At 40.8% G+C, this 122,272-nt stretch overlaps 7 protein-coding genes across 8 annotated transcripts; 5 read left to right on the plus strand and 2 right to left on the minus strand.

Moving 5' to 3' along the window:
• Positions 1–4,717: 4,717 nt before the first annotated feature.
• Positions 4,718–12,014, plus strand: bmerb1 (bMERB domain containing 1; the record flags this gene model as incomplete). Its single annotated transcript, XM_080722542.1, has 6 exons — positions 4,718–4,724; positions 5,167–5,287; positions 8,275–8,348; positions 9,808–9,922; positions 11,687–11,769; positions 11,896–12,014. The coding sequence occupies 6 exons, from the start codon at positions 4,718–4,720 to the stop codon at positions 12,012–12,014; spliced, it is 519 nt and encodes a 172-aa protein (XP_080578668.1).
• Positions 12,015–13,583: 1,569 nt separating this feature from the next.
• On the minus strand, positions 13,584–38,114 carry marf1 (meiosis regulator and mRNA stability factor 1). Of its 2 annotated transcripts, none has more exons than XM_080721131.1 (27): positions 38,021–38,114; positions 37,292–37,497; positions 31,861–32,700; positions 31,525–31,693; positions 31,001–31,215; positions 30,561–30,678; positions 29,936–30,108; positions 29,105–29,608; positions 28,246–28,400; positions 27,458–27,604; positions 27,023–27,200; positions 26,024–26,205; positions 24,814–24,894; positions 24,450–24,689; positions 23,919–24,038; positions 23,544–23,722; positions 23,177–23,397; positions 22,799–22,941; positions 22,504–22,637; positions 21,689–21,891; positions 21,167–21,394; positions 19,427–19,666; positions 18,927–19,178; positions 18,569–18,629; positions 18,157–18,264; positions 17,798–17,923; positions 13,584–16,452 (listed from the first exon to the last, which is right to left on the minus strand). In XM_080721131.1, the coding sequence occupies exons 2-27, from the start codon at positions 37,445–37,447 to the stop codon at positions 16,223–16,225; spliced, it is 5,403 nt and encodes a 1,800-aa protein (XP_080577257.1). In that variant the 5' UTR covers positions 37,448–37,497; positions 38,021–38,114; the 3' UTR covers positions 13,584–16,222. The 2 variants fall into 2 exon arrangements, with proteins under 2 accessions (XP_080577257.1, XP_080577256.1); XM_080721130.1 differs by having other exon boundaries at positions 17,798–17,977.
• A 1,128-nt stretch (positions 38,115–39,242) lies between these two features.
• LOC308282198 (pannexin-1-like) lies at positions 39,243–43,254 on the plus strand (the record flags this gene model as incomplete). Its single annotated transcript, XM_080722543.1, has 5 exons — positions 39,243–39,423; positions 40,503–40,624; positions 40,791–40,993; positions 42,040–42,544; positions 43,102–43,254. 5 exons carry the CDS (start codon positions 39,243–39,245, stop codon positions 43,252–43,254), a joined length of 1,164 nt encoding a protein of 387 aa, XP_080578669.1.
• Positions 43,255–45,613: 2,359 nt separating this feature from the next.
• On the plus strand, positions 45,614–53,504 carry LOC308281633 (ribonuclease P protein subunit p29-like). Its single transcript, XM_080721862.1, has 7 exons — positions 45,614–45,685; positions 48,671–48,729; positions 50,123–50,352; positions 51,972–52,046; positions 52,172–52,233; positions 52,650–52,751; positions 53,192–53,504. The coding sequence occupies exons 1-7, from the start codon at positions 45,679–45,681 to the stop codon at positions 53,326–53,328; spliced, it is 672 nt and encodes a 223-aa protein (XP_080577988.1). The 5' UTR covers positions 45,614–45,678; the 3' UTR covers positions 53,329–53,504.
• LOC308281540 (G2/mitotic-specific cyclin-B2-like) lies at positions 46,128–47,498 on the plus strand (the record flags this gene model as incomplete). The annotated part of the gene is made up of 1 exon (XM_080721773.1): positions 46,128–47,498. The coding sequence occupies one exon, from the start codon at positions 46,128–46,130 to the stop codon at positions 47,496–47,498; it is 1,371 nt and encodes a 456-aa protein (XP_080577899.1).
• A 2,731-nt stretch (positions 53,505–56,235) lies between the features above and the next one.
• nde1 (nudE neurodevelopment protein 1) lies at positions 56,236–66,427 on the plus strand. Its single transcript, XM_080721529.1, has 8 exons — positions 56,236–56,599; positions 57,031–57,184; positions 58,251–58,399; positions 59,769–59,905; positions 60,762–60,938; positions 61,856–61,941; positions 62,663–62,817; positions 63,901–66,427. Exons 1-8 carry the CDS (start codon positions 56,514–56,516, stop codon positions 63,992–63,994), a joined length of 1,038 nt encoding a protein of 345 aa, XP_080577655.1. The 5' UTR covers positions 56,236–56,513; the 3' UTR covers positions 63,995–66,427.
• Positions 66,428–67,773: 1,346 nt separating this feature from the next.
• Positions 67,774–112,917, minus strand: myh11a (myosin, heavy chain 11a, smooth muscle). Its single transcript, XM_080722258.1, has 42 exons — positions 112,859–112,917; positions 106,802–107,162; positions 105,548–105,704; positions 100,185–100,212; positions 95,664–95,763; positions 95,344–95,367; positions 92,288–92,380; positions 92,129–92,192; positions 91,491–91,589; positions 91,107–91,250; positions 90,475–90,570; positions 90,145–90,263; positions 89,658–89,810; positions 89,255–89,428; positions 88,480–88,653; positions 87,200–87,314; positions 86,345–86,541; positions 86,142–86,263; positions 84,229–84,298; positions 83,940–84,100; positions 83,726–83,834; positions 83,440–83,571; positions 83,009–83,215; positions 82,392–82,529; positions 81,897–82,020; positions 81,559–81,730; positions 81,231–81,443; positions 80,781–80,925; positions 79,770–79,976; positions 79,409–79,513; positions 78,853–79,005; positions 77,942–78,190; positions 77,442–77,654; positions 77,045–77,257; positions 76,003–76,164; positions 75,408–75,536; positions 74,779–74,867; positions 74,270–74,393; positions 73,019–73,227; positions 72,510–72,618; positions 71,449–71,621; positions 67,774–68,805 (listed from the first exon to the last, which is right to left on the minus strand). The coding sequence occupies exons 2-42, from the start codon at positions 107,141–107,143 to the stop codon at positions 68,670–68,672; spliced, it is 5,943 nt and encodes a 1,980-aa protein (XP_080578384.1). The 5' UTR covers positions 107,144–107,162; positions 112,859–112,917; the 3' UTR covers positions 67,774–68,669.
• Positions 112,918–122,272: the final 9,355 nt, after the last annotated feature.

The following is a 122,272-nucleotide window of genomic DNA, read 5'->3' on the forward strand; positions in this document are numbered from 1 at the left end:
TATTACTCCACATTTCCACTGTAAAACCAATCAAAACTATTATCAGAGGTACAGTGGGACATTGTTAGTTGATTCCAATTGGAATGGTGAACAAACCTATGAAGGAAGTTTTTTGGTTAATGCACAAAGTCCAGAGAAAGTGTCTAAAATATGTGCGTTGTAGGCAACTTTGAAGCTATATTTCTCCACTTTTCTACTGTAAAACCTTACAAAACTATTATCAGAGGTAGAGTGGGACATTGTTAGTTGATACCAATTGGAATGGTGAACAAACCTATGAAGGAGTTTTTTTGGTTAATGCACAAAGTCCAGAGAAAGTGTCTAAAATATGTGCGTTGTAGGCAACTTTGGAGCTATATTACTCCACATTTCCACTGTAAAACCTTACAAAACTATTATCAGAGGTAGAGTGGGACATTGTTAGTTGATTCCAATTGGAATGGTGAACAAACCTATGAAGGAAGTGTTTTGGTTAAAGTTCAAAGTCCATAGAAAGTCTATATTACTGTATTATTACTATAGTAGTTGTAGGCCACTTTGAAGCTATATTACTCCACATTTCTACTGTAAAACCTTACAAAACTATTATCAGTGGTACATTGGGACATTGTTAGTTGAGTCCCATTGGATTGGTGAACAAACCTATGAAGGAGGTTTTTTGGTTAATGCACAAAGTCCAGAGAAAGTGTCTAAAATATGTGCGTTGTAGGCAACTTTGAAGCTATATTTCTCCACTTTTCTACTGTAAAACCTTACAAAACTATTATCAGTGGTACATTGGGACATTGTTAGTTGAGTCCCATTGGATTGGTGAACAAACCCATGAAGGAGGTTTTTTGGTTAATGCACAAAGTCCAGAGAAAGTGTCTAAAATATGTGCGTTGTAGGCAACTTTGGAGCTATATTACTCCACATTTCCACTGTAAAACCATTCAAAACTATTATCAGAGGTACACTGGGACCTTGTTAGTTGATTCCAATTGGAATGGTGAACAAACCTATGAAGGAAGTGTTTTGGTTAAAGCTCAAAGTCCATAGAAAGTCTATATTACTGTATTATTACTATAGTAGTTGTAGGCCACTTTGAAGCTATATTACTCCACATTTCTACTGTAAAACCTTACAAAACTATTATCAGTGGTACATTGGGACATTGTTAGTTGATTCCAATTGGAATGGTGAACAAACCTATGAAGGAGGTTTTTTGGTTAATGCTCAAAGTCTAGAGAAATCGTCTAAAATATGTACTTGTAGGCCACTTTGGAGCTATATTACTCCACATTTCCACTGTAAAACCGTACAAAACTATTATCAGAGGTATATTGGGACATTGTTAGTTGATTCCCATTGGAATGGTGAACAAACCTATGAAGGAAGTTTTCCATAGAAAGTCTATATTACTATATTATTACTATATTACCTGTAGGCACTTTCTACAATAAAACCTTAAAAAATTGTTATCACATGTACAGTTGGATAATGTGAGTTGATTCCAATTGGAATTGTGAACAAACCTAACCTAAAGTAATATATGACAGACAGACAGACAGACAGACAGACAGACAGACAGACAGACAGACAGACAGACAGACAGACAGACAGACAGCCAATGCCTGGTTGGTTGTTTAAGTTGGCCAAAATCTGGCCATATTTTCCTAAATATGGAGATGACTGATGTCTCACATCATAGATGTCTGATGTCATAGACCACATGAGATTGACACAATAAGTCCATATATGGGCATTCCCAGATTTGGGCTTAATATTTATGACACCAGGGTACTTCATATATGTGCATAAAAGGGACAAGGACGGAATTCCCTTGCAAGTGTGAATCATGCTGCGGCAAAGGACAGCATTAATTTGCAAGGGTCTTGGCCGTAATGGTTAGATAGATAGATAGATGTCAAATATCATGAATATTCAAATATCATGACTATTCAATCAAAATGAGGTCACTGATTTCTTTTTTTCTTTTTTTCTTAAGTTGCTGTCAATGATTAGCCAATTAATTATTATTATTATTACCCTTATTAGGCCTACTATTATTGTTGGATTATAGTATGAGGTAAAACCAGTGGTACTCACATTCATTACTTGAGTAAAAGTATAAATACTGCAATATAGAAATACTCTGTTACAAGTAAAAAATCAAAATGTACTTGAGTAAAAGTACAAAAGTATTGGAATAAAAGTAAAAGTAGAAAAGGTAAAAACAGGCCTACTAATGTTTGAAAATAGCAGATCTACAAGCTGAGAAAAAAATTACTCTGGTAAATTAAAAGTACTTGAGTAAATAATTAGTTACTTTCCTCTGGGTAAACCCATATAGTTATAGGGTAAACCGTAGAGCTGCTTTGTGTTGATAAAACACTCAAAAGATACGTTATGTATCTTTCAGGACCATTGCCTGCTTTCGTCACAGCCCCAGCGAGCTCCTACGGTAATTACACTACATGATGCGCAGTGAACTTTGATCGTCGGCTCACTTCACCTCCCGTTTTGCAAAGTCGGATGGCTTCACTCCAGTTATTATACTGCAACAAGGCAAGCAGCATTTTTAAACTTGCCTGCCTGGTCGTCGCTCAGTGGGTTGTTAGATCCAGTGGTGGAAGAAAGTAGCCTACTCGCATTTGTTACTTAATTAAAAGTATCAATACTGCAATAGAAATAGGTAAAGTATCAAAATGTAGGTCTACTTAAAGTAGGCTACCAAAGTAGAATGTAGCCTACATTATGATGTCATTATGCAGAATGTCTCATTTCAATATGCATAAAAATATTTTGAAAATAGCAGATCTACAAGCTCATGCATTGTGAGCTTGTAGATCGGCTATTGGGCTGAAGTGTTAGTGTATGTTTTGTAAATAATAATCAAAATTAAAAAGTAACTATAACTAAAGTTTTAAAATAATTGTAGTGGAGTAAAAGTACAATATTTGCCTCTGAGATGTATAGTGGAGTAGAAGTAAAAGTATTGGAAATTGGAAATACGCTGTTAATTTACACCACAGATCTGTTGTTGCAGAAGTGAGGCAGTGTGTCCCCCTGGACCCCCTGTTGTGCTTTGAATGAATAGCCTTGGGCATGTATAGGCAATAAACACCCAGCAGCTGCATTTCCAAATGACCAAAACAACAGCTTGTGGCAAAAGCAGAAGCGAGTTCTCAAACAGCAATGGTGAAAAGGGTGATAGATTATTGCTTGTATCTAGGCTACAACTTCAGTGGAAACGTGTTTGGGTGATTCAAACTGAGGTTATTTCAGTTGACTGTGGAGCAGGGTGGAGGAGAGAAAGTGAGATTAATTCAACTCTATGAAGAGAAAATATGACTGCAGGCTATTTTTAGACAACCTCTGTTTCTTGCGCGTGCACGCACGCACGCACACACGCACGCACGCACACACACACACACACACACACACACACACACACACACGCACACACACACACACACACACACACACACACACACACAGGCTTGCTCTCATGGAGATCCTGTCCCATTAAAAAAAGTCTACCAACCCTTGCAAACATACACAGCACCCACAGAAATGAGGGAGCTTAGCCCCATTTTTAATACATTAATGGGCTGGACACAGGCTGGAATTATTTCAAATTCGTGTTCACCATTTGTTTCGTGGTTACAGCCCAGAGGCAAATCTCAATGGTCTACAGTAGCTTATATTAATGATTAGGAATTCTTAAGTTTTAGAATGCACCATGTGCCACCCTGTATGTTTATCAGTGATTGTTTAATGTGCAGCTGAAGCATGTCGTTGATGACATGTGCTATAACACAGTTATTATGGTAATTGTACCATTTTAATTAGTGGGGGTGTATAGTCTACATTTGCCAAGGTTTCCAGAGACATTCTACTGAGGGAACAATATTGAGATATTAATGGATGGATGGATTTGAATGCCACAAGCTTCAAACGATTCTGATTTAGCCTTTATGGGAACTGCAACACTAATGACTCTGTTCCTAGTGAATGTGCAACTCTAACTCAGCAGTGCATTAGTTCTGTGAGCTATTGCTTTGGCACCCTGCCTACAGTAATGCTGATGTTGTGCGTGCGTGTATGTGTGCTGTGCGTGTGTGCGAGCGAGAGAGAGAGAGAGACTGGGTTTAAATCATGGTTTATCACATGGCGTTATATTGACCTCAGCTATTTTAGTCTACTGGATCTCACTGCAGTTACGACACCTGGTCCAATGAGAACTTTTATTTTGCCTCACCATCTGTTGTCAGCAGACATGAGTGGGTGATGATTCAGTATTAGTGAGACATAAGTACGGTAACGAGCAGCTGTGTGTGTCATGGCGAGTCAGCTGCATTACACTGTATATAGGCTACTGTACATCGTTGAATCCTGAGTGTTCATTTAGAGTTGGATACATTAACACTGATGATTCTATACTGTGTAAGCATTTTGGCCAGGAAAACAGGAAGACTTATGAACAATAATAATCCTTCGGAAATAGCATGAAGCATTTGCTGTCTTCTGTTTGGTATAGTTTACCTGGTGTGAAGTCCCTTTAATCATAATATCTATAAAAAAAATGATCCATACATAATTCATTAATCTCAGCTATCAGTTACAGCTATAAAACTCAGACCTTTGACATACTGGATATGCAGATGACGCAACACTACCCAAGCCAGATGGGAATTTGTATTTGCTTGTAATGATTTTTTTGCGGTACAACATAATGGATGGTGAAATATTTATGCTTTTGTCCATATAGTTGCAGAAAATACAGTACAATATGCTCTTTATTAACACCTCTCCTGAATATACCAGTCAAGTCTTGATGAAAATACTATGAGGAATTAGACCCTTCTGGATGAAATAATGATACGTGTAATTTATAAATTATATAGCAGAGTGGCTCAGAGCCTCTGCCTGAAGATGAAAATATCTTCCCCTCCAAGGGGGATTCCCTCTCTTAGGCTAGTGCTGACCTACGTGCCCTTTACAAATCAAGCACAAAACATGAGCACCTTATTTTCATGTTCAATCACTATTAAAAGATGGCCTTATGGTATGAGCTCAACAATTGCCAGTCAACAGACTTTTGTTGAATATTCATAATATTCAGTAATGTATTGCCAAAACAGTTGATTTGGGATTTTCTTTCTTTCCCGTTCATCCCTCCAGGCCACTCCGATGTGTCCATGGCAGAGAGCACCATGACTCCTGATGAGATGGAGGTGGAGATGGTTCGTATCCAGCGCCTGAGAGAGGTCCTGGTGCGTCGGGAGTCTGAACTGCGCTTCATGTGAGTACACTCACTCAGTGATTTAACCCTCATTTATTCTCTGTAGTATGACAGTTTGGCTTGAGTTTGAAAATCAGTTCTAGTCTGCATGCAATACCGGCAAGTGGTGGATGGAGTAAATTAACTGAACTGGTTGGTCAGAAACCTCTCTTCAATTATAGAGACACGACAATAACATCTTCACTACTGGGGCAGTTCTCTGGGTTGCACGATGACCCCATTTGTCTATTGATTACTGAAAGGCTCAATGAGTCACCATGATGAACTCATGGTCTCCTTATCAGCATAACGTTAGCTCTGGATCAATGTTTGGGAAGACATGCTTTATAAGCCCTCTCCCGGGCTCATCCCCTATTGGTTATCATTTGCAACGTGAATGTTGCGCATGCATGGGTATTATTCTGTGTGGCTTCACTTCACACTGCTGCTTGGGACCTGCTTTTAATCTGCTGTCTCTGTTTTGGACATGTTATTATGAGCAGAAGTTGAATTTCCTTTTTGTGAGCTTGTCCATCTATCCAGTGCTGTGTTCTACCTGTTATGCACGTGCAGCGTCTGCTGTCGGAAAATAAAAAATATGAATAGCGTCTGCTCTCTTGAACTTTTCAAAGTAGCGTATTTGATAGGCATTATGCACTGGCTTATGCCCTGGCCACACGAATAGCCACGGATCATAGATTATAGTATGCCCTAAAAAAAAGTCTAGAACACACCACTGCATCTATCCATGTCACACGGCTATTTTTGCCAATTAACATCGATAGATATACATTAATTAATAGATTGTTATCTATTATTTTAGATAAAACTACCCAGTCATACATTAATTTATTTTAATCATCCCCACTTATACCAGCCTCTATGGCGATGAATACATTAATGCATTTCTAACAGTCCAATAATATGATTGTGAAATGGGCCATTTTGCATAATGAGTACATTTGGTGATGTACTGTAGTAGTATATCTTTACACTAATATAATTCAGGGCTAAGTGGTTAATCAGACAAATCTATTTAGGTGATTCTGAAAAAATCTATTAGAATGTGTAGAATCGTGTACTGTAGATTCATTCATATACAGTATAAGAAATACATAAATGCTTTCTCGATTATTCGATTAACCTACATACGGTTCTGTTTCTATCCATTTTTGGTTAATTGCTCAGCCCTACAGTAGGTTAGACCTACTGTAGCAGCATCTGTGTTAATTGTAGTGTGATGATAGATGAGGTGAGAGATCAATCCCATAGATAGATATATTAGAGAGAGAGAGAGAGAGAGAGAGAGAGAGAGAGAGAGATAGAGATCAATGCAGAGTGTAGCATCATGTGAGTTGACGGTGCTGTTTCACGCACAGCTTAATGATGTCTTCATTAGCCCTCTGCAGCGCCTTGCCGCCCACGTCTCTGTGCTCCCCCGGCGCCCTGAGGGTCACACAACAGCGCACAAACAACTTGATGCAGTCACACATACATGCACACTCACAATTATGCATTCCATCACACCCACACAGACACGACGTTTGTAATGCATACAGTACACATACTGTATAATTCAGACACACACACACACTCACTCACACACACACACACACACACACACACACACACACAGACACACACGCACGCACGCACGCACGCACGCACGCACGCACGCACACACACACACACACACACACACAGTTAGCAAATGGATATCTCTTCAAACGCGGGGCTGAATAAGATGTTACGGGTAACAGGCGGTGTGAGTGAGCGCCTGAGCCACAGGAACAAGGCTAAAAGAGAAACAGAGTGTATATGAAAGTGCGACAGGGACATACTGTGTTGACTGTGGAAGCAGAGCGATGAAGGGAGCGGCGAGGAGAAAGCACGGACGCTGTGTATGAGTCATCTGATTTATCACATGGAGGATTAAAGTCCTGGAAGCTGTCACTGCTCTGCAGAGAGGAGGAGGCGAGGAATGGTGAGGGGGTGACAAAACAGTACCTGTTGAGGGAGGTTTTAAAGCAGGGGTGCGCACACTTTTTTGACTTGAGAGCTACTTTTAAAATGACCAGCTCAACGTGATCTACCCACCCAAAACAAATGTACCAGGGGGGGCTTTGGAATAGTGTTACATAACACACTGGAAATACTGGGGGAAAAGGTCTTCATCCCATTCTGCATGGAATGGAAGTAGTAGGTTTTGGGGTTCTTTGCAAAATGCAAAGCATTGCATTTGGGACTTTGCCTACTTTAAAAGCCATGAGGGGAGCTGATCAGGCCCTTCTTGATGTCAAGTGGCAGATGCCAAAAATATATATTATTTTAGGGGCATGCATGTCATTTCCTACCTGCACAGCCTTTGTGATCTACTGGTAGATCACAATCTACCTTTTGGGCACCCCTGCCTTATTTTCCGTACAAGCTCACAGTGCGTTGCGCTGATGATGTATTGTGAGCTTGTAGATCTGCTATTTTCTGGGTGTGACTCCGGTGCACAACTATAGGTATAAATCATCTGAAGGGTAGCAGGCCAGGGCCAGGGCCACAGGGTTGGAAAGACTGGGCTGATTTGAGTTGTAGCCTACGCTTTACGTTTGCTATACATCATACAGCAAGTGGTTAAGTGAGCAGGATATCTACTCTGACTGATAATCTGCTTTTTGGTTACATGAGGGAGCTTTTGATTTGAAATCTTGAGGCACACTTACATACCCAAGTGAATCTTCTTACAGTATGTCCATTTGCAAACACAATGACCCTATCTACAAACATGATTGAAATGATTGAAACTATATTCAGTTATCCTTAATAGTGTGGTTTTCTGATGGTTTATTTATGCACAAATGATTACTTCCTATATCTATTTGCATTATTTATTCACTATTATCAGGTTCACTGCAGCCAGATGGCATACTACAAAATAGAATCAAACAACACTGCAGTTTCTATGGTTTTGACCTGGAATGGAATATTATAATCATTTTTGTCCTTCTTTCTTTCAGGATGGATGACATTCAGCTCTGCAAAGACATTATGACTTTAAAGCAGGAGCTGAGACAGATTGTTGCAGTACCAGGTATAGTTTGCGCGCATGTACACACTCTCATGTATGTATACACCGGTCAGAATTAATTCCCCATACAGTTGGCTGGACTGATAGCTGTACATTCAACCAAAAAGCTCAGAGTAGAAACTGCTTATGTATGCAGCCGAGTCCTGTAACCTCTGTGAGCATCATTGTGATGCTCACACGGACCTGTGAGCATCAATCCTGCACATTATGTAGGATTGATGGTAAGTCCCGGGGACATACTGTAGTAGATTTATGAGAGAGACATTATTCTTCTCCTCAGGAAGTGACTTACATGGATGAGAAAATTGTGTAACAAAATATATTGTTCGCTGACATCAGACAAAAGCCATGCATAGATATACCTTATGACACCAATGCTTGTGCATTGTAGTCATCTATGTATAGCTCAGCTCAGTGCTTTAATCTAATTATGGATATTTACATTTTAACATTTCAGGCATTTGGCTGACATTCAGTTGTCTTTGCTCAAGGACATAATGACGTTTAATGTGCCAGGCATGCACCCTGCAGAATGTCCTGCCCTTAGGGAACTGCCGCCTGGATCCAGTTTATTTTCTACTGGAAGAAAGAGATGTTGTACTCCTGCAAGCTTTTCTAACACGCCATGTGGTCTATGGCAGGGGTTTTCAAAGTGGGTGACGGGGCACCCTGGGGTGCCGCGATGCCAGTCCAGGGGGGCAGCGAGATCATTTGATAATATTTGGAATTCATCAATATCACTACATCAATATCACTTCACTATGCTATACTGTATTCTACCACTTTTTGTTCAGATACTGGATTCTGATTGGCTTAAAACAGTGGTAAATCAGTCAACAACCTTGAGTTGGCTCATGGACCCCGCCCACTGTTGTGTAGCAGTTGTATAACAAAATAACCTTGCAAGTTACAACTTTGTTTTCTTTCATTTATATGGTAGAAGTGGTAGAAAAGCAATTTACCATTCGAGGGTCGTGGGTTGTTGGCTTCGCCTCGTGCCACAAACCCTGAAACAGTGTTAAATCAGCCAACAAAATCAGACCTGATTTGCACTGTACTTGAGTTCTTTTTCTATCTACGACAACTCTCTTCACCAAAAATAGCAGAGCTACAAGCTCACAATGCGCCACGTTGTGACGCGTTGTGACGCATTATGAGCTTGTAGATCGGCTATTTTTGGTTAACCTTCCCCCCAGAATAGGCATGCTGGGGTTCAAGTGGTTAAACGTCAAGTATAAGGTTATTTTCAGTCAGTTCTGATGGAAACGGATATTTCTCCAATATGATGTAAGATTCTAAAAATTAGAAGGGGTGCCATGGATGAAAAAGTTATTTACAGGGGTGCCTGAGTCAAAAAAGTTTTAAATGGACCTCTTTATTTCTTTCTTTTTCTTTCTTTTGCCCGTTCTCTTTCTTTCTTTCTTCTTTCTTTTGCCCGTACGCTCTCTCTCTCTCTCTCCAGAAAAACTGAAGACCAAAAAGCACAAGCAGCGAGAAGAGGAGCTTATTCTGAAGATCCACAACTTGGTCCAGAAGAGGGACTTCCTGGTTGACGATGCTGAGGTGGAGAGATTGAGGTACATCTTCACTCGTATCTATCGTGGAGGGCTGAGGCGTGGTGAAATCCCCTTTCAAATTGTTAGGAGATTCTGTCCCTCCCCTGACTCACACATTATTAATGCAATGTTATGAAAGCTTTTATCAAGGTAGGCTGGGATAAAGTCACTCTGCAGGATGCTGATCCGGTCTGAGTCTAGAGAGATATGGAAATGGTGTGTGGTTCGTCTATGTGTGCAAGTTACCGGATATGGAAGCTGGGTGCTAAAACCAGATCACACCAGTTAATTTGTACTGAAAACCAGACTTTCCACTGGTATTATGAAAAGCCTGGTATTGGTGAGGTTAATGTCGAGGTCATGTAGGCAGGGGACCCATAGTGACAGGTTTTTACAGTCTACCGTCTGTCTGTCTGTCTGTCTGTCTATAGACACCATTCAAGAGTAGACAAGGGCCAAATGCCATGATGACCGTGTATTTCCCGGTGAACCTGTGCGCAAAGGTGGGGGCCGATGGGCAAGGAGGGTCGCGAGTTTATGAGAAACAACTAAAAAAAAGACCTTAAAACCTGGCGAAAACAGTTGCGTACATTAGCGGAAGATGACGATAAAGGAAATCATTAAATGGAAAACATTAAATTAACTTCTGAAAAGCCTACACAGCCTTAAAACATGGCAAAAACAGTTGCGTGCATTTATTAGCGCTAGATTAGATGAGGATAAAGGAAATCATTAAATGGAAAACATTAAATTAACTTCTGAAAGGGCTTGAAGCCTACACTATAGTCTACTAAAAACGAGTGGAACCGCGATCTTGCCACACGTGAATAATTGTGGTTGTAAACAATAACACAGACAATATAAATCCTTAGTCTAGTTGTGGGAAGAAAAGTTATCATCATGGACCCAAATAACTTTTAAATATCTTGCAATTGGCGACGAGTCTCTTACTAAATCGGCAAGAGTGCCTCTCATTCTCAATACATAAAGGCTAAGCTAACCTCTCCATCATCAGCAATAGTCAGTGGTGCGTGTTCCCCACACTCTCAAGCCCCCACCGTTGCGCTTAGGTTCACCGGGAAATACGCGGTCGCATGATTGTTACACATGGGTTTGCTACCATAATAATAATCCATTGGTTGACCTGAGAAAGTTTGGTTGTGATCGAGCATTTTTGTATCCCAGGAGGAGGGGTCATATGTAATAGGTAGAGAAATTTGTATTGTTTAAAGGGTGGCGGCTAGCAGAGCACAGAATTCCCTTCAGGCAGTACATGATGAACAAGACTGCCAAATAGTAGGCCTACTTTACATTCAGATTCCCTTGCTCGGGGGGGGGGGGGGGGAGAGAGAAAATAATTCTCTTTACACAATATCTCTAGCCTAGCGGTGCCACTGTGCCAGACCAAGGCATTTTCTTTTTTGCAATGCCAGATTCGTCTGGTTTCCAGGCTAGTACAACTCATGCCTAAAATGACATAGCATGTCAACACATTACTGTAAGTTTTGTTTAGGCAGGTGCAACATTTTCTATTTCTGCTATGGTTTATCACTCTGGCTTGGTGATGCCTATAACAAAAACTGTATTTGATCTATTCTATCAGATGTTATCCATAGACATTGTTGACTGATGTAAGTCATCTAGGCCTTACAGTTGTAGCACATTTACTGATTGATTCTGGTCATGTCATTTTAGGCCTTAACTTATTAGAATGTTAGTAAAATAATTAAAAATAATTAAATAACATGGTGAGATTGCATAGTAATGTGTGACTATTTTCATCAGGGAAAAAGAGGAGGACAAGGAAATGGCCGAGTACCTCAGTCTGAAGCTGATGCCTTTGGAGAAGTTGTCTAAAGTCACACAGAGTGAGTGTGATTTTACATTACATGGATTCTTGCATGCACACAGGCAAAAACATTTGGACCATGGCCTGCCACATTTCCTAGTGTGATCTCTTTTTCTCTGTTTCCCCCTTCATTCTCTACTCCAAGATCCTCCAAAGTCCAAGAAACACCTCCCTGAGCCACCCCCCAACAAGCCGTTCATAACCAAATCGGGAGCAGCCATCATTAAAGACTGCTGTGGGGCAACCCAGTGTGCCGTCATGTAACCTTTTCCACACTCTCCCAGTCCCTAGTTTATACTTCGATGAGATGACTGTCATACCATTTCAGTGCATCGTGTTTTTTTTGTTGAGTATCAGTCATATTGGTAAAGTGACAGTCCTACAACAAAGTATATTAGGCTTCATTCAAGCAACGCTGTTGCTTTCCCCGTCTCAGAAACATCACTAAACCTGTTCCACCCCATCACTTCCTGTGATGCAGAGAACCCTGGTCCCATAAATTGGAAGCTGATCAGGGGCTCAGCTTTTGTAGACATTTTTGTCATTTAAGGAAGACAGGGGGTGTGGAGCGGCTGGAGCCGTATCCCTCAGCACTCAGGGGCAACTTCTTAACTTGATTGCTTGTCAAATGTAAAATGTGCAGCTCTGAATAAAGTAAAGTGAAAAAAAAAAAAAAAACGTCAAGATTTAAGGTTTATAATCTCTTATCGGTTTATTCAGAAGCAGATATATTAGGTCACAGCATCAAGTAACATTTGTTAAGATGGCAGTATGGTGTTGCCCCTGAAAACAGAATTCAAATTTCAGTAAAACTATAAGCACAATGTCCCCTAAGTTCACTACATATCCCAGGGTTCCCTCTTGCAAATGGAAAGAAAAGTGGATAATGGTCATTTATGCTTCTGTTCAACATGACACCATTTTACACCAACATAGGCTTCAGTACACATCAGGTTCAATGGTCCCATGTCTGCTCATAATGGTTACCATCCAAGACAAACATCTGGTTCAGCTAAGGGACTAATGGAGACTGAAGTGCATGATTAGAACAAAGGTACCAGACTGTAGATATTTTGTACAGTGTTGATTTAAGACAATATCTCAGACGTGCTTTGACTACAACAGCACAATTCCAAGACGAAATAAGGAAAAAACGATATTGACTAATTTGTCTACACTTCTTTCAGGTAATATAAAACATGAGATGTGATTGTTCGGTTATGTATTTCTATGTGTATCTATGATGCATTTTCTCATCAGTGCCAATGAGTCGCTGGCCACAGTAACCTCACAGTAGACATCAGCCACTGGGAATAAAAACAAAAACAAAGGACTATGCTAGAGCAACAAGATTCAATGTTACAATGGATAATGCCAACAGAAGTAGCAACTTGCATCCAGTGATTTTAGTCTTGCTTTTTTCCTTTTTAATAAAACCAGGAAATGAATGCAGTTTGTAAATGCCACAATTCTTAGTGTTTGAATGAAGTGTATTTAGGGCGTTAGTGACTATGAAAAGCCAAGTGTCGATCTTTGTCAGACTTTATCCTCTTCCTGCTAACTTGGCATTCTGTAGTAGTAACACATTAAAGTTCCCCAATGTTAAATATTGAATACATATGCAGACAATGAACTGGAGATACCTGTACATATGTTTAAATAAAAAAAGCATCTTTCAGGAATATGATGGGTCATTTTGTTGTGTAAAAAACATTTATGCACAGCCAGACACACACACGCACGCAAAGACAAAACAACAACTACCAACCAGAGTTAATGCTTGTGAATTCCATAATTTATTCATAACAGAAATCAATTTGGTCCCATCAACAATGTTAGACTGTTACAGCAACTTCTATGAGGCAGATGAACCAAGGGGAGGTGAATGTGCGGTGAATACATTGGTGAGAGAAGAGGAAAAAAAACACATCTGACTAGGTCACTGAAAGAAGTTCCATAATACACAATTCTACAACAGTAGAACATATACGATTCTAGAGCAGTTGAGACATGCAACTTAAACATCAAGGGGGCATGACAAAAAGTACAACTGTGAAATGTAATAATGATAAATACAATTAGATTTCACAGAACCAGAATTCAAACATTTATTTCCCCCCCGTTTACAACCTAATTCACAGCATCTCTCTAATGAACCAAAACTATGCAAAAGTGCATATTCTGACCAGTGTGACAGCTTCTCACTGATGTAACCAAACCAAGGAGAAAGCCAAATAGAAAAGAAAGAAAATATGCGTTACCCTTCTTGAGTTAGTAGTCACTGTAGCACTTGTGAGTTACGGTTTTGCGCAAATTACACAAAAACACAATTGTTTATTGCCAAAGTAAATCTCTTATGAGGTTTTCAGACAATTACTAAAAGATTAAGGGGGAAAACCAACATCCCCAATTAAAAGCATATCAAATGGCAATCTGGGCAATAAGGGGAGTGGTTATAGTGATCCGAATAGGGCATGAGACTCAGCATGCAACACGTTTTTTTTTCTTCCCTTCTTTAAACATCAAATCTAAATTTAGCCTTACAATGAGGAAAGTCATGATGAAAATGCCAACATTAGATAGAAAAATAATTTTGACAGAAAAGGATAAAATGGGCACCTGCCCATTCTACAAACACTTTCAACAAACAAACAAACAGTAGCAACCCTCTTAACTGCAGTGGTGAATTGTCTTGCTAAACCCATTCGAGGGAAGCAGGCATTTCGTGAGGAATCAAACAACCAGCACCCTCATCAGCACTTGAGACAAGAAAACATACAATAAGTAAAAACTCTATGAGATTGAAATGAGTGGCAAGGCATCCAAAAAGCTATTCCTTCAGTGCCATGGCAGATACAAGCCATTGTAAAAGCCAGGCAGATTCCAGAGAGCCACAGGGGGGTCCTCTGTGTATCATACTATATATTTCAGGAGATTTCCTGTTCTGTTCCCCATAAAGCCTTCCACCTCCCATCACTAAAAACACAGACCCATTTACCTTGTCATTACAAAGCAAAACTAAGGCGCGCTCAGCTCACCTCTAAGTCATCAACCTAGCATAGACATCACCACAGATGCAATGTTTAGCAGCAACAGGGTTTACTCAAACAACCTTGAGCTTTTAAGTGACAAGTGCAAGGGTGATGTCAAGTCTATAATCCCTAAAATGTTGTGGAAATGATAAGACTGAATGGATCCTAGAAAGGTCTGTTCTCATGTGCTCCCCTTGGTTTACACCATGCATAACAATTATTTATGCACACCATACACATTTCACACCACCTTCTAAAGTGTAAACCACACCACTGACCAAATGCAGCTAAAACATAAATGGTTGGCAGCTGGCTGACACACTGACGTCTCTGCTAATGCCGCCTACACAATACAATCCTCAGCGTTAACTTTTAACTCTGATAATGTAACCAGGTCCATTTGGTTGGATTCCACGGTGTAAGAAAATGCCTGGCCATTCAAACTATATTCTTGAGTAGTGCTGGCTGCAATAACTCACAAAGACCTTCAGATCCGAGCTGGAACCGTTTAAAGGCCATGAATAGAAAACAGTATTTAACAGTTCCCTGAATATTAATCTGTTCAGTCCAGTCATCGACCTTTCCAGCATACTCCATTAACTTAGCCCCTAATTTACAGACCGCAAAGTATTATAAATAGTGTTAATAAAAAAATGTCATGAAAGACAGGACAAGAAAATATCTGAAAGAAATTACCTCAACATCTCTACAGAGGAAACGCTTATGTTAACCACTCCCTAAGAGAAGCCTGAAACAATGAAGTGGGCAGTTCTATAATAGAATTTACTCGTTTCTGTGGCTGTCTGAAAAGGTAAAACTGTGAAATGTGCTTTTGTACAAATTCATAAATGAAAGGTTCAGTCTTTTCAGAGACACAGCCAAGCACTAACTTAAGGTCACGGTTCCTCACTTTAACAATACTTATGAACATAAAATTCTCACTTATTCTCTATAAACAGAGGTTGTTGGTAGCTAAATATCTGGGATTTTAGTGAACTTTGTCTTAGCAGCACTCCTAATTTTAATATTCAGCAAACAGTGCCAACTAACTCATTTTTCCGGTTCTGCGTTCATTGTCCGCTGTGAGCCACAAGGTGATCCATCACCCAGTATGGGTATCTCAACTTCCCTGGCTAGAAACCCCGACAGAAGTTGGAAAGTTCTGACAAATAACACAAAAAGTTGCAGAAAATCTGCAAGAGGAAAATCACAGCTTGGGGAGCAATCTCACAAGGACACATTGTGAAAATAACAAGGCAAGGGAAAATGAATGGTTAATACAGAACTGAGAAGACAGAAGAAGGCAACAGTCTGTTGGCAAGTACAAGAGCAATGTCCTTCAGGACCATTTCTTAAAGTGGAACCAGATAACTCTTCTCTTTTAAGAGTTGCATGTGTCACCTGCTATCTAGATGTGTGCATCTCAGAGAGCTAGAGTGATCAGGGGCCAGCTGCGAATGAGAAGTTAACAGCTAGCTTAATTTTGCTACGTGAGGCCCTTCGGCTGGGACTACTGGGAACGGAGGCTGTGGCCTTGATGGTTGGAGACTGTAGGGGTGGGGCAGCTGCAGGCTCTGCAGTAGCACCAGGCTGTACGTCCACTGTAACAGCGGCGTAGGATCCTGGTGCATCAGATGTGGGACTGACCGACACCACAGGTTTATCGCTTTCTGAAAACAAAAGTACAAGATAAGCCAACAGCAAATAAGAGTACACTGTCAAATAGGGATGGCCAACGGTTAACCGTTAGCGTTTAACCGATAAGAAATTGGTTACCGGTAAGCACTAACGGTTAATGGTGACCGATAAAAAAATAAAAAAAGGAAAGCTACCCATGTGTCACACCAAAAGCCCTGTACGGCAAGATCTATGCAACATCAAGTCATCAACCATGCAACTATACGCGCTGCGGACACACATTTCTAGACACCAATTTCTGTGTAACTTCCATGCATGCAACGATTTGGAACAAGGCACGCTGACTTGTTCATCAGGAAACAAATGCTCTGATTGGATTTTCCAAAACAGACCGTCACATTGAATCCCGTTTAAGAAGAGCTTAAAACACAACTTTCTAATCATGTTACATGACGTGTGGAACACTAAAGTCGTTTTGGTTACAGAGTAGGCTAGGTGTGCACATGCCTGGCGAAAGCCGCATCACGTTAGACTGATTATTTAAATCCCACCGTTTCTTTGCAAAAACTAATTTCTATTAGAAAACATTTGTATTCTTGTTTCTCCTAGTTTTTTGTTTTTAATGTGTAAATATGGCACTTTATTATGGGGAAATTAAATCACTAAAATAGCGCAACAGTTAATTAACCGATAAGGCAATACGGTTAAGAAAAACTCTCCATTTGGCCATCCTTACTGTCAAATGATTAAAATGCAATGGTTGCGGCTTGTAAATTGTGCAGCCTTTCCTGGCAATAACCGACATGTGGTTATTCCCAATCTAGAATGGGCGCACAGGTTCTCTTACCATCATGCTTGTTTGGATCTATAGATCATCTATCAGCAGTGCAGACTGTGTGGAATTATGGATGTATGGGGCGGGTCATTCTGCGCATGCACCAACTGCGTTAACATCTTTAATGCATGAATTCCACAACCAAAATTTAGAAAATTTAATTCTGACAAGCCTATGCCATTTATACCAGTAAGACTCCCTAATCGGGAGATAAGCGGCCGTCAGGTCACATACACAACCTTTAGAAGGCAATCATAGGCAATCAGGAGGGAATATGGGAAATGGGACAGATCCATGTTGATGACATGACTTTAAAATACTGTGTACCGCTTTGCGTGATTTTAGGCCAAAATCTGTAGGAGCAGTGTTCCAAAATGTGTTTTGCTAAAATAGGCCTGATGGTGGCAATTAGGGCAAGTCTGACGTGACGGAGAGACGGACAACCGTTGGAGCTTTTCAGAGTAACTTTTTTAGGACCTCTGCTAGTTGAACCTGGCTTAAACACTAAAAAGCAAGCATTCAGGCAGGGCATAAGCACTAACCTATGGAGGTTACTGGAGGTGGTGGGGTCTTTCCCTCAAAGTGAATGAGGTCAGCTGGCAGAACTGGGTCTGGGTGGAGCTCAGGGGAAGGCAGGCAGGACGGCACAGGGCCACACAGCAGATCTACTGGGGAGATCAGGAACAGAAGTTCTCCATCTCCTTTTCCACCATTTAGAATTCCTACAGCATCGAGTAAGAATGGATAATGTGTAAAAATACCACATTTTGTTTTACTTTTGATATCATAACATTTTTCCCAGTTTCCCCGATTTCCATCTGGGTTTGTGCTTTGTATTGAGACTTTACAAACCTCTTTGTATTTTCTCAAGAACGTCAACTTTTGTTTCTTGTTCTTTTACCTGGACTGTGAGTTCTGGAGTTGGCATCGCTAGAGAAGCTGTCTCTCCGGCGCTCCCTGTTCTCCTCCTCTGGCAGGGGACTGTCAGATGCTGCAGAGTTTGCCTTAGCTGGACACCAAACAATGCACATAAACACACACATCAAGGGCAGAAGAGATCAACAACAACAATCACATCTTACTTGGATGCGAAGCATAAAGCTCTACCTCCCACTAAGTCCCAGGAAGAAAGGTGATAAAGCCCATCATTTAACCTCAAAATAACAGGATATCCATCTGCCAATTACATATTGGTAATGGAGACTTGAAGTACACTGCAAAATCCTGAGCGTAAATGAAACTGTAAAAATGGTACTACTCAGAATTATGATTAATATATTAAATATAATTTGTATAGTGTGTGTCTCGTTTACCTTTCATATCGTTCTTCAAAACGATAATTCTCTTGTGGCTGTGCCCTTTGATCCAGACCACCTGATTGATGATAACACACTCGTCAACCATCAGAAAAATATTTCAGCCAAATAAAAATGCATGAATTACATCCACCTGAATAGAGGGGGTTCCTGGATTTAAGTGTGAAAACAGAAGGTGCTAAAAACAAACTTTGAAGTACAAGGATTTGCAATGGCATGGAGCACCGACAAAAATACACCTAACCTACGGATCACTTTGTGTACAAGATCAAGCAGTTAGCATATGATTGTGTTGTACAACCTCATTATTTCCATTAACCTAATCCACAGGGACAAATAAACAGAGGTTTCAAACCTGTGGAATAGCACTTAGTAGCTCATCAGTGCTGGTGTAGCCGAAGGCTCGTGGCTGTAGGCTGTAGCCTGTGAACTTGCTGTAGGCTCCGGGGAACTCTGTGAGGAAGATCTGGTTGTAGTGGTAGGTGTGGAGTAGGGAACGCACATTACGGGCAAACTGGTAAAGCTTGGTGAGCCTAACCCACTCCTCACGACCGCTAGCACTGCGGCTATAAAAAGATGCGTCTTGACTGGTGTCTTCATAGTACAACTGAGGGGGATAAAAGAGGAACATTGTAAACAGTTAAATCTATGCACATAGGAAGCAGCAGTTTGTAGGGGTACAACAGAAAATAGAATGTAAGGGTACAACAGAAGGAATATATGGGCAGAGTACAAGAGAAACATTAGAACAAAATGCTAGAAACCGCAAACATGAGAAGTTTTAAAACAACAAGCAAGCTAGAAACAAAGAGTAGGTTTTGTAGAACGGAACAGAAAACAATTTGTAAAACTCACCTCTACAAGGTAGGGCAAGCTCTTCAGCAATTCACTGAGGGAGAGGAAGCCATATTCACAGGGATTAAGTGGCGTCTTGTGGACAGCCAGGTAGCGCTGGCTCAGCTCCTCCACTTTGAGACCAATGGCTGACTGCTTGTCCTCCAGGGACATAAGTAGGGCCAGTAGTTGGCAGGTTAGCGAGCGCAGCGACTTTCTGTTTATCAACTGCACTTCTCGACCCTCCGGACCGTCCACCACCTTAAGGGAGAGATGGAGAGATTTGAAGAGACCCATTGTTCCTCTCATTAGATGGCTTTGTTTGGATGAGTAGGCAAAAAACAGACCCACTAGAGGAGTCCAGACTGAGTCTCTCCTCTTATTAGACAGACCTCAGTATTATTGAGTGGATATAGTATACAGAAATAACTTTTGTATTAAATCTATATTTAATCAGGTAGATCTCATTGGGATATAAAATCTATTTTACGAGAAGGGCCTGGCTAAAGAACACACATTTAGGTTTCAAAACCTACAGAATAAAATAAACTATTAAAAGCAATTAAAATATAAAGGCGGCATATAGCTGGCACAGATACTCAAACTAAAAGCAATGTCAATTTTAGCCAGCCAGGGGTGCAAGCGCCGCCGTGATGGATAGATACAGACGCGTCGCGCTCCGTGCCAGCTATACCGTCAATTAATTTTACAGTTAACGGGTGGGTCCATTTGGTTTCATTTTAGTTACAGATATAAGGTGGTCCATTTGGTTACCAACTCTTTAGGTGGGGACCACCTGGGATCCACTCATATGCCCCACTTCTTGGGGTGTTTTTGGTCTGGCTCTCAGTAGTCACCCCACCAAACATTTTCTCAACGGATCTGCACAAATCACACAGATGAACCATTTCTGACTCAAAATGGTGATTTCCACTGACATGAGTTTGCATGCCTGAACTCATTTAGACATAAGCCATGTTTGCATTTGCAGGTGTCAGTTGAATTAGCGATGGTCGCATGAGTTGATCGGGCAGATTTTTTTCAGACCGAACAGAGACGAGAGCACTGCACATCTGACTGCTGTGACTCGATTGCTGCACAGTGCAAGTTTCAGCGTCCTCTGGAAGGTGGCCGATCTGCAAGCTCACAACGCAGCGCAGAGATGCGGATGCAAGCTCCTGTGAGCTTGTAGATCGGCCACTTTTTACGCAACACTGTGTGATGAGGAAGGGATAGCCACAGATGGCTTGACTCCGGGAGGGGAGGAATTTACACACAGTCCGTGTCACTCTGTGTGTAACAACCGCTTTGTTGTTTGGCTAACGCTATACAATGGATGTTAAGCGGCAGGGGAAAGTGTTAAGTTGGAGGATGATATGGACCCAGAACGTCATAATTTATTCACATTTATTGTCCGTTTCCATTCACAAATGAGCATTTAGTTTATTCGATAAAGCCTCAAAATCCACCTCCTCCAAGCGGATAAAAGTTTTTGCGGATAATGAAAGTTTATTCGAAAAAGATTTAAGCGAATAAGCCTTAATGCGCATTAAGAGGCTTTATGGAAACGCCACTAGTGTTCCAGAAATACTTACCCATGTTATGATTTGAGAAGCCACTAGGGGGCATTTAGAAATACCTTGTGAACATCTTGCCAACTGTCATTTGATTTAACAGTTAACACATGCTTTTTATGCAGTTAAAAGAATTGGAAATGGAAATGCAAGAATGTCCCTGAACTCTCAATTAGGCAGGCCTTACCTTGACAACATGGCAAAGTTTGGCCAACAGAGTGGGCAGAGAGCTGGCGTCATAGTCCTGCAGGCGCAGGCCATAGCCAAAGGTCTTGCTGTACTCGCTGAGCAGCTGGGTGACAGGGATGCTGGAGTTCCTCTGGGCTCGCAACAGCTTTACCAGCTGGGCTGCCAGTGCTTTAATGCGCTCCACCTCTGTCAGGGTCAGAACCTTCTCCTCACCGCACTCCAACACCTGAGAGTTTGGAGCGTTAGATTTGTAATATATCCTATAATTTACAATTCAGGCATTTAGCAGAAGTGCTTATCTATTCTAACCCATTCAATCTGGGAAAGCATCAGTGTCACTGCCCAGGACTCAGATTTGATGACACAATTGAAGATTAATTTAGGAGAGTTAAACACCTACTGCAAGAGACACTACTGTACTCAACCTGGCAGGATAGTTTAAGGGGAATGTGGATTTGAGAGAGCCACCAGACAACTGTTTTGTGAACACTACCAGAGATGTGTGTCCTCTCCAACTCACCATCAGCACATCAGGGATGGCTTCAAAAAGCTCTATGAGCTTGTTGAAGCCGTAGTAGGAGAGCTTGCACTGACGACCAAAGTGGTGATGGTAGGTGGGGATCAACTTGCTGAAGGGCATGCGGCAGTGGGGCTGGTGACGCAGCAGGTCCACCACCTCCTTGCCAAACTGCTTGGTACGCTCCATCTCATCTACTGTACGCTCTGAGGGTGGACACAGAGGAATAGAAGAGTGAATGATTCATTGTATTAACTGCTTGGTACGCTCCATCTCATCTACTGTACGCTCTGAGGGTGGACACAGGAGTAGAAGAGTGAATGATTCATTGTATTAAGATGTCTGAATTCTTTGTGCTATATCAATTAACCCAAGAAGACCTGGACTTATTCCATACTTTAGCTATTGAAAAATAGCAGATATACAAGCTCACAGCATTTTTTTTGCTAATCTTTGAATACAACTCAAATGTTGCTTATATTTTGAGATGGGGTCAGTGGCCAAATTCATATCATTTTGGGGGTCCCTGACATTAAATTGTTTGAGAACCACTGATTTAGAAAAAGGATTTAGAAGGCATTTATAGAATCAGGTCAAAACATGCAATAATATTCATTTAGATCTACAAGTTTGCAGTGAGCTTGTATATCTGCCATTTTTCAATAGCTAAAGCATAAAATAATGGTTAAAGCAGTTCAATTCTAACTAAAATCAAGCTGCCAACAAGTAATTTATTCAGTTATTTAGTCTAAAAGTACAAAAATCACAAACAGCTGTCTCTTCAGTGTTGCCCAATGAGGATCAACCGCTCTTCTCACCTCTCTTGGGGACAGAGATGACCATGTCTGTGTCCTGGTATGTTATAGTGATGGTGGTGTCAGGGATCTCAGCCAGCAGGTCCAGCAGGTCACATATGCCATAATCTAAAACCCGCCAGTCTCTGGAGAAGCACCTGGTATAATATAAGACCCACAATGCTAAAGCAGTGCAATACTCAAGATCATCCAACAGTTCATGACAATGTGTTAATTATTGGAGCTTTAAAAAACTAAATGGATCAATAGATATAATACATTTAAAAATAAACAAGAAATGCTAAACTACAGTACTAACCAATGGTATGCCTGCATGAAGTCCTTAATAGCCACTTGCTTGCTGGCTTGGAACTTGAGCAGTTTGAGCAGATCCTGGGTGAAACGCTTCACCTGGGCACGATGAGTTAGGGTCAAAAGGCGCTTGGTGCCCATGCCTAGGATCTGTATGACAAATGCACACAAAACTGGGGTCAGTGTTAAATAAAATCAGAACTTCAATAAACTTGGTCATATTACACGATTATTGTAAAGGGTGAAATTATTGTACAAGCTCCCAGACATGGCCGTTACATCAGTATATAGAAAACACAAGGCACAGTCAACCTATACACAAATTCCAGTATACAGTACATATGGTGCATGCTTAAATATTAGCAATGGACAGATGAACAAGTACCTGCAAAACATGTGGCACAGCTTCTAGAAGCTCAATCAGTTTGGAGTAGCCATAGTCAGAGACACGGCACTGCTTGGCAAAGTGGTGATGGTAAGAGGGTATGAACTTGTTGATGGGCATAATACATGAGGGCCGACTCTTCAGCAGATCAATAATCTCCCGACTGAACTGAATGAGCTGAGGGTTCCCCACTGGGCTCTTGCAGCGCTGTATCCATGGTTCTGGAGGATAGAAGGTGGTTAAAAAGAAAAACAGTTGTTTCTTAGTTTTACAAGAACATTGTAAACATGTGTCCCTCACCCATGTTGTGATTCCAGGAATATTCAGAATTCAAGCACATCACTTTGGGTGCTCCGAGTTTCCTTACCTGGGTTGAGTGCTGGCGGTTTGCTGTGCATCCATTTGATGACCTTGAAGCCATTCTGGGCAGTGACAATAGTGATGCTGGGGATGCAGGTGATGAGGTGCTCCAGGGGAACACCACCCTCCACCGTCTCATCACCCAGCTGGAGAGGGCTGAACTTTGCTGCATAGCACTCAGGAAAGCTGGGTGAAATTCAAGAAGATCCAATACAGTTTCTTTCACATTTCAACTTTGTTGTATGCCGTATCAAAAATAGCTGTTATACGCTTTTAGATTTAGATAAGTAACAGTGTTAGACAAACAAGGTTTTCACCTGATAGTGAAGTGACTATATTATGTAAACTTGGGCTGTGTATTCATTTCACATCCAGCTCTTACCTAAGCAGAGGAAGGGTGCCCTCATGTGACTGGAGCAGACTGTGGACCTGAGAGGCCAAGGCACTCAGAGACATCACTACAAATGGGATTTTATAGGAGTCTGGGTCGAAGTCGGCCTCACTGCATAGTCAATTGTGAAAACAGGGGAAAGCAGTGGCAGATGATGTGAAAGTCATTCATTCGCAGAAGGAATAAATAATGCCCCAACAAAGCAATACAATACAATAATTCAACCCGTTTCAGCAAGGAATAATGCTGACAAGGAACTATACAAGAGCTTAAACTCCTTCAGCGAGGAACCTTGCCCTGACAAAGAACTCATAAGAACTTAAACTATTCTGAGCAGGTCCTCTTGAGCACCTGAAGGTTAACCATTTGAAAATTAATCAGGTCTCTTCTGAAGCGACAGAGTGACAGTGAAAGACAACGAGACACATGCTCCTTTTTAAGTATTGAAATTCTCATCAAAATAAAAAAGTAATAAGCACAAAAAAAAAAAAAATTTTTGTGTACACATGTTCTGTTCCATACCTGAAGTCTTGCTGAGTGTAGTGGTGACGGCATATGGGCTCGTGATACTCCAGCTCCTCAAACACCACAGGGCTCCCGCTAGCTGAAGAAGAGCCCTCCTGGGACTGGGAAGAACCTAGTGGGCTCTGCCGCATCTGGCTGCTGGGAAGAAGACACAGCAGTCTGGAACCTCCTTGGTCACGCAACGCCACCACATCTGGCAGCCTGTAGAGATCTCCCACTACTAATTTACGGGAACACCTGGAGTGTGGTGAGGGGGACAGTGGACGTGAACATTTATTTGAGTGTACATTTACAATATAAATTTCAAAAACAGGAAAAATGTTGCGCTGCCATTGAAACGTTTGAGAAGACTATTGCTTACTTTTTCTCATAGATCTCAGTGAATTTGAAAAGGGGAAGGCAGTGGGCTGGTGCATCTTGAAGGATGCTGATTATCTCGGTGCTGTAGAAACAAAGCAGAAACTCACCATTAGAATTCCAAACAAGAAAAATAGCTTGTTGAACAGCCAAACGGCTCTCCAAGTGAGAATTAAAGCTGCAATCGGTAATTTACATTTCCTAGCTGGGAGCAGAACCCAGGTCTTCCACACAAGTGCCAAAATTTCAACTACTGAGCTAAGATGGAAAGCCTGTATGCAACGCTTTGAGCTTCATACAATAACTCTTGTCATCCAGAAGTGGTCCTACAATACCCAACCACAATTTCTCAATTCCCCTAGCCAGTGGTGCTTTGGGGGTTTCTTTTCAGGGCGGACGGTCATTTATTGACGTCACGTGCACACGCGCCTTTAGATGTGTGCGTGCGCCTACATGTGCACATGGAGCAAATAGAAAATACTGCACTGCAGTAGAGAAACTAAAAGTTTACTTTGATCGAATCTCAAACATTACCTACCACAGTAATGGAGCCATGTAGCTTATGAGGACGCACGCACAATGCACATACAGTCACCGCTGGAAACCTACAGTAGCCTAGGTGTCTATCCATATGGAAAGGGTAGCCTTTGGTCTTGTGAATCTAGGGGGGGATACGCAAGCCCACCACTCACTGCCTGCCTGGTAAACCCGTTATTCAAATAGCCATTTGATTAGATAGTCTATGGCGCGTCGTCACTCGAAGGCCCTATAGCATTGTCCTGTGCAGTTCCTGCTCATGCATGTGGGAAATATATTGGCCACACAGCATCCGGTCACGTCCGGCCTCGAAAGCACTAGTGCCCCTAGCCAACTAGTAGTGGTCATACATGATTGCAGCTTTATGTATTCACTACTAGTTCATCGAGCGCCTTGTTTTGATGAGACTATCCATAGATATCATTAAGCAGATATCATTCAGTGAATTGATACAATAATAAACGTTATTTGTATAGCACCTTTCATAACATGAAATGCAGCTCTGCAGATTCAAGACATAATAAAACATAGCACACCATTTGTATTATACAATGTACCTAAGACCGCAATGGAAACATGACCGAAAGGACTTTTTTTGGTGCAATACTTTTAGACTAAGTGTTGACTGTACCGTTTTACATTTCTGTCTAATCAAATATTCAATCAAAACAATGTACCTGAGCAGTGAAAGAGACTTGTTGTTGCTGCCCCCAGTGATGAGCGAGACCTGCATGCGCTTTCCTCCTATCTTGTAACGGTGAAGGCCACTGACAGCACTTATAGCGTGCTGGAGGGAGAACATCTGGACCGTGGCTTTCAACTGGTAGTCAGTGTGAGGGCTCAGCTCCACACCCTTCACCTACACACACACACACCACACGGGAAGTACAAGTACAACCCAATATAGTTACATGGTTAATAATTCAGGTCCCCTTGCGGAGAAGAATCTCATCTTGAAGGAACAGTGCTTCACGTAATGGCATTCTCCTCTCAAATAGTCAAGACTGATGTATTGTGATTAACAATTATAATGAGAATATCAAGAAAAACAATTAAACAATTAACACGTTGAGTACTTGTCCCGACTAAAGTCTAGATTTCAAATCCGACTGCCAAGTGACTAAAGTCGAGATATAATGGCACCTGGCACTGATGCAAAAACTCATCCCCATAATCCATCGGGAGAAAAACTGAATCAGGAAGTGAAATCCACTTTGAAGCAATGGAATAATCTGCATGAAAATGGCTTTCTCGGAACCCATCTCCAGATCGTGTTCTCGTTTACCCTTCTCTACCGACCGTAACAAAATCCGTCCAAATGTAATTGGATTACTTAAGCCTTAAATAATCCGATTACATTTGGAAGGACAGTGATTTTAATTTAAGGGACCAGTGGTGCGTTCATGGAGCCTCGAAAATCTGGTAAAACACTGAATTAATTAATCATATTACTGGCAACCACTGTGTTAACTTCACTCATTGTGAAAGGGATAGTTGCAGTCCCCGATGATTGTATTGGCCGAGTCCCCTTGTAAAATTTGCAATAAGCACACACCTGGACAGTATGCATCAGCATCACACCCCTTTACAATATTTACAAAACGTTCCATGGATGCATTTCCATAGAGGCCTTTAGCAGTTTTAAAATCCACAGCAGACCACATCTTAAGACTTACCTTGCCATATCGGGAGAAGCTGTCATGCAGTGCCTGCTGCAGATCCTTGCGGGACATCCTGTAGTCTAGGTTGGTCACTTGGACATCTGCCCCTTCAGAGAAGGGCTCATCAGAGCAAGGACTACGGGGGGCAGCCAAGAGGGGTGAGGAGCGGCTGGACAGGCAGGGAGATGCACTCCTTCAGTTGGAAATGGAGAAAGTAATGCATAACTTTGGTTTAACCACAGAACAGCACAAATCCCCCAAATTATATACAGGACCATGTACTGATGCATACCATCATTATACATATTATGCACATAAAATAAAGCGAGCGATAGCTAAGGCAGTGAAGTGGGAAAGGTAGCATAACGATGAGTGGATTACGTTCTTGTAATACTTTTGTTCGTTTACTTTTCACAATGCCCATACAGTTTTGAACAGCCAATATGTCACCTGGGGGACCAGGAGCCCTGGGTGTGAACAAAGGGGCTGAAACTTCTGTGGAGGTTCAACTTGCTGAATGCCGAGGGTGTGCTGACATGGAACTCTCCTCGCTCCACTGAAGAGTCTGTCCCACTGCGAGGACTAGAGCACTCTCTTCTACATTGGAGGACAGAAGAGATGGACATGTTAACCCATTTAGGCCTGAACACATTATGACGCAATATTTTATGCTTTAACTATTGAAAAATAGCAGATATACAAGCTCACAGCGCGGCACCGAGTGCCGCGCTGCGAGCTTGTAGATCTGCCATTTTTGAAAAATCGTGAAAATTAGAATTTTGACCCGATTCTATAAGTGTCTTTTGAATCCTTCAAAAGACACTTATAGAGTCAAAGGAATCCTCCTTTGAATCCATGTCAGTGGTTCTCAAAACTTTTCTTGTGAAGGACTCCCAAAATGATATGTATTTATTTGGCCACGGACCCCCATCTCAAAATATCTAGTTCCAGGGACCACCCAGAAGCAAAATTTGATTTACAAACGTTCGCTTTGAAAATACATATATTCGAAGATTTGCACACATTTTCACGACTTTTTCAAAAATGCCGCGCTGTGAGCTTGTATATCTGCTATTTTTCACTGGTTAAAGCATTCAATCATTTCTAGGCCTAAATGGGTTAAAGAGTTAATTCAAAATTGCACTCTTACCCACTTGTGTAATGTAAAGCAGAAGTTGAGCTTATCAAAAAGATGAAATCATATTTCTCTTCAATGTCATTACAATTCAGTCAAGTACCTTTTCCTGTACATGGACTCTCCAATAAGGCCAGCCTTGGGCAGCTGTTCTGAGGTTACTTTCTCCCCATTGCTGTGGGGAGAAGAGGAACCCGTGCGGTCTTTATCCAGGTGTTGGAAGCCCAGCTTGGGCTTGAACTCCACACCACCTAGCTCCTGAACCACAAAGACACAGGCAGAAATGAGGATTAGAATATCACGGTGGCCGCTCTCCATTCCAACATGCTGCCATTCCGACATTAACTTTTAATTGTCGGAGTGGCGGCACTTCTATAGATGTTAGGGTTAGGTATAGGGTTAGTGTCGGAATGGGGGGGGGGGGGATGTCGGAATGGCAGCATGTCGGAATGGGGGGATGCACCCGAATATCGCGAGGGGAAGTAACAAATCCGTTTGTTAGCACAAATTAAAACAAGGCAAGCGGAGATTATACAGGAAATGGCACAAATATCCAGTCATGCATGGCTCTCCACCTGAGTTCTGTTTGATTAGAAAGCATTGCAGGCTGATAAAAAAGGATGAACCGGATGAACCAAATGTGTTAATCAAATGAAGCTATATTAGATTAACAGATATTTGTACAATACACTGCAAATAAAACAAAACTAAAACCAGACAAACAGAATGAAAGAAGGGACACATCACAATGATGGCGACAGAAAAGGCACTAATTTAAGACTGAGAAGCTGCTTGCCAGAACAGACAGGGGTTAGGCAGATGAAGCACACATACAGTAGCAAGCGCAACAAGCGATATGATGGCACATCAGTAAGAAGCGTCATGCAGAAGCTCAGGCAGGGATTTACAGACGATTTGGGTTTGAGGGTGGGGAGGGTGCAGGCACTGTCATGGCTGCTGACCTGATGGGGCTTGGCTGGGACACCACCGGGAGGCCCACTGCAGCCCCTCCTGGGGCTGTAGGGCCTTTCAGGCATGAGGCTGGGGATCTGGCAAAGGCGGGCTGCTCGCCGTCGCCTCCTGGGGGACCTGGGCTTCTCCAGGGGTAGAAAGGAGAAGGACGAGGATAGGGATGGGGAAGGGATAGGCAGAGTATCCTGGAACTTATAGGACTGGGGAATGGGATGGAGTTGGGGCTCAGACTCAGGAATTGTATCGTCTTTGGGCCGGGGGGAAAATGAAAGGCTGATGCTGTGGCCAAATACGTCTTCATTCTCCATGCGCTTGCGAGCACGCTCGGCAGCCTCTTGGCTACCGAAGCGAAGGACTGCTGTGCCTTGGGACACGCCCAACACCTTGCCACCACAGTTGTCTGACAGGCGGCGAAGCCTGACCTTCACAGCATTCCGGAAGTTCTTGTCACAGTTGACAGGAAGGTTGTGCACATAGAGGAGGTTGAAACAAGGCTGGGAGGAGGAAGAAACAGCGCCGCACTCTGGGTTTGGATTCGCTTTTTTGTAAGACATGAATGCAGTATCTCCCTTTTAACAAGCAGCAGTTTATATGTAATGCCCAACAAATCTGAGGATGATGTGGTTGCTGTCAGGTGCTATAACTGGCTGACAGTGTTCATTTAACTCAAAGTGTACAAATGGTACCAAATAGACCCTTAAGGGTGGAATGGAGTTAAATACTGAGGATTTTCACGAGTGGTCATTTATGCTAATCCAGACCCTCTTCAATGACTCTAAATCAAATCAAGCGTAGGACAACTCCCAAATTGTGTGGCCTACCTGTGCATTGATGAGTATACGTGGTGGAAGATCAGCGGTCATCTCTGCGAAGGCTATGTGGCGATGGGCATGCTGAAGCAGAGCTGGGGAGGTGTGGCTACCATGAACCAGGATCACCTGGAAACCATGGCGATGGCGCAGATCACTCAGCTCACTAGCAAAGTTCACATCCGCTGCAAACGGGGAAATGTGTAAGAATACTACCAATAAAAGAAGATGGTGTTTAATTAACAGCAGTTTTGTGGCCAACTGGCTTCAATCCCCCCTAGTCTACATCATGAAATGTTTATTGAAAACATTTCACGTCTTACTGTAGGGACAATTGCCTTCCTTTATCCTTTGACATTGAGCTATAGTGATTTGCATATCATCTTAAAACAATGCCCAGACATGACCCAATACGTGCCTACATTAATCTAAGATTGGCAAAGCAGCGTCAGTTTAGCTTGTGCGGTTCGCTGTATGCGATTGTACCTTTATGAGGACAAAGATAACCGAGATACAGACAAATCATGTTCTAGATGGCTGGCCCCTTTGGTGATGCACTGTAAAAATAAGTCAACCTTCAAAGGCTTAAAATACATGAGTCCAGATGATGACTGAATCTGAGCTGAGGGGAACTCACAGGATACTAGGACAACAGTGGCAGGCGCAGTATGGGTCTCTGCAAAGCGCCGTAGGCTCTGCCGAAGTTTATCATCAGCAGCATTCTTGGCTGTGGCGTTGATGTGCGCAACAGTCACCTGGTGAAGTAAACATTCACATGAGATTGGCATCTTGTTTGCAGTTTTATTTTCCATGCACTGCCTTGATCTTGTAGGAAATCATGTACCCTGTAGGAGTCACTCTTGCAGCAACAGATTGCCCTACTCGCCTGGCTTCCCACGCTTCAAAAATGTAACCGCATATTTTGATAGGCGTTTTGTTTGTCATGTAATGAACTGGTTTAAAGCAGTAAGTATTGTGGCCACCAGGAAATCATGCAAGAACTGCAGCATTGTGTGTGGAAAGTTTAAAGGTTAAATAATGCAATATGTTTTAAGGGTTCATTGCAGTTAGTTTTACCTGGCAGTTGTTCAGCTCTTGAATGACAGCCTTGCACTCCTTGCTGATGTCACATACACAAATGAACTCTGCTTCACGGTGTCCCGGGAAAAAGCGACTGCGTATACGCTGGACTACAGCACCAGCAGAGCGCCCACTGGGCACGTGGCAATTCTCGATGTCCCAAAATACACCTACTGGCGGGATGTTCTCTGGGCCACCACTCTCTGGAGAGCCTATTAAAACACATAGATAACAGACGTCTTAGTTACACGAGCATTGGTGGAACCAGCACCACTGTGCAGCAGATCATTTATCATTGCACCTGAAAAACAACATGTCTGGAAACAATGACTTTAAGACCAAATTCAAAACAATGTTGTATAGTGTGAACTGAGCTGCATAGCGATCTGACGACTATGTGAAGACTTTGAAAGTTGTGCCGTATGTGCAGTATGTAGGGGGCATAAAACATTTCTCATGGTCACCAATACATTTATGTACATATTGTGTTAATGCACATTTAAATGACTGATTCCACTAACCATACTTCTGGCCACCTTTTCCCAGGCTAGAGGATGGAATCAGCAGCATGCCGTCAGAGGACGTGCCACAGCCGTTACACATGGGGATGGGGATAGGAGCAGTCTGGCGAGAGGGGAGGGGAACGTTTGGCCACCCCTTGTCTGACTCAGGCAGCAGACTATTCACAGGCTGGAAATGGTTTGTGTGGAAATACAAAAGCAACAGGAGTAATAAATACTACACCAACAGATATGATATGAACGGCTTCAATTTACATTTGTACACATGCATTTCCACAATTAAAAGTCACCAGTGCTTTGTATACTCAAGTATAAAAATGAAGGAATTCTACCAACCTTCAACATGCATTCCTGGCAGTAGTGTGCCCCCTGCAGACAAACTGTGCGTTTTACATTTAGGTGCATGGGATTAGAGTAGAAGTGTGCTGAGGAGGTGGAGGTGATGGCGGTGGTGGTAGAGTGGTCACCATGTGCCGTGATTCTCTGGCTTCCCACAGCAGTGGAGCTGTAGTCTACGCCGCAGGGGTAGCAGGCAGACGAGACCAAACAAGAGCCGTGCACAGAGGTTGGAACAGAGGGAAGCGAGGGTAGAGAGGGTAGAGGGGCAGCCAGGGAGGCTGAAGGAGGAACTGGGAAGAGGCAAGATTGACTGCATGGGATAGATGGATAGTTGTGGACCAGCCCTGTACAGCAGGGGAGGTAGCAGTGAGCAGACAGGGACTTGCGGGTGGCTACAGAGGGGGGCAGATGCAGCTTGTAACGGCCAGGACTGTGTATAGAGTCAAATGTAGCACCTCCACTTCCATGGCAAGGGTTGTGTGGATATGCTACAGAGCTAGTATTACTAGTGCTGACAGATGGTTCCACAGAGCTAGGGGGCATATAGAGCGAGACAACACCGCTATGGGCTATATTATTAGCAACTCCTAGGCCACCAGAAACCCCATATTCGCCTGTGCTGCAGTGCTCACAATGAGTGCAAATGCTTACTTTGGGGCTACCCCCTTGATGCTGCTGGTAGGAATCTTGTGGAAGCGGAGGATCTGGCAAGCAAGGAGGGGGCAGGGGGATAGAGGCAAGAGGGAAGGGATGGGATGAAGAGGATGAGGTATGGTGTGGAGGAGGGGGGACATCTTTGAGCTCCAGCATGGGTTTTCTGTTGTCCATGTAGTCGTTCTGGGGGAAACAAGATATGACAGTCATATTATGTTGTGTCCCATTACTTGTGGCAAGCTTAAATTATGTTGTGTCATATTACTTGTGGCAAGCTTAAAACCTCTTGCATCTTACTAAACATTACCAAACAAGAACAAATGACATATCATTGACCGGGATAACGTTTCTGACGCCCTTTTATTTGTAAATCTGTGTACATAAATCACCAGTCCATACCCGGGGAATGTGTGCACTTAAAGTATTTGAAGACTTTGAGTTATAGACCTTATTCACACCGCGGCCATCTTTGATCACATGACCACATGGGGTGGTAGCTTGCATTACAAACCATTGTAAACAATGGAGAAATGGTCCCGAAATAAGAGTTCTGTTCATCCAATTTCTTTTGACCAAATTGACAAATGGGCAGATGACATCAACAATAACATCCCCAAAAGGATTAAATAGAAGGGCTACAGTAACTGGATTGAATACATCCACGGTAACGATATTCAAGGCAAGTTTGGTTGCAACCTTAATGTGCACAAAGACTTGCCATCTGTGCAGTGCTTGCTCCGCCATCAAATAAACTATTTGTTGTTAGATTGTTCCTGATTAATATGCAAAAATCACGATACAGTAAGTTAATATGATGGCAGAGCAAGCACTAGACTCTGTACAGATAATGTAGCAAGTCTTTGCACATAGTAACATTGCAACCTAACTACCATGATAGTGGATGTACCCTAGCCTCGCACGGCCATCCCGAGCTACGTCATCACCAATGTGCTTCCTTCCTCGGTCTGATGGTCCTCCCATAGTCTCTTTATGGAGAAATTATTCTTTTTGGCTGCATTTGGAGCGACCCGCCTCACACCGCTCCTGATTGGTCGAGCGGCTGCAGCAGCTCACATTTTGAAAACAAACATGGCGGCCCCCCATACCCGACGAGAGTTTACAAATCGCAAATAAAAGCTGTATTAAGCGAAGTTTTATCTGAAATCAACAGCATCTCAGAACTTAAAAAAGAACAACAGTTTGCACTTTTGGAATTTCTGTCTGGAAAAGACGTATCCGCTGTTCTGCCGACGATGTTTTGATGCGCTGATGACTACGGACTGGACCTGCCAGTCAAATTGAGTAACTACGTCATCGTAAAGCGTCTACTCCCAGACTAGTCTGGCTGTTGTGAGGCTAGATGTACCCTTCTTTTGAATCCTTTTGGGGATGTTGATGTTGTCATCCGCCCATTTGTCGATTTGGTCAAAAGAAATTGGTTGAATAGAAATCAATCATCATTTTGGTACTATTGCTCCATTGTTTACAATGGTTTGTAATGCAGGCTGCCACCGCATGTGGTCATGTGATCCAAGATGGCCGCAGTGTGAATAAGGTCTATATGCGTTGTAGACGGTATATGCATAAAGTTATTATGGGAGGGGAGGCTGCCACTGTCATGGGCATGGAATACATGCCATGTCATGGGCATGGAATACATGCCATTTCTATTGCTGAACATCCCACAACAAAGTAGTAACTTTCATATTGAAATCGAAATGAGCAATTCACATTGAAATTGAGAGAGGGAGAGCGCAATGTGCAATGCATTCCATTCATGTGGGACAAAAACGATTATTTTTATGACTGCTCCGCTGTTTCCTTTATCTGACATACCTATTGACAGGTAGTAGTATGTATGTTACAGCAAAATTCCATACCAAGTTGTTTGTTGTGTTGCGTGTTAATGGCATTGAATTAGCACAGCTGGCGAGACAGAGTGGGGGAGAGAGAGTTGTTGATCATAGTTGATTTGAATAGAAAAAAAAAAGAAGAAAAAGAAAGTGCCTTACACGTTAAAGGAGGCTGCAGATCAGTTTTCAGCTACTCAAAGCAGTAGCCAATCTAGCCATGCAATGGGAAATCAGCCTTGAATGGGCATAAATATAATTTGTGATGCAGGTCGTCGAACCCCCAGTGAATGCTTCAGACCCATTGGGGGTCATTTGCTAACCGACATGAAATTGTTTCAACCAACACAACCAAGTTGATGTTTAAATTGTTTGTGCTAAGCTATGTGTCCTAATAACAACCTGGCTTCTAACATTGCATCTGCGTGCTAGTGCCATGATGATATTTGATTCAAGTTCTCACAACACAATCTAACCCCCAAGGATACATATAGAATCCCAACAGATAGGCTGATATTGGCTAAGCAGTTCTTTCAAGTCTACGCAATATGCAATACGCAGGCAATATCTGCCTTGTTTGTGTGTCTTGTTTACTTGCTTTGCTAGTACACTACATTCAGACATAAATAACATACGGTCATAAGAATAGAACTGAAATAAGATGAACACTAAATCAATAATAAATTAATAATCAAATGAGAATATAATTTGTATTTCTGTTACAATTATGTTAACATGCTGTGAATAAACAATGATATACATTTATCGATGTTGGTATTGCAATTTCAATGTAGCGGAGAGATGAGGGGAAAATACCAACAAAATAATGTATTTGTTAGAGCTACATTTTCAACGGTTTAAAGACTTAATTTATTATTCAGAGAATACTAGCCGATAAATTGCTGATATTGTCATTACCATTTTTTTTCAATCTGACCTCTTTCCCCCAACATTAATTAAACTCAAACATGGTAAATGCATTGGTATGACCTACCAAAAGTTCAAAAAAAAAAATCCCTATCCAAATTCTATCCTAAAAAAAACGAACCTAAAAGTACTCCTTGAAAAGAATAGAATCCTCGTCTAGTCTGCCCACCGTCCGCCACCCCTCCTACCTCTTTAAATATACTATTAATGATTCTAATGTACAGTGCTCTATTCCAACATGTTTTGTATTGTATGCATTTATGATTAATTGAGCACAATGGAGTGGACCACGACCACAACGGAATGATTGGAAGTATTCAATCAATCTTCATTGACTTGAAAACCTATTTTGATTTAGTTAAGTGTTCCAATGTTCCAACACTTTTTTAAATTAAAATATCGGCATACCACTCCCACTGCATCAAAAATACACATAACATTATCTGCCATATCATATGATATCCAAAATCCAGGACGATATCTTGTCTCATATCACGATAAATACAATATTGATCGATACATAACCGTAAAAGCAGCCATGGCACGTTCCCCCTTGTACTACTGACTCAACACTAACGCTCTTGTTTTTGCCTGGTAGCATTACTTAAAACAAGAAAAACATTAGTTAGGTCACTGTGTCAGAGACATTGTTCCTTTCTCCCCAGAAAAATTGCTCCATTTGATTTAACCTGCTCTCCCTGAAATGTCATCTGTTTGTGTGGAAGGGTGAGGGGCTGGTAGGAGCATAGACCCACATACCAGTGGTCTGATGTCCATACACAGACAAATTGTCCTTGAAAAATACTTACACCATTGTAAACCCAATTACTGAATGTTAAGTCTCCAGGTTTTCTTCAGAATACGTATATGATACTGATTTACTATGACACCATAGTATGTATTAGGAGTCCACATTTGAAAGGACCCCCATAACTAGTGAGTGTACATTTTGGTTCAATTTTAACAGAGTTGTGGTGAACTGTTATGTCACTCACGACATTCAGGCTAATATTGTTGTCCACTCATTTTGCATGTCTGTGGGGAAAATGGAATTTGTACAAATTATGTCCACCACAAGCCAGAATGGTGATGACCCCTGCATTGGAAAAGATGACTTCTAAAGTAATAAATAAAATAAACCAACGAACGTGTTTCCTACAGAGGATCGCCCCAATGGTCAATTTCAACACACTGAAGACCATAGCTGGTGCAATAATCCAGCCCCTCTTTGACTACGGAGTCCACGTATGGTATCGTGACACCCCAAAAGCCCTAAAAAACTAAACTCCAAACAGCCCAAAATAAACTAATTGGGGTCCTGCTTAACCTTCCCTATCAGACTCACCTCACCCCTACTCACCAGTTAAGAGTGGGGTGGCTCAGAGTAGATGACAGAGTACAGCAACTTGCAATGGGCCTGGTGTACAAGATACACTACACCACTATGATACCCAAGTACCTGTCAAAATACTTTGTAAACGTTAAGGATGTCCATAATTACAACACCAGAGGCAGCGCCACAGATCACTTTCAACCCAGAGTCAAAACCAACAAAGGGTCAAACTCGTTCTTCTGCTATACCACCAAAATGTGGAAAGCCTTACCGAAGGCCATAAAGGAGTGTGGATCACCAACCACTTACAGGCAGCAGCCGTTCGCAACTGGTAAAAAAACAAACCTAGCCCAGCCCTACACTCCCCTGCCACTTCTTTGTATATACTTTCTGTTTAGACTAACTTTTCTTTTTTTTGTTCTTTCATTTTACTTTAATACATATCTACTGCATAGTACTGTGTTCTATTCGTCTGTCATTCAATGTTATATGAGATACTTTAATGGTTTCCTGTGGAAATAAGCTTAGTCTTTTCATGGATCTCCTTTTAGTAGACCTTGTACCAGTGAACTGTACCGTCATGAAACTGTACCTTTTCCTATGTAAACTTCTAATAAAGTCTTCAATCAATCAATCAATCAATCAATCAATCAATTGGACATACTTGTGTGTTTGTAAAAGTGGAGGTGGTGGTGTTCTCGAAGGTGGAGAGGCAGTCTGGAAGTTTCCAAAGCAGAGATGAGCTTTCTTCTGGTTCTGGGTGACCGAGCCATGGTCTAGAACTGCACACAGAGTGCTCCTTTCCCAGTCCTTCCATCATACAACCATGCAGGCTCTTTCACCAAACTCTCTTTTCTCTCTCATGCTTTTCTGAAAGACGAAAACGAAACAATGCGCTGCTTAGCTTAGTGCTTACTGCTTACGTTTGTCAGCCTAACTGTTGACCAGTTAATCCCTATGCATTATTTTTACTGCTCCTTATTAGGCCTACTCAGTGTTTTCACAAACATAATACGTAACCTGAATAGCGTTGCTCTTATCTTTTCAACACGCAAGCAAAGTATCTCTGCTGCCGTTCATCGATTCATGTTGTTATTACTTGTTACTAAGTTTGCGCAAAGTTCGTCGCGAGCACAATCGCGGCAAGTCGGCGGTAAATTGATATCAAATAAGCCAGTGTTGTAATAACGACAAAACAATCACATTATAACCTCGTTTTATCTCATCTCAGCAACCCATTAAAGGGGGAGCTAGCTAATCAGTATGCTAGCTTGTTTACAACAGACACAGCTCGCTGCTCGCTTCATTGTGGCCGAGCCGAGCACCAAGAAGAATATATGAACACATTTTATGCGGTGTGAGAAGCGAGAACTTCCCTGTATAAATGTCTTACTTTAAACTCTCACTGCATTCACATCTTCTTCCTCCAAGGACTGATTCCCCCCTTTCAGCTTCCCTGGGAACCAGCAGCCTTTTGTAACATGGCACAATTTACCAGAAACAAGACGCAGCTGTCGTAAATCGGATAACTGCGCTGCGATCAAGGCTGCGATGCGATTGGCTAGTCGGCCGTTCGTAGGCCTGCGCGCTGCTGCTCTCCCCGGGCGCTTATGAATTTAACTGTTTATCACTGCAGTAGGCTATTAATACTACCCAGCCCAGGACTAAATAGTCTGCTAATGTGATGAAGCTATATGTTTTTATGACTGCTGTAATTGACATGGCGACTGAATCTATATTTGCACTCAGTGCTGTATTTCCGAACGCGCCCAAAGGACGACGTCAATGTTCATGATAAAATAGTAAAATCTGTCTGTGTCTGTGTCTGTGTCTCTGTCTCATAGGAGGGCTGTGGGCAGTTCAGAAATCCGTCTACCAGTGACATCATCGATGGGGAAATTGGGGAATCCAAGCTAATATTAACTGTAGGCTTCCTGAAAAGTTACAATGTTAATATGTTATAACTAGACCAGGTCAACCTGGTTGTGCCAGACCCCCTGTCTGTCATCATCATTTATGACATCATGCCTTTTGTAGGCATGTCATCATCATGTCATCATCATATATACCCTTTATATAGAAAACCCGGACAGACCGACATTTGCTTATGTAGGCCTACCCATTTCATGGGTCTGGCAAAAAGGAAGCCATTATTCTCGCTAATATTTTACTCTTTCACTCTTTTCACTCTAACCAAAAATATTACACACATTATGACACTAATAACAATATTCCTTTTATTATTGTTATGCTTATGATTATTAGTATTGCTATTATTAGTATGCCTATTAGTGGTGGTAGTAGTAGGCTATTAACCAAAAATGAATTGTTTTTCTTCAACGTTTCTGATTGACAAGAGCGACCTCTTGCGGATTTGGACAAGACTGAGACCCCCATCAGTGGACCACTCATCCCAATAACCACAGGCTGTATTAAAAGGACAAGCGGCTCAATCAGTTATTACAGGCGGACGCGGTAGGCTATTTGAGACGGGGGGAGCGACATCCCTCTGAGAGCCGGGGAGACATCCGAGACAATACATACAGACAGAAGGTTGGAGGTAGCCAATTGATTATTTATCCTTGTTAGAAAATATTGGAAAAACATTTTTCATCATGGCGATTGCCCACGCAGCCACAGAATACGTTTTTTCTGACTTTTTAATGAAGGATTCGTCAGAATCGAAGTACAAAGGAGTGCGTCTGGAGCTGGCAGTTGACAAAATTGTGACAATTTCGGCGGTTGGTCTCCCTTTGTTTCTCATCTCTCTTGCATTCGCCCAAGAAGTATCAGTGGGTGAGTCGATTTTAAGCATAATTCAAGTGTATTTCATTTTGATTTTCCACTGAGTCTCGAACACATAGCCAATTAATTAGCCCATTTCATCATCATGCAGCAAAAACTATAAATAGCGAACCTGTTATTTTATGACCGCGCACACTTGTTCTTCTTAACAATCCCAGGCGACAGGGCATGGTTTTCGTATCAAAAACAAAGACCAGTGTCATGTTTTTGAAGGTGTGGGTTTACCCCACCCCAACGTGTGCCATAAGCATGGGCAGGCTGTATGTTGAATGGTTAGAAATGATGCTGAGGAGGAGCTCGATTATGCTCCACCCTAAAATATTAGTAGGCTACACAAAATAAAAATATTATTTATTCACCTCAAGTGAGAAGACTGAGCCAAACTCAACCCAAAACAGGGCATAAGGATACACCCATCTGGCTGCAGATGTGGGTTACTACTGTACTTTTAAAATGTCAATAAAATAGTCAATCAATCAAAAAAGGAGGATGGACATTATAAACTAAATTAAATGTGTTCTCTTCGTTGTTATTGTTTAAAGGAGTATTCAGTAAAGAAAATATTTTGTCATTAGCAGATCAACACAAAACAAAATGCTTTAAATCCTCTTTAAGTCTCTGACAGTCTGGTGCAGTATTAACCCAGTAAGCCAGGTATTGACATGTTAGGCTATTACCAGCTATTGGGGCAGATGATGTCATGGGTGGAAAATATTGCCAGTGAAAGAGATCAATAGTGAATAGAATATTTTCAGCTTGGTTAAAACCTTAATGTGTAAGAGCAGTATGGATGAACTCAAATTCACTTCAGTATTACTGTGTTTCATCATTTAACTTATTGGACAAAAGTATGACATAAGACTAGCCTATTTATTTGTGCTCTGTACCTAGACCACACAATACCAGGGGGAGGGGGGTAGAATAATTGACATGATGTTAGCAGCCCACCAAAAAAGAAAGTGGGTCAGAGCACACAGTACTGGCACTTGTTATCGCTCCCATGTCTCTTTGAATTAGACAGATATGTTGCTGTTGCTGATTTTTGGTTCTTTCTCTTCTCACCCATGCAGGTACCCAAATCAGCTGTTTTGCTCCTACAAATTTCTCCTGGCGACAAGCAGCCTATGTAGAGTCATTTTGTTGGGCAGCGGTACAGCAGCAGTCTGAGAGCTCGCCTCTATGGCTGCACAAGGTACAGGCTGTCTGCATGTGTGCATGCCTGCATGCATTTTTGATACACAATTTACTGGCAGATATATGGAGAAAGAACATGAGTGAAAAAATATACTGCCTGGAGAAAGAAATATGTGCATTTAACATTCATAATAATTCTTTCTCTGTTCCTCTGATTTCCTTAGTTCTTCCCATACATTTTGCTGTCGCTGGCCATCCTCATGTACATCCCTGCTCTGTTCTGGCGACACACAGCGGCTCCTCACCTTTCTTCTGACCTCAGCTTCATTATGGAGGAGTTGGACCGCTTTTATAATCGTTCCATCAGACTAGCCAAGAATCTGGCATCCTTTGATAGAAAGGATAGTACACAAGATGATACTCCAAAGTAAGCACAATTCTATGCCAAATCTATCTGTTATCAGGATTTTCAGACAAGACTACTAGTTGTAGATTTCAAGTAAATCAAATCACTTGAAGTCAGATTTTCCCCATGTGTATAGAGAACATTCTGAGTTGACTGAGTTGATTTGATTGTCTAGACTCTAGAGTCCCATTGGAAAATACTCAATAAACACACACCTGTACACATTTATCAGAATCACTGAGCCAACATCTTGTTGTGGTCTTGCTTTAGCGAGCACACACTAGATGTCATCAATTTATTTATTCATTTATTTATTTGCCACTTTTTTGGGGCAAACTACTACTTACATGTTCTTTGAGCAAGAATTTTTGTTCAAACTTCAACTTGTTCAGCTGCTTTACATAGTTATTATTGCTTTTCTTTTCTCTTTACACATTTTTATATTTTCTCAGATCAAAATAAATTTCCTCTGGGAAATGAATTCTGTCTTACCATATTACTGCTTGGAATTGAGGACTCGGGATGTGTACATTTGCTACTGTACATAATGTACTTTGTGCGTGTTTTCAGCGAGCCCACACAGTTTCTGCAGGAACTGCATTTTCGTTTTCAATATTATTCACCATACAGTTCTTTTATGGATGTATTAATTGCAATTTCGCTTTTCTTTATGTACTGTAAGAAGAACACTCCCTTTTGTCCTGCATATGTGCAAAACATATTTTACAAAATGCATTACTTTTTACCTGTGCCCCCTCTTTTCCACACTTGGTCCTGGCTTGATGTATTTTTGCATTTGGACATGATACATGATATTAATTGTGCTATTTCTATATTTTTAGTCCATGTTTCCCTTTTACATCAGATACAGGCTGTGTGGTGTGGTATATTCTAAACACAGAAATGTTTTTTATTATTCCCTTTTTCATTCATCATCACTGGTTGAGCACAAGGAAGATGATGTTTTGATAAATTGATAAAGCCATTGAAATATACAGTATCTATTGTAATTCCCTGTGTTATTCCTTCTGACATCATACTGACCGACTGTCTTGTCTATTCTCCAGCACTGCTCTGGACCTGTCTGCAGCCTGTTCCAAATATCCTCTCGTGGAGCAATATCTGAAGACCAAGCGATTCTCTCGCTGCCTGGTGGTAAAATACCTGGTGTGTCGGGGCTTAACGCTGGTCACACTGCTGCTGGCTTGCCTCTACCTGGGCTACTACATTTGGCAGGCCTCTCTCATCGATGAGTTCGCCTGTGATTTGCGGACAGGGTTGTTAAAGAATGACAGTGTAATTCCATCGGCCGTACAGTGCAAACTAGTGGCAGTAGGCACCTTCTGGCTGCTCAGCTACATTAACTTTGTGGTTTATGTTCTACTCACTCCCTTGGTGGTGTACGCTGCGCTGGGACCAGCGCGGCAGACGTCCAGCTTCCTCCGGCCTTATGAGATGCTGCCAGGCTTTGGTGCTCTGGGCCTGGTCAGACCCTTCTATAACGACCTCAGTATCTACCTGCTGTTTCTTGAGGAGAACCTGAGTGAACTCAAATCCTTTAAATGTCTACAGGTGAGTTTTGCACTTTGAATGATGATCTAACTGCAGGCATGTGTACACAATAGACATCAAAGGGGACTTGAGCCTCTGCCCTTTTATCTGTCTGTAAAAAGTGCCCTCTCCAGACCATGAATGTAGTTTTTACTTTGGTGAAAGAAATGCAAATTCCCTCTTTCTGTGCCATACCTGAAGGCAGCATTTAAGAGAATTGCCTTGTCCAAACTCTCCTGAACTTGAATGCAGCATCCTATGTTGAAAGAATTGCCTCTCTCTGTGTAGAAAATTAAATCCATACCGTTACACCACATCTACAGATTGACTTGAATATGCTTAGTTCAGTGTGGTATCAAGCACCGAAAATAGCCGACCTCCAAGCTCATAACGCGTCGCGCTGCGACGCGTTATGAGCTTGGAGGCCTGCTATTTTGGATATTTTCACCAAAAGGCTCTTTTAGAAATGACAGCCCCTGCCTCTCTGACATTCTCTGCACGTCCCTGTCTAACTGTGTCACTCACAATGGTACAAACAATGTAAAACCAATGTGTCATTGACAATGATTGTAATTTAGGTGCTTGAGCTGCTGCAAGAAGTTGGTGATAATGAGGGATTTGACACCATGTGCCTGCTAACCACCCTGGGCCAAGTGAAGACTGATGTTGTGGACAGTAAAAAGCTCCAGCCTAACAAGAACTGTAAGGAAACCTGTAAACCTGAAGAGTGATTTCAATCAAGTATTTCTGATGAGGATGTTTTGTCTAAATTAATTCACAGTAGTATACATGCTATTGTATTATTGTTGTTGTGCGGTAGCCTATTTAACCTTGGAATTGTTCTTTTCTCACTTGCCCTTGCTGCTTATGATTGGGCAGAAAATGGAAATTACACAAGGTGCTGTACTTTTAAATAAATAATAATGTTTTAAATGCTGCAAATCCAAGGGAAAATGTCTTAGATCCAAGGTGATCTAAATTATTGCTGATCAATAGTATTCTTTCTAAACTAAATGAGCCATACAGTAAACTGCCAGTGCCTATCCTAAGTTACACTGTGAAATAAATTAGTTTGTTTGTGGGCTAACTTTTAAACTAACTTTTTACTAACAATAACTTTTTCAGCATGTCTGTAAATAATAATAGGATGGGAAAATCTGACTTCAATAATGTCAGAATAATCGACATATAACTTATCTATATAGCTATATATTGAATTTGGAGCATGATTCAAACATCAACAAGGCCATCAGCAATAATTTCATATTATTTTATAATTCTCAAAGCTGCACTTTCTAGCCAGTAGCAATTGATCCATAAAAGATGTGAATATTGTGTCCTTGTCATGTGTTATGTGAATGTTACCGTGTCTAATTTGACCAGCTTGATGCTAGGTCTGATTATTCTTAGTGTATAAGACCCAAAACAACCTGGGGGTATCAAATATTTTGACGGTTACTGAATAATGGAATGATGCTTGACAACAGTATCTGGATGAGAATACGCTTGTGATAAAATATCACAATGTTTGAGCCATAATTGAATAATATATTTATTTTCTTCTAAGAGTGACTTGTCCGTATGTTACCATGTCTGTCAGTTTGTCTGTAACTTTGTATCATGGCAATACTGCTGGTGACCAAGTGGCGCTGTTGAGTCTCACACGCACGCACGCACACACGCACGCACGCACACAACCCTGAAATGAACTGCTACACACACACACAGCTACGCAGTACGCACACATTCCTCTCTCTCTCTCACACACACACACACACACACACACACACACACACACACACACACACACACACACACACACACACACACACACACACACACACACACACACACACACACAGGAATAGATTATGAATGATAGATAATGAAATGCTCACATCCACCGCTCAGTTCAAACTTGATTTGATTTTAATATTCTGTTAAAACTTTTTTATGATAAGAAAGTGTAATATATATACCGGTATAGCTTATATGTATTACTGAATTGTCATTCAAAATGATTGAAATATGAATAAAAAACCTGTGTGTTATAGTGAGTCAGACCAATATTGTGATATTTATCCACCTCTATTGCATGCTCACACTGCATTGCATGAGGACATGTTGTGAGCTTATAGATAGGCCTATGTGCTATTTTCGGTGCATGACTCCATTTGAATTTAGGTTAAGCAAACCAGTGTTGTGGAATTATTACATCCCACACAGGGTGATAGTCTCCACAAAGCGTGTTGTAATTGCACTATGCAACTTATAGCCTACTTTTCAAATAAAGATTGGTTTTGGTACACTCAAGCAATAATGTATCATTGTGTTCTTCATGTCCAGTGAGGACGTGCTGTGATTGGCTGTCGCTTGGACTGTCAGTTCTGCCTTGGTGCCTAGGCAAATGTCAGGATGAAACTCATGTCTCCACTTTAGTAATATACAGTCAAGCCCCAAGCAGTCTATACAATCATGGAAGGATAATTGTTAGCTCACTTTTTCGATTTGGCTCCTCCTGTTTGATTGTGTGTTTGATTGTATTTGACAGTGTTGTTTAGTTGTTTTATTATTATTATTATTATTAGCACTTTGGTCGACTACAGTCATTTTTAAGTTTGCTATATAAATAAAGATGTGTTTGATTGATTGAGTGTTATTGCTTAAACATGTATCTTTATATAATTGTGTGGGACATAATACGCTATAGTTGTTAGAAAGTTACATAGTAGAACACTATCTATGATTTGTATTTATTTCACACGATAACAGAGTACATGCCTTTCATTGCCTTACTTTCAGCTGCCACTCGGTGGTGCTATTGTGCATGTTAACAACGTTATGATGACGCAGTGATTAGCCAGTGACAGGCCAACAGCCCGACTTTAATGATCTTATTTTAGATCGTTTTTTTGGCAATAGTACAAAGTAAATATGACAGAGACTTTAATTGTCACTGTAAAATACTGTAAAACAGTTGTCATGTTGTATATTTACCTAAAAATGCTCTGGTTGTAAACAGGGACGGAGCTGCACTGTTTACAGTTATATAGGCTATGTCCCTTTAAGAGTTTACCCAGCATGCTTTGCGGCCGGTTTGTTTTTGTCCCGCAGCTATCAACTGTCAAGTCGAAGTCAACAAAACACACGTGAAAATGTCTGGTGAGTCTGTTAGTTGGCTTTTCAATGATAACAATAATATGTACCACAAGAATAACATACATTAAGCCGTTATTCTTAATTCAGCGATCTCGATTTAAACTTTGAGGGGATAATACATGTTTAAGCTAACGTGCTAGCCAGTCAAACTAGCATCGTGACGTCACGGCTATATAAACAAGCAGCGCGTGCTTCTCACTCACTCAGTGTTTAGACCGTTGAACAGAGCAGACGCAATTCATTCTCCTGCCGAAAACTCTCGTTTCACGTTTTAAGCACTGTGTCAACTGTTGACAACTGCTGACAACTGCTTTTTAAGCTTTTGTTTCGTTGAACTGTTTGAAGAAGCAGAGCGTCTTTCACGACTTTCAGGCGTTCACGCGATTTAGTCGCCGTTTTTCCTCTGGAATTCAGCGCCTCAGTGAAGAACAACCCTGCACACATCATGGCGAGGAAGGCCAACAGACGTGCTCCAAAGAAGAGAGATACACTCGGAGAGCTTTCCGGCTTCAACAAGCTGAAAGTGTCGGAGTCAGGCCAACGTGCATCTAGGAGAGGAAAGAAGTGCACGACCAATGTAGACACAGGAGCTAGCAACACTGCAGAGGTCCTGGTGCTGCAAAGTACGAGGTCTGCGACGAGGGCTGCCAATGCCATCCTGCAGTCCAGAAGGAATGGAGAGAACAACAAACCTTCAACCGAAGCTACTTTGAAGCAGAAACCCAAGGTAGCCGTTGTCAAGGATGCACAGCCAGTCAGAGTTGAGGCACCTCCTCAAGTTGCTCCCTTAGCTGTTCCAGAACAACCTGCGCACGTGGACATTGATGCAGGGGACTCAGCCAAGGTAGCCGTTGTCAAGGCAGCACAGCCAGTCAGAGTCGAGGCACCTCCTCAGGTTGCTCCATTCACTGTGCCAGAACAACCTGCACACGTGGACATTGATGCAGGGGACTCAGACATGCCAGAGCTATGCTCTGAATATGTGAAAGACATATATGCATACCTAATGGATCTAGAGATGCAGCAGGCTGTGCGACCCGGCTACATGGAGGGCTACGACATAACACCACGCATGCGAGCTCTACTGATCGACTGGCTCATCAAGGTTCATTCCGGCTTCCAGCTGCTGCAGGAGACACTGTATCTCACAGTTGCCATCTTGGACCGCTTTATGCAAGTTCAGCCAGTTTCACGAACGAAGCTCCAGCTTGTTGGTGTCACTGCCATGCTGCTGGCCTCAAAGTATGAGGCTAATAGAAGAGTCGCCCCAAGGGTCAAGCACTTTGCCTGCATCGCAGACAACGCATTCACGCCTGCTCAGATTAGAAACGCAGAGAGGGTGATGCTGAAGGCACTTGACTTTGAGCTGGGGCGTCCGCTGCCGGTGCACTTCCTCAGGAGAGCTTCCAAGGTTGCAAACTCTACCATGAAGATGTACACACTGGCCAAGTATCTGATGGAGTTGACACTGCTTGACTATGACATGGTTCACTACCGGCCCTCTGAGATCGGTGCTGCCTCCCTCTGCCTCTCCCAGATGCTGCTGGATGGCCAGCCCTGGACTCGCACAGCGCAGTACTACACCACTTACGATGAGAAACACCTAACTCCCATCATGCAGCACATCTGTAAGAATGTAGTTCATGCCAACGAGAGGAGAAAAGTGTTCCAGACTGTCTGGAGCAAGTATTCAGGGAGCATGCTGATGAAGATCTCCTGCCTTGATGAACTGCAATCACCTGCAGTGGAGAGCCTGGCTGCCTGGCTGGAAAAGATGAAAGATGTCTTCTTTTTCCATGGAGATGACTGGTTTTGAATTACTTGGACTTGTGTAGCAAGCTAGCAAATTTGAACCATTTGAATTTTGTAAATATCTATTTGTATTTTGTAAATACCTATTTAAATGTTGTAAATATCTAGTATGTAAATAATAATTCATTCTTTATTTCAATGACTCATTAAAATGTCTTTATGTGTGATTAACAGTGTGTTGTTGTATTTTTGCAGCTGTTGAGCAAAGGGTTTCAGCAGTTGTGACACTTTTCTCTAAATGAAAATGACATTAATGTTTATGTGTGATTGTATTTTTGCAGCTGTTGAGCAAAGGGTTTCAGCAGTTGTGACACTTTTCTCTAAATGAAAATGACATTAATGTCTGAAGTATCAGCTATCCAAACCTTAGAATTAGGTATACAAGATTAAATGACATAGTGACATAATGAATAGGTTTCTGTTGTTTATTATCATTATTTTTTTAAACACACTTTACTCAGAGGTCAAAGCTAGCCTTAAAGGTTTTGAATTGGGGCTGACAAACATAGTATATTTGCCAGAGTTCAGACAATGTAAAAAACAGAAGAAGCTTGTTTGTTCAGGCTATGGGATTTGTATTACCGGTAATCTAAAAGTGCCAATTAATTAGTAACTAATTCTGCCAAGTAATTGTAGTGGTTTAAAAGTACACAATATTTGCCTCTGAGGTGTAGTGGAGAAGACGTATAAACTATCCAATAACGTAAATATCCCAGTAAATTAAAAGTACTTCAGAGGCAGACATAACTTTATTGATGCCACAGGACTGCAGGAGAAATTCAGATTTAATGACAGTTACAACACAAAACATTGTATTTTGTTTTGTCTATGTTGTGTAGAAGGTACAGTATATAGTGTAACAATATGCAAAGATATATTATTCTGTAACTACTTGGGCCCGGTTTCAGGCTGATTTGATATGGCTTACTGAGTCTTGCCGATGACATCATTTGTGCCATGTGAATAAAGATCACATGTTATGTGATAAAATATATATATATATATATATGTGTATGTATGTATATATATATATATATATATATATATATATATATACTTGCTATGCAATCTTCTTATAAGTACTTCAATCAATCAATCAATTGTTGGCGCCAACCAAACAACAGGCAATGTTTATGACATAGCACCTTAAATATACCAATAATGTGTTCTCCACAGAAGACAGACTTGTTCGGGCCCTGATTCCTCATGAACTCGCGCCAGTTCTGGGTGTTGAGGTGAGTACACTGTACGCCACTGGTTCACAAACATTTTCATGTCAAGGACCCCCTATTTGAAGACACGACAAGGACCCCCACAAGAGAATAATTTTACAGCTCTATTAGCAGTGTGTCCATTTTGATTTGCATTAGACTACGGACCCCCATCTAATGGCATCTCTTGGACCCCATATTGTCAAATTAATGTTAATTTAACTCAGTGTACTTGGGGTCCATTTGGTTCCATTTGTACACACTGAGTCACATTACATACTTAACATTCCCATAAGGGTCCATTTGGTTCCTATAACTTCCTAACTATCATTTAGCTGGGGACACACTGGAACTCGCTTAAGGACCCTTGGGGGTCTCCGGACCTCACTTTGAGAACCACTGCCCACCCCCACGAATCCTTGAAGGGGTTACAGCCTTACAGGGGGTCCCCAGGAAAGTTTAACCCTTTAAAACCTTTCCAGAACTGCAAGCACACAGTGCACTGAAAAGCAGGGGTCGCAAATAGCAACACTAGATTTGTTTTTAAATATGTTGAATCTAGGGTTGCAATGCCTTAATAGGCAACCAATGCATCCAAAGCTATCTGGAGGCCACTCATTAGCTCATAACACGTCTATGGCGGATATTTATGAAACAAACACTTCACCATGTTGGCTTGTGGTGGACATTGTTGTAAAAATTAAAATATTGCCACAGACATGAGTGTACAATATTACTTTAAACGTATAAAGGAGAGACTTTAAAGATAGCATAAAGACATAGCATTGAGTGTACAAGTTATGGGGGTCCTTGCAAATCAAACATTTGAGAACCTTAGCCGCAAATTGCAACTTTAATATGTTGCAATAAATGCCAATTTGTTCCATTTGTACACTCTCAGAGTTATGGGGGTCCTTGCAAATAAAACATTTGAGAACCTCTGTACTGGTAGACTCATAATGTGCAATAGTGTCATAGTAAATCAGTGTCTTAAATATCCTGGAGACTTGACATTCAGTAATTCGGTCTTTTAATGATCAAGAACATTTTAATGGTGTGTAAAACAGAAAATGTAATTTGCCACGGACACATTTGTCTGTGTAGGGACATATTGATGACCCGTGCTGAGATGTAATGCATTGTGAACTTGTAGATATGCAATTAGAAAAAAGAGATCTTGAAAGAAATAATAATAATTTCCCATTAATCTATGGCTGTCCACAAGAACAGGTTTATATTATACTGTATAGGATTTTACATGGAAAGGACGGTGGACAGCAGTCTGTGTTTTTATATTATGAAGTGTAATGGATTACAGTTTGTATGATTTTTTTAACTGGGCAGATGTTGCCCTTTCCCCTTGAATCCTTGGATAATATTTAGGTAATTTGTTAACTTGTTTCTTTCGTCTCCTCAGTCTGAAAAGAAGATTCAAGCGGAGGCTTTCACTAAATCCTTTGTGAGGAACAGCATGCGTACCATGACGCCGCAGCAAGTCAGTGAAATGCTTGACCGCAAGGCCGTGGTCCTGCAGTATGCCAGACCCCAACAGAAGGACAAAAAAAGGACTAGCAAGAAAGTCAAAGGTCTCAACGCCAGACATAAGAGGGAGCTGAAGGTCTTCCAGATCAAACCTGAGCACCAGAGGTTGGTTGGTACAGTATATGCTCTTGTCCCATTTACTGTAGCGCTGCTTTGCCTACTGTGATCATCCAGGGTGAGAGAAGCATTATCTTGCTGCCTGGGCAATATGGCCTAAAATTGGTATCACAACACCTTTTGCTTAATCAATCTTTCATATAAAAGTTTATAAATAACTAGGGATGCGGTATCGGTACTCGTGGTATCGGTACTCGCCCCGATACCGGCCTATTTTGCGGTATCGGTACTCGTCCGATACTGCTCACAAAGCGCCAGAGTACCCTGTGTGTTCCGCCACTTCGCCTTTCTCTCTCTCTCTCTTAAAGTATCAAAAGTAAAAATACAAAATGTTTGAGCATAGCAGATCTAGAAGATCATGCACAGTACAGGAATTTCCATGGGCTAAACCTGAATAGTGAAGTGAAATGTGTGGCAGTTGTGCCATGTTCTGGGAAAGCAATGCAATTAATGTGTTATATGCAGCCAGAAAATGAGGAACATCTGATATAAAAAAAAAAAGAAAAACGTAATTTAAAGACATTTTGTATTATTAATTGTACTCGTATCGGTACTCGGTATCGGCGAGTACTCAAAATGAAGTACTCGTACTTGTACTCGGTCAGCCAAAAAGTGGTATCGGGACAACCCTATAAATAACCTAATATTGCTCAACAAAAACTGAATGAGCACTTAATTTGTTAGGTTTTAACTAATACAGAATATCATATAAAGTTAATATTTATATGAAATGTCCACAAATGTAAGGCATCTTTAAGCAGTCGTATGTATGATCTTCAGATGCATACAGTAGCTTGTCCAACATCCACATACTTCTCAGCTCCCAATCTTCAACATATTGCACAGAGGCCTTACATTGCTCGACTAATCTAGACTACAGGACAGTCGTGATCATAGAAAAGTGTTTTGCAGTTGCCAGTCTTGCTATAACTTCTCAACTTTACAGGAGCTTGATGCATTCATCATCACCCTCCTCGATAACATGTTTTATTGAACAAATTTGTAGTATTGTCTGTCTTTGTCGCAACATCTTACATACAAATCCTGTTATCTTTCTTTGCATGAAGGGTTAGGATTGTCTTGGTCCTGCTTGCGTCTTTGTAGTTCTTGTAGACTATGGTGTAGAAATAAAGTAAAATCATCAGTGTTAATGCATACATTTGTAACTTGAAGAGTGTACAAATGTAACCTAATTAATGATTGTGTATTTAGCAGCAGGGCTGAACTTCTGTCGCTGCCGCTTCCTTTTTGTCTACACACAACAGGAGCGCAGCTCTGGGGGAAAAAGCCAGCGAGACACACAATTTTATGTGATACTATTAAGTAGTTTACACATTTGAATTGCTTTACCTTTTCCATATCAAGCATTAATAATGAATTGATCAATCAAGGTTTACAAGCCATATCTGTTGGAAGGCACTCTGGTTAAGAGCATTAACTACAGTACATTAAATGTAAATCACATAACCAGCGCAGTACAAAACCAGCACAGTTGCATATGGAAACTTGTATTTTATGGTATATGCATGAATGCCAAGATATTTTTTATGTATATCCTATGTATACATAACAAATATCCTAAGTAAATCATATGTTCTCAACTCTAGGTATGAACTTTTCCTACCTCTTCATGACCTATGGAAACAATACATCATTGACTTGTGTGGGTGGAAACCAGGGAGGTGAGAACTTGATGTCAGTCATTAAAAATTCCTTTCATCTCAATTGTTGGCAGTTTTAAGTTTGTCAGACAAAATATCCTGTTCTTTGTGGTCATGTATTGTTTAAACTAATCTCTTTTAAATAGCAATCCACAGACAATTCAGCAAAAGCTTTTGAAGGCAGACTTCCATGGTGCAATTCTCACCGGTAAGATTTAGCTCTTTCTTTTTTTCTTTTTTACCAGGGGAATGTTAAATCTGTTGGCACTACAGTTAAGGCTAGTCTACAATGTGTCACTTTGTTGCACAATTGTGGCATACAAGAATGACACTTTCAACTGTAAAGTGTTGACAGTTCTTCAGTTGAAAATAAAACCTTTTTTTTTTTTTTTTTTTTTTTTTGCCAATAGTGACGTCATACACTTGTCTTGTTAGTATAAAACTGTCAGAGTCGCATAGCTTAAATTAGCAACAAACACTATGCCCTGCTGGAACTTAACTGATGGTGAGAACTGTGCATGTATTCCCACCATGCATCAGCAACTGTTATCTTCCTGTGACTTGTTGCAAACCATGGGTCACGAATTGATAATATATTCTTGTTTTTCATTTTGTTGTCCACAGTGGTGCGATCCAAATGCCCATCATATGTGGGTACGACGGGGATTCTGGTCCAGGAATTCAAGCAAGTGTTCAAAATCATCACGAAAGAGGACAGACTAAAGGGTGGGCCAAACTGAATTTAATGAACATCTTATTTTGACTGTTCATGCCTTTTTATAAAATGTTCTTGAATCTTTAGCCCCATACTCTGCTGTTGTAACTCTTGGCAACCATTTTATATTCATTTTTGATTAAGATTTTGTTTCTATAAATAGCCTCTTAAAATGCATTGTGGGTTCAACACATGCTTTGCCATAGCTGCAACCACGGCGTATAAACAACAGTTGGTATGTCCAAAATGTTCAAGCACAAACCAAGTGCGGGTCGCATTGAGTATTATTTACTTTTTGGTTCCCATAGCTGGCTGAAACCTTTCAGCATTGCTCAGTCATTAAGCAATAGGTCGTCCTGCTGGTGATCTCACTGTTGGTCTTATTTCATTACAAGCTTCATGTTTTAGCATACGGGTACTAACACTTTTCATCTCCTTCCCTTCGTGATAGTTATCCCCAAGAAGAACAGCGTGTTCGCAGTGGAAGTCGAGGGCTTTGTCTCCCACATTTACGGCAGCAAGTTTGAATACCGTGCTAGTGAACGCTCAACCAAGAAGTTTAAAATCAAAGGAACTATTGACTTGTAATGGCTGTGATGTGACAAAAGTGGATTGTGTCTTGTCCTGTGATGTGACGAAGTATTGCTTGCTACCACCCTACAAGCCTAACCCTAAAACGATGTGACTAAGCAACTGAAGAGGCACCATTGTGGATGTGTGGACAAGTAGCATGGACGTGATGGTGGTGATAACCTCCTGTTTTGTCAGTACGACCTGATAAACGTTGTCAAATAAAGGGTGTCTCATAATTAACCGTTCCTTTATCTGTTGATTATGGAGACACCCTTTATTTGACATCAAGCAAGCCTGTCCAAAGCAAATGTTTAAGGGCGTTCAGGGCAAGGGCAGCCCGGTGGTAGGTAGTTGGATGATCGTTCTTCACTCAATTTTATTTCACACAGAGGTGCAGTTGACATGGACATTGTTGGATTGTTGGAAGGAAAGGAGCCTGCAGCCTCTGACTCCTTGAGTATGGTTACAATTGTTTTCTTATTTTTGTATTATTTTTGTAAAATATTGTATGGGGTTGACAGGAGGAATAGAGTACAAACATTTCAGCCTGTACTTTTCAGTCTGTGCTGAAAATGTCTACTCTTGTAAAACTATCAAAAATATTTAAATGCTTCTTTGGGTTCCATTGTCTTTAGTCTGTACCTGCAAAACGTACTTAAAACCAGTGGTGTGTTCTAGTTTTTGTTAGTTTTTTCCGTTACGATAATCTACCTGCGTGTGGTTGTGGAGATACTTTACTGCATTTTCAATGGATTAAATGCTTAGTAGAGGGCCACACTTTCTTCTGCATGCCATACTGCTTATGTATAGCGTAACACGATAGAACACATACTGGTTAAAAAATTTGTAATGGCAAACAATCAAATGTTTTAAATTCAGTATGATTTACCACAAAGTCCACTAGAGGGCAGACTAACTATTTGGTATGTTTTGACTGCAATAATAAAACCTTTATATTTCATGTATGTATGTATAATAATTACATGCTATGTCTAGCCTTGCCCAATTTCCATTTTGACAGGGAGAAATATTGGGAATTTCTAATTTGGAAATGGCTATCTGTAAGCATTCTTTTCTCCCAGGGATGGAGGCTGACCTATGGGTTTGATCTGTCTCCGTTTTTATTGGATCTATCCAATGAAAACGGTGACAAGCAAGAAACCATGTTTTGATAATGATTGATTCCTATTGCATCCATGTTTTTTCTAGAGATGTGTTGTCTTCACTCTTGTTAAAATGACTGACCTAGAAACTAAAGGTACTTGAGTGGTATCTGCCAAATATTTATTTTATTTTGTGGATGCTTATACATTACTGTCAAAAGGGCTTTACTCAAAGTATAATACATTTTTCAACTCTGGCCAGTGAAAAAGTAAATAGATTTGCACGGCTATTTTTTGCTGTGGTAAAACTATAAACCTTATATTTCTGATGCTGGCTTGCAACCTTGGGTCTTTCTCCTCGTCACCATAACTTTGATAATAGATGAGCTACTGAGTTATGCATGTGATCTCATCATTAGAACACATGGGTGGCGGCTTGTCAGAATAACACACGTGAGCCAATGTGTGGCATGGTGACCAAATTTCCTTCCTAACTCACTTCCAATCTCAGCCTTTTAGTATCTGCTAAATGGGAATAATTGGATTACAGAAGCTGCAGCCTACAATGTAACACTGATGTCTATAAGACAATGTGACAGAAGCAATAGCTGCCATTTAATGTAAGTTCATTTGTATCAGGGACCATGTACAAAATAAAATTATCTCAAGCAAAGAGAAACAATGCTTTGTACAAGATTTTGCTACTTTACTAGAACTTAACTAGCTAATTTCCCTCTGTAGTCCCTGGGTAATTGAACAGAAACAAGACACAAAACATAATGATCTCCACTACATTTGAAGCAATAATCATATAAATAACCAACTCCATGTTCAGCTAAATATTAAAATTAATGCTGACAAGACTGGTTACTTAAAATCAGGAAGATTGTGCAAAGGAAGTGCCTCGTTTAGGGATACACCAGTCACAATGATGATACCGTCTTGATTTCCTGTCCACAACATTCAAGGCAGTCATCATGTTAGCTTGAGACCAACATGAAATGTAGTAATGAAAGTATATTAAAACATAGATGTTTCGAAGGTAAAGATTTGTCTTTTTTTCCTCCTCTGTGCAAAATCTGAAATTGCTAGATGACTATGGTGCAGCATTTCAAATAATTTAATATTTCTGTCTACCAGATTCACACCCAATGATTTTAGTAGTGGAAATAAATGTACATGAAGCAAACTCAAGCAAATGTATAGAACTGTCTATAATGAAGTTCTGTATGTGCGCGCGCGCGTGTGTTATTCTAACAACACATAGCTCAAGTTCACAGATCAGTGGTTGCTACACAAAAATGGACATTACTTCATTAATTAATAATGGGTGCGTTCGGAAAAAAATAATATATCTCACACATGCACTGCAGTCTTATAAACTTACAATATGCTGTATACTAATCATAAATCTATATGTCTATGATAATAATACACAAACGGAAACACATTTCCATTTCCGCATCCGCTCGAGACCGGATCTGCAAACTGAACGATGTGGTTGGATAATCCTGTTGCGTCACATTTGTATCTACCAATAGCGTTCGGCAAACGAACAGCCGTTTACATTTGGTTGACCCAGGTTCGAACAAGAACAACGAACATATAAACACAACGTTAAGCGTCGGTTTATTACTTTACTGTTGGTGAGCATACCGTACGTATTTAATTATTCGTTTCGTTCGTCAGAAAAAATATCTCTTAAACTTTGTTTACGTTAGCTGAAGAAGCTTAACATGACCCGTATGCTCACATAGCCGGTTAGCTTAGCGTACATAGTAGTGTCATTAGCTTGGTCCAAAATGTTAACTAACTTAATTTGCGCCACCAGGTAGCGAACGAAACATAGTCAACATTTCTTTCAACAGCCGATCAATGTAACATTGCTGCTTATAAGCAGCGAGAAGCGCTTGATAGCTTTGTGTTTGCGCGTTCGAGGCTGATGCCGATCTCGATCTTCTATTATCAAACGTTAGCCACATACTAAGTAGGCAGCTACTTTGTTCTATTCTTATTCTTATTATTGGTGTTAGGTTTCACGTTTCGCACCGACGTTAGATCATCTTCATTTCATACTAGAGACTGTCGCACTTGGAGATGGGTGAGCAAAGGACGCACACGTTTGCGTCTTTAGGAGAAGAATTACATTTCTGGAAGGAGCAGGCGGAACGACACCAGCAAAGGTAAGTGGATTACTTGGCTTGTCTCAATTAAATAAGGCCTTCAGACTTCAGTTCAGTCCTCTTGAACGGAATACATATTAGTCAATTCAATACAAAGGAGCTTTATTGGCATGAGAAAACATACGTTTACTTTGCCAAAGCAAGTGTCATACAAACTGTTGAAATGGGGAACATAATATACAGTTGGAGGGGGTACAGCATTGTGTAAAGCTATGCCTATGTCGTCATTTTGTTGTCATATACATGTTCTATATACAGGGAGGGTATAAAGCTTTTTGAAATAATCTTAGTCTATTCACATAGCTAATTGTAGTTTGACATTTCAGAGCTAGTTTGACATATGCCTGTGTATGTAGATAGATGTATTTTGTGCTGTAGCAGCATGCAGCAACCATACAGTAGTTTGATCTGTGTGTATGTGTTATTACTAGGGCTGATGAGGCTCACGAGGAACTACAGGAGTTCCAGCAGATGAGTCGTGACTATGAGGCAGAGCTAGAGACAGAACTGAAGCAATGTGAGACTCGGAATAAGGAGCTACTCTCAGACAACAATAGACTCCGCATGGAACTGGAGAGCATCAAGGTATGACAGACTCGAGGCTCAGTGTTGTACAGAAAACACAGTTGGATAACATACACCTGACTGCAAAACTACAGAGCTACTAGCCGGGGACCACTGCCTTTCTATAAAAGCAGCTGACTGCTATTTGTGTCTAGGGGAATTGGAATTCATGGCAGGAGTGAATCTCAGGTTGTGAAGAAAAATAAGTTTAATCCAGGGTTGCCAACATTAGACAGTCAGAATTCAGGAGATGTTTGGGGGGGCGTGGAACTCTGATTTTGATAATTTTATTAGGCTTGCTTTACTCGCATTGGAAAATGATGGGTACAATTTCAGCAATTAAAACGCAAAAAGTAGGTGTACAGAATTTTACTTGATAAACGAAACAATGTAAAACCCATCTGTACTAATATAGAAATGACAATTCAGGAGCATGGCAGGAGATGGGGTCACAATCTTTATAAAGTATCTATAAGTGCACTGACTTGTTGTGACGTGCTCCGCACACTGCTAACAATATACAAACCAAACAATATAATAAACTGAAGTTATAAATAATACCATAGTTATTTGCTGTATTCCAGTTCCAGTCCAACTCCATTTCATGTTACAATTATATAAAAGGGGGGGAAAAAATTCTGTAACATTTGCCTGGCCATTTCAAGGAAGAAATCCATTGATCAAACACCTGGCATTTGATAAAAGATTGGGTAAATGTCTAAAAACATTTACATTATTTGATTTTTCTAGCCACAGTGGGTGCAAGTGAATGAGGAGGCAAAAATTCAAGCACCCCCTTTTCATCTCAGAGCCAAGGAATCTTGATGAGTCAAGTTCTATGTATTGGATAAATTGGTAACTGGATATCAAGTCCTATATCATCAATGTGAAAATGTAGCTATATGCGGACAGGGACAAATAACCATTTGTCTGTGTATAGCTACAAGATATCCTCTATCCTATTTCTCAGTTTACAAATTAGTCTTAATATTGTATAGGCATTAAACAGTGACACATACTGTAGGAGTGATACAGCATATTCTGATTGAGTGCTTTGATATGTTTTGTCTTTTTTTCCCCCCTGCAGGACAAGTATGAGGTTCAGCACTCTGAAGCATTCAGGCAGATCTCAACCCTGGAGGGAGACCTGGCTGAGACTACAGCTGTTCGAGACCACCTGCAAAAATACATTAGAGAGTTGGAGCAAGCCAACGATGACCTGGAAAGGACCAAGAGGTTAGTCTCTGGAAGGTTTGAGTTAGTCTCTCAAGCCAGACAGCTATGCCACAGTCTTCGAATGCTTTATAGAGACTGACTTGTACGCCCCCTGAAAACCGTGAATGGAAGCGGTCATCGGTTTGTTATTTCCGTTCCCGTAAATATATTTTTAAATCTTTAAAATATTTTTTTGTATTTCCATTTCGGCAAGAAAGATATATGCTTCAACTACTTTGATTTACAGTAGGACAAAGGCAAAGACGAAACGAAAGTGAGGCAGAGGCGTACACAGGGGTTAAAGTTCTCAGTCCTGGGGACTGATTTCAGTCTTGAGGATTCCATAGGGGCTATAATCTCTCGAGACAGCCTCAGAGAACGCTACGCTACTGATCAGTCCATGGCGTGAATGACAAAGTCGTCAAAACGCTTGTCAAGTGATCTCCAAACTAAAAAGAAGAAGATACTTCTATAAAATGAAGCATGGGTTGGCTGGCACACACACACATTCAGTGAAGGCAGATCAGAGGAAGATCAGGGAAACACACCAAATATTGGTGTGCAAGCCATGTTTTTAAAATCACAAATTGGTCTGAAAATAAATTTCAGTCTTGGAATTTATTTTGACTTTAACCCCTGCGTACATCAAAGGCCACAGTTTAGTATGTGAAACGGCACATCATGTCTCCGTCTGGACGTGTACACTTTTTTTACGGTCTATGGGTTTGCTGCTCTGACATCACTGTGATGTCAGGGGAACCACACTAACAGAATCCCTTTTATGTCCATATATTGACTGGAGTTCCCTGATGTCATCAATATTAAGCCCATATCTAACAGGACTTCATATGGGAATGCCCATATATGGAGGCCACATAAAATCCATATATGGCCAAGACAGATGGCCAAAACATCCCACATCTGTGTGGCTGGTTCTACAGACAGCGATCTCCATGTATGGGCATAGACGTCATAGGACTTTTGCATAACGAATAACTAAGTAAGCATGTCTGGGCTCTCACAGCATATCTCCATATACAGTACATGGATCTCCATATATGGGTACCAGGGGTCTCCATATATGGATAACTGGTGGTCCGATATACATCACTGGCCAGATGGCCAAGACATGGCACGACCCGCTTGTCGCCCTGAGGCATCTTACTAGTATATTCTCACTGTATGGTGGAAGCATTTGAAAACTGTTTGAGCAAACAATCTGTCTCATCCAGCTCTATAGTATCAATTTTAGTGGTTAGCGCTAACTGCTTGGCAGAAATTACATACTGTAGTTAGTAGTTACAGCACATGTACTCATAGTGTACACACACATCCCGATGCACAGGAGCTATCCCAACCTTCCCTTCCTCTACCACTTCTTGTCTACCAGGGCAACCATCATGTCCCTTGAAGACTTTGAGCAGAGAATGAACCAAGTAATTGAGAGAAACGCCTTTCTGGAGAGTGAGTTGGATGAGAAAGAGAACCTGCTTGAATCTGTCCAGAGGCTGAAGGACGAAGCCAGAGGTAACCCACACACCCAGATGCACACACAAGTAGACACAGGCACTGCTGATTTATGACAATTTAGACTCGGCACAAGTGTATACGGCTGAGTCTGTGAATTTTGATATCTGACGTAATTCTACAAATACTGTTGTGAAAAAGTGGTGGTGGCTAGATTTAGGCAATTAAGCGTATTTCCCTCTTGCCAATGTCTGTGGGAAATTGAGAACAAAAACTTGACAGGAGTTTTTATTTTCTGTGCACTTCAGCAGCCCATTCTGCTGAATACTGATCAGTGAACGGCCAATATAAGAGCTTGAGTCAGCTTTCGGTCAAAGCTCATCTCCCATAATATCAGTTCAGCAGAGTATTAATTTACAATGGCAGTGATGATCTATAGTGATCAATCAATAGCATATTATGCTTTAATGACATTAAGGGACTGAACTATATTAGTACTTCTTGTGTCTAGTTTAGTATACTGTGATGGTAGGCTATTGTTTTCACTTTCATGTCCCACTTCCTTTTAAAATGTAACCTCACGAGTAGGCCTAATTTCTTTTGTTTTGCTAGTCTGTTTTCTCTGTGCACACCTTGTGGAGAAAATAGTTCAGGTGCTGAGACTGTAGCAAGCTTGGCTGGTGTGTTCACTCCAAACCAGTTATGCTCAACTGAGGAAATTGAATTCCTGTAACTGAATGGTGCACCCCCCCCTCCCCCACACACACACACATTTTGGAAATGTTTATTTATTTAATCCCCTTCTTGTACAGATTTAAATAAACAATGGTGTTCATTCCATCAAGTAAGAATGACCATTATAGAAATGTCTTGCTTGTAAGTGGAGCTTCGTGGTAATGCTTCCTCTTTTGGTCAGATCTTCGGCAAGAGCTTGCTGTCCGACAGAAGGAGCGACGGCCTTCCAGCAGTCTGGGAAAAGACACGGATAGGACCGAGCCGTTTCAACGGCCCTCATCTAACCCTTCTCTCCCTGCAACACCTTCCAAACCTGTCATCTCATTTGCAACCCCCTCCACTGCCAGCATCAGACGTTGTGAGTGTAAAGCCTCCTAAAAATCGACTTTTCACAAAAATGTTGACAAAAAAGCAAACAAGACAAAGTCTAATAACTGTATGGCCAGTTGGCCACCCTGTTCAAGCAAGTTACAAGAGCAAGGTGTGCAGTTTGTGAACAAAGCCACACAAATCAATATGCAGTGTGCCTGGCAAGTCTACAGTATCTGTATAGCACATTTCATATACAAAGGCAATTAAGGGGCAGTAGTGGCTGAGTAGGTAGAGTGGCTGTCTGGGAATTGGAAGGTTACCATTTCAATCCCCGGTTCCTCCTGGCTTGTCAAGGTGTCCCTCCCTGAGCAAGTAATTGCTCCCTGTGTGCTCACTTAGAGCAGCACACTGCAACTAATAAGATGGGTCAAATGCAGAGAAGTAATTACAAATACCCTTTTAAAAGCGCTTTGTAGACATTTTTATAGAGTTTTTCTTCTCGGCATTTTAATTATTCAGGACTGTGTAGACTAGAGGGACGAGACTTGACAGAAGCCAGTTCCTTGCAGCTCACAATTGCAGTCTAATGATATTAATGCACTAATCTTCAATAGCTGCTCTCTATATATAAAAAGTGATGATCAATATATTCTCCCATTTGACTTGACATTACATTGTTGAACTGGTCTCAAAGTCACACAGCAGCATATAAATAAGGAATTCTGGAATCTGCCAATGCATTAAAAAAGTACAAAACCCAAATCCTTGGTTGGGCACCTTTTGTTAAAGAATCATTGTAAACGGATGAAAGAATGACATGCCTTTGGCCAGATTAGTACAAGCAAGAATTTCAATCCACTTTAACAGCTGTAATCTGATATTTGGTACAGATATTCTTGGCAGATATAAGCAAATTTAGGTCTAACCCAGCTTGTTGATCTTCTAATCTTTGTCCCTGTGTAGGTGATGGCTTAACCGGGACGCCCCTCACTACGTCAGCTAGAATATCTGCACTCAACATTGTTGGGGAACTACTGAGGAAAGTTGGGGTAAGATACTTGCAGGAAAGGACTTGCATTGTTATAGGTCTTTTATCCAAAGAACAGGAATACAGTATGTGATGTGCACAACTAGGGCTGTCACAATTATTACATAATCGTCTAATCGTGATTATTTGACATTGCAATTATTTTGTCATAATCGTCATAATCGTGAATGTTGAAAAATGTCCGAAATAGTGGAAATAGCCGATCTACAAGCTCACAACGCGTCGCGATGATATCAAAGTTATTTTTAGTAAGTTGTCAAATATGTCAGTAATTTCTTTGTATATTTAGGTTATGTGTCATATCTACCATGTACAACTTCAAAGCCTAAAAGCCAAACAGAAATGTAATTATCAACGACAAAAACACAATTAAATCGTTAATCGCCAATTATTTGAGTGACAATTAATCGTCTTGTAAAATGTCATATCGTGATAGCCCTATGCACAACTGTATCAAATAACCATTGAGTTGATGTTTATTAAGTTGTAAGATGTTCACAACATTACGTACACACCAATCTGGCTAGCCATCGTCAAGGAAAAGTTCGGTCGCTCTTTTCAGTTGCAGCAATGCAGAAGTCTGTAATCAAGAGACTACGTACACACACAGACCCACACTCACAGTGCCCAAAGGAAGAAAGCCACTGGCGGAGGGAAAAAGTAAAATAAATAACTAAATAGAATACGAATAGTAATTAATGTGATAACTGTATTTTTGTCAGAATCTGGAGTCTAAATTGGCGTCATGTCGAGACTTTGTTTACGAGCCAAACAGCAACAGACCAGCTCTTCCAGCTGGCCCTGGGAGTCCCACTGGTTTAGAGGGAAGCCTTGAGATCCAGGGCAGTAGAATGAGTCCTCCTCCACAGTATGACAGGTGAGCAAAACAGCAGCCATTGAACTTCACGCTGCAATTATTTACATCCTTGACTGTCTCTTTTATTATACATTGACCTTTGGATTTCTATGCTTAAAGTGTTAGTTGCACATTCACTTTATTCATTTATTAATTGATTGATGCTTTTGACGAAAATGCACATACACGACCATACAGAAAAATATCATCAATAATCGACTGCAGACCATGTGATCATCAGGGGTCTTTCTCCTGGTCTGCAGCTGGGTTATAAAGAAATAGAAACTAACAATCCATTCCAACCACCATACGTGACAGTGACATTAGTAGTACCACTGAGCATTTGTCGAGCTATTAGATGTCTAAAATATGTCTAAACGCCTAGGCTAAACCTGCTTATAACTCATCTGAATGTTTTTAGACAGCTAGGCTTAGATTAGCTCTTTTTAAGCGCCTATATATAGCCGTTGAAATAACTTTTCAACATCTAGGCTAAGCTTAGCTGTCTAAAAGACTTTTAGACCAGTTATAACCCAGTTTTAGACAGACGTCTAATACCAGACTATTGCTCGCTGAAGACAACATTTTCATGGAAATAAACAAAGTAATTAAGAGTTGTAAGCGAAATAAGAAATTATATATGTTCAAGTCGATAACATTACTAACCATTTACATTATTGCTAATTTTAGTTTTTAGTGTGCAGCTAACCCTTTAAGATGGAACATAACAATCTCACTAACTGTACAGTATGTGGCTGAATATAAATAAATACGTTTCTCCAAGACCAGAAAATATTTCTCACCTGGATTTATTCTTGCCGTTTAAAGCGCGGTCCATACTCCTCCCGACGTCCAAACCTTTCTTCGGAAAGGGAGGTGATGTAACTACAAATTGACGTCATTCCAAACTTCGGATGGGCCGCCTCAGAACTTATTCTCGGAACTCGTGCACCTCCAGATGTCCTGACTCTCCGAACTATAGTTCTGAAAGCCTGTCCGAACCCTGGTGTCGGAAGGAGTATGTGTTGCGTTTTAGGCTTCATAAGATCATGTCGATGATGACTGTTTCACTCAGTAGTGCATGAACTACACTTTCTCTTCCAGCTTAGTGAAGCGGTTAGAGTTTGGGCCAGCGCCTCCCAGAGGGCTGTCACAGGGTGCCCAGTCTCCACAGGGCGGTGTCAAGATCTTGTTATGAGAGGGAAAGAAAGCAAGAGTTTACACCCCCACTTTCCTTCCCCCCCCAGTCCTCACTCTCTCCTTACTAGAATACAGCACTGGGACTTGGAAGTGAACTGTCTCTGCCTTTCTTACAGTACCCTGATGAACTATGTCAATGAGAAATTCTCAAACCTGTGTTGCTTCTGGTTAGCTTTATACCATATCGTGATGCTATTTTACAGCTTTCTCACTGTAATGGAAGAGATTTGGGCCCTGTTTAGACAACAACGGTCTCTAGAGAAAACGGCAAAATAACATATCAGACGTGCCTTCTGTTTAGACGACAACAGTGTTTTTGGGGGTTAAAAGCACAACAAAGTGAAACCCCCTTCCCTAGTGGAAATTTTTGAAAACGCTATACAGGGGCAACGGCAAAACATGTGAGGTCATGGCTCACGCCGCGTGCGCCATTACATCGGTGTAAACAAACAGCCGTGATGGGAAGTAGAACGGAAGTTGTTCTTTCTAAGCATGCGTGACTGGTCTATCACGTCTCACCGCCAGCTAGCCGGCACTTTGTCGTTTTCTGTTTGGATCGTTACCGTGTAAACGTGGCATCAGACACTTTACTTCCGTGCTGCTTTGATTCTAACCCAGCTGAGTAGCATTCCATGTATTACTCCTAACCCTGAGCGGAGTAGCATTCCAGAAATGTTTACCTGGCTGTAACTTGTACTCATTCTGTAATACCTCGAGATGGACACACACACACACCACTTGAGTGTAATCCATAAGTGTTTGTATTCTGGAAATGGAAATGCATACAGGACCATGAATTGGAAGTAGGGAACCATTTTGTTTGAATTAAAGGATGCCCATTTGCCATGTTCTTTTTCTTTTTTTTTTTTCTTTTTTTTTCTTTTTTTCCTTTTTATGCTTTATTTTTAGGTCAATGTAAAGAAAGTCAGACAGGAATGGAAAAAAAGGATATTACCACATTAATATTTTCACTAAATAAATGAAAATATTAATATTTGATTCTGACATGCAGTCTTATAACCATTACCATACCAATATATAACCCTTATTAATGCATTTTTGTATCTGTCACAGTGCTGCAATGGTTCTGTTTAAAAATAAACATACAATATCATAAAGAGGAACTAGGATGATGAATAGGTACACATAATTTATGTATAGCATAAAATGAGAAATAAGAGTTGCAATCAAGATGGTCTGTAGACGGCAGCATACTATGATTGGCTGAACCAAATTGCATGTAAACCGGCTGTTCTCTGATAGGCAGAGTCCTCATTGGCATATCAACTTATAAGTTGACAGTGACACCATAATACCAAAAACAAAAAATCTCTAAATGGAATCTTGAAGTTACTAGTAATGGAAATTATCCAAATCACACACAGAGAAATTGGGTCAGATAATTGGCAATTAAGGAAAAAATAACATTTCTATCAAATACTTTGTTATAGTGAACTGCTAAATATACAAATAAGTAACTTCGAAACAATCCTCCTGGAAAAACAGACCAAATGGGCTCCAGATGAGCTCCTGCATGCAGTGAATTCCAGCTTTCTACAGCTAGTGTGTGCTGACACATAATGTAATTATACAAAGCATGGGACATAATTTAGTAATGCACAGAAAATATTTTAAGACGTATAATGGCATAGAAGGCAAAAACAATATTGCATTTGACAAGCCACTCAAATAATGTACATGTCCACTTGGAGGGCTTTCATATATTTGCGTTAAATTATAGATTAAAGTTCCTCTAGTCTAAGTGGTCTACCACATGATTAAAATCAAAGAATTTATTTTTAAATGAGACTGCTGGACTACAGACTCAAATTCCTCCAACCTTACTGCTAGAAAGTCCTAGAGGAAAACTGGCTTATAGTTTATGCTAGATTTTAGCCGTTGCTGCCTTTTTCAGTGTTACCTCATTCTCGTAGCTTCAACATTTAATTCAGTAGTTTGTTTCTGCCAGGCTAGCCTCTACCCATGTGTTGATTTTGTTTTTACTGCCAGACAGATTCAAATTCTATTTGACCAAGGTCCTGTCTGTAATATCTTCTATGTTATTGCACAACCTGAACCATTTGGTGATTTTAGTTAGAAATCAGTAAGAAAGTGGGAATTGCAGATTTGCCAAACTATGGCTCTGTTCATGCTGCAGATCTGTTAAGATTTTCTTTTTATATATACATAATGTATATGTATGTGTTATTTTGGCAGTTTTCTTTTCTTTTTATGTAGGATAGGGAGACAGGAAAGTGTGGGGACATGCTCTCCAGCCAGAATCAACCCACGAGCATTGTGGTTGATGCACTGTCTGGTGTCCTGCTGGCATGCCCCTAAATTTACTGTGATTTAGTTACTGTTATATGACGACTGTTTAGCTTAGGAAGGTAGGTTGCAGCATCTGCACCACTGAATGTATAGTAATGTGAGAGGTATGAGTCTTGGATTGGACCATCTTTCCTCTAGATCACTACCAAGGATTTAGTATATCAGGGATATATTGAAGATTATGAACTCATAGCAATAATGGGTTTAAACAAAGAAAAGCACAGTTTATAGTATATTTCTTAATTGGGCCTTTGAATATGAGATGTCCAATATGCGAAATCTCTCTTAGAATGATTCATACAGTAAACTTGAGCACTACATTTCTGCTTCTCCTTAAGTAGGTGGAAGTGGCTTATTGTCATTATCAGCTGAGCAATGAGGATGTCTTATCCCTAGGCACTAGACCGCAGAGATTCCTGAAGAGGAGCGCCACACCTATTACCTTCTGCTCCCAGTACATAAGTTACCCAAGCCGCAGTCTCTTGAGCTAGACTATTGACTCACAATATGTTCAAATACTTCCGTCAAAGTCTGTGCAACGGAAGTGCTGAAAACGATCTGGGAGTACAGTGGATGTATGTGAAATATATTTTAAAGATATTATAAAATATATTTTTGTGAACGGAAATGATGAACAGATTACGGCTTCCTTTCTCAGCCTTCAGGAGGTGTAGTCCCAGACTCTATATAGCATTCAGAGATTGTGGAATAGCTATGTGAGACTACCCATTCCGTGTTACTCATAATATGCCGAGTTGGCGGCGTCCAGTATCGAGCCCAGAACCAATGCAATTCACAGGCGTGTTCTACCAACTGAGCTAAACGGGCAGTTTCTGCTTAACCTCCCAGCTTCAGAGGTGCCCCAACAAAGCTTATTAGTATCACATTACCTGAAAGTGGTCATTGCATAGAATCCTGTATAGGAATTATGTTGTGGGTTTTAGACATTCGATCTAGGTACTCTCTTTCTTGTGCAGATACTCATGATCTACTGTACCTGTAGCCAATGGTCACTGTTGATAGGGTGTGGTATCTATTAAACATGTCTTCCACTGCTTTGAAGTGAAACTGTATGTGCCTGAGGTATAGTACCTCTTTTATCCTGTTGGTTTGCAGTTTTTGTACTGAAATGAATAGATAAAAAACTATGTTCTGTTTATGCAATGTTCTCATGGAAGTCATTGACCAAGACAAACATTAAAAAGCAAAATGTAGTTTTTTTTTTTCTGTCTTTATTTCTTGTGCAGGTGGTTCCACAATTAATATAAATGGTGTCATGTAAACATCAACTGATTACAAACAAGAGTAGAGAATGGGAGATCAGATTACATTATTACAGTATTGTGACCAGGTGATTAAAAGACATCTTAACAAGGATAGGAATTGAAGATGATGCAGTACCCGATACTGACATTTAGGTAGTGCACCAATCAACGGTGGTTTGTTTTTTAAACATTTCTGTCATCTGGATTAGAGTACTTGGCAGGTAATTTTGATTGACATAGGAAAGGTGCAAAAATATATAAATTTGTGAATTGGAAAACAAATTGAATAGCTAACTGGATGCTTATTTCTTATTACTGTCTTTATTCGACAGGTTTATAAATATTTAATTATAAGCATGTATGTTGGTTTGCCGTCCAAACACTGGACAAAACATAGCAGTTGCTACAGTTCAACTCATAGTCATTCATGGTTATTCATATTCTGTAAGCCATACAATTGGATTACATAAACCGTTATAGCTGGTAATACTATTGAGATTACTATAAAAATCAGCATTGATTGGAGCCAGTTTGGCCATAGAAATATAATTCTAGAAATCCAATCTGAACACAATGCTGTTCTAAAAAGCTCACAGCAGTCACAGGCTACAGGACCAGTCAATAACATAGAAATACGTCTATCTTTACAGCATGGCTCTGTTTTAAATTCCAAAATGACTTATAGGCATACCTGGTTCAAATCACAGGTAAGAGTGGAGGAAGGCATTATAATTAGACGTACCTATTAGTGGGTACAAAATGTTACATAAAGAAATACATTCATTCAGTGTAGTACAAAACTGTAGAAAAAAAATAGCAAATCACACGTCTCCAAAGAAAACAGCACCAATACAAACCCCTTGATAATATGAAGTTAGTAATATTTTCAGATCAAGAAAAAGGTGCTCTTTGACACAGAAGACAGATCAGTCACTGCTGAAATTGGGGTAAAAAATAAATTGAAGTGATATGGAAGTTCATGAGGTTTTGAAGTGATTCTTTGCTTAAGCGGTGGGTGTGCCCTGGTAGGTAATACTGAAATGTCATTAATTTTGACGGCTAATTTGTTTCCCTGCTCTACTCCACGGACTTGGTTCCATTGAAGTCACCTTGGGAGTCCCCATCCTCCTCATCATCATCATGCACCGCTCTTCTGGCCGAGCCTCCTCCCGTACGCCGAGTTGTGCTGCTGAAGGAGGGCTCATTTCCACGCCTATAATTACACAGAGGCGTAAAGAAGCAGAAATGAAAAATCTCCAAATGAGAAATGATTGAGTATTTGTGTTATAGCGTTCAATGTGGTTAGATTTTGCTTGGAAAGCCACTCGGGTGATTCACACCACAAGGAGAATCTATTCACAGGTTGTGCTATTGTTACAGATGAAGCACGCCGTTATTTTTTTTAACTCATTTGACTCCTGGCCAAGACAAATGAGTCTGGTTTATGGCAATTAAACCAAGCACTGAGGAAAAATATGGTCATCAGTAAGGAATTACTTAAATATTAAGTGTTGAAAATATAGTGCAAGTAGAATTTCCCAAAAACAAAAAAAAATATTTGTCTCATAACCTTCGTAACCATAACCGTCATCACTTATGAACCTCAAGAATATGGTACGGTGTCTGTGTCTCCGGAGACACTTCCTTCTGCCAGTAGTTTTCTTATTTTACGTAGTTCTGGGACGTTTCTGGGCATCAACCTTTGGGCGTTTTTTATGCGGTATGGTGACATTGAGCTAGGAAGGGGGGTACAACCTTTGTGTCCATTTTATTCCCATGTTACCCAAGACAATATTTTTCAAAGGAATTCACTAGTAGCTGATGACCAATATTTCCCTCTATTTTGCTCAAGAAATGACAGTCAAGAAAGTGCAATGGGGGGGAATCAAGATTAGGGAAAGTTGAAGCTATATGGTGATGGTGGGGTAGTCTCACATAGCCAGACGATCAGAGATCTCTGCTGCTGATATGTCTGGTGACATCTAAATTCAATGTATAGGCTAAAACTGGTAACAATTTGGGAATGCAATGACTTATTACTGAGATGGTGATATGATTTATTTTCAAAGAATTAGGCGTAGGTTCATTAGCAGCCGTTCATATATTGAATTTAGATTTCCCCAGACGTATAAGTAGGTGGAGATCTCTACATGAGACTATATGGGAGTAACTTTGAGGCTCAGAGTGTACCTACTGCGTCACTCCTTGGGTTCAGGGTTGCCTCTGTAATAGAGATGAACATGATTGTGCTAGTGCTCAGAAAGGTTGGTCACTCTAATTTAACTACCCTACAAGACAACAATCCTGCTACTTTTGTTTGCTTTAAAAATGAGTACTGTGAGTACTTTTGCACTTCTAATTGAAATGAATAAAATATAACAAATATACATTTTCTTTCTTAACATCACATGCTAATTACAATACCTGCACACGTTTCTAATAGTTTGTGTTACACATTAAACAAGCCTTTTCTTTATAAATATGAAAAACAAATAACACTCTACAACTGCTGATTATTTGTGAAATAAAGTAATTATTTACTCATTTAATCATCTTATATCTTATCCCTACTACTAATTGACGCTGAGACCCATGGGGTCCCGAGTCAGCATGTCTTAGGTCTCACAGCACAAGGTTGGTCCAACTTTCGCACACGGATAGCTCAGATTTTTGCCTATGTTCTTAGCTACTGTCGTTACTGTATTTGTGATGTACAGTCGTATCAAAACTCTTTCAGTAGAACCGCCAATCCAACCAATATGCTCATACTGAGTTCCCTGGAGAAGAAAGAGTGTACTTTTCAGCTGACTCAATTAAGGATCACAGCCACAAGAATTCCTGAATTCACTGACACCCTCTGGAATCCCTGACCAGAACCTGAAACTGAAAGTAGGAACCCCAGTCATGCTGCTTAGAAACCTGCAAACAGATCCCAACCGCACTCTCAAGAACAGCACCAGAATGATGGTGGTGCAGATGATGACCAAAGTCATTGACTGTGAGATCGCTGTAGGGACAAACAAGGGTGAAAACAATCTTCCTAACCCACCATGACATACTATACTATACTATACTAAGTAAAGCGCTTCCCTTCACCCTTTGCAGACGCCAGTTGCCTGTCAGGTTAGCGTTACTCAGTTACCATCAATAAAGGTCTGCCTTATCAAGAGGAAAGAAAGCCAGCGCTTGTAGGTAATGATAATGGAACAACTGACAACATTGTTTACAGGGAACTCCTTTAATAATCAATCATACTATTATTCTATCCTATAAAATGCCACAATATTTAACCCCAAATATCCCTCAATGGTGTGGCCCTAGAATAGGCTTCTTTCCCCACCTTGAATGAACACAATGTATAATTTAACTTTTTGTATTCTTATTTTTACTATTGCCCCATATTTTGACCAGTGGGTGTTGCAACATGATTCTGCCTGAAGACAAAACATGATTCATCATATATGTTTTTAGACAAGTGAGGGCTGAGTAGCGGCCCAAACTTTTAGCATATTGTAATTTGTATACCGTTATGTCTGTTGCCTTTGACAGAGATTTGTTTGTGCATTAGACAGCGTCTCTGCCCAATACACCATGATGAATGCTGTGAATCCGAACAGAATCACACAGAGAAACGTCATCCTTTGTCCCTGTGAGTTACCCACCCTGGCCACAATAGGACTTCAGGTTGGTTCTAGCGGAATTGACGGAAGTGCTGTGTTTAACGGAAGTTACGTCATGCGCTGTAGTCCTCCGTTGAAATTCTCACGGCGGAAGTTGAACAGTCTCTGCCTGATATTGTCACCGGGCTTTTCTCTTCGCAGATGAGTAAGCCTGGCTACGCGAGGCTATGAGTTACCTGAGTTTGCTCTTGAGAGTGTTGACCTCGCGGCTCATGGCATCGCTGGCCTCCGTGGCCTCATCCAGTTCACGCTGCAGCTTCCTGCGGGCGGCGGTGGCTCTCTGGGACTCCTCCTCCGACTCCTCCAGCTGACGCTTCAACTGTTTCATGCGAACATTGGCCTTGTCCGCCTGGGGAAGGATGGACGTTATGACGTGAGAATGATGACAATACATCATTGGTCTTCAACGTTTTCAGGCCAAGGACCCCTTAGTTGAGAGAGAGATGAAGCAGGGCCCCCCACAAACTTTTCGTAGATTCCATATAGTTTCAACAATCTACGATCTACAAGCTCACAACGCCTCGCAGTGCGAGGCATTGTGAGCTTGTAGACCGGCTATTTTTGGCTAAAGTTCTTTGAATATGGAAACTAGGGTTCAAGTGGTTCATATATAAAAGGAGAAATAAAGTTTCTATCACACAAAGATTTAGATGACCCCCTGTTGAATACCCTTGCAATACATAGGAACAGGGTTCAATTGGTAAAAGGAAAACATTTCTAATTAAATTGCTGAATTGTGATATTATTAAACATGAATGTCAAACACATCAGACAGTCTACATTTCATGCCAGACCAGAAGCAGGGATAAAACAGAACAGCATAGACATTCAATGGATTCCCCATCCGTCCCAGCAAATAGAACACTGCAGAAGAAGTTATGTATAATATACATATACCGGTATATATATATTAGTATATTGTCACTGTCTGGCCAAAACCTCTTAACTCAATTGTTTAGGTTTTTTTCCGCATAAATCAGGGCTATTGAACACCCTTTACGTCTGTGTGTTCACTGTGTTGGTTAAAATAATATTGAACCAATGAAAAGTAGTAAAAAGCCCTTCGGTCAAAACCTCTTAACTCCACTTGAGCTCATTTTGCTGAAAATGAACATTTTGGTTTCAGTCCGACAGCAGAGAACGACAAGTCCTGTCCTATGGACACTTTCTGCCATAGCTTTTTTTAACCAGGACTTTGTCCTGGTGAGAATAGCCTGGGAACAAGGTTAACTCCTACCTGATCCTTGTACTGTTCAGATTGTTTCCGCTCATCTTCCACTTGGATGATCAAGTCCTTCAGCTTCTTGTCCTTCTGACGAATACCCTTGGCAGCTTGTTGCTTCTCCCTGTTTCAAAAGAGATAGGGAAATGATGAAAGATAGTGACTTTATTATTATTTGTGCATTTGTAGGTGAGCATAGTAAGGAAGTCGAGTCAGGAGATAATATAATGAATATTCACGTATTTCCATGATTTAAAGAGACTTGTGTTCTATTTGATGACATAAACTTTAAACATATTATCTTGACTATGGATTTACAAATGAACCACTTAAGTCCTAAATACAGTTTTTCTGTGTCTACAAGCTCACAACACAGATTATTGATCTGTTATTTTCACTATTTTAGAAAATTATGACATTTCGTTTTTCACACTTTCACCTTGCCCAAAACAGGGATGGACATTGACATTTCTACTGTTAGAAGCGCTGCCTCCTAAACATCCTTTTGTATTAGAATCATCAACCTGTTCTCCTGTTCGAGCTGTTCCTCGAGCTGAGCCACCTTGGCCTCCAGTGCAGAGATGGAAGACTTGAACTTGGACTTGACTTGGTTCTCCATCTCTTGGAGTTTGGCCTTCAGCTCCTTGTTCTGCCGCTCCATCTGCTGCCGGGCACTGTCATTCTTCTGGGATGTGCTGCGCTCTGTCTGCAGCTCAGCGTTCAGCTGGTCCACCTGAGGAACACGTACACCACGTGAAAGAAAACAGGAGAACACACAGGAGATGAGAAATTGTCTTAAAGGACAACTTTAGTTTTTTACAACCAGGGTTCATATTTTAGATTGTAATTAAAGAATATAAAAGATGAGTGTTAAAATGATTTCATTTACTTCTTTCTATTGTTTTAGAGATTCTTATTTCAGTGGCTGGGGGCATGCGTACAAGTGGCTAAATATGCCATTTTACACAGAATAAGCCCATTCCCAAGATACAACGCAACCTTTCATGGTTGGATGTGACTTATGGGGGCTAGAAGTGTTACTGTAAATAGCAATAAAGAAACTGCTGGCTTATTGTGTATAAAAATACATATTTAGCCACTTGTACGCATGCCCCCATGCGTACGCATGCCCCAAATTTTAGCACGGTAAACGCGATAAAACAATAGAACGAAGCAAATGAAAACATTTTAACACTCACTTTTTCTTTTCTCTAATTACAATCTAAAATATGAACCCTTGTTGTAAAAAAACAAAGTTGTCCTTTAATAGAGAACACCGCCACGGTGAGAGATTTGAAGGACAGATGATAGGGCTGTCAAAATTATTACATAATCGTCTAATCGCAATTATTTGACATAATCGCAGTTATTTGACATAATCGCAGTTATTTTGTCATAATCGTGAATGTTGAAAAATGTTCATACATTTTCAGAAATAGTGGAAATAGCAGATCTACAAGCTCACAACGCGTCGCATCGCGACACGTTGTGAGCTTGTAGATCGGCTATTTCCACTATCAATGTTATTTTTTAAGTAGTAAGTTGTCAAATATGTCAGTAATCTATTTGTGTATTTAGGTTATGTGTCATATCTGACATGTGCATCTTCAAAGCCTAAAAAACAAACAGAAATGTAATTATCAACAAAAACACAATTAAATCGTTAATCGCAATTACTTGAGTGACAATTAATGGTCATGTAAAATGTCATATCGGGACAGCCCTAACAGATGATTTAGGCTCTGAAGGCACGTATGAGTCAGTGAGCTTGCTACCTGCTGTGAGCTCTTCCTCAGCCTGTCGTTTATGATCTCCGTGTTACTCTGTTCCTCCTCCAGCTCCTCCTCCAGCTGAGAGATCTTAGCCTCCAGACGACGCTTCTCATCTGCCAAGGCGGACCTGCATCCCAGGAAAGCAGCCTTAATATATATATTTAAACATGAGCAAATGCATCTCCATCCTGTCATATGGACACCGATTCAACATTTGAATTGGATTGACCAACCTCACCACCACTTACAGGTGACAGCGGTGTACACACCATACATTCTACAACCAATGTTTGGCCACAGGCGCTAATCGACGTCCTGGCGTTAGCTTGTTGTGTGTGCCTACCTTTACACTGTGTGCAGCCATAACAACAATAATACATACAAGCAAGCTGAAGCAGTATTAGCAGTAAAACAGTTCAACTTCATTAGCCAAATTATGAAATATTTACAAAATACCTAGAACATGGTAAATTCACAGCCGCCACCACCAGCAGCACGAGATTCCTACTCACTTTCCAGATGCATTGCTTGCTAATTCATCAGCCAGCTCATCTCTCTCTGCCTCGGCCTGCTTGCGTGCCCTCTCAGCTGCAGCCATGTCCTACAGATTAAACATATGTCGATCAACTCCCATTTTGTGATGCACATAATAGGGCATTCACGAATAGTGATTTTTAGTATTTGAATTATTCAACCTCAAAGTATTCGAATAGTTGTATATTCGACAGGACTAGCCTAACTGTCAAATATTAAGTGAGCAAGAGGCGATCTATATGCTCACAACGCCTCGCAATTTTCACAATATTTATCTGCGGAACAGAGTCACATTAATTGTAATACCTACAATTCCAAGTGCTTGTCAGGGTGGGGGTCCCCAGTTCAAATATGTTTATTTTGGGGGTCACGGCCTAAAAAGGTTTGAGAAGCCCTGGGGCATTGACAACTCATTCTTATGATTTCCTATCTAGCCAAGCTTTATAAACTATATATTTTCTAAAGAAAAAAAAAGAAAAAAAGAAAATAAGTGAATATTCAACTATGGTGAACAACGTCGAATAGTGACTTTGATATTCGAATATTCGAATATTTGGTGAATGCCCTAGCACGTAATGTGTTTATTCTCAATATGCCGCCGTGTTACCTCCTGCAGCTGCATCAGTTCAGCCTCCAGGCTCTTGGCCTTCCTCTCGCTCTCCTTGGCCGTAGCCAGCACCTCCTCCCTGGCAGCATGGGAATCATCCAGATCTCTCTGGTAGTCCTTCATCTGGGCCTGATGACACAGAGGGAGTGCAGGGTTATTATAGCTGATCCAAAAGTAACAAAATAACGAAAAGCAGAATTGAATATAATATTTTAGTTAACTGAAATCAAAAGAAAAAAAACAGACAACTAACCGATGAGAAGAAACTGAAACTGTACTGTGATTACAAAACGAAGCTCACTTGTAGATCTGCAATTTTGGCAAATGTAATGTTCAATCTTGCCCATGACTAATCCATACAACCATTAAAAAACTAAATGAACACTAAACCTAATAAAAACTAAAACCAAGCCTTTACAAAAATAAAAATGAATTTGAAAAACGAATCAAAACTAAACTTGAGAAAGCAACAAGGAAGCAAAGTGAAGCAAACAGAACGTAAAATAATTCATAAAAGCATTATGTATTCATTCGTATTTAAATGTTTACTTGCCAGCTGATAGCTGTTCTACCAATGACGGTCAGTCCTTGTTACCTGGAGCTTGCGGAGCTGCTTGATGGCCTCCTCTCGTCCCTTATTGGCTGTCTCAATCTGTCCCTCCAGGTCCTTCATGTCACCCTCTAGCTTCTTCTTGGCTGCTGCTGCACTGGCTCTCTGCTTACGCTCATCCTCCAGCTCTGTCTCCAACTCGCGCACCTGGCGTTAACATGCACAACAACATACAATACAATCAATAGTCTTTATTAGGGATGGGTATCGTTCACCTTTGAATCGATATGATACCTTTTTCGATACCTGGGAATCGATACGATACCATTTTCGATACTTTTTATTTAAAGGAGCTATAGTCAACTTTTTCATTGTAGGTGTACATCCTAGTCTACAGACTAGGATGTAAACAAAGTACGGGCCCTGTAAATGTAAACAAAGGGCCAAAATGATTATTTTATCATTATTTTACGCTTTTTGTGGTCATTTTTTAATTGAAACACATATATGAAGCTTATTTTTTTATAAAATATTTTCGAAACATTATTTTTATTTTAGCATCCGTTTTTCAAGAAAAAGTTGACTATAGCTCCTTTAAGTTTAACTGCTCTACCGCAGAGGTGATGATGATGATCACACAGTGTGGCGGAGCGGAGAGTATAGACGTTGGATAATCATCATAATAATAAACATTATAGGCTATTGTCGGCTATTTTCCACACTAACGAGTGTAGCCTACTAAAGCAGTCATTAAACTCTCAGTAGCCCAACTGTTACAGATGCGACCGGCCAGGGGTGTGTTCCAGAGTATCGAAACGAGGTATCGTTCGTTTTTACATGAACCGATACCCGATAGTATCGACGTCATGCAATCGATACCATTAAAAGTATCGCAGACGATACCCATCCCTAGTCTTTATGTCCAGTAATGGACAGATCAGATGATCCACATTTCAGGGAATAGAGATGATTTGATAGTTTTTGCTGTATTTAGAAAAAGCAATAAAGGGCAGAGAGGCGAGATGATAGCAACAGTTGTGTTGCAACTTGCACCCGAGGTAATAATAAGCTACCATTCATTCTCTACCTGCTTGACAAGTTGCCTCTTCTTCTCCTCTCCCATCTCGTCTCGACCCTGTAGGTCTCTCTCAAACTGGGCCTTGAGGGCTTGCATGTTGACCTCCAGACGTAGCTTGCCGTCCTCGGCTGCCTGGAGCTCATCCTCTAGCTCCTCCAGCTGGGTCTTCATCTCATCAACCTGGGCCTCCAGGCTTCGCTTGGACTTCTCCAGCTCATGGACCTGGAATGGAATGAACCGGGATGAAGGGGTTAACGTTGCTGGAATAGAGGCTTTAATTAACGATGGCCTCCCTTCAGCACAAGACTTAGAGCTTGCAAATACTGAAAATAAATTATAATTCAAGCAACGTTTCATACAATATAAAAATACACAAAATAAAGAAAAGAGAGGAGTTCAAACTCACACTCTTGCCCACGTCATCCTTAGAGCTGACCAGGTCCTCCATCTCAGTCCTCAGGGCCTTGTTGGCTCTCTCCAGCTCCTCTCTAGCGTCTTGGGCCTCCTCTAGAGCCCTAGCCAGGGAAAGGGCCTTGGTCTCCTTCTCTCTGGCCTCGGCCTCGGCACGGTCTCTCTCATCTGCATATTTACTGGAAATACTCTTCTCTTCAGCCAGCATCTGGAGGAGACGGGGAACAGGGAGTCATGCATGAATGATGTGTTGTTATGGTTAGAGTAAACCAGTGTTTCTCAAACTTTCAAATTTCAAGGTCTTCCCTTAACTCTGACAGGGTACAAATGGAACCAAATGGACCCGTAAGGGTTCATTTGGTTCCATTTGTACACTGTCAGAGTTACAGACTTGTATGGGTCAATTTAGACTCCCATAAAGGAACCCACGGAGTCCTTGGAATCCACTTTGAGAAACACACTGGTGTAAACCATTTTGGGACAGACATAATCTACCTGGTCAAACTTCTTCTGCTTCTTCTCTAGGTTGGACACATTCTGCCTCTGGTTGTCCAGGTCCATCAAGATGTCCTCTAGCTCCTGCTGCAGCCGGTTCTTTGTCTTCTCCAGCTTGTCGTAGGCGGAGGCCTTCTCCTCGAATTGAGTGTTGGCTGCCTCCAAATCCCTCTGCAGGCGCTTCTTGTTCTCTTCCAGTAGCTCAACATTACCTGATAGTTCCTCCATCTTCTTCTTATGATCTGACAGCTGTGCACAGAACATGGATTCAATACACAAGGCACAAAGGCAAGTGACACTTGTCCTTAGCTAAACTGAAAGTAATTCTGAGACATATTAGTGTGGTTGCCCCTGCAGGTCAACCAGACTATAGTACTTGATCGACTTTATTCCATCCATCTTCCATCCCCTCCTAGATAAACTTTATTTTGCCACGCTACTCCTCCCAGTTTTGGTGGCACGCATATTGCGCCATATCTCAAATCGACCGGCTTCATCGGGAGTCGTTTCCTTGCATTTTCCTAAGAGATACACTATATCATTGTATTTGTTAATACATTTTCTCCATTAACTTTGATAACAAATTAAACCTTTCCCAAATAGGCCTATGGAGATGACTGACACCATAGATGTCTGACATCATAGACCACATGAGACTGATACAGTATGTCCATACATGGGCATTCCAAGATATGGGCTTAATCAATATTAAGCCCATGACATCATGGATCTCCATATATGGGCATGAAAGGGACGGAATGGTTAGCACCATTCAAATAGGAACAAGGACTGACAGATACAGAGTGTGACTCGCCTCAAGGCAACCACACTTGCAATTTCCAATTGCAACTTTCTAGTTTGTTGTTGTTGTGAAAGGTCATTAACATGTGGATGATCCATTCAGCCCTGACCTGGATGGTGAGGGTGGATACGTGTCTCTCCACATTCCTCTTGGCCTCTGTCTCCTCATCCAGCTGCTCCTGCAGGCTGTTCTTGTCATCCTCTGCTTGACGCAGTTTGGTGGACAACTGCAGCTTCTGACGTGTCTCCTCAGCCAGCAGCTCCTATTGCAGAGCACAAAGTCACGGATCAATCAGTACTTTAACACAGTGGTTCTCAACCTTTTCAAGCTGTGACCCCCAAAATAGTATTTGACAATTTGTCCAATGTTTATTTTGACATTTTAGAGGTATTAAAAAGTCCTTAAAGTGTCACTTTAGAAATGTGTAGATACCCTCTATACACTTAAACCTTATGTTGGTTTGTTTACTATTGAGAGAGAAAACAATGTTTCACATTAAGCCAATCATCTGGGGACCCCCCAAAATAATTTGGGGACCCCTCTGGGGGTCCCAACCCACAGGTTGAGAACCACTGCTATAACACACTGTCACGCAGCAAGTCCTAGTAAGCGTAGCGAATCAGATGTCCGCGTCCAGTCGTCCACCACCAATTTGCTTCCATTACCTGTCCGTCTTGCACTTGGGAGGTCAGGCAGGCCAGGTCCTTGCTGAATTTAACGTTCTTAACCTCTGCTTCGTTCAGAAGGTTTGTGACGCTCTCCAGTTCAATCTGCATGGAGGTAAACATGAAGATTATTGTTCTTCTGAGCTTGTAGATCTGCTATTTTTGTTTGTGAAAGTGGTTAAGTGCGTCTTGGGTTTTCTAAATATTTAAACAATGAAAAAAGAAGTGTTTGTTACTAATGATAACTACATTGGATTAATTGGAACACAGGTTCTTTTTTCCATTTCCTGAAAAGCAATGATTTTTGGACATAAAAGGTTTCAACTCGACAGTGACGATATGACGACTGACTGATACTCACAGTGATCTTTGAGCAGCGCTCTCCCAGCTCTGCCTTTTGCTTCTCGCTGTCAGTGAAGCGTGCCGTCAAGTCGTTCAGCTGACCTTCCACCTTCTTCCGCTTGTTCTCCACGTCTTGCTTCGACTGATTCAACGAGCGCACCTCTATTGTGAGCTCCGATGTCTCCTTCTCCAGTGCTTGTTTGGCCTTCTCCAGGTTCGTCTTCACCTGAGGAGGTTAGGGTTAAGAAAGTGACATCAAGGCCATATATTGTTTGTTTTGTTTTTAATGATTGAAAACTACAGACTGAGATGACACTTGGCAAGTTGTAAAGAATATTCAAAAGGGCTCTTATGTCATGTCAATTTCGAAGTGAAAATAAAGAATATCTTAAAGTAAAAGCATACAATGTTGGTATTGAATATTATTATCTATTAGAAAATGAAATCAGAGCAGTTATTTGTGTGCGTATTATCAATTAAATAAATTAGGTTGTCAATGTGCATGCGACCACAACAACACCTTCCCGCGACCCCACTTTGGCTCGCAATCCATAGTTTGAGAACCACTGCCTTAGGCGATTCCCATCCCATCTCCCTGATCCGGGGAGAGATCTCAGCATAGACAAGGTAGACATCTTTGGCTAGAGGGCGTATGCATTGAGCAACTAAGGGAATCTTCATCGCTTCCGTGTTCATTGCTTCCGCGTGCGTCACACATAGGGAAGTCGGTAAGCCAATCAGAGGCAGGTGGGGGCTGGTCTTTACGTATGCAGCCTGTAAGAACAGCGCAACGGAACTGGCTCTGTTGAATTGAATTGTGGTCCTTGGATAAGTCCCGGAAAAGACACGCTGTGATTGGCCAGTAGTCACTTTGACTGACAGCTTTCCCTTAGTTTTTCCAGGAAGTCCGGACAAGAACTTTTGCACATCGCTCCAATTAACTGCAGAGGCGAACGAGGCATCTAGCTCTTTATATCTGTGGATCTCAGTGAGATCCTGTGATAGTGATGTGGAACGGTGGGAAACCTACTCGTTTGGACTGCTCCAGCTGGTCTGTGAGCTCCTCTACAGCCTGGGTGTGTTTCTGTCTCATCTCCTGGACCTGGGCCTCATGGGTCCGGTTCTCCTCGTCCATGGCTCGCTTCAAAATGGTCACTTCCTGCTCTCGCTTGGCTCTGAATTCAGGGAGGAAAGGGTAGATGGGTTGTCGTTGTTGTTGAATCAGGTAAAAACAAAGAGATCTTTTATGTATTTTTCTTCACACCTTCTAAATCATGCACAAACATTCAGGAGAACACTTGGAAGCTGTAGCATTGACCCTTGCATTCTTGTTTGTTATGGAGAGTGCAATCATTGTGATCTGATCTCAATGAGATCACAATGATTGATCTAAATGAATATGCGTGCTAACATATAATCATCAACACAGATATAAAAGGTTTTTGAATGAGAAATATGTCTTCAGTCTTTCTCAACAAACCTCAGCTCCTGCTGGGTGGCAGTGCTGTCCAGGGTGTCTTCCAGCTCAGACTTGAGGGCCTCCAACTCCTCTCCCAGGTCCCTCTTGGTCTTCTCTGCTTTGTTCCTGGCCACCCGCTCAGACTCCAGGTCTTCCTGCAGGTCTGAGATGTGTCCCTCCAGCTCCCTGATCTTCTTCAGGGCATTGTTCTTCTGAGCCATCTCGTCCTCTAGCCTTGAGAGGAGAAGAGCGGATGGATGCTGATGAGTTGCTTATTTGTGCGATGGTGTATAGGAGGGGTTGTCCTTCAGATAAAACCAAACAATGTTAACATTGTTACGTGGCTCACCTGGCCAGAGCATTCTGTAGCTCCTCTTCCTTCTTGGCAAGCTGTGCTTTGAGTTCAGCGATCTGAGCCAGCAGGTCAGCGATCTGCTCCTGGAGGTCATTAGACTCCGCCTCCAACTTGCGCTTAGCCTTGTCCAATTCCTGCCGACCCTTCTCCTCCTTCTTCAGGCGGACTGTAAGGTACGGCATGCAGTCAGACATATATCAGGACAAACAAAGCTAAACTTAAAACTACTTAATGAGGAATATTTGGGGAATATTTCTGGACCAAGGGCGTTGATACTGTCAGGAGATTTCTGAGCTCATTTGGCACATTGTGGAGGAATGAAAGGCAGTTACCCTCCAGTTCAGAGATCATGGACTCGTGTTTATTCTTCAGCTTTGTTAGGTTCTTGGATTTCTCCTCTTCCTCGGCCAGATTTGAGCTGAAGTCTGCAATCCTCTCTTCCATCAGTTTTCTCTCCTGCAGATAGAAAACAAAAAGAAAAGACTCCAGGTTCTTCACTTGTGAGGATACCAAGTGTGCCTCTGCAGGGCCTGCAGACATTAAGGGCAGGTGCCCCAATATACCAATTCTACCTATCCACCCAAACATACAGAATAAAACAGATTTAGCGTATTAATTAGCCCCCATCGATCGCCTTTGATTCTCGCTAAATTCAGAATTATAGGGAGGGGAAACAAAACTACCTAGCCTTTGTACTGACTGAGAGCAACTGTGGTTCGGCAAGAGAAATATAAAAGAGAGAAATTATGTAGACATAAAAAGGGCACCTTCTCCTATGAAGGTAATCGGGCAGTGAGGATGATGTTACGTATGATCTAATCACTGACCTTCTGCAGCTTGTTGTTCTGGTCCTCCATCACTAGAACGTCATCCTCCAGCTTCTTGATCTTGCCCTCACAGGTGACCTTCTCCAGCTGCAGCTTCTGACGAGCGTCCTCCTCCTCCTCCAAGTGTTCCTCCAAATCCTAAGTAGAAGACCAGACCCAATTATTTGTTTTGTCTTAGGCATGATCGCAATCGCGAAATTGCATGTTTAGCCCCATAACAAACACATCTTTCAAAATGGCAGCCATGTTTGTTTGTTTTGTTTGACTTTGAAGGCTTCTATCTCATGAATGCCTGAACGGATTTGAAAGCTGTGAAAAAGTACAACACATATGGTGCATGATCTAGGCATGGGTGTGCACGATCCGTGCACTAAAAATTGATCCGTGCAGTGAGGAACGTGGCAGTGAGGAACTCTGGGGCCATTTTGAAAAAGCAGTGTCAATTTAGTCCTTATGGATTCCCCATGCATAATGCTTCACTACCAACCCCATATTATCCTGAGGAGGGCTTACACAACCACATGGCTCCTTTGTTTTAACCCGGGAGCGCAGAACATCGTGGTCCACAGTTCACCAAACCCAAACTAAAACCTTCACACCATCAATACAGCCCGAACCTGCATCTGCTGTTGCATCTTCTTCTTGTCCACCAGCAGGGCCTGAGCACGGTCTTCCTCTTCCTCCAGCCTGGCTTCCATCTCATGGAGGATCTCCTCCAGCTCCTGCTTCTTTGATGAGAGGCGAACCCTCATCTCCTCGGCCTCAGCGTACAGCTCCGTCTCAGCCTGCAGCTGCTCCTGCAGCGCAATCCTCTCCTCCAGAACCTGGCGGAGACAAAGAATATAAGATGTGTCTTCAACCAAGGAACCTTTGGAGCGCCGTGCATCACTACCATTTTAGTAGTAGAGTTCTACTTGGGCCTCACATACAATGAGATTGATCAATGGGTTGCTCTTACTCATACCAATATTCTCAAGTGAATTCAAAACAAAGGGCACAAAATGGCTACTAAAATGGCCTCAAATGTTATATCATTTAGAAGAATTACCGCTGTGTGTTTCAAGGTGATCTCCTTCAGCTCAGATTCGTACTTTATAGCAACTTCTTTGGCCGTCTTCAGTTCTTCCTCTTTAACACTCATTTCCTCTTCCTGGCGTGTGACTTGCAGAAGAGGCTTGACCTGTAGTCACGTAGAATGGACGACATTCATTTTTCAAAATGGATTAAAGCAATTTTGAATTTGTATCATGGTATGTTATTATTGTTACAATATTAATAAAAAATCTTAAAATATGAAATGTATCCGTATAAATATCAATGTCTAGGATCTTTACCTTTGTGAAGAGTCTCCACCACTGCCAGTTTCTGAGTTTGAGGTAGGCTGCACAGTTCCTCTGGATGACTTTCATGGCTGTCAGCTGCGCTTGCCTCTTAGCAAATGCCCTTTAAAAGATACCACAGTATAAGTAAACGTTTCTCATACATACATTACACTAAAACAAAACAGAAATTATATAAATGTATATATATGTTTGTATATATATTCACTTTCTGGCCAGGAAGCCTCTGGCCTGGGACTGGAAGGCAATGATGACCACAGTGATCTTCAGATCTCTCTCCTCCTCCAGCTGAGCCAGCACTCCTGTACGGAAGAAGATCTTGCTCTGGCCAATCCTGTATAGGTTGGGGTCCAGATCCAGATGCTTGATCTACAAACAGAAAGTAATTGTCATTTTGGTATGTGTTCCTTTGGAATATTAGTGCCTACACTGTGATCGGCACCACGTAACACAAAATGCCAAGCTCCATTATGCTGGGATTTGCAGAATCCATTTACCAGAAGGCAGCAGGCTTGTTTGCCATCCATGAAACCTTTGGGAATAGCACCCGAAGCCAGGATCTCATAGCTGTGAAGTGGGTAGAAAGAAAGAAAGACAGGCATGGTAAAACAAAAAAGGTGTTTTGGATGTCTTAATAATACTATGAAGGTAGAGCTCCACTGTACCTATCAAATAAAGGCAAAAGAATGTACCGGTATGTACTTTGTAGTAAAATAGTAAAAAAGTAGCTGCAGGTCCTGGAATAACCCAGATGTATCCTGTATCATCATGTTGTTATACCATTATCTGAACTATTTTATCACATTCATTCTGTTTAGTTTCCATTGTTATCGCTTTGCCAGAGACTATTTTTTAGCCCCTGTCCGTCCGACCGTGTGTCCTTGTGTGCGTGTTTTCCGGCACCATTGGACCGTTTGGCGAGAAACTGTGCACGCAAACTCCCTGGAGGCCAGGGCAGAATCTATGCCCCAAAATGTTCACATTGGCCTGTTGTATATTATATACACTCATTACATGAGTGGTGCTGGGCCTTACGTAACCAAAATATTACTTAATAAGCAACCTGCAAAGCCAGATATGAATGCCAACATATCATCCTCCTTCACCTCATCCTGGCTCTTCTCGCCTGCAGTCAACTCAAATACAACATGTATGCCGACGATAATCTGATCCTTTATTCTTACGCAATCTCTATCTATCTTAAAAAACAAGCTTTGGAATAGCTGTTCCTGAAGCACCATCTTGGCTGCTGTTGGTTTATGTTAAAGGAGTAGTTCACCCCCAAAATGACTTTTTTTCTTTTGATTACTCACAGCATGGAGACTTGAGTTCAATAATATTTTTTTTGTATTTGTCACATTCCTAAGACAAAAAAAGTATTATAGTTCCCGAATGCATTTGGATCCCCATCCAAAATCAAAGGGGGTACATTTATTGTAATCAAATTATTGTCTGAAATGTGACAAAAACTAAAACATATTATTGAACTCAAAAGTCATTCATATAAATTATGTGCCTCATTAGGCTATAACAGCACTTCCAAGTTATTGCTTGTCAGTTACTGTGAATAATTGCGCATACTTTTGAACATGTTTTTGTAGGCTCTGCTGCAGCCTAACAATTGTGATGTTTTGAATTAAAAAAGCTTACGATTTTGGCTATGAAAAACTAGGTTTGACTTGTTACATCATCATAAGCACACAAGCCAAACCTACAGTAATAGCCTGCTAAGTAGCCCAGCCAACTGGGGTACCGAATGTCTCTGTCCTTGGTGCTGAAAATGTCAAATCCTGCCCTCTCATTGGTTTTTGTTCCAATGCAAATATTGCAGGAGCTTGAACTTTGCCGCGGCTGTGAGCGGGAGCCGGGAGGTAAGAAATAATCTACGGGTGGGACAGGTTGAAACAATATTGCAGGGAACATGTGGTAATGGTCAGAACCCCAGCGGGAGTGGATGGGGCGTAATTTAGAACAGTGGTTCTCAACCTTTTCAGGCCGCGACCCTCAAAATAATGATATTTTAACTGGGGACCCCCCACCCTGACGAGCACTAAGAGTTTAGCCATTACATTTTGTATAACACGGTTCTATTGTGAAAATAGCATTTGGCCAATGTTTAATTGGGTTAAATTGTCACTTTAGAAATGTGCAGACACCCTCTATACACATAAACTTTATGTTGGTTTGTTTACTGTTGTGTGAGAAAACAATGTTGCACATTAAGTTAATCATCTGGGGACCCCTCAAAATAATGTGGTGACGCCCCCGGGGGTCCCGACCCACAGGTTGAGAACCACTGATTTAGAAAACAATCCTGTGCAGGGCTCTACTTGGAAGTTTCTATTACACGCTGTGCATCCAGCTGCCTTTGATTTGACAAGAGTGCAACCCAATCAGCGATCCCACTCACCGCTGACGGTACTCCTGGAAGAGGATTCTGTTGGGGAAGCCTTGTCGGCAGATACGGATCCCTTCCAACACACCGTTACACCTCAGCTGCTCCAGGACCAGGTTGGCGTCTAGCTTCCCTGCCTGAGATCAGCAGGGATTAGTATTTATACGTTTAAATATTTATTTACGTCTATGTGGACAGAAAGAAAGCATTTTCTTTACCCTCTTCTCGTGGTTGGGGATGATGCATCGGACAAAGTTTGGCTGGGTGTTGTGCAGAGTGGTCATGAGCTTAGTCAGAGACTCCTTGTAGAGCTGGCCTACGGTCCGGAACATTCCCTTCTTGGTCTTTGAGCCAGCGCTAGGCATGGAGCTATCGGACATCTTCGCTATGGTATCCAGTCCCACCACTCTGTCCGCTGTCACAGTACAATGTATTGTTCAGCATGTATGTGTTAAATCAATGGTGGTGGTACAGTAGGTTGAAGAGAAGATGTGTTTTTTTCAAAGTCAGATATCCACCAATAATGTAGTCTCGTGTAGCCAGACAACTATTCCACAATCTCTGAATGCTATATAGAGTCTGGAACAGCAGCTCCCGAACGGCGAGTAATGGAAACGAGCATTACCGTTCAAGAAAATATATTTTAAAATGTCATTTCTGCTAAGCAGCAAGCTAAACATGCTTATATGATTTTTATTTATATAATGCGATGTGAGACGGAAACGGAAGTGACGAGGAGGCTTCACTTCCGCTTTAACCGGTACTCATCGTTCTTCTTTCGATGCACCAGACTGTATGACGGGAGCATTTCCAAATCGCGGAGACGGAGTCAACAGTCTGGCCACGCGAGACTACCAATAATGTAAATTAACTTGCATTTGTTTGTGCTTTTGTTTACATAGCCACGTGAACTCTAGCGTCCTGATTCTGGTCACATCATAATAGGTAACAAAAGAAAGTGAACATTCAGCGATTAATTATTTGCCAGAAATCTATTAAAAACTGTTAATTCTCACTGACAGTTGACTTCCTTGCACAATGCACACAGAGGCAGCGGAGCCTTGGTTTCTCACCATCTTTCCAGAGGTCTTGCACAAAGGGGCTTGAGGATGCGTTGAGCAGAGCAGTCACATTGTCATTCAGAGGGTCCATGTTCTTAGTCAGCCAGTGATCTGCGTTGTAATCCACCTGCAACCAAACACAACAAAACACTATGTGTTAAGGCCCATTCCCACTGGGCCAGATAACAGATAAAAAAATCTCTTTCTCCAGATATTTTTCCATTCAAAGTGGGTGGTAGATAGTATCTACCACCCACTTTGAATGGAAAAATATCTGGAGAAAGAGATTTTTGTCTCCACCAGCCGAAGGCTGAGGGAGAGTATGTTTTCCCCTCCGTCCGTCCGTCCGTCCGTCCGTCCGTCCGTGCGTCAGTCCGTCCGTGCGTCCGTCCGTCCGTGCGTGCGTGCGTCCTCGCAGTTTGTGAGCAGCTAATCTCAGTCACCGTTGGCCCGATCGCTGCCAAACTGAGCACACACACTCCCTGGATCCCTGGATCTAACCTCTGCCCCACATTTTTCAAATCAGCCTCATGGTGGCGCTATAACAGGCCGATTTGTGTGGCCTGGTTGTTACCAGCTAATCTCCGGCGCCGTTGGCCCGATCGCTGCCAAACTGAGCACACACACTCCCTGGATGCTAATTCAGAACCTCTGCCCCACATTTTTTAAATCAGCCTCATGGTGGCGCTATAACAGGCTGATTTGTGTGGCCTGGTGGAGACCTGTGCTCGGAAGAGCACTGCTTCTAGTTTTATCTGTTATCTGCCCCAGTGGGAATGGGCCTTTAGGGATGGGACGATAAGCGATATTATAGTTTATCATGATAAAAAAACACTCGCGGTAATCGTATCGTGGAGATTACATTTTTCGTCCTCTGTCATGCACTGGGATCAATTCACCTTTTATTTGCCGGGCTGCATATCCAGTAGCATTTAAACCCTCTATTGGTAAAACGTACTGATAATATACATATTTGATACAGTCTTTTTTCACTCTCTACCTCTCTGGTAAATGTTCTGCCCCAGGATAATGGATGTTGGGGATATTTTGATTATGGCGATAATATCGTAAATCGCAACTTTGGTCACAATAATCGTGACATGAAATGTTCATATTGTCCCATCCCTACTATGTATTCCATTATCTTCTGGAAATAGATATTTGGAGTTCCTAGAGAAGATGATCCATTCCATTCTAATTTTACCCACCTTCCCCATAGGTTTTTATCAAACTTTATGAGAGTTTGAGAAACCTCTTGGCCAAAAGGGTAACCCATCATACTCATTACTCACCTTCCCTGCATAGTGAAGCACAGAGAACACAGTCTTGCTTTTGAGCTGCTTGGGCTTGGCAAACTTCACGTGGTTGGCCTGTGTGTTCATGAGTTTCTCAACAAAGGAGATGTCCGTCGCTTTGGGGAACCAGCACTCCTCATCCAGCAGAGCAAGGATGCCTGGAGGGTTGTTCTGTAGAAAGGTAAGTAGACTTGACTAAATGTAGCTGATGTTTAAGTGTTGACATCATGAGATCTAATGCTGCACACCAGGGATGTGCAGAGAATGTTAGAGAGGCAGGGGCTGAGATTTCTAAAAGTGCCTTTTGGTGAAAATATTGAAAATAGCAGACCTCCAAGCTCACAACGCGTCACACCGCTTGGAGGCCGGCTATTTTCAGTACTTGTTACCACACTAAACTAATCATAATCAAGTCAATACTGGAGATGTGGCATACAACATGGATTTCAACACAGAGAGGGCAATATTTTCAACATAAGATGCTGCATTCATGTTCAGGAGAGTTTGGACACAGCAATTCCCTTGAATGCTGCCTTCAGGTATGGCATGGAAAGAGGGCATTTGCATTTCTTTCACCATAGTGGAAACTCCACTCATGGTCTGGAGAGGGCACTTCTTACAGACGAGTAAAAGGGCAGGGGCTCAAGCCCCCTTTGCTGTCTATGTGTGCACGTGCCTGCTGCACACTGCAGATTAATGTTCATGCTGTGGATGATCAGTATTTTAACCTGAATACTTTTGAAAAAATACATCTTTGTGGCTTCCCACTCACCGGCCTCTCAATGAGTTCAATGCACGGCTGCAGGTCGAGGCCAAAGTCGATGAAATTCCACTCAATGCCTTCTCTGGAATATTCCTCCTGTTCCAGGATGAACATGGTGTGGTTGAAGAGCTGCTGCAGCCTCTCATTGGTGTAGTTGATGCACAGCTGCTCAAATGAGTTGTCCTGCAACAGGGAGGTGGAAGAGGGGAGGTGAAAACATTCTTAATATGACATGCAACATAAGGAACAGTGAGGCTACTTTAAAGAAAACAGCCATCAAATGTGGCTCGCGACAAAATGTGTGCTTGACTGTGAAAGGAGTTACAAGCCGTATCTGAACTAACACTAGACACATAAACAGATGAGAGCTTAGTGATTTGTGATTCACATGTGATCATCACCATCTCATTACCTCAAAGATCTCAAAGCCGGCGATGTCCAAAATCCCCAGGAACGAGGCTCCCTGGCGTTTGGTCTTGTCCAGGGCCTTGTTGACCCGACCCAGGAGCCAGCGGAACAGACGCTCAAACATGGCCTTTGCCAGGGCCTCAATAGCAAAGTCAGCCTGACAGACAGTACACACACACGTTATCTACTGTAAGAGCATTGATAATTTGTTTGATTTTAGACCTGTGGTTGGCATTTAATTAATACATTAACACAGCTCTTGATGCCATTGGTGGGGGAAATAAACCTGGGAACAGCAAAAGATAAAGGGGCTACAGAATTACTGTACCCATTTCAATTTGGTAAATATCTAGATTGATGTACTTCAGTGAAAACCCAATAGACAAATATAAACTAACTGTTTATATAGCTAACTGTCGAGAATACAGAACATAATGTTTTCAGTGTGTCTGGAAGATTTCCCAGCATGCACAGCACAGTGACCCGGGTACCTGCTCTTTGGTTTGAGCCTTCTGCACAACCTCTCTGCCAACTTTGATGCGTGGCGTCAGGATGGCACGGGTAAAGTCTGTCACGTTTATGCCCTGAAGATGGCACACCTTCTGGGCCGCTGAAGAGAGAAACGTATAGTCAATATACAAAAAGATTAAAGATGGGGGTGCCATAGTTTCGTGTTTTTTCTGTTTTGTATGTGTCTGTGGAGCTAACATTACTCTAATAGACACCCGGGTGTGTTTATAATATGCAAATATGTCTTCCCTGTGTATTTTTGGTTTCTTCCTGAAAGCCTTTACAACATTTAAGACACTAGAGTATCTAACCGGTGTTATCTGGCATGGTGGCCTGTTCCTGGTTCCTCTCTTTCTTGAATTCAATGTTTCCCAGCTGCATTACTGAGGAACACACCTTCAGGATGCCTGGAATAGAGAGAAAAGACATAGGGCATGATAGGAATAACAGAGAACTGTCGTCATTGGCAACACATGATTTGACAAATACTCAACATCAAATATGGCTGCATAAGAATAGACTCTCATGCACCCCATCCATCTACACACCATCCCATCATTTCAACCCATTCCATTCTAACCTATGCAATTCTATCCATCTTATACTATCATATTCTATCGTATCATATCGTCACTGTCGGGCCAAAACCTTGTATCTCCAAGTTTCAAATGTGTATGTTTTTCTGTGAAGTAAAGCCCTGCTTCATCAGACAAGGCCGTCGCACAAAAGTTGAGAAAACAGCAGATCTACAAGCATACAACGCCTCGCACCGCGAGGCGTTGTGTGCTTGCAGATCGGCTGTTTTCACTAGTTTAAATCATTTTAAAAAATTATAAATAATACAAAACAAACGGTTTTGGACATACAAGGTTTTCACCCGACAACAACGATATGCTATCCCATTGTTGCAAAGCCCAAATCAAATCAGAGCTATGGCTCGTACCAACTCTCTCATCTTCGCTGAGGCCCATGATGTTCATGGCCTCCATGGTTTCCTCATACATCTCGTCATCTTGTTGGCCTTGGATCTGAACGTTACCAGCACTCAGGAAACGGTAGTTCTTGAAGTCCTCAAGTAGCAGCTCCTCTGAAATATAAGACAGAAGGGAGGAATAGTCAGAGATTTCGAGAGATCACACTGAGTGTGTGTGTGTGTGTGTGTGTGTGTGTGTGTGTGTGTGTGTGTGTGTGTGTGTGTGTGTGTGTGTGTGTGTGTGTGTGTGTGTACAACCTTACAACTTGTCACTATTTTTACTATTTGTTGTACCAACATATAGGGCTTAAGTTACTAAAAGAACAATGTAGATGCAACTGCAGTGCAGCTTACCACGGAGCTTGCCCTTGGTCCCAGAAATCATGTAATAGAAGATGTGGAAGGCTCTTTCTGTCTTGGCCTGCCTGATACAGCGAGACTTCTCCAGCAGGTCTGAGAGCAAACAGCTGTAAAGGACAATACAGGAGGATGGAGGGTCCTCTATCCATACCACTGGAGAACCGTGGTTCAAAACACAGCAGAGACCAACAACCCCTTTGCAATGGAAAAAAATTCAACGTACAGGAGGAAAGTGAAATACCAAACTTTAGAGATTCTCATCACTTGATCTCACATGGTCTACTGTAGATGAGGCATTCTAATAATAGTATTCTAATACTAGAAATAACCAGTGTCAGGATATGTTTCTAGTGAGATGTTTTGTTAATTTGACGTGCAAGCTCACCGACTTGGTATCCAATTAAAGATGATTCCAAAGGAATGTTAAGCTAAATCTCTAATCTGACGGACACACATGCACACGCAAATTTGTGCATATGTGTGCGCGCGCGCGCGCACGCACGCAACACACACACACACACACACACACACACACACACACACACACACACACACACACACACACACACACACACACACACTGTCACTGACTGTCACTGACTGTCACTGACTGTTACATGATGTGAGGATACAAGTTTCAATGTTGGCTCCAACGATCCACCCATTTACATCAAAGTTGATACGGATGAATTTACCCTGTAGAAAAAACACAGCAGTTGATGATGTCAATGATACCTTTTTAATAGACACTCTCAACATCTATGTGAATTCTTGTGTGTGGGTAAACTCACGAATCGAGAAGAGTTGTCATTTTTGATGGTCTTGGCATTTCCGAAGGCCTCCAGAATGGGGTTGGCCTGCAAGAGCTGCTTCTCCAGCTCGCCCTGGTTTGGACATAGGTAAACAGAAATATGTCATTAAACAATAACTGGTGATATACACAGGTAGGGTAGGGTGGGATGGGGAGGTGCTGAACTATAAGGGTTGTGGTGGGGTGAGTTGGAGAATGACTGTAAGAGTGAAAAGTGGAAAAATACATTTCAAAGGCAAATGAATTAAAGAAAAAGAATATGCTGTCATTTGAATCACCTGATCTCCATTGAGATTCTATGGTAAAATTAAATGATTGATTGATTTGAATCAATATGTTGATTAAATACCTAACCAGCTCTTGGTGGATGTTTTCAGCAGTAGAAATGTATAGTTCTAAAAGGTATACAAATTCCAGCTGACTTAAGAAGGGAAGGAGAAAAGTTCAATAATCTCACACATTGTGGATGTGTTTCTTTCAGCTGCAGTCCAGTATGAAAGCTGCGAGAGCATAAGAGGAGCATGGCGATGGCTGATTACCCTTTCGCTCAGTGTTGCGCTAATCCACCTGATCAAAGGGGCCCACATCAGCCTACCAGCATCATCAGTGACACCAAGCCGCTAACTTAACGCTAACATGCTCTCTTAAAAGGAGACCTTCAGCTACCCTATGAACTGCTTAAATGCAGCGGAGAAGAAGCGTTCAATTGCTACTTTGGTAGAAGTGAAATGAGGACAATGGGAATAATGGTGTCACAAAGGTAAAGTTAATCAGAGTACAATTAGATTGAATTTAAAAAGTGTCTCAGCTCTATATTCAATAGTTAAGAAAAAAGAGTTTAGATACAGACCAGAACACCAGATACAGGTCAGAGATGGCAAAGGAAAGCAGAGGGTCCTGTTGGCTTCAGTCACTGAGGGAAAGACAGGAATGGAAATGGAAATAGCAGAGAAATAGAAAGGAAGAGATATAGTAAAGGTGACAGGACAGATTACTTACACTAACACTGTTTACTACTTTAGCAGATGTAGAGATAAGATCACTCCAGGTGAGTAGAGAATGAATAGAGAAGAATGAAGGAAGAGAAAGAGAGCAGAGACATTGGAGACTGGAGAGGAGGGAACAATCCAGGAAGAAAGTTCTAATGTTGTTCTCGTTTGGTCAATTTCTGTGAGAGCCTGGGTAGCATGTTCTCTGTACGGTAGCACTGTCTCTCTCAGGAAATCCGATTGAGGGTTAGCAGGTCACTGACAAAGACAAACTTTGACATGACTTAGAATTTAATCCTTAACCTCCAAACCAACACATAACATATATATCAGCCACAGCCAGGGAATCAAATTCAGGACTCTTCTGAAGTGTGGTCCAAAATAGTTCTCGCTCTGCAAGAGTCGAGCCTGTGTGTGTGTGTGTGTGTGTGTGTGTGTGTGTGTGTGTGTGTGTGTGTGTGTGTGTGTGTGTGTGTGTGTGTGTGTGTGTGTGTGTGTGTGTGTGTCTGGAGCTAATATCACAAACTGCAGGAGCGATCAGCACCATATTTCTCATGCAAGCTGTCAGTAGAGGAAAGTACCCCACAAATGTGTTTTATACTAGTTTTATAATGAAGTTGATTGGAGATGAAACCTTATCCAAATTTGGACCCATATGTCATGGTCATAGTTACAGTATAGACAAGTCATAGACAATGATGTCACAAATGACTGACGCCGCTTTCATGTTGATCCTGAAATCCACAATTATTATTTTTTGACCAGGGATACAAGTGGGAAAAACAACCTGCTGAAGTTCATTTCTTCATCTATCCAGGTCATTTTATGAATTATCTATTGTGGTCATTTCTAGCGTACTTGACGCGCTGCAATATTTCCATGTGCTCTGGCTTCTTAAGAATGATACCAACACTTGATATGGTCTGTCCAGCACACCAGTATCCCACCCTGGTGAACAGGCTAACATTCTCAGAATCTATCACTGTTGGCCAGAGTAATATCACAGTTTACCAAGCATCCCATCACCAGCATCCAATCACCACCACCATCCCATCACCAGCATCCAATCACCAGCATCCCATGCTGGTCACCACCAGCATACTAGCACCAAAACACGACATGTGCTGGTCTTACTGGTATTACCCAGCATGCAATATGCTAGTCATGCATGCTGTTTTGTTTTACAGCAGGGAAGGTCACAATTACACAAAATGTTTGAGAAAGTCCACACTGTGCAAACCACAAGGTGCTCCACTAGTAATCCACCGAGCAAAATGGCCACGACACCCGCTATGGTAGCACACGACAGCTAGTGCAGCTGGTTCTCCACGCCAGGCCCGGGACCCACCAGGGGTCCAAATGGACCGTCACAAGGTCTGTATTAACTCTGAGAGTGTACAAATGGAACAAGGTGCATTTGGTTTAATTTGTACACTGTGAGAGTTAAATTAACACTGTAGATGTTTCAGTGTTGATTGGACCCGCTGGTGGTCCCTTGACCGGACGTTGAGAACCACTGAACCAGTCGTATAGGATACAATGTTGTTTGTTTAATATAGACAGGAAGAAGAGGAGATGGGCATGCTCACACGGTGCTACAGTAGTTGATCTGTGATGGACCCTTTCACTGTCAGCGGTGGGCCGGGGGTTCCAATGTCCTTCCAGTGGCAGTGAAAGGGTGATCGTGGAAGAATGGTGAAGCAAATAACAACATCAGCTCCATCAGTACAGGCCAGGGGCCATCGTAATGAGACATTTGGATTCGGAAGATTGACTGCGATTAGGTAATACATGTTTATATTATGCAGTCAGAGGGCACTCTTGTGCTCTTGTTTTTTGCAACAAAAAAAGATGCTTCAACTGAAATCAGTGATGTTGTGGTCAAAACCTGCATGTTGTTGTTTGGGGTCTTGACCGGAGAAGAACCATTGGTTATAAACCAAAAAAGTGGGAGTACTATCTTGCATGCAGTTTTGAACCTAAGGAAGGATTACACACCAACACCACACGCAAAATAAAAGCACTCCAGGCATTCCCCTTTACTCACGTAGGCCAACTGCTGTCCTTGTTGCTATTTGGAGGAAATGGCGATACAAGATTAAACAGAGCAGTTTCCCACATAAGCCTACTGCATAATGCTTAATTTATGCTTTGTTATACGACAGCGTGGAACTAAAACAGCAGATCTAGGAGCTCACGCCGCATCGTTGTGAGCTCATAGATCTGCTACTTTTGGTCTGCGACGTTGTCATACGATAAAGTATAATAGGCTTAAGTGTTCAAAGAAAAGTGAAGAAACTGCACAGGAGATCACAACTTTTGACACAATGGCTGCCTCACAGTGCAGCACCTGCACTTGATACTTACAGCACTGGTGTCCTTCTTGCCTTTGTGGGAGGAAGCCACAACAGCCAGATACTGGATTACTTTCTTGGTGTTCTCTGTCTTTCCTGCGCCAGACTCTCCACTGAGAGAGAAAGAGGAGAGGGGGGATTAAACTATTGGGTAAAAACAGGAATGGGAGAGAGACTGAGCAAGAAGATGAACAACACACACAAGTTCACTGTTCAGTCACAGTTCAGTAACTCAGTATAATTGCGTTGAAATCATGTGGATACACACACACACACACACACACACACACACACACACACACACACACACACACACACACACACACAGCATCGCCTGACACATACCACAATGTTATAGTCCAGTTTCATTCAGATCTCTGCACAGTAACATCCTCTGCTTTAAGTTAAACATGGACCCATAAATGAACACTCAGGCTCTGTATACTCAGACAGACCACAGATCCACGAAGCTGATTAGACTTCTGGGCCCCATAACAACACATCACACTAACTTTACAAGTACAAAAAACACACACAAAAATAATCTAGCACTTTTGCACATCGGGGTCTGGTCTGGTATAGTATACTTACTGTATATACAGTATATATATAGATATATGTAGTATAGTGGAGAGAGAAAGGAAACAAGAAGATTCTGATGGAGAGAGAGCGATGGGAACTGACATGCAGCAAATGGTTCCCTCAAGTGCATATCATAACAACATGAACTATTTATTTTGTACCATATATTTTACAATTTATGCAATGTACTTTTGTTCACTTACTGTATATAATATATATATATATATCTATATATCTATAGGAATGTATGTTTTTAAGTAACTTTCACTTTGAATATTATTGGATATTGAAATAAATTCTAATTGATACACATTTTCTTTTTGTTAATGTTTCAACAGAGGCAAGCACACCTTTACTTTTTCTCCCTCTTTCGTCTCTGAGACAGACGCAATGTTGAACAATCCCAGACCCATCTGCCGTTAGTTCAGCAGACACAAACAACACGTTCTTGCATGCACTTAAACACTCACTCACTCACACACACACACGTGCGCGCACACACACACACACACACACACACACACACACACACACACACACACACACATGCACCCACACACGCACACACACGCACGCACGCACACACACGCACACACACGCGCTCACACACACACACACACACACACACACAGGCCCATAAAAGGCAACATGCATGCAAGATCCACCATAGCGCTGTCTTAGGGCTCGGTTTGGCAGCTTACAGAGGAATCAACTGTCCTGTATTTCAGACCTGGTAAGGACATATTATAACTCGCTTGCATGCCACAAGCCATAGCAGATAGTAAATTCTGATTTAAAGAGGCTCCTCCCATACTGTATATGGTCTTCAACCCATTACTCCAAAGCAACATCATTATGATAAGAGAATTACCCATATGGAACACCAGTATCCAATTAAACCCAAGAGTACCTGGCATCCGAATTTCAGCAGCAATTTTGACTAACAATACTGTATAACGGTTATCTAACTTGTCTATATACATGCAGACATAGACAAAGAAGAGATTAGTATTCACTTTTAGTGTTTAATATACAAACTCAAAGACAATACTATAGAGCTCCCCCTATAGGGCATAAACTGCAATTTAGACTACAGTAGAGCAATTCTGACCTCAGCAAATCTCTGTAAACACAGTAGGTCTAGACTACACACCCACTGATCTCCCACAGAATTCACAAATCCCAAGATGGACAGCAACTTCAAGGGGATTCCTCCTGTAAATACACTAAGCTTTAACCAAGCTCAGGGTACTGAGGGTAGACTACGGATCCACACTTTTCAACAACATCCTGATTCGTTATGGTAGTATAAGTTTTGCTGTTGAATATACAAATATTAATAAAGTAAAGTAGGGGTTGACTGCTGGCTTAGCCAGTTGTACATTGATCACGTGCTCCTTGTGAGTCGCGAGGATCAGAGTTTGAAACCAATTTCTTATTCCTGTCATGTCTCGCAGCACGTCTCTGCCGATCTCTCTCTCTCTGCCCTATCTTTCCTGTCTCCCTACATTCTCCGTATAAAGTAGGAAAATCTGGGAAGGAAACGGGTGACCCTGTCAAAATGAAATGTCACAATATTGAGAATAGATGTAGCTGGCTCAGCAGCTATTTTCCATGGTGCATTCTCAGTGAAAAGCTGTGAAGGTGGACTGGCATGGATACATGAAAAACTTTATTGATCCCTAATCCATTGGTCCACCCCTTACCATATTCAGCTGAGACTCCAGAAGGTCACTGTATACTGTATACACATGCATTCACAACACTGGGTCTGTTTGTTACTGTGAATGGTCAACAACTACTGAGTGAATGTTATGGTATGTTTGCGGAGCAAATGTTATCTTCCCTAGATCTCTTCCCTACACGGACGTAACAAATTATCCTGCTGGTCATTTTTGCTATACCAGCATAACAACACACACACACACACACACACACACACACACACACACACACACACACACACACACACACACACACACACACACACACACACACACACACACACACACACATACACACATACACACACACGATAATGCCATACATGACATTCCAGTACATGTACATGGGAGAATAACTTCTCCCATATATGGCTCCAAAGGCATGCTTACAACAGTTATCCTCAGATCTGCATGATGGACCAGAGAGACAGACAGCTTCTACTCTGGTTCAACAGGGCCTCATTTAGTAAAAAATAAATACACTGTACAGTATGTGTTTTTTACCACCCTAATGCCCCTGAAACATCCTGAGCTTGGAGATTTGGTGTTGAGGGGGGGGGGGGGGGGGGATGAGTGGTCCCAGTATAGAGCCTCTGGGAGACCCCAGTCAACTAAATAGCCTATATAGGTTGTACTGTAAGTGGTTAAGTAATATACTATTTATGTTACTGTAGTTAGAGTCACAACAGTCACATCATCACTAACACAGTGAAGTACCAGTAAACATAAAGGACAGGACAAAATAACATGTCCAACTTTCTCTTTGATAAAATAATTCCTTGGTTAGTTGAGGAAATGGTCTGATGCGATCAGAGAATGTGCTCCATCCTGGCAGGCACTAATGGTTTTAGAATAGACTGAGCCTCAAGCAGATTGCAAGGAGGAGCATTTCCTCTCATTTCCTTACTTGGACCATTGGATGCTTCATTCACAGAAATAGTGCTACTGTTTCCCAGCCACCAAGTTTAATGGCTCCATTTCAAAGATAGCCGGTGTACAAGCTTACAACGCAGTGCAATGTGACAGATTGTGAGCTTGTAGAACAACAACTGAAAATGTTAACGTTTTCAACGTTTTGTGAAACATTTTAAAAGGTTTTGCCTGTAATAGGCCTAATTGTATGCCCAAAATAGGGATATCAGGGTTAATCTGGTTAACAGTGGGAACACAGACAGGACATACATCAAGTTGAATGCATTACAATTGGACTTACAGTATTCTTATCCCTCCAGTTATTTTATTTATTTGAATAGCGGTGTCCTCTATAGTTTGTGTTAACAACAGGCCAGCTGTCATTGACTGTATGGTTAACTATGAGTAATGCACCTATGCAGTTACGGTACATGAACAGTAAACTATCACATGCTATAATAGAAGTTATATATTTAAATGTGTTACAATCTGTGTATGCATACACAACACAATCCCAGTGACTTACACTGGGTGATGGAGCATAACGTATTTACTCTCAGCCTCATACAATTACTCTCATCTCCATGTATGGAGATTCATGCTCATACGCATAAAGTAACTGAAGTCACAAACAGAACAGCCCATACAAGGCGTGAGTGTCGTGTTTGCACCGCTCACTTTGCACTGGTGCGATTCTTTAAATTACATGTCTGTCTCAGGCAAGTCTTCGGGCTATTAATGCTAGATAAAGAAAGGGCATTTTTCACTGGAACTCCTATCCCCAAGTTGAAACTCTCAATAATAACTTCCAAAGAAGTAAACAAACAAAAGGAGCCCAAACATTTGGGAAGCTAATCTGCTTGTATCATCAGGACACAGGGTACACTTCCTGCCCTTGGGTCTGCGAGGAGACCAAGACTAAACCCACGGTCCACTGGGACCGTTCCCTCTTGTGGATGAACACATGGCCACTAAGGCTTCAACTAAATACAGCAAAACTTCCTGCTGACGTATTAAAATATCATAAAGCGTAGTAAAGGACGCAGCTGAAATAACAGTGACAAAACAAGGCCAAAAGGTTCCTCATTAATGTACCACGCAGGTTAGCTGGTGGAGACCAGTTGATGTTAGATTAGAGAGATGTCTCATTTGCTTTTCACTCTGTTTACATAAGCCTTGTTATGTAACAGTTCTTCTCCCTCTTGCTTTCAGTGATGTGATGTTTAGGAAAAACACTGGGAAATGTGATGTTTAGGAAAAAACATGGGGATACATCAACAAAGGTGCATTCGAGAGAAACAGAGATTTTCACTTACGTGCAGAGGATGGACTGGTCCTCACGGTCTGTAGAAACAAAATAAAAGGTTTATAATGTTAGTGAAACTCCTAAAATATGTGAGCATCAAACATCAAACAGTTCTGTAGAGCGATACTGCTACTGCCATTTCATATGAAAAACACAACATTTTACTGGTTAAGCAAAATACTGAGGCTGCATTAAACATGTTGGTCTGTATTATACTGTACATAATGGGACATGTGTCTGAGGATTAATCTCTACATGTACATCATTCTGCACTATTGTAAAGGCATGCGAAAGGCATATCGAATTAAGGACCACCTTGACAATACCTATGAAATGAAGCTCTCAAGATGCTAAGCACTGAGTCATAACACGGCTCCCTGAAATAGAAGTTTATGCTACTTAGAGAATATTCTGTGTCCATGTATGGCTACTTTGTAACAGTATCTGTTCATACAAGACACCCAGGGCAGGGTGAGTGTGAGGGTGTACTCGCTGCACTGTTGAAGGAGAGAACACTTTAGCATTATTAGATCAATTATCACGGATTCTTGAGATTGGCTTAGTCTAAACATGACCCTTTAGAGAGCTATAATTTAGGAACAAGGTAGGGGGGTCACATGGTGGAGGTGAACAATGAAAGAGGTGAGACTGTAGTTGGAAAAGGAGCGTGCATGCGTGCGTGCATGCGTGCGTGCGTGCGTGCGTGCGTGCGTGTGTGTGTGTGTGTGTGTACATACGTACATATGTTGTACTGTACATGTGTGCGTGCGTGTGTGTTAGTGTGTGTGTGAGAGAAAGAGAAATAGGGTGAAATATGTTATGTTACTAACACATGGAGGAGAAGACACATTCCATGTGCAGAGCTGTGCTCTGACGTCCTAGACATTGGCCATCAGGTTGTGCAGTACAACTACAGTCTACTATGGCCTTCCCTGAACTACAGTATAAACAATTTCTTATTTTGGACAGGAGTTGGCCAGAGTCTCTGCAGAACCATTGGTTCCAATGGTTCCATTCCTTTTACACACGCGCTCGCACACACACATGCACGCACGACGTACGCAAACACATACAGAATGCTGTCTGTTCTCTGTATTCACTTCCTAATTAAGGCAGATGAAGAGAGAGAGAGGGAGAGTGAGAAAAAAAAGGGGGGGGGGTAGTGGCTAGGTGAAAGACGGGAGGGAGAAAGTGAGATATTCAGCACTGAGAGGATGTTAAAAACAGGTCAAAATTCAACAATAACAGAACCTCTTACACTCGAAACTTACAATTACAGTTGAAACCCAAGGACAAGGACATTAGAGGCAGAAAATGAGATTCTCAGATAGCCTTCCGTCCAGAGCTCATTCTGTTCTTCACTCTCTTTAGTAAAACTCAGTTAAGCCCTCATCCACTGAAGTAAAGCAGAACATCTTATATTACTAAACAAATAAAACTAAACTAAGGCCCATGACCTGTATGTCAAGTGAAGATCTCTGATGTTGGGAGGAGGAAACAAAACTGCTTTAACTAAACATTTTTGGGAACAACGGTACGCCTGGTGGACACTTCTTATGTTTATTATCTCCACGGCATCAAAGTCAAAGACCAAAGCTAATTCTGAAGAATGACTTCTGAACCTGCTGGGATTACTCGATGCAATGATAAGCTTACTGTGATGACAGATAATTGCAGATACTATAATAACAAGCATTCAGATGTTTGTTATGCAGTTATGTACAGTAGGTATGTACCACTTTCACTGTAGTGATGTGAATATTCAACTGTAGCATTTAAAGCCGCTTTTCCATAGGTATTCTTCCCAGTTTTTCCACTACAAGGAACTGGGTAGAGTGGTGTGAAAGTGGTACAAAACGGGGTACTAAAAAGTATCCACTATTGAGTGGGTCCAAGCTGGGCTAAGCGGGGCCAAAGCAGTGACGTGTATACATGCTGCTGATACTGATTGGTCAGAGAATCTGGCTCACGGCTGAGCTGTGTCTTTCAACACAACAACTTAAGACAGATTTTAGTTTGCAAGTCACGGCTGCAAATCAAAAAAAAAAAAAATAATATATATATATATATATATATATATATATATATATATATATATATATGTTTGTTTTATATATCTGTTTATAAAGAGGTCGATTAGGCAGTTGAGATTCCACGAAGTACCAAGAACATATAACCAACACAAACAGCGGACATATCGTCGCGAGTCGCAATAAACAACGGCCATCCGTTATTTTATATAGATCTTTATATGGATCTTCTCAGTGAGATGTCTCCTGTTTGTATTTGTAACTGCTTGTGTTGAATGGGGGAAAGAATCTGTCGCGTTAGTTTGTGTTTGTTCTGGCAGTCTACTGATATACAGTAACCAAATGGACCCAGTGCTACAGAACCCAATAAATCCAGTCGTTCCTTAAACACATACATAAATAATAATAGCAGAGTGCTGTAGGGGGCAAGTTTTCAGCGATTATTTTTGTCTAGTTTGTGGAATCAGGTTTAATGTCTTTATTGCGTTTTTGCTCAGAACAGGACAGCTAGCTGTAAATGCTAGCTCAGCTAGCCTCTACATTCTAGCTCGCTTCTTTGTGTAGTTTGGCCAATAAAGTTATTATTTGACCATGTTCACCCCGACGTTAGTTGTCGATATAGTTGTAAAGACTCAATGAAGATCTGTGTGAGTGTGGCATCTAAAACATTGTCCATCACATTCTAAAAATAATTAGCGTTAGTTAGCGTCTCTGTTGTGTTTACAGAGAAAGATCCTTATGTTGAAGAAAGGGGTGTGGATTTTCTTTTGGGAGCGGAGGGAAGGAGGGTAGTGGGAGGGGATACTGTACTGTAATGGACAAGCTGATATGAAAATGTGGTGCGGTGCGGTGTCGTGCCGTGTCATGTAGTGTCGGGCTAAAAGCTGCTATGGAAAGGCGGCTTTTAGTGTGCACCATCAGTTGTCACATCGTGGGAATTCCTACTGATGCATTAACAATAACAAACCCCTACCATGTATGCCCCAATCTTGTCCCCTCTTGCTTACTGCATTTATACACAACTCTTTATCTAAAGACAACAATTTGCAGAGTTCAAAGACGATGGGGTCTAAAATAGTCCTGCATGTACACAATTGAATTTACTACAGTGTGCAATACACTACGGCCTGCTAGCTTAAATTACTGCATGAGTTCATCAAAACTTGAAAAATCACATTATCAGACAACCAAACAGGAATATGACATGAAATGGCCTGCAGTGAAAGACATTCCCAAGAACTGCCCATAACAGTACTACATATTAACCTGTCTTACAATGATACTTGCTTGGCATTCTTATGATTACTTAGTGTAAGCTGCTCTGTTTCCTGTTCACATGGACAATCTGACAGTCTAAATACTCGCTAATAATAGTGCTTTAGAGAAACATTTGGTCCGATTTAAGGAGTGAAATCTTCTTTAATGTTATCACGATGTGAGTAATAATTAATAAAATTGAGCAGTGTAAAAGCCTTTCATAACATATTGTACACCTCTCATGGTTATCTGTAAATCTTTTAGGTTTATTTCGTAAAGGGATGTGGCCAAATCGATTTGCGTAACTTCTGTTGCTTAAAAAAAGGCAATGAATAGCTGAGAAAGAGTGCAGACAAAATATCCAAACAAATATCCACACTATATCCTTCCCTACAGTAGAATCTTACAAGCAGTATTTATAAATATTAGACTGGCCCTAGACGAACATGATACATTAATTAGCCTCAAAAATAAATTCCAATGGCCGAGTGTATAATACATGTAAAACGCCATAATGGCGAGTGGCGACCGAATGACAGAGTGTATAATAATAAAACCACTGCACTATCACTTACAATTGAATAACTGTGTCCCACTGTCCAAGGCTACTGGAAATAGAGCTAGACTACGTCATAGATCAGCTCAGCAAGGATGACATAATGGTGTTTGTCAAAAGTAAAGAGTCTAAATCAGGTCCTCACATCACTTTGGACAATGGAGAGAAGTGAAACATTACATCACTCTCAGTGCACAGTCAAGGTCATGTTGTTGCAGGGACCCACTGACCAGAGAGGAATGGTTTAGAGGCAGTCTAAGTACAAGATATACAGATACTTTATCAATGTAACTAATCATTTGTGGTTTGACAGATAGAGTCACAGTAGGCTACTTCAACGCGGATATTCACAAAATGTCACAGTGTCACAGGACAGTGTCAGCACATTGGCAAATGGAAACAGCATACTTCTGCTTGTCTGGTAAATGATTTTCTGGGCAGAGTTCGATCTAAATTCTTCTGATAAGCCTCCAGTACAATACATGATAACCAAGAACTAACCACCCTAAAAGTGCAAAAGACTAACACTGAATGTGACATCTAAATCGCACAACTCTGCAACAGAAAATAATGTATGAGGGTAGGATATACACCCACTACAGTATATTACTCAAATACTGTGGTCTTAATTCTTGAAACTGCTGCATTTACACAGAGCAAGGGCTAACATTTCTAAAGTTTAAAGATATAGAGAGATGGGGAGCTAAAATAGTAACATATGTTTTCTTGTCCTTCGTGCATCTTTAAAGCCAAATCAAAACACCTCAGGTTAACGTGGGATCAAGAGGGCATTATTCCTGATGACCATCCACACGTGATCAAAACACACTGAACTTGCAAAATATGTGGGAGTGTGTGGCTGAACTTTATGTTCGTCCTGCACCTGGATACTACAGTATGCATGCACTGCGTCTCATATCAAGTGGGCATGACCCTGGAAACAATTCATCTGTAAGGGAGACAAACCACTCTGACGTCTACAGTCTTCCTCAGACATTTACTGTAAGCAAAGGTTTACTGCTCTACTGCACCCATCATTAACTCTAAAAGGTCAGAAAAGTTTTAACAAATGGAGGAAATAAAAATATAAAAAAATACAAAAAAAAGATTAAAAGAATAGATGGAACATTCCCATACTTTGAAGTTGCTCATCAAATTTTATTGGCCATCCCTAGTTGCGTCTGGTGAGCAAGGTTAAAGCTATTTATTTATTTACTACTTCCTCTCAATGGAAAGTGACGTTGTATCTCAATTGGATTACAAAGACATATCTGAGTTTGTTGCTGTGCACCCGGTGGAATTGAAAAGCTGTCTTCGCAAAAGGGCTTCACATAATACTGCATGGCTCTGGGTCCTAGCACTGACGCATATTTCCAGCTCATATCTAGTGCTTACATCATTTTGGCACGAGTGCAGACTGCAGACTAGGCAGTGTTTAGAGATTTGGAATGGTTATTGTGGGAAAAATATACAGTGAAAGATTCAAATAAGTTTTGTTTAATTGAAAAGGTTACACAGTAGGACTCCTACCTTGCATCATGTTCCTGTAGGCGTTGTCAGTGATAGAGTAGATGTGAGGCGGCACTTCGTGGCGTTTCTTTCCTTTGTACATATCAATGATCTTCTCTGAGTAGATGGGCAGCATTTTGTAGGGGTTCACCACCACGCAGAACAGGCCAGAGTACGTCTGTAAGGTAAGACCACCAGGAGAAGCAGAACAGGAGTGCAGAACATTTTAACCCAGGGTTCTTCAACATTTTCAGGCCAAGGATCCCTTAGTCGAGAGAGAGATGAGCCAGGGACCCCCACAACCCATAGATACCATAGTTTCATTGTTTGACGGCACAATCATCTGTATTTTGGATTCATGTCAACTTGTGTTTTCAGATATTTAACCACTTGAACCGTCATTACTTACTTATACTACTTATAATAAAGTTGACCTTTCACTCTGTACTTAGTCTGCTCTTTTTCTCCTTTACACCAAACCTCTTTGCCGAAAATAGCCGATCTACAAGCGATGCAAGGCGTTGTGAGCTTGTAGATCTGCTATTTTTGTCTAAAGTTCTCAGAATATGGACGCTAAGGCTCAAGTGGTTAATATAAAAAAATATATATATCACTGAAAGATTTGGAGGACCCCCTGTAGTAACTCTAGGAGGACCCCCTAGGGGTCCTGGACCCCCTGTTGAAGACCCCTGTTTTATCAATTGAGTACCTATTATGGGGGGAACATTCACTGAAAATAGCCCATTAACAAGCTCACAACGCATTGTATGCTTTTTGATCGGCTGAGAGATTTAGTGCAGAGATTATACATTGATAAAAATAACATAATCGATCGTTCCCACATTATATATTGTTTAAGTGATTTAAGTGTAAATCGGTGTAACAGTTTCTAATTTAATGTCCATACATGTGCTTATATACCTTTTAGCATTTATTTCCAAATAATTCTCAGTGGTTGTGCGTTTTTCTTTTTGTGCTTGCATATCGTCGTTGTCGGCTGGAAACCTCGTATCTCCAAGTTTCAAATGTGTACGTTCTTTCGCAAAGTAAAGCCCTGCTTCATCATACAAGGCCGTCGCACAAAAGTAGTGAAAACAGCAGATCTACAAGCACACAACGCCTCGCGCTGCGAGGCGTTGTGTGCTTGTAGATCGGCTGTTTTCACTAGTTTAGTTCTTTTTTTAAATGATAAATGCAAAACGAACGGTTTTGGACATACAAGGTTTCCACCCGACAACGACGATATGCATATTGTCAGTGTGTTTTAACACTCACATAGATGAGCCCAGAGAAGTATCTCTCGCGGATGTTGTGCAGCACAGAGGCCTCATTCAGGCAGGTCAGCTCAGCCATGTCCTCCACCTTGCTGAATTTGGGTGGATTCATCTTCTGGATGTCATCTTTGTTGACAGTCACCTTCTTGGCATTGTCAGCCAACTCCACCAGCACCTCGTCGCCATGCTCTTCCTTGACGCTCGCAGCCTCGAAGCCATGTTTCTCCGAGGGGATCCATACCAGCTTCTTGGCCGACCAGTCGGCTTGCGCCATAGGGCTGTTGATGAAGTCCTTGTCAACAAAGAGGAACTTCTCATCTTCACTTTTTTCCTTGTTCGCCATCTTGGGTTAACTGGGCCAACTGTTTACAGGAGCAATAGAAAAAAATGGAAAGTCAGTAAATAGTGAATAAATTAAAGGATAAATGGTAAGAGAGAGATGGATGGGTGGATGAAGGAGGGACATGGGATGACAGAATGGACGGGGGAATGAGAGAAGGACAAAAAGAGTACAAGGGAAATAAGTGAATTGACAGTTGAAGTGGCAGAAACAATGATACCGTAATACTGTAGGCTTAATATTTGTGTTCTACTATAAATAGGCCGTAGGCCCATACATTGCATAGCAATACACGGAAGAGATCATTGGGACGGATCAGATAGGGTACTAAAAGTTCTTGTGAAATACGTTTCAGGCAGAAAGAATGGTGGGTGGACAATTGCAACATCGCACGCAGGGTTAACCAAACACTGATGAATCTTCAAGTCTAGCCCAGTAAAGTAGTCTCCTGACAGCAGTGGTTACTGAAGGAGTTAATATTGTTTCATCCATCAGGGAGTTTCAGCCCACCCCCCCCCTCCCTCCCCCTCTCAGCTGTACACTTTCACACATGCCACATGGGAGACACTGGGGAAACACACAAACCATTTTAAGTAAACCATTTCCTAATTTAGATCCAGGCTGGGAAAACATTTTTTAATTTACTCACTGGTAGCCTAAAGACAACTATGATGATTCAAAAGCCAATTTAAATAGGACTGAAACTCACTTTTCATGACTACTTTTACTGTACTTACTGCTCAACTAACATCCATCCATTTTCATTCTCTCACCCTTCATCTCTCTCTCCCTCTCTCCCCCCTCTCTCTCTCTCTCCCTTAGCCTTTGAGGCTTCATTTCAGTCCCGTGTGCTGATGACCATATATGGGCTGCTTCTCTGGAGCAGGACTCTTTTCTGCGGACCTAAACAGCAAGGCAAGTGAACTTCCAAACAAAGGCCATATAGGGAATAGTATGTCTCTCACTGGCCTGGCCGTTTTATTCCAAAATGATAACAGGGAGGCAGAGTGTCTGAGGGGGGGTTGTTGGGTGTGTGTGTGTGTGTGTGTGTGTGTGTGTGTGTGTGTGTGTGTGTGTGTGTGTGTGTGTGTGTGTGTGTGTGTGTGTGTGTGTGTGTGTGTGTGTGTGTGTGTGTGTGTGTGTGGAGGGGCTTTAATGTTCATGCATCATGGAGGCCCTAGCTGCCATCGACTCCCACTGACTGTTTTATAGTGCAGTACCTGGGACATGCCAGGAAGGGGAGTGGTACTGTAGAGGGAGGTTCTATTAAACCAGAATAGTAACAGGTGCAGCTATTCTGGGCACTGCTGCTCGTCATCCTTTATGCACAACTACGTTCAATAAGGGCATGGGAAGATGACATAAGCCAATGTCCGAAATAGTACAAGTGCATACAGTATGATACAGTATATGACTGAATCAGCCACCAATAACATTGCTACTAAAACAGCCAGAAAATCCAATTAATCATTCTAGTGTTTTTCAAAGCTTAGAATAAACTTTGAATTTTGTGCTGTTGGAAATGGTTTGCTAAACATGGAAGGATTTTAGACCGGGCCAATGGGGCTAATGCCCAGGGGCCCTTGACTAAATGGGGCTGTGGGCCATAGGCTGAGAGACAATTTACACAAATGTATAGATGGATAACATTTATAAAATATCTGGGCCCCTCAGCAAGGCCACTCCTACGGTATACGGACGATTAGGGAGTCCTACTGGTACATAACATGTAAATACTGTAAGTTATAGACTGTACTGTAAATCCTGTATAATTAAATGTCTGTTGTTTTCTTGACCCACACATGCCTTAGAATTCACATGGTGTATTTGCATGCCCACCCGACTGTGTGGGGGTCCATAAAAGATAATTGGCCCTCCGTGTATCTTAATCCGCACCTGTGTTGCTCACTAAAGCCAGAGGGATAAATTATACATGGTCATAATAGTGGACATTTTTGCTTGAAGACTCTAGATTATGATCTGTTACTCCATCCTTCCCTCCATCTACTGTAAGTCTGTCACAGTGAGACTGGCACACCATTTGTATGAGTGGGAACTATGCAAAAAAGCCACTGGTCCTCCTGGGAAAGATTGTACATGTGCCCTCTGGGACCAACCAAGCTAAATGCCCCTAGACTCCACCAGGAATGCATGAATAATAACGTAATAGAGTCACTTCTCAAACAGGAAAACAGGAAAAAAACTGAAAACCACAATCAGTGCCAGAATGGCAGGCAGCACATCCACTTAAACTGCCCAGGTGCAGGACAAATTAAGATGAATATAAGATAAAAGTTCAGTTTGCACACTGGAGATAATGCCCCTCATTTCTGTTTATTGTATATAATAACAATGCAGATTTAGTTTTTCTTCTTTTTTCTTCACAAGTTAACCAAGTGGAAAGGGCCAGCTGATCCTTTGATGATCAACTACTGTATTTCCTGTGAAAAGTAAGTGGACCTTTCCAGAGTGACACACCCCCATGTAAAAGCATGGGCCACTGTCAGCTCAGGATCCTCCTTCTCATGCCATAGCCTTCCTTATGCCCACAGTATCACAGATATAGGGCTGCCCTGATCATGAAACTTTACGTCACAATAAATTGTCATACAGTACACATAATTGTGGTGAACATTGGAACATATGAACAGAAATTAAAATTCTGTTTGCATAGAATCAAGCCATCCAGGATCCTCGTGAATCATGATGTTTTGATTGACTGACTAAACAAAGGGTATTTATTCAATGTAGTGTAATGTAATGTATGAGCTAGGGCTTTGATGGGGTCATAGTTTGATACAATTTGATTACATCAGACTTTAAACTAAAGGATGGTGAACAACAGATCGCTCACAAAAAAATATGTTTGTCAACACAACTACTTTGTCATATGATTGTGGCAATAACTGTTAAAGGGAAATGTATAACATGTTTTCTATTTTAACCATTTGTATGTATAAAATTGATGATTCGTATGTTGGAAAGAAGAAACCACTAAAAGGAAATATTGGAATATAAGATGTCAGACTTTGACCACCACTCCCCTGCTGTCTCTGCATCTATTTGACACAACCTGCTGTGCTGATGAGGATCTCAGGACTTCACAGTGGGAAAGGAGGCTAAGCCTGTGATGAACTCAAACATACAATGACTTGCTGTCTCATTTTACTGTGGTCAAAGAATGTAAACTGATTAATCCAATCAACAACTATCAGCTTTCAACTGTCTCATCACCCAGTGCCTGCCTGCTACATTGACTTGTTGTTTCATTTAACTGTTGTCAAAGGATGTGAACTGATTAATCCAATCAAAAGCATCAACTTTTGATTATCTCATGACTGTTTGTTGAGTAACGTCCTGCTTGTACCTTGAACCTTGGAGGTGTGTCTTGAAGAGGAGTGACTTAATTCCAATAAACGGTGTCTTCGCTGTATTCTGGAGAATTCTCGAATAAACCAGGTGTTGTTACTCTGTGTTCTCTCTCCTATTTTGGCTTCGCTTCATGGTTACTTGAGCGTTTTCAGACTCAGTGTTTTTCTCCAAAGGTTTAGAATAACCTACCTACCAAAAGTAAGTTAAGTAACACATCTTCAACTGGAAAACTTGACATGTTGCGTATATACTGTAGCCATACGATTGGCAGAGAGAGGAGGATGATACATTATGGGGCAACGAAAGTGCCCTTTTTCACAGGATGAGTACTGTTGCAGTGAGAAGATGGTCAAATGAATGGAAATTATTTGAATGTTTCAAAGAAATCTAAAACATAACATGTGAAAAGGCATGGAGGTACTTCCATGGTATATTGGCAGCATGCAAAACAACAAGAAATTAGGCACTGATTGGTCCAGCGGTCTGCAAGATTAACCCCGATCTAGACAAACAGACCCTCTTCTAGACAGCTCACCTCCTACAGAGGCATGCCAGGCATAAGACATAATACTGATGGATTCCTTGATACTTTAATCCTAATATTCTTAACTTATTTATTAAAAGCAAGGCCTAGCTGGTAGCTAATCCTAAGTCAGTACACATAGGGACACTCTGGGTAATTTCACCTCTCTTAAATCCTATTTATCAGCAAACAACCATGTTTTGACGCTGCTGTGTCTTCATCAGAGTCAAAACAGACACAGTTGCATCAAGATGTTACTTGTGTTTGCAGATTCAATATATAAAAGAAGATCTGTGTGCTCTGGTGTCTCTGGGTTAGTCCTTCTAATGACTGATTTATACTTGGTCATTTGTGACATTTGGGGACACTAAACTCAGAAGAACCAATCTTTTCTGGTGAATAATCATTAGAATTTATATTTTGACTTAATCTGTGTTATATACGTGTCTGTCTTTATTCATGTGAGTGTGCTTGTAGTGTTCTACTGTCTAGGTATGAGCAGCAAAAGAAAATAATTCATAAAGTGGGAGAGGAGTCAATAAGCTTTTGAGAAATTCAATGCTGAACTGACCTCTAAGACGTTTTCAGGCCAAGGACCCGTTAGCTGAGAGAGAGATGAAGCAGGGACCCCCACAACCTCGTCAAAGATTCCATATCGTTTCATTGTTTGCCAGCACAATCATTAGGGTATTTTGGGTTCAGATATTTAACCACTTGAACCGTCAATACTTCTCCCCTCTACACCAAACCTCTTTGCCGAAAATAGCCGATCTACAAGCTTGTAGATCGGCTATTTTTGTCTAAAGTTCTCAGAATCTGGCTAAAAAGGAGATTTTCTTTGTTTCTTTCTATCACACAAAGATTTGGAGGATCCCCTGTAGTAACTCTCAGGACCCCCTAGGGGCCCCGGACCCCCTGTTGAAGAACCTTGCTCTAAGAGATCCCATCATAGACTAACAAAATCAGGTGATATCAATCCTTTCAGTCGACCTGAAATGTGATGAGCTCTGGAAACTACAATTCCTTTCTGTGCTACTGAACTGTTTTTAAATGCATAAGAAATATAGTGGAAACAAACACCAGCCAAACAAATGATCAGTTTATCCAACAAGCTCTCTGTTGTCTTCTACAATAAGGGTGATGCCTATTATAACTTAAGAGTTTCTGATAGTCTAATGGTATTTCACTGCAAAGTGCAAACTAAAAGGATTCAATAGTCTACTCAGTCATTTCTGTCATCAGTTTAAACCCACCCACACACACACACACACACACACACACACACACACACACACACACACACACACAATGTTCAGCAACACGTCCATATTTGGAGAACAGGAAACTTCATGGTTGAGTTGTCATGTTCTTTCTCAGATAATTAACCAACTTCCCTCTGTGATGACATGGGAGAATATATCTAGACTACAGCAGAGAACCAGACTTTCTCTGATCAAACATGCAACAGTTACCAGAGCCAGGGAAACTTGAGATGATATTGTCAAACATTCACTTACATACTGTATTTACACTGATAAAATACAAAAAGTTGCAATGTGAATGTGGAGTCGTGTGGAGTGTAGATTGCTTCATTGTTGCAGATCTGAGTTGCTAATGGTTACAAAACACGAAATGTGTTTAAGAAAAATCATTTTACCGTTAGGCTAATTATATAGCAGAAATGTTATGAGTTGCACTACCACCATGTGAGTAATAGAGAAACAAAACGCGATATGCGCTCTGTGCGCGTCTAGTCTAGCCGTCTACCTACATTCCAACAATAGGCATGCACGAAGCGAACGTAGTAAAGTGTGAATACTTACATATTAGATGTTGCTCTGGTCAGTGGGCTTGGACAGCAGCAGGTACTCCACAAACGCACAGACCAAATGACCCTGATCAAATACGGAGTCTTAGCATTTAAACGGCGCCGGCGTGCGCAAGGGGAGGGAGGGCGTGGAGCAGCATGGCTAGATCCTCCTCCTCTCTCATCCAAGAGCCGTCCATCATCAGCAGCATCCACCATGCGCACACATAGACGTAGTAGGAAGGCTACTCACATCTTGCTGCATGAGAAAAGTCATATAGACACGTTTTTCATGACAACGTGCGGACAGATTTAGGACGTGCACTTATAGAGATTATTCTTAGCCTACTGTGTGTGCTTACAAACGCAACACACACACACACACACACACACACACACACACACACACACACACGCACACACACACACACACACACACGCGCGCACGTGTGTGTGCACACACACACACACACACACACACACACACACACACACACACACACACACACAGGACCACAATGGAATAAGATTTTTAGGACTTTATTATGTCCTTTATTACAGTGGTCCTCAAACTTTTTTTGTGTCAAGTCAAGGACCCCCAAGTTGACACTTATTAGCCTGCAGACCCCCCATTTGGAAAGATATGCCAGAGAACCCCATACGAGAAGATTTTTTTATGGCTCTATATAGCTGTGATTCCAAACCATTTTTATATGCATGCACTGTTTCTATCTCTGATACCCCAAATTAAAATCAATGTTAATTTAACTCTTGAGAGTGTACAAATGGAACGGGTAGCCTACATTTGGTTCCATTTCCATTAGGAACCAATGCTTTATTATATCCCTTTGACAAATATTGTACACGATAGCATGTAATGCTTGTTAGACCTAGATGAAGGCTATGTACATCTCATTATTATTTCTTTCAATAAAATGTCAACTATCAAACAGTCAGTCAACCAATCAATCAAGTGTATTTCTGAACAAATGTGCATGTATAGTGACTGAATGTTTATGTGTATTTGTGTATTAAAGTTTGTTTTATCAAGTTCATTATTATTTAATTTCACATTTCAAACAAATGGAGCGTAGATTACCCAAACAAATTTGATGGCACACATATTTCAGTGAATTTTGAGACGTTTGAGTCGTTTTGGGCTTTTGGCGATCAAATCCCTTATGTGATCTGCACTTAAACATTTAGGAGATTATGTAAGCCAGTCCCACATAGTATAACTTCTGGAGGTTTTTACAATCCTCTACTGCCACTCAAGGATTATGGACAGTCCTCATAAGGAAAATGAGCTGTCCTCTGCAGAGGGATCCCCGAAGCATCTTGATTTGGAGAGATTCCCGATACACCCAGCTGGAATGTGTGTGTGTGTGTGTGAGTGTGTGTGTGTGTGTGTGTGTGTGTGTGTGTGTGTGTGTGTGTGTGTGTGTGTGTGTGTGTGTGTGTGTGCGTGCGTGCGTGCGTGCGTGCGTGCGTGCGCGTGTGCATACCCAAGTGTGTGTGCATGAGGATCTGTGAAAGTGAGGTGCACATCTAACGCAAGTGTCTTCGATCGCTGCACGTTGCATTCCACTATATTCAACCCTGCTATCCCCACCTCCCACTACAACTTCTTACCAATGGAACTTCCTATATAAGGACAGTGTTCTATTTGGTCCAATAAATCAAGCCGCTGTTTGATGGCCTGGGTCTGTTCTGCGCCAGAGACGCACTGTGCTCCAACGGTATGTGAAACCCAATGACAAACTCAGCACCAACATAGAGGAACTAATGGGCTCTCGTTCTGGTCATCATCAAGGAGGCGTGGGTGGTGGGATGGCGAAGCACTGGAAGACACGAGGACTAGAAAGGAAGTGAGTGAGCAAAACAGAGGTTGCAAGAGAAATAGGGACAAGGAGGGGGAAAAGAACATGACAGGCGAAGAGAAAAGGAAGGGAGGTAGGGAGACAGACAAAGGAGGAGGGACTGGAGTGAAGCCATCCGACTTTGCAAAACGGGAGGTGAAGTGAGCCGACGATCAAAGTTCGCTGCGCATCATGTAGTGTAATTACCGTAGGAGCTCGCTGGGGCTGTGACGAAAGCAGGCAATGGTCCTGAAAGATACATAACGTATCTTTTGAGTGTTTTACTTTTATCAACACAAAGCAGCTCTACGGTTTACCCTATAACTCTATGGGTTTACCCAGAGGAAAGTAACTAATTATTTACTCAAGTACTTTTAATTTACCAGAGTATTTTTTTTCTCAGCTTGTAGATCTGCTATTTTCAAACATTAGTAGGCCTATTTTTACTTTTTCTACTTTTACTTTTATTCCAATACTTTTGTACTTTTACTCAAGTACATTTTGATTTTTACTTGTAACAGAGTATTTCTATATTGCAGTATTTATACTTTTACTCAAGTAATGAATGTGAGTACCAATGGTTTTACCTCATACTATAATCCAACAATAACAGTAGGCCTAATAATAATAATAATAATAATAATAATAATAATTAATTGGCTAATCATTGACAGCAACTTAAAAAAAAATCAGTGACCTCATTTTGATTGAATAGTCATGATATTTGAATAATCATGATATTTGACATCTATCTATCTATCTATCTATCTATCTATCTCTATCTATCTAGGCCTATCTATCTATCTATCTATCTATCTATCTATCTATCTATCTATCTATCTATCTACTGTATATCTATCTATCTATCTATCTATCTATCTGTCTGTCTGTCTGTCTGTCTGTCTGTCTGTCTGTCTGTCTGTCTGTCTGTCTGTCTGCCTGCCTGCCTGCCTGCCTGCCTGCCTGCCTGCCTGCCTGCCTGCCTGTCTGCCTGTCTGTCTGTCTGTCTTCTACTGTACCTATCTTCGCACGCACGCACGCACGCACGCACGCACGCACGCACGCACGCACGCACACACACACACACACACACACACACACACACACACACACACACACACACACACACACACACACACAGAGAGATAAGGATGGATTTATAGATGGTTGGATGGACAGATAATTGGGTATAGGGACACTAGAACTATATATATACTTGGCACTATAGGTAGATGTGGGCATTAGGGGCATGGAGAATGGGCACCTAGACAAATGGCTACCAAAACCATCTGGCCACTAAGGACATGGGCACGTGGAGAACTGGGCACCTGGAGAACTGGGCACTATAGACATGTAGGCACTTGTAGAAGTGGGCACATGGTCAACTGGCCACCAAAACCATTTGGGCACTAGGGACATGTGGACACTTGGAGAACAAAAAATACACATTACTTAGTGAAAATCTCTGGGATTTAGCTTTAACGAAAACACTTCCTAAATAGTTCTGTTTGTCAACAATGTCCTACTGTACCTCTGATAACATTTTGGTAAGATGTTTGCTTTAAAGTCACTACAAAAACATATTACGACAACAATCTCTGGACTTTGAGCTTTAACTGAAAAAACACCATAATAGTTCTGTTCAATATTACAATGGGAATCCCTTAAGAATATCTTACTGTAACCCTGATAACATTTTGGTAAGATTGTACTGTACACAAGTGGAGTAATATAAAGTCACTACAAAAACATTAATTTTTGAGAAAATCTCTGGACTTTGAGCTTTAACTGAAAAAACACCACAATAGTTCTGTTCAATATTACAATGGGAATCACTTAACAGCATTATATTGTAACTCTGATAAAAGTTTGGTAAGATTTTACTGTACACAAGTGGAGTAATATAGCTTTAAAGTCGCTACAAAGACATATTACTTAGACAAGAACTCTGGACTTTGAGCTTTAACTGACAAAACACCATAATAGTTCTGTTCAATATTACAATGGGAATCCCTTAACTCATTGAATGCCCTTTTCAAGATGGCCGCCAAGTACCAGGATGCCACGTTCCTAAATTTCTAGTGCATGGATCAATTTTTAGTGCACGGATCGTGCGCGCCCATGCACCATATATGCACCATATGTGTAGTACTTTTTAACAGCTTTCAAACAAAAAAATCCGCTTGGAAATCCGTTCAGGCATTCATGAGATAGAAGCCTTCAAAGTCAGACAAAACAAACACTGCCACCTTCCTAAATTTCTAGTGCACGGATCAATTTTAGTGCACGGATCGTGCACGCCCATGCCTAGATCATGCACCATATGTGTAGTACTTTTTAACAGCTTTCAAACAAAAAAATCCGCTTGGAAATCCGTTCAGGCATTCATGAGATACAAGCCTTCAAAGTCAGACAAAACAGCCATTTTTGACATTTTGAAAGATGTGTTTGTTATGGGGCTAAACATGCAATTTCGCAATTGCGATCATGCCTAATACATTTGAGGCATTTTTTGAAAAAATTTTATAAATTTTTTTTTTTTTTTTTTTTTTTTTTTCAAAATGGCTTCCAACTCGGGAAACTCGGGCTGTGGCAGCCTGGGAGTACTGTAATAACTCGTGAAACTCGTGCCTTGGCAGTCAATGAGTTAAGAATATCTTACTGTAACCCTGATAACATTTTGGTAAGATTTTACTGTACACAAGTGGAGTAATATAGCTTTAAAGTCGCTACAAAGACATATTACTTAGACAAGAACTCTGGACTTTGAGCTTTAACTGACAAAACACCATAATAGTTCTGTTCAATATTACAATGGGAATCCCTTAAGAATATCTTACTGTAACCCTGATAACATTTTGGTAAGATTTTACTGTAGAAATGTGGAGTAATATAGCTTTAAAGTCACTACAAAAACATTATTTTTTGAGAAAATCTCTGGTCTTTGAGCTTTAACTGAAAAAACACCATATTAGTTCTGTTCAATATTACAATGGGAATCACTTAACAACATTATATTGTATCTCTGATAACATTTTGGTAAGATTTTACTTTAGAAATGTGGAGTAATATAGCTTTAAAGTCACTACAAAAACATTACTTTTTGAGAAAATCTCTGGACTTTGAGCTTTAACTGAAAAAACACCACAATAGTTCTGTTCAATATTACAATGGGAATCCCTTAAGAATATCTTACTGTAACCCTGATAACATTTTGGTAAGATTTTACTGTAGAAATGTGGAGTAATATAGCTTTAAAGTCACTACAAAAACATTAATTTTTGAGAAAATCTCTGGTCTTTGAGCTTTAACTGAAAAAACACCATAATAGTTCTGTTCAATATTACAATGGGAATCACTTAACAACATTATATTGTATCTCTGATAACATTTTGGTAAGATTTTACTGTAGAAATGTGGAGTAATATAGCTTTAAAGTCACTACAAAAACATTATTTTTTGAGAAAATCTCTGGACTTTGAGCTTTAACTGAAAAAACACCACAATAGTTCTGTTCAATATTACAATGGGAATCACTTAACAACATTATATTGTATCTCTGATAACATTTTGGTAAGATTTTACTGTAGAAATGTGGAGTAATATAGCTTTAAAGTCACTACAAAAAAAAATACTTTTTGAGAAAATCTCTGGACTTTGAGCTTTAACTGAAAAAACACCACAATAGTTCTGTTCAATATTACAATGGGAATCCCTTAAGAATATCTTACTGTACCTCTGATAACATTTTGGTAAGATTTTACTGTAGAAATGTGGAGTAATATAGCTTTAAAGTCACTACAAAAACATTACTTTTTGAGAAAATCTCTGGACTTTGAGCTTTAACTGAAAAAACACCACAATAGTTCTGTTCAATATTACAATGGGAATCCCTTAAGAATATTTTACTGTAACCCTGATAACATTTTGGTAAGATTTTACTGTAGAAATGTCTTTGAGCTTTAACTGAAAAAACACCATATTAGTTCTGTTCAATATTACAATGGGAATCACTTAACATTATATTGTATCTCTGATAACATTTTGGTAAGATTTTACTGTAGAAATGTGGAGTAATATAGCTTTAAAGTCACTACAAAAACATTACTTTTTGAGAAAATCTCTGGACTTTGAGCTTTAACTGAAAAAACACCACAATAGTTCTGTTCAATATTACAATGGGAATCACTTAACAACATTATATTGTATCTCTGATAACATTTTGGTAAGATTTTACTGTAGAAATGTGGAGTAATATAGCTTTAAAGTCACTACAAAAACATTACTTTTTGAGAAAATCTCTGGACTTTGAGCTTTAACTGAAAAAACACCACAATAGTTCTGTTCAATATTACAATGGGAATCCCTTAAGAATATCTTACTGTAACCCTGATAACATTTTGGTAAGATTTTACTGTAGAAATGTGGAGTAATATAGCTTTAAAATCACTACAAAAACATTAATTTTTGAGAAAATCTCTGGTCTTTGAGCTTTAACTGAAAAAACACCATAATAGTTCTGTTCAATATTACAATGGGAATCACTTAACAACATTATATTGTATCTCTGATAACATTTTGGTAAGATTTTACTGTAGAAATGTGGAGTAATATAGCTTTAAAGTCACTACAAAAACATTAATTTTTGAGAAAATCTCTGGTCTTTGAGCTTTAACTGAAAAAACACCATAATAGTTCTGTTCAATATTACAATGGGAATCACTTAACAACATTATATTGTATCTCTGATAACATTTTGGTAAGATTTTACTGTAGAAATGTGGAGTAATATAGCTTTAAAGTCACTACAAAAACATTATTTTTTGAGAAAATCTCTGGACTTTGAGCTTTAACTGAAAAAACACCACAATAGTTCTGTTCAATATTACAATGGGAATCACTTAACAACATTATATTGTATCTCTGATAACATTTTGGTAAGATTTTACTGTAGAAATGTGGAGTAATATAGCTTTAAAGTCACTACAAAAACATTACTTTTTGAGAAAATCTCTGGACTTTGAGCTTTAACTGAAAAAACACCACAATAGTTCTGTTCAATATTACAATGGGAATCCCTTAAGAATATCTTACTGTAACCCTGATAACATTTTGGTAAGATTTTACTGTAGAAATGTGGAGTAATATAGCTTTAAAATCACTACAAAAACATTAATTTTTGAGAAAATCTCTGGTCTTTGAGCTTTAACTGAAAAAACACCATAATAGTTCTGTTCAATATTACAATGGGAATCACTTAACAACATTATATTGTATCTCTGATAACATTTTGGTAAGATTTTACTGTAGAAATGTGGAGTAATATAGCTTTAAAGTCACTACAAAAACATTAATTTTTGAGAAAATCTCTGGTCTTTGAGCTTTAACTGAAAAAACACCATAATAGTTCTGTTCAATATTACAATGGGAATCACTTAACAACATTATATTGTATCTCTGATAACATTTTGGTAAGATTTTACTGTAGAAATGTGGAGTAATATAGCTTTAAAGTCACTACAAAAACATTATTTTTTGAGAAAATCTCTGGACTTTGAGCTTTAACTGAAAAAACACCACAATAGTTCTGTTCAATATTACAATGGGAATCACTTAACAACATTATATTGTATCTCTGATAACATTTTGGTAAGATTTTACTGTAGAAATGTGGAGTAATATAGCTTTAAAGTCACTACAAAAAAAAATACTTTTTGAGAAAATCTCTGGACTTTGAGCTTTAACTGAAAAAACACCACAATAGTTCTGTTCAATATTACAATGGGAATCCCTTAAGAATATCTTACTGTACCTCTGATAACATTTTGGTAAGATTTTACTGTAGAAATGTGGAGTAATATAGCTTTAAAGTCACTACAAAAACATTACTTTTTGAGAAAATCTCTGGACTTTGAGCTTTAACTGAAAAAACACCACAATAGTTCTGTTCAATATTACAATGGGAATCCCTTAAGAATATCTTACTGTAACCCTGATAACATTTTGGTAAGATTTTACTGTAGAAATGTCTTTGAGCTTTAACTGAAAAAACACCATATTAGTTCTGTTCAATATTACAATGGGAATCACTTAACAACATTATATTGTATCTCTGATAACATTTTGGTAAGATTTTACTGTAGAAATGTGGAGTAATATAGCTTTAAAGTCACTACAAAGAAATTACTTTTTGAGAAAATCTCTGGACTTTGAGCTTTAACTGAAAAAACACCACAATAGTTCTGTTCAATATTACAATGGGAATCACTTAACAACATTATATTGTATCTCTGATAACATTTTGGTAAGATTTTACTGTAGAAATGTGGAGTAATATAGCTTTAAAGTCACTACAAAAAAAAATACTTTTTGAGAAAATCTCTGGACTTTGAGCTTTAACTGAAAAAACACCACAATAGTTCTGTTCAATATTACAATGGGAATCCCTTAAGAATATCTTACTGTACCTCTGATAACATTTTGGTAAGATTTTACTGTAGAAATGTGGAGTAATATAGCTTTAAAGTCACTACAAAAACATTACTTTTTGAGAAAATTTCTGGACTTTGAGCTTTAACTGAAAAAACACCACAATAGTTCTGTTCAATATTACAATGGGAATCCCTTAAGAATATCTTACTGTAACCCTGATAACATTTTGGTAAGATTTTACTGTAGAAATGTCTTTGAGCTTTAACTGAAAAAACACCATATTAGTTCTGTTCAATATTACAATGGGAATCACTTAACATTATATTGTATCTCTGATAACATTTTGGTAAGATTTTACTGTAGAAATGTGGAGTAATATAGCTTTAAAGTCACTACAAAAAAATTACTTTTTGAGAAAATCTCTGGACTTTGAGCTTTAACTGAAAAAACACCACAATAGTTCTGTTCAATATTACAATGGGAATCACTTAACAACATTATATTGTATCTCTGATAACATTTTGGTAAGATTTTACTGTAGAAATGTGGAGTAATATAGCTTTAAAGTCACTACAAAAACATTACTTTTTGAGAAAATCTCTGGACTTTGAGCTTTAACTGAAAAAACACCACAATAGTTCTGTTCAATATTACAATGGGAATCACTTAACAACATTATATTGTATCTCTGATAACATTTTGGTAAGATTTTACTGTAGAAATGTGGAGTAATATAGCTTTAAAGTCACTACAAAAAAAAATACTTTTTGAGAAAATCTCTGGACTTTGAGCTTTAACTGAAAAAACACCACAATAGTTCTGTTCAATATTACAATGGGAATCCCTTAAGAATATCTTACTGTACCTCTGATAACATTTTGGTAAGATTTTACTGTAGAAATGTGGAGTAATATAGCTTTAAAGTCACTACAAAAACATTACTTTTTGAGAAAATTTCTGGACTTTGAGCTTTAACTGAAAAAACACCACAATAGTTCTGTTCAATATTACAATGGGAATCCCTTAAGAATATCTTACTGTAACCCTGATAACATTTTGGTAAGATTTTACTGTAGAAATGTCTTTGAGCTTTAACTGAAAAAACACCATATTAGTTCTGTTCAATATTACAATGGGAA

This window comes from Nannobrachium achirus (genome assembly GCF_963921795.1).
Source record: "Nannobrachium achirus genome assembly, chromosome: 3".
In the NCBI taxonomy this organism is placed as follows: Eukaryota; Metazoa; Chordata; class Actinopteri; order Myctophiformes; family Myctophidae; genus Nannobrachium; species Nannobrachium achirus.

What these genes read in the sequence shown, in the direction of transcription:
- marf1 (XM_080721130.1), bottom strand. Translation starts at nt 37,447, where the DNA reads ATGATGGAAGGACTGGGAAAGGAGCACTCTGTGTGCAGTTCTAGACCA. An exon ending in CAGGGCTCCTGGTCCCCCAG is followed by an intron (nt 27,201 to 27,457) that starts GTGACATATTGG and finishes TTCCAACTGAAG; the next exon opens with GAGTGCATCTCCCTGCCTGT. An exon ending in ACTGAGATCTATGAGAAAAA is followed by an intron (nt 24,690 to 24,813) that starts GTAAGCAATAGT and finishes ACCACACTCCAG; the next exon opens with GTGTTCCCGTAAATTAGTAG.
- LOC308281633 (XM_080721862.1), top strand. An exon ending in CGCCAGTTCTGGGTGTTGAG is followed by an intron (nt 48,730 to 50,122) that starts GTGAGTACACTG and finishes TCGTCTCCTCAG; the next exon opens with TCTGAAAAGAAGATTCAAGC. An exon ending in GAAAGAGGACAGACTAAAGG is followed by an intron (nt 52,752 to 53,191) that starts GTGGGCCAAACT and finishes CCTTCGTGATAG; the next exon opens with TTATCCCCAAGAAGAACAGC.
- nde1 (XM_080721529.1), top strand. Translation starts at nt 56,514, where the DNA reads ATGGGTGAGCAAAGGACGCACACGTTTGCGTCTTTAGGAGAAGAATTA. An exon ending in GCTGAAGGACGAAGCCAGAG is followed by an intron (nt 59,906 to 60,761) that starts GTAACCCACACA and finishes TCTTTTGGTCAG; the next exon opens with ATCTTCGGCAAGAGCTTGCT. An exon ending in CCTCCTCCACAGTATGACAG is followed by an intron (nt 62,818 to 63,900) that starts GTGAGCAAAACA and finishes TTTCTCTTCCAG; the next exon opens with CTTAGTGAAGCGGTTAGAGT.
- myh11a (XM_080722258.1), bottom strand. Translation starts at nt 107,143, where the DNA reads ATGGCGAACAAGGAAAAAAGTGAAGATGAGAAGTTCCTCTTTGTTGAC. An exon ending in AGAGGCTTCCTGGCCAGAAA is followed by an intron (nt 83,835 to 83,939) that starts GTGAATATATAT and finishes TATCTTTTAAAG; the next exon opens with GGCATTTGCTAAGAGGCAAG. An exon ending in AGATGCAACAGCAGATGCAG is followed by an intron (nt 82,530 to 83,008) that starts GTTCGGGCTGTA and finishes TCTTCTACTTAG; the next exon opens with GATTTGGAGGAACACTTGGA.